A 144,179-nucleotide genomic window follows, 5' to 3' on the forward strand; every position below is an offset into this window, starting at 1 on the left:
ATAAACAAAGTAACACATGGTAGAAGGTGAGGCTAAGGGGTATGTAAAATAACCTTACTTTGACCGGAATCACATAACACTTAGCCTCGAGCAAGGGAGATGGATCTGGCATCCATTTTGTTATTCGGATCTGGTACATTGGAGCACAGGATGTGTTGGGGATGGATTATGAGAAAGTGACGTAGAAGGAAAAAGTGAGGGAGATTGGGGATTGGGTTTGCAAAAGGACAGCCACAAGAGAGGGAGGGTGGAAAAAGAGCGATGAACACTAGGCATGAACGGCAAATCTAAGATAAGCTCAGAGGAAAATTGAAACCAAGCTCAGAGAAAACCGAAAACAAAACTCAAAAGAAAACTGAAATAAAAACAAAAGGGAAGAAGAGACGGAATGAAGGAGTGAAAGAGGAGAAAAAAAGGAGGGAGGATTGCCACCAACACCTAAACCAAAGGCTAGGGGCAGCGGCTAGGGTTTTATCAGAGACTGTGTTTTCAATGAGAAAGATGAGAGAGTTTTTGTCTAAGAAATTGAATGCTAAATATAGAGTTAAGATCAAGACATTATGGTCTAGGAGTGTTTTTCACATTTTTTAAGTGCGAGACTTTAGGTATGACTTCTGGTGAATGCCTATTTCGGTATCAAATTATGTTTGGCACATAACGTGGCTTATCTCAAATTTTACCTCAAAGTAAACAGCAATATTCGTTTGGTCTTGAAAATTTTGGTGGGCAAAAGCCCAGCTAGTTCGAATTCAAACAGGGATAGTCAACCCAAGGGTTTTGTACCAAACAAGTTGAGCTTTACATGTAGCCCAGTGGACCATCGAGTTAAACTATGAGCTTTTTCAAATTTCTAGTTGGTTACTTTCTCTAGTGTACATTTATGTTACACTTCAGAACAAGAGTTATTAGATCATTTAACCTAGCGGTATCTAACGTCTCTTGTTCATATTTGTAACATAAATGTGCACTAGAAAAAATTCAAGTTTGATGGTTGGAAAGATTGGATAAGTCTTGATTTCGATAGAGATAACTTAAAATAGGTCCTAAAACCCAACATATGTTGGGCTATGTAAGTGTGATAAGGTTGAGACAATATCGATGTTATTATTACTTAGTAGTGAATCATAAGCCCTTTGAAATCTTGATACGGTATTAGAGTGGGTTCTCTTAGCTTGACCATATCTAACGTTCCAATTATGAGTAAGACCCAGTTGTACTCAAATTTTGGGTTTAGTCCACTCTTTTGCTTGCTGATCAGACTGGTATAAATCATCTTATTTCACATGCCTATGTTGCCCTAAGCCCTTGAAGCAAATAACGGAAAAAAAAAAAAACCAATAATTATCATTTCTTATCTCTTAGTTATGATTGCAATTAACATATAGAGGCTTATAACTCATTATCCTCGATGACACAACTAATTCTCTCTTCAAACCCTTAATATTTGATCCATTATATAAACTCGTCATTGTATATGACCATCATATATTGAACAATAATTTCTTTCACATCACCAAAACTAACGTAAATGTATAGATAGCAATTATATAATTGATGCAATTCATTGTTTTTGTTATGTACCTATGGGAGCAAAAAGTTACTCCTCAACTAAACAAGCCACTAGCATGCTCAACATAGAGAGTGGGTCTAAAATAAAGGAGCATGATCAAATACTTCCATGGAATGTGGAACGTGGAGAAATAGAAGGAAGGTGGGACTTAGAGCCCAATACTTGGAAGCCTATGAAAGGGCAACAATCCCACCAGTGTTTGTTTTTTTTTGTGTTTTTTGTTGTGGGGGGGGGGGGGGAAGACGCTCAAAAAGAGAGGTATAAGATAGTTCTATATACTAACTTGAGCGTCGGAGTGTTTTCTTGCAGGTCCTCTGTTCTCATTGTTGACAAGCGAAGATGGTGTCTAAGGCTTCTCAACGTGTTTAAGATTACTTGTTGGTCAAGAATTGGAGTACCCGAAATTTTCCGCTCCAACAGTACCCGTAGTCTTCCAGTGTATTTGCTGGTTAAGCTGGAAGAGCATTCTGCAGCACATGCAATCATCGAATGCTTGAGTTCATATACTCGGGGTTATAAAACCTGTTTAGTTTCTCTATCGCTATTTTTTCAGGTGTATGTTAGTGTTGGTTTGTTTATTTCTTGGCATCTTACTGACGTAATCTGCTTTGAAATCCATGTGCTTAGGATTCAACTTACAAGTACTTAGAGGTAATTCGGGCTGATGTTGCTCGTAACGGCATCCGAAATGACTCAAGCATTAACTGAAAATGAATATCACTAAACTGTAGTATTAAATGGTTAGGATTTAATATTTATATCAACTGGCAAGATCATATCAGAACCAATCCATTTATGATTGTGCCCTAGTAGGCTGAAGGTTACAGATTACAATAATCCTCAAATGATTAGAAACTGACAGGCTCCAGAAATATATTACATGATTGCGATAGTAACAAAAAAAAAAACATTAGGGTTCGTACAAATTGGTTAGGATATTTTTAGCGAAGATATTTATAATATTAATGTATATATTTGATAATACATAGATTCAGCAAAGATAGGCCAACTAGGAAGTCCAAATCTTTGTCCCCACAACTCTATCAATCAAAATCTTACAGCGTACTATACTCATCGTTTTTTGTTGTTTGTTTGTGGTTGACAAACGATAAAATATTTTTGTAAATTCATCTAAAATACAAAGATAGAGACTTAAATTTGGGTGCAGACGTTAAGGCACATGTCTGCATCATTGTCTGTTTTATGGCTTAAATATGGCGATGCCTACATTTTTCTATTTCAGACATATGATAGAATATTTTACACTTCAGGAGAGGAGATTGGAATTCAGTTGCAGAAAAATGAGCACACTGCTCTATCCATGTCTGCTATGGTGAAGCGTATATGATTTGTACAAATTTCTATAAACTTTTTAAGCTACAATAATCTGCTTCATATGGCACATATAATTGAAAAATAGTGTAGGCATTTGATGCATGACGGAGTAGATTAGTATACATTGTAATAGTAATTACTATTAAGATTAATTAAGACATTCAACAAATTAGTAAGATTCTTATAGGACACAAGTGGTTGGAAGAAGACACAGGAATCTTCTATCATTGTCGTGATATGAGCAATGTCTACATTCATCTTCATGTGAGTTGCGGTCCTTCCACTCCAACCACATATACAATTACAAGAGGGCTTTTCATGCTACCTACATCCATTTGGCATGTATATAACTAACGCATTAATGATTTTTGGAAAATGTTTACGATTGTTTTTTTTTTATTTTATTTTTTAATATTTATCATAAGAGCTTTTATTCGAAGTGTTATCGTCACAAACAACAAAATTCTATTAAAGAAAATTCAAGTGCTTCATGAAGAAACATCTTTAAGAAACACTTCTATAACTTATAAACATTTTTTTTGGAAATTATCTGTGAACCGTAGTAAGAAATGCTTAGAAAGCGGTTTTTACCAGTTCATGGTTAATCTCAAGCATAGTCTTAGCTTTTCCTATATATGGTTCTTTTAATCTAAAGATAATATGCATGACTCAGCTATTTACCATTAAGTGAAAGGGAAAGCCGAGGGGACGGGGAAAGCTACAGACCGAAAACCTTCAACCCGTCTTTGGGGGTGCTGCGTAGTTGGGGAGGAACTTTAATCACATGTCGATGCTTGGCAATAGCCTTCGAAGCTGTTGATGAACTAGCAAGATAACGACATGCTCACTAAGAGCTCGACTAAATCTTCAATGAAAAAACTGAAAATTTTTGGGCGTGTTGCGTACACTTTTACACTATGACCCCACAAAATTAAATCCCTAAATCAGCCACTAGTGGTATCTAATTGCAGAAAAAGAATGAGAATGAACATTGAAATATGTTTTATTATTTGGGTGGAAACTAGTACCGTTATCATTTAAAGTTCGCCCAAGGTACGAGGGAGGTGAGTTAATGTAATAGGATTATGATAGTTTTGGGGTTTGATCCCTCTAATGAGCAACCAAAAATATTGTTTAGGGCTTTTGTTTGGGTTCTAGGATTGGGTTTCCAAAATTTTGATTCGAGGTTTGGAGGTCGATAATGGAATCCGACTATAGGACTCGATATTCTTAGACACATATCCACAGTTGGTGCCCAAGTATTAAAGTCCTAGGATATGTTAGCAAGATTAGAATAAGAATCCTCAATAATCAACTGGTCATCTTATTTCACATACCTATGTTGCCCTTGAAGCAAATAACGGAAACAAAAAAACCAATAATTATCATTTCTTATCTCTTAGTTATGATTGCAATTAAGATATATAGGCTTATAACTTATTATCCTCGATGATACAACTAATTCTCTCGTCAAACCCTTAATATTTGATCCATTATATAAACTCGTCATTGTATATGACTGTCATATATTGAACAATAATTTCTTTCACATCACCAAAAATAACGTAAATGTATAGATAGCAATTATATGATTGATGCAATTCATAGTTTTTGTTACTTACCTGTGGGGGCCAAAAGTTACTCCTCAACTAAACAAGCCACTAGCATGCTCAACATAAAGAGTGGGGCTAAAATAAAGGAGCATGATCAAATACTTGGAACATGAAGAAATGGAAGGAAGGTGGGACTTGGAGCCCCAAACTTGGAAGCCTATAAAAGGCCAACAATCCCACCAGCATGTGGGGGGGGGGGGGGGGGGGGGGGTGGGGGGGGAGATAAAAAGAGAGGTATATAAGATCATTCTATATTTTATAAGCATTCTGATCAAATACTGACCGGAGCATCGAAGTGTTTTCTTGCAGGTCCTCCGCTCTCATTGTTGACAAGCGAAGATTGTATGTAAGGTTTCTCAACTTGTTTAAGATTACTTGTTGGTGGAGAATTCGAGTACCCGAAATTTTGCGCTCCAACAGTACCCATAGCCACAATCCAGTGTATTTGCTGGTTAAGCTACCAGAGCTTTCTGCAGCACATGCAATCATCGAATGCCTTAGTTCATATGCTTGGGGTCACAAAACCTGTTTTGTTTCTCTATCGCTATTTTTTCAGGTGTATGTTGGTGTTGGTTTGTTTATTTCTTGGCATCTTACGTAATCTGCCTTGATATCTATGTACTTAGGATTCAACTTACAAGTACTTTGAGGTAATCCTGGCTGATGTTGCTCATAACGCCATCCGAAATGACTCAAGCATCAATTGGAAATGAATATTATTAAATTGTAGTACTAAATAGCTAGGATTTTACATTTATATCAGCCGGCAAGATCATATCAGAACCAATCCATATATGATTGTGCCCTAGTAGGCTGAAGGTTTCAGATTACAATAAGCCTCAAATAATAAGAAACTGACAGGCTCCAGAAATATAGTACATGATTGCGATTGTAAAAATAAAACATTAGGGTTTGTACAAATTGCTTAGAATATTTTTAGCGAATATTGTTGGAATCCCCAATTGTTCCACATTGGCTAGAGGGAAATAGATATAGCACTTTAAATAGAATTATCCCACTCTAATTAATACCGAGATCTTTTGTGATAAAACCCCATACCTGACGGATTTGACAAGTGATAAAGTGAGAACAGTATCGTTATTGTTGGGGTTGTTGGGGTGGACCCTCGGTCCGTCGACCTGAAAAATTCTACAAATATATTTATAATAGTAATGTATACATTTGATAATGATGAAATAGATTAATACATAGATTCAGCAAATATACTTATAAGGCCAAGTAGGAAGTCCAAATCTTTGTCCCCACAACTCTATCAATTAAAATCTTATGGCGTAATATACTCATCGTTTTTTGTTTGTTTGTTTGTTTTTTTGTTGTTGACAAACGATAAAATATTGTCGTAAAATCATCTAAAATACAAGGATATATATTTAAATTTGGGTGCAGAGGTTAAGGCACATGTCTGCATCATTGTTCGTTTTATGGCTTAAATATGGCGATGCCTACATTTTTCTTTTTCAGACAAAATTCATCTAAAATGCAAGGATAGAGATTTAAATTTGGCTGCAGAGGGTAAGGGACATGTTTGCATCATTGTCCATTTTATGACTTAAATATGACGATGCCTACATTTTTCTTTTTTAGACATATGAAAGGATATTTTACACTTCGGGAGAGGAGATTGGAATTCAGTTGCAGAAAAATGAGCACATTGCTTTAGCCAACTTTATTAAGTTTAGGTCTGCTATGGCGAAGTGTGTATGATTTGTACAACTTTCTATAAACTTTTTAAGCTACAATAATTTGCTTCATATGGCATATATAACTGAAAATTTGATTTGGTGGTGCTAGGGGTGACACCTCTACTTGGTGGAGGGGTCTTTGTGGTTTACCCATTGTCACTGCCTGTTTATTGTATGTATGTTTGCCTCTGTAGGCCTTTTATGATATGGTATCTGGTGTTCAAAAAAAAAAAAAAAAAAAAAACTGAAAAAAAGTGTAGGCGCTTGATACATGACGACGTAGATAAGTACACATTATAATAGTAATTAATATTAAGATTAAGACATTCAACAAATTAATAAGATTCATATAGGACACAAGTAGTTGGAAGAAGACACAGGAATCTTTTGTCATTGTCGTGATATGAGCAATGTCTACATTCATCTTCATGTAAGTTGCGGTCCTCCCACTCCAACCACATATACAATTACAAGAGGGCTTTTCATGCTACCTACATCCATTTGGAATGTTTAGGATTGTTTTTTTTTTTTTTTTTTTTTTTTTAATCATAAGAGCTTTTGTTCGAAGTGTTATCGTCACAAACAACAAAATTCTATTAAAAGAAATTCAAGTGCTTCATGAAGAAACATCTTTAAGAAACGCTTCTATAACTTGTAAACATTTTTTTTGGAAATTATCTGTGAACCGTAGTAAAAAAATGCTTAGAAAGCAGTTTTTACCAGTTCATGGTTAATCTCAAGCATATTCTTAGCTTTTCCTATAAATGGTTCATTTAATTAATCTAAAGATAATGTGCATGACTCAGCTATTTACCATTAAGTGAAAGGGAAAGCCGAGGGGACGGGGAAAGCTACAGGCCGGAAACCTTCAATCCTTCTTTGGGGGTGCTGCATAGTTGGGGAGGAACTGTAGTCACATGTCGATGCTTGGCATTAGCCTTTGAAGCTGTTGATCGAATTAGGAAGATAACGACATGCTCATTGAGAGCTCGACTAAATGCCTCAACAAAAAAACTGAAATTTTTTTTGCGTGTTGCGTACACTTGAGTCTTTTACACCATGACCCCACAAAGTTAAATCCCTAAATCAGCCACTAGTGTTATCTAAATTCTAATTGCAGAAAAAGAATGAGAATGAAAATTGAAATATGTTTTATTATTTGGGTGGAAACTAGTACCGTTATCATTTAAAGTTAGCCCAATGTATGATGGAGGGTGAGTTAATGTATGAGGATTATGGTAGTTTGGGGGTTTGATCCCTCTAATGAGCAACCAAAAATATTTTTTAGGGCTTTTGTTTAGGTTCTAGGATTTGGTTTCCGAAACTTTGATTCGAGGTCTGGAGGTCGATAATGGAACCCGACTATAGGACTCATATTCTTGGACACACAACATAGTTGGTGCCCAAGTATTAAAGTCCTAGGATATATTAGCAAGATTAGAATAAGAATCCTCAATAATCAACTAGTCATAATAACATGAATGCTTCTTCTATGTTAATTAACATTCATTGCACTTCACCAAATGTCACTTGAGAGACAAACGAAGTACAGTATGTACTTTGTCTTCTTCTTGGTGGAAGAATTCTCAATATTCCCACGCCAAAAATAGCAAAATACCCATAAATACTTGATTTGTCATACTTTGGGTCACTGAGTTAGATTAAGAAAGCATTATTTGTGGATCCACGAGTCTGTCAGATGTTTGGTCATCGTAGACAAGTCGACCCAACCATCCACCTCATCTCAGGCCATCTCTCTTTACGATAAATAATAAGTGTGTCACGTAGTTAGATTTATTATGCTTATTCAATTATAAGAAGTCATATTACCACAAACGAAACTGAATTAATCTGATCGCATGAGAAGGAACGGAGCCGAAAAAGAGCCATGCTGCTCTACTGAAGTTTCCTGCTACGTGCCTTCTTAATCTTTGAAAAACAAAAAAGAATAAAAGAAACTCCATGGCCTCCTTACATTTTTAAGTCAAGGATTCCAAACCGAAACGCCAAGCAACCGATCAAAAGCTAAAAGATGCCAAAAACAAAACAAAATAGGAAGAAAAGTAACAAATACTTAATACCAGTTTGCCATTTAATGATACGGTCTAATAATATTCCTTTTTTATTTGTACGTAAGAAGTTTTATGTTCGTCAAAGGTCTAATTTGAACTACATTATTGTTAGCCCATTATGAGTCTTAGTCTACTCCTTCTCTGCTAATATAGATAATATCGTTTGTTAAAATAGAAAACATGTTTAATTATTGAGTACCAATTTAATTGACAGTGTCAAATGTCACAGCCTGAGGAAAAAAAAAGGAGTGATAATATCTCTCAAAAAACAGTTGGCAGTTGGCACATAACCGCCACCCGAACACAAGATTCTCACATTCGTGACAGAAACACAAGACAGACAACTAAATGTTGTAAAATATTGCAAAATTTTATAGTTTGAGAAAACCAACAAAATATAACAGCCGCTCTGCAAATATCTGAAAAACTCAGACACCCAAATCATTGAAAATGCTTAAAGCAGCTTGTTTACGCTGTCATTACGTAAAAGTTGCGATGGCATTTGATTAATCAAATAATAATTATGATTAAGAAAGGCATGCTGGCTAGCTAATGGGTACACTGGAGAAATTTTTGGGTGTTCCGGGTACACCAAAAAAATTTGGTGTACCCTCACTCATAATGGTGGACCCTACCCTCACTTTTTTTTCAATAAAATAATAAAATCAAATTTTAATGAGTGTGGGTACACCAAAATTTTTTGGTGTACCCGGAACACCTAAAAATTTTCCGGTACACTGATCATCCACCCATTTGGACTGGGACCCCACAGATGAGATTCCATAGCCCCATCATGATTTTGTGTAATGATCTCGACCGTTGAACTTAGCTATCATATGTTTTGTAGTACAATTAATTTCTAGGGTTTTGAAATTGTCAAATGTTGAATTAGTGAGTTGGTCCCTCCACGAACAGATAAACCGGAAAGCAGAAAAAGGCTAAATAAAGTAGAAAATCCATTAGCATGAGATTAGGTCATTTTGGAATATTTAAAGAAGGCCTTGACTCAATCATACAAAGTAAAATAAGAATTAAAAAAACTAAATATGACTAAACATTTTTCAGTGCGATTGATAAAAACTAACATAATTTATCTGAAAAAAATAAAATTATTGCGCAATCAAACCATAAATTAAAACTCCCAACACTAATACGGTAATGATCATTAGTACAAATTAGTCGCGAATCAATATAACACGACAAATCTATAAAGAAAACACGCTTAAGAACTCAAGTTTGCCTATAACGAGAACATTAAACTCTCCAAGCTATAATGAGAATACAAAACTTGTCTAATGTCACATCCCGACTCGGGTTCCACCACATCCCAGACTCGACTCCTCCGTAGCACGATATTATCTGCTTTGGGCCTTGACCACACTCTCATGGTTTTGTTTCTGGGAACTCACACGAGAACTTCCTAATGAGTCACCCATCCTATGATTGCTCTCGCCCGAAACGCTTAACTTGGGAGTTCTGATGGAATCCGAAGCCAGTGAGCTCTCAAAAAGCCTCGTGCTATAGGGAGGAGAGCATGTACATATAAGGCACATCACCCCCTCTCCGTTGGTCGATGTGAGATCTTACAATCCACCCCCTTAGGGGCTCGACATCCTTGTCGGCACACTCGCACCACACGGCAGAGTGGTTCTGATACCAAATTGTCACATCCCAACCCGGGCTCCACCACATCCCGGGCTTGACTCTGCCGTAGCACAATATTGTCCACTTTGGGCCTCGACCACGCCCTCACGGTTTTGTTTCTAGGAACTCACTCGAGAACTTCCTAGCGGGTCACCCATCCTATGATTGTTCTCGCCCGAACTGACTTAATTTCGGAGTTCAGATGGAAACCGAAGCCAGTGAGCTTCCAAAAGGCCTCGTGCTTGTAACATCCCACATCGACCAACAGAGAGGGGGTGATGTGTTTTATATATACATGCCCACCTCTATATAGCACGAGGCCTTTTGAGAACTCATTGGTTTCGGGTTCCATCGGAACTCCGAAGTTAAGCGAGTTCGCGCGAGAGAAATCCTAGGATGAGTGACCCATTGGGAAGTTCTTGTGTGAGTTCCCAAAAACAAAACCATGAATGCGTGGATGGGGCCCAAAGCAGACAATATTACGCTACGGTGGAGTCGAGCCCGGGATGTGGTGGAGCCCGGGTAGGGATGTGACAAAATGGTATCAGAGCCAATCCTTGGTCGGAAGTGTGCCGACGTGGACATCGGGCCCTTAAGAAGGTGGATTGTAACATCCCACATCAACCAACAGAGAGGGGGTGATATGCCTTATATGTTCATGCCCACCTCCATATAGCACGAGGCATTTTGGGAACTCATTGGCTTTGGGTTCCATCGGAACTCTGAAGTTAAGCGAGTTCGCGCGAGAGCAATCTCAGGATGGGTGACCTACTGAGAAGTTCTCGTGTGAGTTCCCAGAAACAAAACCGTGAGGGCGTGGTCAGAGCCCAAAACGGACAATATCGTGTTACGGCGGAGTTGAGCTTTGGATGTGGTGGAGCCCGAATCGGAAATGTGACATCTAAAGCGAGACTACATAACCCAAAGAAAAAAAGAAAGAAGATTGATTTATTTAGTTAAAAGAAAAAGAAAAGGGAATAAAAGGGGGCAGATTCTAGGGTTTGAGGGGCCATATCTCACATCGGAAAGGAGGTGAGATTGTCAAAAGGGGGAGGGAAGCTGCCGGCAGTGTGGCTTTATTATCCAAACTTTTGCCATGGCTCATAAGCCTCTGTCACCCTCGCTGGTTTTTTTTATTGGGTGCAGTCAGTGTGTATGTGCGTGTATCTGGCTGTCCTCAAGGGAAAGGGATGGGATTAAATTCCCCATTCACTCCTCTCACCACTTTTGAAATTCTTATATATATGTATCCACTCTTTATTGTTGAGATTTGCTTCTCAGTAGTATATAATGTTTCTTTAGTTATATAATGTTTTCTTTAGTTTAACAATGCTTGTCGCTATGTTGACGCAAGTTAATTAACTCACTTAATTAGGACAGAGTGTTCGCTCTTTTTTTCCGTACATTTGATTAGTTTAGCATATAAGGTATTATTGACCACATTTCTCACGATTATGGCATACATGACCAAGACAGTAAGATGAATAAAAATGGTACAAGTACCGTCACTCCTTTAAAATTAACAAGTGCTTGACATATTTAGCTATATCAATTGACGTTAATATGTGGTATGAAGGTTGGATGGTTAAATTGAAGTTGCCGAATAAAGATGGTCGACAGAATGACCAACCTAAATATATTTTGACACACACACAAAAGCATGCACGTATCATGATGTTCTCTTTTTACCAATGCAGTATGTGCTTTGCGTGTAGCCCATGTGAATGAGTTAACCCTAAAAGGTTAAAGTTGTCCGTCCACCAAACATTGCAACATCGATTGGAAAGTAACAACTTTGTCTAGCCATGTTCATCACCATCCTTCCAAAATTCTCATCGATATTATATTTTATATGATAGAAAATGATTTCACACACTGTTTTCTTTTTTATGCACACTTTGATTTATTTCTGATTTTTCGATCGAATAAAACAATGAAGAAGCAATACACAACAAAAAATGGTTAAGGAGAAAAATGATGTGCATAAATCATTTCCTTATATGAATAAGTATGAGAAAATTGAGAAGTAATAATAGTAACTACTGAAAGCTTGAATTTCACATCGAAATATTAAGCAACTTTACAAAGCTTTATATGAAGTTTGAGTCGCTACTTCTATTTCCAGTTAGTATAAGAGTGGAACCTCATTCTTTTTTTCACATATATACTTTCGAAGGATATCCATCGTGGATTAATTAATCTTGGTTATACATTGTCTTAAAGGTAATCCAATTTGTCAAAATCATGAGATACAAACGTCTACTTTTCTTAAGATAAATTCCATGCCCTCGTTTCACTTCGACCAAGATTGTCATCAACTTTCATGTGTAGGTTTATGTTAAGAAGACTCTACACAACATCACACTTTCATGTTAAGAATGTCTATAACGAGGCTACCTTATAATGCATTTCAACGATTGGAAAATAATATAGGCTGGGGTTTGACAAAAAAAAAAAAAAAAAAGAAAAAGAATTGGAATATAGTATATTTTACGTCTTCATGTCATCCTTGAGCAAAAAAAAATATTAGTTTTCTATCACAAATATATCACAAGTGATATTAGTGTATTACTACTCAGTCTACTCTAAGAACTAGTGACAAGTATGAGAGTAGAGGATTTAAACTCGGAACACAGAATGTAGATTGCAAATATATGAATGTTTTATTTATGACATTCCACCGATTGCAAACGTTTCTCAAATATATAATTTCTAATTAGTCCAATATATTTCATAAATTGTCTTCCAAAGAGAATCTCCACACCACATAAATAATATCCTCAACTTTGGAATCTTTATTGATGTAGAAAGCTACTTCATAAGAAAATATCCTACTGTAAAAGATTAGACTACCCACACTATTTCTACACATATTTTTACTTCTCACACAGTCTTATTAGTTTTTATCCATTAATCATCTTTAATTTATTTGATTTGACAGCTAAAAATTAAGAAGATTAGGCAAGAAGTAAAACCCTAGACTATTTGAACTTCTTGTAAAATTACAAAAAATTCTGAGCAAGGTAAATATTACAAATTGGGGATTCAATAAAAAACAAGAAATTTGAAATTCCAAGAGGGATTTTTTTCAGGTGGGGGCCTACACAAACGGGTAGAGGTTGTGGTTGGCAGTTGGGTCATTTCAACAAAAAGCTTTTCCCAAATTCTTTTTCTAATTCTCTATTTTCTTTTTTCCCTTTTTTTTGTTCTTTAATCTTTATATTTATTCTTTTTTTCCTTTAATCTTTTATTATTATTTTTTTGTCGGTTTATTAAAGAACACAATTAGCTGCTGGCTTTAACGCTTTACAACGCCGGCCTCTCAGCCCCTCAGCCTCCGAGAGTTTTCTCTTCACAAGCGTTTAATCGGTTTCAGAGATTGAATTCGAGTCCTACAGAGCGAGCGTACCAGCAAGTATCGATAGGTTTGTGAAAGAACTAGAGATACAGTGTTGCACTGTATCCGAAAAAGCAAAAGGGAAAGAAAGAGATAAGAAAATATAGCGAATTTCAGGAAAAGGGTTGGTTTTTGTTTCTGTGGGGACGAAGTAGAGGAGGTTGAAGAGAAAATGATGCAGACGGAGCAGTCTCAGGAGGCGGCTCAGCCGCAGCCGCAGCAGCAGCAGCTGATGTTGCAGAACTCCTCCGGAAGCCTCAGCTTCAGCAGCAACATGTCGAGGGAGGACGAGGAGATGTCAAGGTCGGCGCTTTCCACTTTCAGAGCCAAAGAGGAGGAGATCGAGAGGAAGAAGATGGAGGTCAGAGAGAAGGTTCAGGCTCAGTTGGGTCGTGTGGAAGAGGAGACCAAGCGTTTGGCCACTATTCGTGAGGTTTGTGCCTAAAAATAAAGGCTTTTGCTAATTAAACGATGATTTTTAAGGGCTTTTTTTTGTGTATTTTAGGCTAAATCAAAGGGTTAGAAATGATTTTATGCAAAAGAAAATTGTGGGTTTTTAAGGGAATTTAACTCTCTGCAAAGTCTGGGTGACAAAAGTTGGAGGAAAAAACTAGATCTCCAGAACATGAGATGAAAATTAATTGGGTTTTTTTTCAACTTAATTTTTTCTGGATTTTTGTTTTTGAATTTTCGGTTATGTATTTACAGAGGCCATGAACTCTTTGGTGGAAGTAATTCCATTTTTTTTTACTAATTTCCAGAATTTTTTTCAAGAGAATTATTTGTTTGTCTCAGCAAATCTGGGGTTCTGTACACAACAAAATATGGAATTTAGCTGAGAAATTTCAACAACAAAGTTTAAACTTTTTGATATGCCAAAAAACAGATTCTCTTCTTTCTCAAAACCCTCAAATTTGTCATATGGTCAGGTTTTATTTGGTCACTTGTTTATGTTTGCGACAATAATATAAGTCCAAGGATGCCTTGTTGAAATATCTGTGTCCCATGTGCTTCATCTTCTGCTGGTTAAACCAGAAATATAGCCGTTGAATCCGTTGCTAGCAATTAGTAGATGATTAATTTCCTTTTTGTCGTAAATTATGGAACTTCCAGGAGCTTGAAGGGCTCTCAGATCCGATGAGGAAGGATGTTTCACAAGTTCGTAAGAAGATCGATGCGATTAACAAAGAGTTAAAGCCACTAGGACATACCTGCCAGAAGAAGGTAACACAACTTGGATTTTTACCACATTCTGATGTTAATGTTTACTGCTATGCATGTGCAATTATGGATCAATTCGTGCATGCTTGTGATGAATTTTGGGTTTGTAACTTGTCACAGGAAAAGGAATACAGAGATGCACTTGAGGCTTTCAATGAAAAGAACAGAGAAAAAGTGCAGCTTATCACAAAGCTAATGGAGGTTAGTTTGTTAAACAGTTTTTTACTTGCCATAGCTAGGGTTGCAATTTCATGGATGGGTTGAACTTGAATCAGTCTGGCCAGTTCGGAGTTAGAGTAAGCACGGTTGAGCCTGCTTTGACAAATTACCAGTCCTACAAAATTTGGGCTTACCTCCGGTTAGGAGTTCAACCCATCCAAACTCTCAACCGATGCTAGTTATCACTCATTATATTTCGATTCAGTAAAAGCGTACAAAGTGTTTACATAATTCAAGGTTTTGAGATTGTTTTGTTGTCGTGTTACATTTGATGCAGCTGGTGAGCGAAAGTGAGAAGACGAGGATGAAGAAGCTGGAGGAGCTGAGCAAGAACATAGAATCTTTAAAGTGAAGAAATAGCAGCCTATGTGGGTAACTGATGATCTGATTAGGTTTGTGTGATGATGTATTTAAGGTGAGTTTTTTCAATGCTTACATATATGGGTGGTGATTGGCATTTGGTGTAATTTCTAAGTTGGTTTGTTTAATTAATTAGTGTTCGGTAAAAACATTTGGCTGATTTAGGCAGGAAAATACCCTTTAAATTTAAACAGGTTTGTAACTAAAAGCATCTGGCCTTGCATTTTCCTTTAAATTTATCCATGTATCCAAACATTGTACTACACTACTTCCTAGTGTAATGTGGGGTTCTTTGAATTTATTTCTATTCTTTGTTTTATTTTTTTATGGATTGCAAAGGCCATGATATTTATGTAATAATGTGAAGTTTTATGAGTGATTTTGGGACAAATGGAGTGTATTTTGTTCAATTTTTCTTCAGTACTCCGCTCTATACGGAACAATTGCATTTTCTACTCCGACCCCCACAACACCATGGTCTTCTTCTCTCCTCTCTTTTCATGGATTCTTGTGACTGTAACCTCCATTTGCTGAGATCTCTCCCGGTCTTCAAGAACACCCAACCACGTTGAGTCTATCAAAAAACCCACCATCTCCATTTTCCAAGTTTTCCCTTTTCTCTCCAAATATTGAATGTTTCTGCTCTTCTGCTTGGTTGGTTTTTTTTTTTTCATTTTTTTTGGGGAAAAAAAGGTAAAGAAAGGTTTTTTTTTTTTTTTGTTTTTTTTTTTGGGGGGGGGGGGGTTGATCTGGAGCTTGCATGTGTACGGATTGGATGAGGGAAGAGAAATAAGGTTGAGAGGGAGTTTGTGTTCAGAGAAAATGAGTTGTATGTGGAGTTGAGCCGCTTCTGAGATTGATGAAATTACTAGTTTCCCAAGTGCTCCAAGGCCTGTCAATGGATGGGAGTAGGATTCCCTCCCCTTCTATTCCCATCCTCTTCCATCCCCTCCTCTCACACATTGCTTTATTGTCTCTATAAAAAAAAAATCAATATAAGATGTTGACGTGGTTTAACTGGAACCGTTCAAGTAGGAGGGGAGGGAAGGGGAGAGAGATTAGGAGGGGAGAGAATCCTCCTCCCAATGGATGCTGGGTTTGCATTTTAGCATTTCATAAGAATTCACCTTCGGATTTTACATGCATTCCCTCTATTCTTCAGTCTCCATGTACCATTTTCAGTCTAATGAATTTAGTCTTACGTTGTCTCTCAGCTTTTGATGTTTTTCACATTATTGTTCTTTTGGTTGGGGGTTGTCATTATTTGTGTTTGTGTTTATGTTTGAGATGTACTAATTGCAGTATTATTTGATTACGGATTTGTAAACACGTCGTTAGAATGATTAGCTTGATATTTAGGATTTGGTTGTCTACAATTTTTTTTTTTGGACCTTTTACCCTTTTAAATTTTGCTCCTTCCTCCGACAATTCATAACTTCGCCACTGACTAAAGACAAATACGTATTTTGTTGGGGCTTCACTTGTTTTGGTCTTTTAAAGGAAGAAGAAAGGATATTGCGGTGTACTGAAATACAGCGACATGATATGTTGATTATTAATGTTATATTCTAAAGTATAAATTGGATCGTCTACTAGTAATATAACATGGGGATATGTTCTAGTATGTTTCAATAATTTTTCTTGATGAAGAGCCTTTGGTTTGCTTTCTATTATGTTACTAGTTGCATGGAAGAGTGCAGTTTGCTTGCTATCCTTAGTGGTCGTGAGCATTACCACTACATAAATTATGATTGGTTTAGTTTAGGTTTTGAGATTTAAGTAGTAGACAAATTTGATCACATTCATCGACAACAATTCATGTGGCGGTAATGCTCATAAAAATGCACTTTGAGTGGAAAAGCTATGGTTAGAAGACAACCATTTCACTGAATATCTTGCAATCTTTAAAACCCAATGCAATTGCTGAAAATTCTATACTGTATCGATGTATCGGACTACATGAAGTAACTGGGTTTAAACATTTTGAACCGTTCAAACATTGGTGCATCCTGTACAGAGATGATGTATAAAACCCCAAAAGGAAGCTTCTTGCAAATAACACAACGGTTAGGTTTAGTCAAGCATTGACCTCTTCCCCGAAGTACAAGCATGGGTTGAAGCATCTGAGGAGGGGAAATGACATCACCTTTTCAAGCAAATTGAGCACGCTAAGTTAGCCATTGCTATACACAAAACACATGCTTCACCTAACACCAAAAAAAATCCAAAAAGCAATGAGTGCTATTATGTCCACTATATTGTCTAATTTTTCACCCACTTTTTAATGAAGGTTTTAGCCACAAAGTTTATTCTATTGCAAGATTACATAGAAGGACATAAGCAAAATATAAAGAAAGTGTTTTTGTTTGGGAACTGAAGTGGCGTAGGCGACTTCACCTCTCTCTGCATCTCTCAGGCACACCATTGTTCTCACAACCGAATTGAAAACCAAGCGGAAGACCCAAGGTTTAAGTGATGCTTCCCATTGATTGAGTAAACACATTATGCCATTTTTAGAATTTAAGGAACGATTCTTGATATGGATGCAAATAGTGGAAAAAATTGAACAAATTACATCCCTTCCTCCAGTCGGGCCAAACGATAGAACCTTAAAAGATGTAAACAGAGTTAGGGATTAGGGTTCTATCTCTGTCATCTCTCTTGCAATTTCCTAAATGGATGTGAATCAATAAACAAATTGATAGATGAATTAGTTTAGAATATCGCTAGTATTTAAAAAAAAATCGCAAATAGTAAGTCATCCTCACTTGGAATGCCAATCGCCTCTCTCGTCTCTTCCAATCCCTTTCATCAATTATGATATATGAATTTTCACGGCTAGCCATAAGGATTTTCCATTGGTGTGCCAAGACTTCCACGGCTAGCCATCTCATTCATGCATTCACTATAACTGCTCCTACACGGCTTCATTAAAATTTGGAAAAGTCCATAGGAAATCTCATGTATTCCATAATAGTGAAAAACAAATAAGAAAGCAATGAGTGTAATAATGATTATTTTAGACTGTTAACAACAATTTCGTTGTTCAGAAAATTTGAAATAACGACACAACAATCATATCCAAGTAGTGACTACATGTCTACTAGTGTGGTGTAGGCGATGGACTTGCAAAATACAAGAACATATCTAAATCCGTTTACGTAATTTACTACAAGAAAAGAACAATAAATATGATGAAAAGTTGTGAATTGTGATGGAACATGAAGACTCTTAATTCAAAGTCTCTGTTGCATGTGGATTTCAACAACCCATCACAACTAGATACAAGCTGTGTCGACAAAGGACTTGCAAACTTGTAAAAGGGGTTGTCGACAAAGGACTTGCAAACTTGTAAAAGGGGTTGTGAACAATCACCACTCATTTCGTTTTCCAATAAATCGGTTTCAACCTATGGAATTTAGGCCACTTAGTACTACGGTCTAGTGGTATTCCTCTTTGTTTGTAAGTGAGAGATCTTATGTTCGATTCTCTCCCAAGGCGAGTTTCAACAACATTATTGCTAGCCCATTGTGAGGCTAAACCCACCCCCTCCTTTTAGTGTAGAAAATATCACTTGTTAAAAAAACATAGGGAATTTGGAATTTAAAATAAAACAAGAAATAAGACTAAATTCAAAACATGAAATAAAGCAAATCCTAATTGAAAGATGCAAACCTAAATCCATAAAAGCAAGGAAACCCAAATATATTCTCACACTTCCCTCTTTTATTATTCTCCAACAGGGTCCAAAACTAGGGTTTACATGGCATATGTTAAATCAGCAAGAAACCAAAGTGGTGTTAATTAGGATTATATTTCATAAAGATGATCATAGTAATCCTAGGAATAGTATGATTGCTTGTGTAAGAAGGAATCACAATTCTTGAGTGAAACTAATTTTAGTCAGACTAGTACACGGATATACCATGATCATCACTATATATAAAAAGGAAAAATAATTTATTTTTTTAAAGTACAACGATATATTACTCCAAGAGGATGTTGGAGTTCGACTAAACCAGATAATGGACAACTTAATTTAGTATCAAATTCACCATTTACGAGATTTGAATCTAAAACTTCTCACTTACAAGTAAAAAGGAATACAATCAGACCGTAGTACTTCAGTGGCGAAAGAAAAAGCACTGAACAACTATATATATCTCACAATTAGCAAAACCTTTTCACTTCTCTCTCCCTCTCGTGCATACTATAGTCAATACCGACAATGCTTACACACTATATGCTTACATACATATATGTTATACATGGAAGGACATAAGCAAAATATAAAGAAAGTGTTTTTGTTTGGGAACTGAAGTGGATTTAAGGAACAATTCTTGGTATAGATGCAAATAGTGGGAAAAGGGGAACGAATCACATCCCTTCCTCTAGTCGGGTCAAATGATAAGAACCCCCTAAAAGATGCAAATAGAGTTAGGAATTAGAGCTTCTGTCTCTGTCCATCTCTTTTGCAATTTCGTAAATGCATGCGAATCAGTGAACATATTAATAAATAAATTAGTTGATAATATAGCTAGTATTTTAAAATAAAAAAAACCGCAAATATTAAGTCATGCTCACTTGCATTGCCAATTGCCACTCTCTTTTCTCTTCCAATCCCCTTCATCAATTATATTTATGAATTTCCACCGCTAGCTAATCGGTGTGGAAAGACTTCCACATGCAGACCCTTAATTCCAGTCTACCAGCATGTGTGGTGTAAAATATAACAACATATCCAAATCTGTTTTTCGTATGCAAGTTGATAAGTTGTGAATTGTGATGGAACATGAAGACCCTTAATTCAACAACCCATCACAATCAAGTACTAGCTGTGTCGACAAGGGACCTGCAAACTTGTAAAAGGGGTTGTGAACACCCACCACTCATTTCAGTTACCCTTTTTTCTTTTCTCCATCCGACGACTTTCGTTTTCAGCTCTCCTACCTACATCGATAATCTTTTCCTATAAATTCGATATCGTACTAATTTTAGTAGCTAAACATCTCACCAACAAAGCAAAAAAAAATTGTGTGTAATAATGGATAGCCATTGTCACCTCAGTATTGCTCACTATTTGCTTCTTTTGCTTTTGGTCTCTTCCTACATGCAGAGTACTACTAAACTCTGTTTCTGTTTGGCTGGTGATGAAATTTCAAGCAGTGTGAAGACAAATTCATGCATTGAGGAAGAAAGACAAGCGCTTCTCGTCTTTAAACAACATCTTGTTGATCATTCTGGTAGGCTTTCGTCTTGGGTGGGTCATGATTGCTGCCAATGGGAAGGTATTTCATGCAACAACAGCACTGGTCATGTCGTGAAGATGGACCTCCGGAATCCATATGACGATGATGAGTATGAAGAGAGGAGAAATGCTTCTTTGGGAGGTAAGATAAATGCTTCTCTGTTGAGCTTGAAACATTTAAATTACCTGGACTTGAGCCAGAATGTGTTTGATAGCAATCAAATTCCTAAGTTCATTGGGGAGCTTAAAAGTTTGCAATATCTCAATCTCTCCTATGCGTCATTTAGAGGAGAGATTCCCTCTTCTCTTGGTAACCTGTCAAGCCTAAATTTTCTTGATCTCGGGTTGAATTGGGACTTATCTTCCAAAAATTTGAATTGGCTTTCTCACCTCTCTTCCCTGAAATACATTAATCTGAAGGGCGTTGATCTTAGCAGCACAGGAGTCAGTTGGGCATATGATATTAACATGCTTCCTTCATTGTTAGAGTTACATTTATCTTCGTGCCAAATTGAAAGCATTCCACTCTCACTGCAGAGCATTAACTTCCTTCCACTTTCACTACAGAGGATTAACTTCACATCACTGTTGGTCCTTGATATGTCGTCTAATGGCATTAAAAGTTCTTCATTTCCCGGCTGGTTTTTTAATCTTACCAACCTCGTAACACTTGATCTATCCGGGAATGATTTCGGGGATTCTTTTCCAAGTGAATTTTCAAACTTCAAATCTCTGGAAAATCTTGATTTATCTGGAACAGGCTTAAAAGGTCAAATTCCTAAAGTCAATGGAAATTTGTGCAAGCTAAAAGTCTTAAGTCTTTCATGGAACAAATTTGATGGGGGGATTGAAGAGTTCTGGAGGAGTCTCTCAAATTGTCCAAGTAATACATTAGAGTCACTAGATTTGTCTTCTTGCCAGCTTGAAAGCCAATTGCCGGTCTTTTTAGGAATGTTTAAAAGTTTGCAGAATCTCAACCTTAGAGAAAACAATTTGTGGGGCTCAATTCCAGATTCCATCGGAAACTTGTCGTCCTTGAGAACACTAGACCTCTTTTATAATAATTTGTCGGGCTCAATTCCAGATTCCATCGGAAACTTGTCATCCTTGAGAACACTAGACCTCAGTTATAATAAGATGAACGGCTCAATTCCAGAAAGTATTGGACAACTCTGTGAGCTAGTTTCCCTATATCTATTTGGTAACTCATGGGAAGGCATTCTAACGGAAGCCCATTTCATAAATCTTACCAGATTACAAGATTTTGAAGTAGGAAATATAGACCGACCCATGTCCCTCAGTCTCAACGGGGCTTATGACAGGGTTCCTCCTTTCAAGCTCCATAGAATAGGGATCATAAATTGTCAGATAAAACTTGGCTTTTGGGTATGGCTTCAAACTCAAACTAAACTGTCTAGGGTTATCCTTCAAGGTAATGGAATCTCGGATTCCATACCAGAGGAATGGTTGTTGAAGATATCTTCCCAACTTAGCTATCTAGACTTGTCTTACAATCACTTTCATGGAAACTTTCCATCTCATTTGAAATTTCCAAATTTAACGTCTATTGATTTGAGTCATAATCAGTTGAAGGGTCCACTACCACTTTGGTGTTTCCCTAATGTCCATTCCCTTTATCTAGAAGGCAATTTATTTTCTGGGCCAATCCCCTTAAATATTGACCAAATGATGCCCAAATTGCAAGAATTGTTACTTGATGAGAATCATTTGAATGGCACTATTCCTCCCTCTATTTGTAAGATGCAGAAGTTACAAATCCTGTCTCTAAGGAGCAATCAGTTTTCTGGAGAACTCCCTCATGCATGGAATATGGAGAGCATTATGGTGTTTTTAGATGTTGGTCAAAACAATCTGTCTGGTAATATTCCCACTTCATTGGGGGTATTGCGTTTCTTCGAAATTTTAAAGCTCAACGACAACAATTTTGGCGGTGAAATTCCTGATGGCTTGCAAAATTGTTCAAGTTTGAGGAGTATTGATCTTGGAGACAACAAGTTATCTGGGAAAATACCACTATGGATAGGAGGGTCAAACGTATCTAAGTTGTCAAGGCTACGATTACGGTCCAACTATTTTAGTGGATGTATTTCCCAGTAACTGTGCAATCTTCAAGGCCTTCACATCCTCGACCTTAGTCACAATAGCCTTTCAGGTACTATTCCCATGTGTTTGGATAACTTAACTTCGCTAGTCAATGATGATTCATATGAACAAAGTTATGATGGGCTTGAGCAAGCCACACTGACACTAAAAGGAGAAGAACTTGTGTACACCACAACTCTATATCTTGTAAAGAGCATTGATCTTTCATCAAATAATTTACAAGGTGAAATCCCTGAAGAAATAAGCAGCCTAATTATGTTGGGCACCTTGAATTTGTCCATGAATCAATTAATTGGAAAGATCCCTTCCAAGGTCGGAAACTTGCGTTGGCTTGAAACTCTTGATCTCTCACACAACCACCTTTCGGGACAGATTCCTCAAAGCTTGTCATCTTTAACCTCTTTGTCCCACCTGGACTTGTCTTACAACAACTTGTCTGGAAGAATTCCTACTGGAAACCAGCTTCAAACGCTCAATTTTTCGTCCATTTATGTGGGCAATCAATGGCTATGTGGCGTTCCTCTCTCAACTAAGTGCCCTGAAGATGACACTTTTACTGCTAAGGATGCAAAGGATGAGAATGAAGATAGAAAGGATAAGTTGTGGCTCTATGTCAGCGTGGTACTTGGCTTTATCGTAGGGTTTTGGGGCATTTGCGGCACGTTGATCTTAAAGACATCGTGGAGGTATGCCTATTTTCAATTCTTCGATGACATCAAAGATAAGGTAGCACTAGCTATTGCATTGAAAGGGGCTCGTTTCAAAATGTTTTTATTCTGAAGTTTAATTGTACTAATATATAATGTGATGTTTTTCCCTTTCTACTTTGTATTTTGGTACTTGCAACTTATGTATTAGATAAAATAATATGTCAGTAAGTGTTTCCACAAACAATTATGTCCGTTTAATACAAGAATTCTATCTAGTTTGTACTTATGAATCGCATAATACAATCTACCGATGTAATGTTGCAATTTAACAAAATAACATTACGAACTAGATAAGCACACGTGTGTATTCTTCTCTTTTACACTTGAATGTCGTCCAACTCGGCGAGTGGTAGTCCACCTCTACCGCCTTCTCGATGCTGCCAAAACCATACAAAAATGGGAGGAAGAATTGGTGGTTGGATATCGTCGAGGGTTTTCTGGGATTCCTGTTCCTTGCAGAGAGAGAGAGGTGGAAGAAGAAGGAGAAGAAGTTGAACCCTTGAATTGGGAAAAGGAACGAACTTCTAGAGGCGATTGAATTGGTTTTGAAGATTTGAGGTTTTTTGGCGTCCGTTGCAGAAAGAGATTAGGGGGTTTGCACAGAGGATGGGTGGGCGATTCAAGTGAGGGGCTACAAGCATGGGGGCTTCATCTCTATTCTCGATTGCTGAAACTTTCCGCTCTTCAGGTAATCTCTCAGTTGAAAGCTTCTAATTATTTTTTTTCATTTGGGTTTTTTTTTCTTTGGATTTATGTATTTTTTTCCAAGACGGACTTAGTAAACAAATTGATGAAATTTTTATTTGCGTGCCCTGTTTTTGATTTGTTTGGTTTGGCTTTTAGAGAAATTTGCTGCTACCCTTGATTTTCCAGTGACATTTGTGCAGCCTGCATTTAATCATATGATGATTTATATAAGCTTTTTCTTTGCTCTCTTTTTTCAAATCTTTCAAATTGTTTATGTGCAAATGGGGTTGAACGTGTTAATGAGTGGTTGTGTTGTTTGCAACGAGCTCCGTTCAAGGTAATTTCATTTCTTATAGGCAATTTTGTCAAGATTTCTGGGTTTCTTTTTGCTTCTTCTCTGCTAAATTACTCATCTGGAAGTTAATTTTGTTCAAAGACCAAGTATTGTTCTTCAATTAAGATTTCTGGGTTTTATTTTTTTTTTTTGTGCTTCTTTTCTGTTAAATTACTCATCTAGATGTTAATTTAGTTCAAAAACTAAGTATTGTTCTTCAATTAATCTTACCAGAAAGCATATGAGAACGTGGCACACTAGTGTTCGATGAAATGTGTTTGAGAATCTGTCAATATGATATATTATAATTCTGACTCTCCTCTTCAGCTCCGGCCCCAGGTGCGTGAAGGTGACGTGGACCTGGTCGACGTTGTCTTCATTCACAGTTCCGGACGACAATTCTGAACCTCTGGCGATTCCGACTGAGAAAGAGGTCAATAACAGCAAGGTAATGGAATTCAATGTGTTGTGTTTATTATAGAGGTATTTTTGCAACAGTATATCAGAGAATATTTCTAGATAGTCTGTCCAGATAGCTTAGAATGTGTTTCATGATGCATATGGCTGAAGCGGTTTTGGCTACTTTTTGGATTGCTCATTAATTTTTTTATTGACCTTGGCTGGTACAAATACATATAAGAAAAGTACTATCCTTTTATCAACTTTAAGTCAGGTTCAAATTTAGAATGGATTTGTATTCATGAGGCATTGGGGTAAAGTGCCTGTGTTCTGTGTTTTGTTGTTATTTTTTCATCCTTTTAAATTGTATTATGGATAAGTGAACACATTTAGCTGAGAAATTTCAACAACAAAGTTTAAACTTTTTGATATGGCATAACCCTCAAACTTGTCATATGGTCAGGTTTTATTTGGTCACTTGTTTATGTTTGTGGATGCCTTGTTGAAATTATCTGTGTCCCATGTGCTTCATCTTCTGCTGATTAAACCAGAAATATAACCGTTGGATCATTTGCTAGCAATTAGTAGAGGGATGGGGGCTTCATCTCTATTCTCGCTTGCTGAAACTTTCCGCTCTTCAGGTAATCTCTCAGTTGAAGGCTTCTAATTAATTTTTTTTCATTTGGGTATTTTTTTTATTTTTATGGATTTATGTATTTTTTGTTCCAGTGAATTCGAAATGAAATCAGAAAAACGGATTTAGTAACAAATATATGAAATTTTTATTTGCGTGTCCTCTTTTTGATTTGTTTGGTTTGGAATTATATTATTTTTTGCTTTTTTTGGCAAGGGCTTTTAGAGAATAAAGTTGCTTGCTGCTACCCTTGATTTTCCAGTGACATTTGTGTAGCCTGCATTTAGTCATATAATGGATGGTGGTGTAAATTCAGTTCTTATAGACAATTTTTTTTTTAAAAAAGATATATGGGTTTTTTTTTGCTTCTTCTCTGTTAAATTACTCATCTGGAAGTTAATTTTGTTCAAAGACTAAGTATTGTTCTTCAATTAAAGATTTCTGGGTTTTTTTTGTTGCTTCTTTTCTGTTAAATTACTCATCTGGAAGTTAATTTTGTTCAAAAACTAAGTATTGTTCTTCAATTAATCTTACAAGAAAGCATATGGGAACGTGGCACACTAGGTGTTCGATGAAATGTGTCTTAGAATCCGTCAATATGATATATTATAATTTTGACCCTCCGCGTCAGCTCTGGCCTCCAGTGCGTGAAGGCGAAGTGGTCCTGGTCGACTGTCTCTTCCTCCACAGTTCTGGACGATGGTTCCGAAGCTCTGGCGATTCTGACTGAGAAAGAGGTCAATAACAACAAGGTAATGGAATTCAATGTTTTGTGTATTTAGACGTAGGCATTATACATTTTAATTGATGCACATACTTCTAGAGGCATACTTCAAGGCACAGAAATTATGTAGTTTGTAGTCCTGTTAATTTTGAATACTATTATGTATTTCAACATAATAGTGTTCCATTGCCCAAAAAGAACACATAAAGGAATTGTATTAGTTTCCGATTTTCTTGCAGTTAAAGAGGATCCTGCTGATGCTGAACCTAAATTTAACCCTTTTACTGGATCTGGAAGACGCTTGGATTGGAAGCCTTTGAAATATAAGCCAGCACCAGCTTCTTCCTCAGGATCCAAAGACAAGAAACCTGCAGTCACCAATGGAAATGCACAACCTTCTACAGGATCTAGTTCACAAGCTACCAGTTGTCAGGCTCGGGGAATACTTGTTTTTGGATCAAATGCCAGTTGCTCTCCAAAGGAGACAAAAAAGGTACTCTTGCTTCTCTTGGTTCATGACTTCCATCAACTGACTTTGGAATTATTTTACAAACGTTGCCAGTTTGATGTGATGCTGATCGTAAATCACTCTTTATCTATTCAATTCTGCAGGAAGCTGCAAAAGAGACTAAGAAAGAGAAGCAGCCGGAAGTGAAAGAAGACCCGAAATTCCAGCCTTTTATCAACTTTTAGTCAGGTTCAAATTTAGAATGCATTTGTACTCATGAGGCATTGGGGTAAAATAGCTAGGGGATAACGTTTTAGTCAGGTACAAATAGCAACTGTTTTTTTTGTTTTTGGTTATTTTTTCATGTAGGGGATAACTTTTTGTTGTTTATTGAAAGGAATATTAGAACACATCCACACCCTATTTTGTCAAATTGTTCTAAAGTGTCTGATGCTGATTTTAGAATTCTTCTGACTTTCTAACTCAAATCTGTGCCAAGAGAACCCAACTAAAGTGTTTCGCCGCTCCATGTATGAAGTATTAGTGAATTATTTGTAATTTACAAAACGAAACGAAAATTTTTGCGTTTTAAGCATACATGGTGAATTTTATGTTATAAATTTTTTGATAAGAAGCAGGTGTAAATTAGAATCATACTAATATAGGTATGCTATATACATAAATTTGATAGTACCATAAGTTCAGAATTAATCTTTAGTGTCATTAAAAAATATACGTAAATTTATATACATAAATTTGATAGCACCATAAATTTGGGGTACTGCTGTTAGGTTTTTCCAGCCCATGATAAGTTGTCCTAAGAGTATAAGGAATTATAGTCTTAGAGGATTAAATTGTTTTCCGAATTGGAGTTGTTTTCCAAATTGGAGTTAGTTTCTCATTGGAGTAGGTTTTATAACTAGATTCCAATTAGGATTAATAATCCTTATTGAAGAAGACCTTTATTATGTCTACATAAAGTGGCTATTGTACTAGTTTTGAATTGGGGGGAGCAAAACAATAAATTGTATACCACTCAAGGGATTAGAGTGAGAGAATCTTGTAAAGTGTGTGCGAGAGTAAAGAAAAGAGATAGTGTATTTCTTGTTCCTGTTCTTTCAGGTTTTTCGTCAAGTCCTAGTTCTAGAGATTTGGCAAGATTATTGGTTGTACTTATTATTGATATAGTGAAAGATTGTTGTTGCTGTCCCGTGGACGTATTGCCGAACCACGTTAATTCTTGGTGTTGATTTGTCTTGGTTATTTGTTTTCGATTTCCAGAGCTTGATCTGTTTTTACCATTCTTAAATGTGATATTCTCAACAACTGTTATATTTAGTACAGCCAATATGGTGCCGTTCAGGTGTTTTTGACTAATCTCTGCAGTTTTTGAATTCATCTGGGGTATTTGTGATTTTGAACGACACTAAAAATTTATGGGCTATAGGAACCGCTTGTTAAGAAAATGGGTCCAAATTCAGAGCTGCATTCTTCTTCCCCCAAAATAAGAAGAAAACGCTTCCTCAACTCCATATTTTGGCACCTCAGGTATATTTGCGTTCTAAAGCCTTTTACTTCTTCCGATTTCTTCAGAGCTATTATTTTACCCATATGTGATTTGTAAAGTGGAAGATTGGATTTCATATGTCTGAGTATTTAGGGTTTTGTACAATGCAAACTTGGGCTTATTGAACCAAATGGCTAGAACAATGTACTCAACAATTTCATATCCTCTTGGGCCAAGGAGAGTATATTACTTGCCAATAAGTAATATACTTCATATAATAGCAATGTGCTGATGTGTGGCATGCTTTAATTAGGGATATTTATGTGTAGTAAGAAAGCCAGAGAGAGAGAGAGAGAGAGAGAGAGAGAGCCGAGGACACACAAATGACACATGTAAAACATTTATTTCATTGCTTCGTTTTTGGTACAAAAAAACATTTATTGTTAACTAAGGAACCATTTTTATGGATTTATTGAAATATGTAAGAACTTGTTTCTATCCTAACACATTAATTTTGCTCAATAGGAATCCCATAACTGAAATTTTATAGAAATGGTGTAATTGGTCAATCTGAAATTTTGAATTTTAGCCGATGAATGAACTCTTACAAGCTTTCTACTGCATATACACATCTTTTTTGGTTGTTAGATTTTGTTTTTATTTCATTTTTTGGTAAATGCAATGGTTGGCTTTGCAAAGGACTGACCTTTATCTTTTGTAGTTTTACCTTTTTTGGTATCGAGTATTGGTTGGTTTTATTTTCTAGATTGACAGGTATTTGTGCGTTATTTGTTTTCAATAATCAGTTTTCGTTATTTGTTTTAAGTTTTATTATGGATAAGTGAACACAATTATGAGTATCAACCATTTATCCTCATTCATATTCAAATGTAATTTAATATCGATTTTGTAAGAGTTTTTTTGTCAATAATTTATGAATTTTTGTCAGTAAAACAATTTTCGAGCCGCATTTGGTCGGATGCTAATAATTTTTGTACTGCTGGATAATTATATTTTCTCATCGCGCAGAAAAAAAGTTTGCAGTGTGGGTTTTCTAAATTCAGTCACTTCATTCTCTAATCTCATAGATCTCCAAATTAAATCCATTTAACCATGTCATTCTTTGTATCATTTTACCGTATTTATTTGAGTTCTGTATTTAAATGTTGTTGACTTTTATTACATGAAGAAAACTGCCATATCCATAGAAAATAAATTTTTGATTTGTGTAGCAATGCATTTGAACGCTACAATATTTTCTGTTTGGGTTTATTTCCAACTTAATTTGTTTTGGATTTTTGATTTTGAATTTTCGGTTTAATGTGTTTACAAAGGCCATGAACTCTTTGATGAAAGTATTCCATTTTTTTTACTGATTCCCAGATATTTTTTTCAAGAGAATTAATTATCTGTTTGTCTCAGCTAACTGAATTTTCAGTTTAATGTATTTACAAAGGCCATGAACTCTTTGATGGAAGTATTCCTATTTTTTTACTGATTCCCAGATATTTTTTTCAAGAGAATTAATTATCTGTTTGTCTCAGCTAACAGAGTAAATCTGGGGTTCTGTACACAACAAAATATGGAATTTAGCTAAGAAATTTCAACAACAAAGTTTAAACTTTTTGATATGGCAAAAAACAGATTCTCTTCTTTCTCAAAACCCTCAAATTTGTCATATGATCAGGGTTTATTTAGTCATTTGATTATGTCTGGGACAAGTATATATGTCCGAGGATGCCTTGTTGAAAATTTATGTACCCCATGCGCTTCATCTTCTGCTGGTTAAACCAGAAATATAGCCGTTGAATCCGTTGCTAGCAATTAGTAGATGATTAATTTCCTTTTTGTCGTAAATTATGGAACTTCCAGGAGCTTGAAGGGCTCTCAGATCCGATGAGGAAGGATGTTTCACAAGTTCGTAAGAAGATCAATGCGATTAACAAAGAGTTAAAGTCACTAGGACATACCTGCCAGAAGAAGGTAACACAACTTGGATTTTTACCACATTCAGATGTTAATGTTTACTGCTATGCATATGCAATTATGGATCAATTCGTGTCTGGTCGTGATGAATTTCGGGTTTGTAACTTGTCACAGGAAAAGGAATACAGAGATGCAGGCTTTCAATGAAAAGAACAGAGAAAAAGTGCAGCTTATCACAAAGCTAATGGAGGTTAGTTTGTTAAACAAATTTTTACTTCGCATAGCGGGGTTGCAATTTCATGGATGGGTTGAACTCAAACCCGTCTGGCCAGTTCGGAGTTAGAGTGAGCACGGTTGAGCCTGGTGTGACAAATTACCAATCCTACAAAATTTGGGCTTACCTCCGGTTAGGAGTTCAACCCATCCAACCTCTCAACCGATGCTAGTTATCACTCATTATATTTCGATTCAGTAAAAGCGTACATAGTGCTTATATAATTCAACGTTTTGAGATTGTTTTGTTGTCGTGTAACATTTGATGCAGCTGGTGAGTGAAAGTGAGAAGACAAAGATGAAGAAGCTTGAGGAGCTGAGCAACAACATAGAATCATTAAAGTGAAGAAATAGCTGCCTATGTGGGTAACTGATGATCTGATTAGGTTTGTGTGATGATTTATTTAAGGTGAGTTTTTTTTATGTTTACATATATGGGTGGTGATTGGCATTTGGTGTAATTTCTAAGTTGGTTTGTTTCATTAATTAGTGCTTGGTAAAAACATTTGGCTGATTTAGGCAGGAAAATAACCTTTAAATTTAAACAGGTTTGTAGCTAAAAGCATCTGGCCTTGCATTTTTCTTCTCATTTTTCCATGTATCCAAACACATACTACCCTACTTCCTAGTGTAATGTGGGGTTCTTTGAATTTATTCCTATTCTTTGTTCTAACTTTTTATGGATTGCAAAGGCCATGATATTTATGTAATAATGTAAAGTTTTATGAGTGATTTTGGGACAAATGGAGTGTATTTTGTTCAATTTTTCTTCAGTACTCGGCTCTATACGGAATGATTGCATTTTCTACTCCTACCCCCACAACACCATGATCTTCTTCTCTCTTTTCATGGATTCTTGTGACTGTAACCTCCATTTGCTGAGATCTCTCCCGGTCTTCAAGAACACCATCAACCACGGTCCACTGTGAGAGTATCAAAAAAACCCACCATCCCCATTTTCCAAGTTTTCCCTTTACTCTCTCCAAATATTGAATCTTTCCGCTCTTCTGCTTGTTGGGGTTTTTTTGTTTTTTCATTTTTTTTGGGGAAAAAAGGTAAAGAAAAGGGTTTTTTTCTTTTTGTGTTGGGGGGTGGGGAGTTGATCAAGAGCTTGCATGGGAACGGATTGGATCAGGGGAAGAGAAGCTAGAGAGGGAGTTTGTGTTCAGGGAAATGGGTTGTATGTGGAGCTGACAGCTGAGCTGCTTCTGAGATTGATGAAATTTCCAGCTTCCAAAGTGCTCCAAGGGCATGCCAATGGTTGCTGGGTTTGCATTTTAGCATTTCATAAGAATTCACCTTCTGATTTGACATGCATTCCCTCTATTCTTTCAGTCTCCACGTACCCTTTTCAGTCTGATGAATTTATTCTTATGTTGTCTCGCTGCTTTTGATGTTTTTCACGGTATTGTTCTTTTGGTTGGGGGTTGTCGTTATTTGTGTTTGTGTTTATGTTTGAGATGTACTAATTGCAGTATTACCCGATTACGGATGTCTACATTTTTTTGGACCTTTTACCCTTTTAAATTTCGCTCATTCCCTGACAATTCCTGACTTAGCCACTGACAGAAGACAAACACGTATTTTGTTGGGGCTTCACTTGTTTGGTCTTTTCAAAGAAAGAAGAAAGGATTTTGCGATGTATTGGAATAGAGATACATGATATACTGATTCTCTCATATTATAGTGCGTGGATTGATTATTAATGTTATATTCTAAAGTATAGATTGGATCTTCTACTCATAATATAACATGTGGATGTGTTCTAGTATGTTTCAATAATTTTTCTTGATGAAGAGCCTTTGGTTTGCTTTCTATTATGGCATGGAAGAGTACATTTTGCTCACGATCCTTTGTGGTCGTGAGCATTACTACTACATTAATTATGATTGGTTCAGTTTAGGTTTTGAGATATAAGTAGTAAACAAATCTGATCATATTCATTGGTAACAATTCATGTGGTGGTAGTGCTCATTAAAATGCACTTTGAGTGGAAAAGCTAGGGTTAGAAGACAACCATTTCACTGAATCTCTTGCAATCTTTAAAACCCAATGCAATTGTCGAATTTTCTGTACTGTGTCGATGTATCGGATTACATCGAATAATTGGGGTTAAACATTTTGCCCTTCAACTAACTTTGGAAATATATTACAAATGTTTAAACAGTTTGATGTGATGCTGATCGTAAATCACTCTTTATCTATTCAATTCTGCAGGAAGCTGGAAAAGATATAGTCAGGTACAAATAGCAACTGTGTTTTTTTTTTTGTTTTTAGTTATTTTTTCATGTAGGGGATAACTTTTTGTTGTTTGTTGAAAGGAATATTAGAACACATCCACACCCTATTTTGTCAAATTGTTCTAAAGTGTCTGATGCTGATTTTAGAATTCTCCTGACTTTCTAACTCAAATCTGTGCCAAGAGAACCCATGTATGAAGTATTAGTGAATTATTTGTAATTTACGAAACAACACGAAAATTTTTGCGTTGTAAGCATACATATTGAAATTTATGTTATAAATTTTTTTGATAAGAAGCAGATGTAAATTAGAATCACACTAATATCGGTATGCTATATACATAAATTTGATAGTACCATAAGTTCAGAATTAATCTTTAGTGTCATTAAAAAATATACGCAAATTTATATACATAAATTTGATAACACCATGAATTTGGGTACTGTTATATTTAGTACAGCCAATATGGCGCCGCTTCACGTGTTTTTGACGTTGAGAAAGTCAAGGATCATCATCAAGATACTTGCCATATATTGTAATTAATTATATTCCTATTTTGTATTATGAACTGTCTATTAGTATCTAGTTTGTAGGAACTGATTGAAAATATATGACTACATATAGTAGTATTGTAAAGACAATTTCAATTAATGAGAATCGGTGAATTACCACCTTCCAAAATTTACATGGTACCAGAGCCTTCCTGGGTTCTTAGTTCTTTTTTTTTCTTGGATTATGGTGGAGGATTCAACGTCAGCAATGGCTAAACTTGAACCATCTAGTGATCCTGCTAGTCCTTTCTTAGTTCATCATTCTGATCACCCGGGAATGATGCTCGTTTCAACCTAACTTACTGGTGAAAATTATGGTACTTGGTGTCGTTCCATGTCAATTGCACTCAGTGCAAAGAACAAATTAGGGTTTGTTGACGGAAGTGTTGAATAGCCATCTGCGAAGACAAAGCCCACAGAATCTGCTCTTTGGCAACGGTGCAACGACATGATCCTTATGTAGATTTTCAATACACTTTCCAGTGACCTGGCCACTAATGTCTACTCTACAACGATCGTAGAGTAGATATGTTTGTGTTGAGTAAAACTATGATCAATTTGATCAATTTACATGAAATGAAGATAAATTGGGTTTTTTTTCAACTTTTTTTTTTTTTTTTTTTGAATTTTTGGTTTATGTATTTACATAGGCCATGAACTCTGATGGAAGTAATTCCTTTTTTTTTTTTTTTTATAACTAATTTCCAGAATTTTTGTAAATCTGGGATTCTGTACACAACAAAATATGGAACCCTCAAATTTGTCATATGGTCTGGTTTTATTTGGTCACTTGTTTATGTTTGCGACAAGAATACAAGTCCAAGGATGCCTTGTTGAAAATATCTATGTCCCATGTGCTTCATCTACTGCTGGTTAAACCAGAAATATAGCCGTTGAATCGGTTGCGAGCAATTAGTGGATATTAACTTCGTTTTTGTCGGAAATTATGGAACTTCCAGGAGCTTGAAGGGCTCTCAGATCCGACGAGGAAGGATGTTTCACAAGTTTGTAAGAAGATCGATGCGATTAACAAAGAGTTAAAGCCACAAGGACATACCTGCCAGAAGAAGGTAACACAACTGGGGTTTTACCACATTCTGATATTAATGTTTACTGCTATGCATGTGCAATTATGGATCAATTCGTGCGTGTTCGTGATGAATTTTGGGTTTGTAACTTGTCACAGGAAAAGGAGTACAGAGATGCACTTGAGTTTTTCAATGAAAAGAACAGAGAAAAAGTGCAGCTTATCACGAAGCTAATGGAGGTTAGTTTGTCACAGGAAAGGGAGTAGTTGTCCGCTAATTCACCAAGAGTGTAGTTGTTGCTCGCATCTACAATTCTAAGATAACTAAATGTGAATGTTCTCATTTATAGGTTAAATAAATGATTCGAAGCTCGCCTTCACGGTAAATAAATAAATGAGTAATTATCCTTTTATTATTTTAAAATTTGATCATTTTTCGTACAAGTTTAAATTTTTTTGGCACTTTTGTACTTCCATTGATTTGTTTCGTCAAATGCTTTGTTAATTAATAAAGTGGCATGACTTTAGCCGACGATGCTGTCACGTCATCAATTAACAAAAATATTAATGATTAGGTTAACAAAAGTTAGGATTTTACTTAAAACTTGTAACCTCGCAAAGAAATTTCATTACATCCTACACTAAACGAGATTCTGTTAATGTACGTGTTAAATTATGGACATGGCCTGTGAGATTTTATCTTCAAAGGCATCGGTTCGAGTAATAGTAAAACCACCTTCTTCTTTTTGTAAGTAATAGTGGATTACTCACACTACTACAAAATTAGCTTAATGTGTTGGAGAGTGGTGACGGTTTATACGATATAGTTTCGAATAAAAGGTAAAGAAAAGGTTTTTTTTTGTTTTTGGGGGGGGGGGGGGGGGGTTGTGGGGTGTTGATAAATAAGGTTGAGATTGATGTGGAGCCTGAGATTGATGAAATTGCCAGTTTTCCAAGTGCTCCAAGGGCATGTCAATGGATGGGAGTAGGATTCTCCCCCCTTCTATCATTACAAAACAAAGTGTCATTAACGAGGGTCAAATGCCGTCGAAAAAGGCATATTTCCGTCACAAATACTTATTTCCGCAAATAGTAAGTCATCCTCACTTGGATTGCCAATCGCCTCTCTCTTGTCTCTTCCAATCCCTTTCATCGAGTATGCTATATGAATTTCCACGGCTAGCTATAAGGATTTTCCACCAAAGACTAATTGGTGTGCCAAGACTTCCACGGCTAGCCATCTCATTCATGCATTCACTATATCTGCACCTACACGGCTTCATTAAAATTTGGAAAAGTCCATAGGAAATCTCGTGTATTCCTTATTAGTGGAACAAAAAAAACAAAAACAAACAGCAACGAGTGTAACAATGAATATTTTAGACTGTTAACAACAATTTTGCAATTTAGAAAATTTGTAAATAACGACACAACAGTCATATCCAAATAGTGACTACCAGTATACCAGTGTGGTGTAGGCGATGGACTTGCAAACTGTTCAACCTGACATAGCTAAATCCATTTTCGTAATTTACCATAAGAAAATAACAGTAAATAAGATGATAAGTTGTGAATTGTGATGGAACATGAAGACCCTTATTTCAAAGTCTCCGCTGCATTTGGATTTCTACAACCTGTCACAACCAGGTACCAGCTGTGTCGACAAAGGACTTGCAAACTTGTAAAAGGGGTTGTGAACATCCGCCACTCATTTTGTTTTCCAATAAATCGGTTTTTCAACATAGGGAATTTAGGCCACTTAGTACTACGGTCTAGTGGTATTCCTCTTCACTTGTAAGTGAGAGGTCTTAGGTTCAATTCTTGCCCAAGGTGAGTTTGAACCACATTATTCTTGCCCAAGGTGAGTTTGAACCACATTATTACTAGCCCATTGTGAGACTAAACCCACCCCCCCTCCCCTTAGTGTAGATAATATCACTTGTTAAAAAAAAAAAAAAAAAAAAAACATAGGGAATTGGAATTTAAAGGAAAACAAGAAACAAGACTAAATTCAAAACAGGAAATAAAGCAAATCCTAATTGAAAGATGCAAACCTAAATCCATAAGAGCAAGGAAACCTAAATATATTCTCACACTAGGGTTTACATGGCATATGTTAAATCAGGAAGAAACCAAAGTGGTGTTAATTAGGATTATATTTCATAAAGATGATCATTGTAATCCTAGGAATAGTATGATTACTTGTGTAAGAAGGAATCACAATTCTGGAGTGAAACTAATTTTAGTCAGACTAGTACACGGATATACCATGATAATCACTATATATAAAAAGGAAAAGTAATTTATTTTTTTAAGTACAACGATATATTTTACATTAAGAGGATGGTGGTGTTCGGCTAAACCAGACAATGTGCAACCTAATTTAGTATCAAATTTACAAATGAAGAGCAATATTACCAGATTGTAGTACTTCAGTGGCCAAAAAAAAAAAAAAAAAAAATACTTAACAGCAATATATATCTCACAATTAGCAAAACCTTTTCATATCTCTCTCCGTCTAGTGCGTACCATAGTCAATACCGACAACGCTTACATATTATATGTTATACATACTATTTGGATATGTTCTAGTTTGTTTCAACCATTTTTCTTGATGAAGAGTCTTTGGTTTGCTTTCTATTATGTTACTAGTTGCATGGAAGAGTGCATTTTGCTCGCTATCCTTTGATTGAGCAAACATATTATGCCATTTTTAGGATTTAAGGAACGATTCTTGGTATATACACAAATAGTGAGAAAATAGAACAAATCATGTCCCTTCCTCCAGTTGGGCTAAACGGTAAGAACCCTAAAAAGTGCAAACAGAGTTATAGATTAGGCTTCAGTCTCTGTCTATCCTTCTTGCAATTTCGTAAATGCACGTGAATCAGTGAACAAATTAATAGATGAATTAGTTTAGAATATTGCAAGTATTTAAAATAAAAAAAGAATACCGCAAATATTAAATCATCCTCACCTGCATTGCCAATTGCCACTATCTTGTCTCTTCCAATCCCTTTCATCAATTATGATTTATGGATTTCCACGGCTAGACATAAGGATTTTCCACCAAAGACTAATCGGTGTGCAAGGACTTCAACAGGTAGCTAGCCATCTCATTCATGCATTCATAATATCTGCTCCTACAAGGCTTGCAAACTTGTAAATATCCAAGTAGTGACTACCAGTCTACCAGCATGTGTGGTGTGAAATATAAGAACATATCCAAATCGGTTTTCGTAAGTAAGTTGATAAGTTGTGAATTGTGATGGAACAAGATGACCCTTAATTCAAAGTCTTTGCTGCGTATGGATTTCCACAACCCATCACAACCAGGTACTAGTTGTGTTGACAAGGAACCTGCAAACTTGTAAATGGGGTTGTGAACAACCGCCACTCATTTCAGTTGCCCTTTTTTCTTTTTTCCATCAGACGACTTTTGTTGTCAGAGCTCCGGCCTACATCGATAAACATCTCACCAACAAAGCAAAGAAAATAAGAAGAAAATGGATCCAAATTTATGACTTTTACTTCTTCCGATTTCTTTAGAGCTATTATTTTACCCATATGTGATTTGTAAAGTGGAAGATTGGATATCATATGTCTGAGTATTTAGGGTTTTGTACCATGCAAACTTGAGCTTATTGATCCAAATGGTTAGAACAGTGTACTCAAACAATTTCATATCCTTTTGGGCTAAGGAGAGTATATTACTTGCCAATGAGAAATATACTTCATATAATAGCTATGTGATGATGTGTGGCATGCTTTAATTAGGGATATTTTTGTGTAGTAAGAAAGCCATAGAAAGAGAGTCACATTTTTGTTTTTTTGGATTTGGTTAGTGTAGTGAATACGCAATGAAAGCCGAGGACAAACAAATGACACATGTAGTTGGGAATTTGTGAGTTACATGCAAAGCACATGGAAAGTAAGCTTTTGTAATGTGTCTAATGGCATAGTCAAAGAGTTGTCCACCTAATGTCTACTCTACAACGATCGTAGAGTAGATCTGTTTGTGTTGAGCATAACTATGATCAATTTAACATGAAATGAAGATAAATTGGGTTTTTTTTCAACTTTTTTTTTTTTTTTTTTTTTTTTTTTTTTTTTTTTGGATTTTTGTTTTTGAATTTTTGGGTTATGTATTTTACAAAGGCCATGAACTCTGATGGAATGGAAGTAATTCTTTTTTTTTTAAACTAATTTCCAGAATTTTTGTAAATCTGGGGCTCTGTGCACAACAAAATATGGAATTTCAACAACAAAGTTTAAACTTTTTGATATGGCCAAAAACAGATTCTTCTTCTTTCTCAAAACCCTCAAATTTGTCATATGGTCAGGTTTTATTTGGTCACTTGTTTATGTTTGCGACAAGAATATAAGTCTAAGGATGCCTTGTTGAAAGTATCTGTGTCCCATTTGTTTCATCTTCTGTTGGTTAAACCAGAAATATAGCCGTTGAATCGGTTGCGAGCAATTAGTAGATGATTAATTTTCTTTTTGTCGTAAATTATGTAACTTCCAGGAGCTTGAAGGGCTCTCAGATCAGATGAGGAAGGATGTTTCACAAGTTCGTAAGAAGATCGATGCGATTAACAAAGAGTTAAAGCCACTAGGACATACCTGCCAGAAGAAGGTAACACAACTAAGGTTTTACCCTATTCTGATGTTAAAGCTTACTGCTATGCATATGCAATTATGGCTTAATTCGTGCGTGTTTGTGATGAATTTTGGGTTTTTAACTTGTCACATGAAAAGGAGTACCGAGATGCACTTGAGTTTTTCAATGAAAAGAAGAGAGAAAAAGTGCAGCTTATCACGAAGCTAATGGAGGTTAGTTTGTTAAACAATTGGTTACTTGGCATAGCTAGGGTTGCAATTTCATGGATGGGTGGAACCCGAACCAGTCTGGCCAGTCCGGAGTTAGAGTGAACATGGTTGAGCCTGCTTTGACAAATTACCAATCCTACAAAATTTGGGCTTACCGCCGGTTAGGAGTTCAACCTGTCCAAACTCTCAACCGATGCTGGTTATCTCTCATTCTATTTAGTAAAAGTGTAGAAAGTGTTTATATAATTCAACGTTTTGAGATTGTTTTGTTACAGTGAAAGTGAAAGTGAAAGTGAGAAGACGAGGATGAAGAAGCTGAGAGCAAGAACATGGATTTGTTACAGTGAAGAAGTAGCAGCCTACGTGGGTAACTGATGATCTGATTAGGTTTGTGTGATGATGTGTATAAGGTGACGTTTTTCGATGTTTACATATATGGGTGGTGGTGATTGGCATTTGGTGTAATTTCTAAGTTGGTTTGTTTCATTAATTAGTGTTTGGTAAAAACATTTGGCTGATTTAGGCAGGAAAAGACCCTTTAAGTTTAAACAGGTTTGTAACTAAAAGCATGTGGCCTTGCATTTTCCTTCTGATTTTTCCATGTATCCAATGATATTTATGTAATAATGTAAAGTTTTATGAGGGATTTTAGGACAAATGGAGTGTATTTTGTTCATTTTTTCTTCAGTACTGCGCACTATATACGGAATGATTACATTTTCTACCATTTCGTGGATTCTTCACCTAACACCAAAAAGTAATGAGTGCTATTATGTCCACAATGTCGTCTAATTTTTCACCCACTTTTTAATGAAAGTTTTAGTGACAAGTTTATTCTATTGCAAGACTACATGGAAGGACATAAGCAAAATATAAAGAAAGTGTTTTTGTTTGGGAACTGAAGTGGATTTAAGGAACAATTCTTGGTATAGATGCAAATAGTGGGAAAAAGGGAACGAATCACATCCCTTCCTCTAGTCGGGCCAAACGATAAGAACCCCCTAGAAGATGCAAATAGAGTTAGGGATTAGAGCTTCTGTATCTATCCATCTCTTTTGCAATTTCGTAAATGCATGCGAATTAATGAACATATTAATAAATAAATTAGTTGATAATATAGCTAGTATTTTAAAAAAAAAAATTACCGCAAATATGAAGTCATGCTCACTTGCATTGCCAATTGCCACTCTCTTTCTTTTCCAATCCCCTTCATCAATTATATTTATGAATTTCCACCGCTAGCTAATCGGTGTGCAAAGATTTCCACATGCAGACCCTTAATTCCAGTCTACCAGCATGTGTGGTGTAAAATATAACAACATATCCAAATCTGTTTTTAGTAAGCAAGTTGATAAGTTGTGAATTGTGATGGAACATGAAGACCCTTAATTCAACAACCCATCACAATCAAGTACCAGCTGTGTCGACAAGGGACCTGCAAACTTATAAAAGGGGTTGTGAACACCCACCACTCATTTCCGTTACCCTTTTTGCTTTTCTCCATCCGACGACTTTCGTTTTCAGCTCTCCTACCTACATCGATAATCTTTTCCTATAAATTCGATATCGTACTAATTTTAGTAGCCAAACATCTCACCAACAAAGCAAAAAAAAATTGTGTGTAATAATGGATAGCCATTGTCACCTCAGTATTGCTCACTATTTGCTTCTTTTGCTTTTGGTCTCTTCCTGCATGCAGAGTACTACTAAACTCTGTTTCTGTTTGGCTGGTGATGAAATTTCAAGCAGTGTGAAGACAGATTCATGCATTGACGAAGAAAGACAAGCGCTTCTCATCTTTAAACAGCATCTTGTTGATCATTCTGGTAGGCTTTCATCTTGGGTAGGTCATGATTGCTGCCAATGGGAAGGTATTTCATGCAACAACAGCACTGGTCATGTCGTGAAGATGGACCTCCGGAATCCATATGACTTTTTTGACAGTGAGCGTGAAAGGTGGATAAATGCTCCTTTGGGAGGTAAGATAAATGCTTCTCTGTTGAGCTTGAAACATTTAAATTACCTTGACTTGAGCCAGAATGTGTTTGATAGCAATCAAATTCCTAAGTTCATTGGGGAGCTTAAAAGTTTGCAATATCTCAATCTCTCCTATGCGTCATTTAGAGGAGAGATTCCCTCTTCTCTTGGTAACCTGTCAAGCCTAAATTTTCTTGATCTCGGGGGGAGTTATAACTTATCTTCCAAAAATTTGAATTGGCTTTCTCACCTCTCTTCCCTGAAATACATTAATCTCAATGGCATTAACCTTAACAGCACAGGAGTCAGTTGGGCATATGATATTAACATGCTTCCTTCATTGTTAGAGTTACATTTATCTTCGTGCCAAATTGAAAGCATTCCACTCTCACTGCAGAGGATTAACTTCACATCACTGTTGGTCCTTGATATGTCGTCTAATGGCATTAAAAGTTCTTCATTTCGCGGCTGGTTTTTTAATCTTACCAACCTCGTAACACTTGATCTATCCTTGAATGATTTCGAGGATTCTTTTCCAAGTGAATTTTCAAACTTCAAATCTCTGGAAAATCTTGATTTATCTGAAACAGGCTTAAAAGGTCAAATTCCTAAAGTCAGTGGAAATTTGTGCAAGCTAAAAGTCTTAAGTCTTTCAGGGAACAAATTTGATGGGGGGATTGAAGAGTTCTGGAGGAGTCTCTCAAATTGTCCAAGTAATACATTAGAGTCACTAGATTTGTCTTATTGCCAGCTTGAAAGCCAATTACCGGTCTTTTTAGGAATGTTTAAAAGTTTGCAGAATCTCTACCTTGAAGAAAACAATCTGTGGGGCTCAATTCCAGATTCCATTGGAAACTTGTCGTCCTTGAGAACACTAGACCTCAGTTATAATAAAATGAACGGCTCAATTCCACAAAGTATTGGACAACTCTATGAGCTAGTTTCCCTACTTCTGTCTGATAATTCATGGGAAGGTAGTCTAACAGAAGCCCATTTCATAAATCTTACCGGATTACAAATTTTTGAAGTAGGAAACATAGACCGACCCACGTCCCTCATTCTCGACGGGGCTTATGACAGGGTTCCTCCTTTCAAGCTCTTCGCAATTTCTATCATAAATTGTCGGATAAGTCCTGGTTTTTGGGTATGGCTTCAAACTCAAACTGAACTGTTTGGTGTTATCCTTCAGGGTAATGGAATCTCGGATTCCATACCTGAGGAATGGTTGTTGAAGATATCTTCCCAACCTAGCTATCTAGACTTGTCTTCCAACCACTTTCATGGAAACTTTCCATCCCATTTGAAATTTCCAAATTTAACGCATATTGATTTGAGTCATAATCAATTGGAGGGCCCTCTACCACTTTGGTGTTTCCCTAATGTTGATTCCCTTTATCTAGAAGGCAATTTATTTTCTGGGCCAATCCCCTCAAATATTGACCAAATGATGCCCAAGTTGGAAGAATTGTTACTTGATGAGAATCATATGAATGGCACTATTCCTCCCTCTATTTGTAAGATGCAGAACTTAAAAATCCTGTCTCTAAGAAGCAATCAGTTTTCGGGAGAACTCCCTCATGCATGGAATATGGAGAGCATTATGGTGTTTTTAGATGTTGGTCAAAACAATCTGTCTGGTAAGATTCCCACTTCATTGGGGGTACTACGTTCCCTGGAAATTTTAAAGCTCAACGACAACAATTTTGGCAGTGAAATTCCTGATGCCTTACAAAATTGTTCAAGTTTGAGGAGTATTGATCTTGGGGACAACAAGTTATCTGGGAAAGTACCTCTATGGATAGGAAGGTCAAACGTATCCAAGTTGTCTAGGCTACGATTACGGTCCAACTATTTTAGTGGATGTATTTCCCAGCAATTGTGCAAACTTCAAGGCCTTCACATCCTCGACCTCAGTCACAACAGCCTTTCAGGTACTATTCCCATGTGTTTGGATAACTTAACTTCGCTAGTCAATGATGCTTCTTATGAATACAATTATGATGAGTTTGAGCAAGCCACACTGACACTAAAAGGAGAAGAACTTGTGTACAACACAACTCTATATCTTGTAAAGAGCATTGATCTTTCATCAAATAATTTACAAGGTGAAATCCCTAAAGAAATAAGCAGCCTCATTCAATTGGGCACCTTGAATTTGTCCAAGAATCAATTGACTGGAAAGATCCCCTCTAAGGTCGGAAACTTGCATTGGCTCGAAACTCTTGATCTCTCATACAACCACCTTTCGGGACAGATTCCTCAAAGCTTATCATCTTTAACCTCTTTGTCCCACCTGGACTTGTCTTACAACAACTTGTCTGGAAGAATTCCTACTGGAAACCAGCTTCAAACTCTAAATTTTTCGTCCATTTATGTGGGCAATCAATGGCTATGTGGTGTTCCTCTCTCAACTAAGTGCCCTGAAGATGACACTTTTACTGCTAAGGATGCAAAGGACGAGAATGAAGATGTAAAGGATAAGTTGTGGCTCTATGTCAGCGTGGTACTTGGCTTTATCATAGGCTTTTGGGGCGTTTGCGGCACGTTGATCTTAAAGACGTCGTGGAGGTATGCCTATTTTCAATTCTTCGATGACATCAAAGATAAGGTAACACTATCAATTGCATTGAAAGTGGCTCGTTTTAAAAGGTTTTTATTTTGAAGTTTAATTGTACTAATATATAATGTGATGCTTTTCCCCTTCTACTTTGTATTTTGGTACTTGCAACTTATGTATTAAATAAAAGAATCTTTCAGTAAGTGATCCCACAAACAATTATGTAACGGTTATCCATTTACAACAAGAATTCTATCTAGTTTGTACTTATCAATCGCATAATACAATCTACCTATGTAATGTAGCAATTTAACAAAATAACATTACGAAGTAGATAAGCACACGTGTGTATTCTTCTCTTTTACACTTGAATGTCGTCCAACTCGGCGAGTGGTAGTCCACCTCTACCGCCTTCTCGATGCTGCCAAAACCATACAAAAATGGGAGGAAGAATTGGTGGTTCGACATCGTCGAGGGTTTTCTGGGATTCCTGTTCCTTGCAGAGAGAGAAAGGTGGAAGAAGATGGAGAAGAAGTTGAACCCTTGAATTGGGAAAAGGAACGAACTTCTAGAGGCGATTGAATTGGTTTTGAAGATTTGAGGTTGCAGAGAGAGATTAGGGGGTTTGCACAGAGGGTGGGTGGGCGATTCAAGTGAGGGGCTAGAAGGATGGGGGCTCCATCTCTATTCTCGCTTGCTGAAACTTTCCACTCTTCAGGTAATCTCTCAGTTGAAAGCTTCTAATTATTTTTTTTCATTTGGGTTTTTGTTGAAAATGCTGATGGGTAGTGAATGCCCACAGTGTTTTGATGGAGTTTTTCAATGCCTTCATAGATTGGCATTTAACATTTGCTTTGTTTATAATTAAACGTATACATAGTCAATTCCCATGTCAGTTTGAAAACTGACTATGGGAATTTAGGATGTCATTTGTCAAAAAGTGAGTTGTAAATTTCAAATGTAGTAATACGAGTTGCTCTATAAATAGAGCACTCGACTGCAATCAAAAGATACAGAAAAGATAAGAAGAAGAAAAACAAGAGAGAAATATCAGTAACATCATCAATTCCTCTGCCTTTATTTATTATCTGCCTGTGCTATAATTTTAGTGTGGCATTTTACATCTACCTTGCACCTACCACTTAAAAGGTTATCTCTCAAACTTTAACCCTTTTATAACACGTTATCAGCACGAGTCTCTATATATAATTATTCTCTCATCTCTCTTCGCCGAACGAACGAAAGAAAGAAAAAAAAAATGTTTCCTTTAAGGTTTTTACTGTTCATCTTCTTCCTCTGCCTCAACTGCGCCGTGTACCCTCGCGACGAATTGTTTGCTCCGTGTCTGCTCATAGTCCTCCAACTAACGGTTACATACATCTTTGATTACTTGTTTGGTGTAGAGATTGATTACTAACTCAGTATTTATTTATGTTAATTCTACTGCAATCCAAGATGGTGCGGTACAATCGCCCATCTTGAACTGCAAATTTATTCTTACTGCGATCCAAGACGGTGCGGTATCATCGCCTATCTTGGACTGCAGATTTAATTTTACTGTAATTTTTAGGTGGAGCGGTATAATCGCACACCCTACCCTGCATATTTGAATTTACCTGCTGTTTAATTTCATTGCAATTTATGTGGTGCGGTATAATCGCCCACGCTGCTCTGCATATTTAATTTTCCTGCTACTTGAGTGGTGCGGAATAATCGTCCATTCTATATTACATTATTTCAATGAGAATGGTGCGGTACGATCGCCCTTCTCATTCACCCTGAAAATCTCGAGCCAGAAGTTTCGAGTGCTTATCATTTTGGCCTGAAGATCAAAATGAAAAATTGTAAGAACCAGAAGTTATAACATCATATTCCTCCAGGAATACATATTATTGCAAGTTCTTACACATCTCATTTTCTTTCAGAAAAGAAAATGGCGAACTTGGCGAAGCTTGAATTTGCTGCCCTGGATATTACCGGGAAGAATTACCTGACCTGGGTACTGGATACCAAGATTCATCTGGAAGCAGGGAATCTTGGAGATACCATCAGGGAAGAGAGCAACTCATCCTCTCAAGATCGGGCAAAGGCAATGATTTTCATTCGCCGTCATCTTGATGAGGCGCTAAAAAGCGAGTACTTAACGGTTGAAGATCCGTTAGCCCTCTGGAATGCCTTAAGAAACAGATACAATCACCAGACAACGGTGATTCTTCCAAGGGCCTGCTATGAGTGGACTCATCTGAGGATCCAAGACTTCAAGTCAGTGGCAGAATATAATTCTGCATTGTTCAGAATTACCTCTCAGATGAAGCTCTGTGGGGATATTATTACTGAGGAGCATATGCTGGAAAAAACTCTCAGCACATTTCATGCCTCCAACGTGCTCCTGCAGCAGCAGTATAGAGCGCGAGGCTACATTGAGTACAACCAGCTGATATCTGTGCTCTTAGTAGCTGAACAGAATGATGAGCTCCTGATGAAAAACCATCATTCCCGACCTACTGGATCTGCACCATTCCCAGAAGTGAATGCTGCTTCCCTCGAAGTAAACGCCACATCCTCTGGTGGTGATAATCATAAACGAGGACGTGGCCACAAGCGAGGTCGATGGAATAAGAAAGGCAAGAACCATGGAGTTCAGTTTCACAACCAGGTTCCGAGGCATAATTCAGGCCCGAGCTTCAAAAATGCGAATCGCCACAAAGGCAAAGCTCATATGAACAATGCTCCTAGAAACTCTGAAGGAGCCTGCCATAGGTGTGGTGGCAATGGGCATTGGGCGCGTACTTGTCATACCCCAAAACATCTAGTGGATCTGTATCAAGCCTCCCTCAAGGAGAAGGGTGTCGAGACCAACTTTCTTGACCAGGCTAGACCAATGGATATACCTGATCCAGTGTTCGACTTATCAGGGCAGTTGAACACAACTCATCTAGATGTTCCAGAATTTATTGTGGAAAGGGGAAATGAAGTATATCGGTCCGATTGAATCATTAATATACTTTTATTATGCTGAACTTGTAGTACTTTCAGATTCAATAAAAGTGGCATGTAAATTTCTTGTTATAGCTTGCTTTTAATTCTGATTCTCTTACTCAGAGAGCATGGATAAAAATTGTGGTTATTCTCAGAACATGAGAAATGGCGGAGATATTTGTCTTGCAGACAGTGCGACCACACATACAATACTTCGTGATCGAAAGTATTTCTCAAGCTTAAGACTTACAAGAGTAGGGGTAACAACAATATCAGGACCTTCAGATGTAATTCAAGGTTCAGGGCAAGCTCAGATTATGTTACCAAATGGAACAATATTGTCCATACAAAATGTATTGTATGCTACTCGATCTACTCGAAATTTGTTGAGTTTCAAAGACATACGTCTAAATGGATACCACATTGAAACAAAAAGTGCAGAAAATGTGGAGTATTTATGCATTACCTCCAATGATACCCAGAAGCGTATATTGGAGAAGTTGTATGGTATGTCGAGTGGATTATATTATACATACATAAGGACAATTGAATCACATACTGTCATGAACCAGAAGTTCATTGATTCAAAGGTTTACATGCTTTGGCATGACCGTCTGGGTCATCCAGGATCTACCATGATGCGTAGGATCATTACCAACTCTAATGGACATCCATTAGTGAGCAGACACATTGCTGCCTCAAATGATAACCCTTGCAAAGCTTGTTCTCAAGGGAAGTTGGTAATTAGACCATCTCAACTAAAGGTTGATGCTGAATCCCCATCATTTCTGCAAAGAATTCAAGGGGATATTTGTGGGCTTATTCAACCATCATGTGGACCATTTCGATATTTTATGGTTTTGGTTGATGCATCTACCCGATGGTCACATGTTTGTCTCTTGTCTACTCGGAATGTAGCCTTTGCGAGACTTCTTGCTCAAATAATTAAGTTACGAGCACAGTTCCCAGATTATCCCATTAAGTCAATCCGACTTGATAATGCTGGTGAATTTACGTCTCAAACCTTTGATGATTATTGCATGACATTGGGCATTGATGTTGAACACCCTGTTCCTCATGTCCATACTCAAAATGGTTTAGCAGAAGCATTGATCAAGCGGCTTCAGTTAATAGCTCGCACTCTGCTTATGAAAACCAAATTGTCAGTCTCTGCATGGGGACATGCCATCTTACATGCTGCATCATTGGTTCGATTGAGACCTGTAGCCAACCATCAATACTCTTCAGTACAACTCGTGTTTGGACATCAGCCAAACATTTCCCATTTACGAGTTTTTGGTTGTGCTGTTTATGTGCCTATTGCACCGCTGCAACGCACTAAAATGGGACCTCAGCGTAGACTGGGAATTTACGTGGGTTTAGATTCACCATCTATCATTAGATATTTGGAACCCTTGACAGGTGATATGTTTACAGCTCGTTTTGCTGATTGTCACTTTGATGAGACAATTTTCCCGTCGTTAGGGGGAGAAAAGACCGTTCCAGAAGAACGGAAAGAGCTGATATGGGTTGTTCCAACCTTGTCTCATTTTGATCCTCGCAGCATTCAATGTGAAAATGAAGTGAGAAGGATCGTTCATCTTCAAAGCATTGCCAATCAAATGCCAGATGCATTTAATGATGCTATGAAAGTAACAAAATCACATATACCAGCTGCAAATGCACCTGCAAGAATTGATGTCACTGTTGGACAAAATAAAGTGGCAGCAAATGATTCATCTGGTGCACGCCTGAAGCGTGGTAGACCCCAAGGTTCAAAAGATTCAGCTCCTCGAAAGAGAAAGTCGAGGGCACAACTGAATCCAAATGAAATCATTCAGGAAGAGAAAATGAATGATACATCCACAATTCATCATTCTGGACTTCCAGAAAAAGAAAATGTCCTTGATGAGACATCTGTCCCTGAAGAGACAGAAGTACATGAAAGCAAAGAAATCTCCATAAATTATGCATGTACAAATGAATTGTGGGATCGGAATGAAATAATCATCGATGATATGTTTGCATTTGCAGTAGCCACTGAAATCATCTTAAGTGATGATATTGAGCCCCGCTCTGTTGATGAATGCAAACAGAGACAGGATTGGCCTAAGTGGAAAGATGCAATCCAGGCAGAATTAAATTCCTTGGAAAAGCGGAATGTTTTTGGACCAGTAGTCCAAACCCCGCCTAGTGTAAACCCCGTGGGTTACAAATGGGTATTCACAAGGAAACGCAATGAGAAAAACGAGATCGCAAGATACAAAGCACGACTCGTTGCACAAGGTTTTTCTCAAAGACCTGGAATTGATTATGAGGAGACATACTCTCCTGTAATGGACGCAATTACGTTCCGTTACTTAATAAGTTTAGTGGTTTCAGAAAGACTTGACATGCGACTTATGGATGTCATCACTGCATATCTATATGGAGAATTAGATACTGACATCTATATGAAAGTCCCTGAAGGACTTAAGTTGCCTGAAACAAGTAATAAACCACGAGGTATGCTCTCGATCAAATTAAAGCGATCATTGTATGGTCTAAAGCAATCTGGACGAATGTGGTATAATCGTCTCAGTGAGTATTTGATCAAAGAAGGGTATATCAACAATGTTATTTGCCCCTGTGTGTTCATTAAGAAATCCAATTCTGGATTCGCTATAGTGGCAGTATATGTTGATGATATGAATCTAGTTGGGACTCCTGAAGAGCTCAATAAAACTGCTGAATATCTGAAAAGCGAATTTGAAATGAAAGACCTTGGAAAAACAAAATATTGTCTCGGCCTGCAGATCGAGCATTGTGCTAGTGGAATTTTGGTCCACCAATCAGCTTACATTGAAAAAATTCTGAAGCGATTTGGTATGGACAAGGCTTATCCACTAAGCACGCCAATGGTTGTTCGTTCTTTGGACATTAAGAAATATCTATTTCGTCCAAAAGAAGATGATGAGCTGGTCCTTGGTCCAGAAGTACCATATCTGAGTGCAGTAGGTGCTTTGTTGTATTTAGCACAATGTACTAGACCAGATATAGCTTTTTCAGTTAACTTGTTAGCAAGGTATAGCTCTGCTCCAACAATTCGCCATTGGAAGGGTATCAAAGATGTATTGCGATACCTTCGTGGGACAACAGACATGAGTCTCTTCTACTCAAAGAACTCCACAGATGACCAGGTCCTTGTTGGATATGCAGATGCTGGCTTCCTCTCTGATCCGCATAAAGCCCGCTCACAAACTGGATATGTGTTTAAGAATGGAGATACAGCAATCTCATGGCGCTCAACCAAGCAAACATTAGTTGCTACATCTTCAAATCATTCAGAAATACTTGATTTACATGAAGCAAGTCGTGAATGTTCTTGGTTAAGATCAATGATCCATCATATTCGGAATTCATGTGGTCTAGCTTCGAAGACAGACAGTCCAACTGTCATCCATGAAGATAATGCAGCCTGTGTTGCCCAAATGAAGGAAGGATTCATCAAGGGCGATAAGACTAAACACATATCTCCAAAGTTTTTCAGTGCTCATGAGCTTCAGAAGGCTAAGGTTATTGAAGTCAGGCAAATCCGTTCAAATGAAAATCTGGCAGACTTGTTCACCAAATCTCTACCAAAGTGCACATTTCAGAAGTTAGTGTAAGGCATCGGATTACGTCGACTTACCAAACAGCTAAACTTGGAGAATGCGGAATCAGGGGGAGATACATATCAGGGGGAGTATCCATGATACATGCTTGTTGTACTCTTTTTCCTTCGATTAGGATTTTTCCCACTGGGTTTTTCCTATCAAGGTTTTAACGAGGCAACATAAACATACTTGACACTATATCAACGATCCTGGAAAAGTTGTACTCTTTTTCCTTCGCTATGGTTTTTTCCCACTGGGTTTTTCCAAGCAAGGTTTTAACGAGGCAACTGATGTTGATATGTGGGCATCCAAGGGGGAGTGTTGAAAATGCTGATGGGTAGTGAATGCCCACAGTGTTTTGGTGGAGTTTTTCAATGCCTTCATAGATTGGCATTTAACATTTGCTTTGTTTATAATTAAACGTATACATAGTCAATTCCCATGTCAGTTTGAAAACTGACTATGGGAATTCAGGATGTCATTTGTCAAAAAGTGAGTTGTAAATTTCAAATGTAGTAATACGAGTTGCTCTATAAATAGAGCACTCGACTGCAATCAAAAGATACAGAAAAGATAAGAAGAAGAAAAACAAGAGAGAAATATCAGTAACATCATCAATTCCTCTGCCTTTATTTATTATCTGCCTGTGCTATAATTTTAGTGTGGCATTTTACATCTACCTTGCACCTACCACTTAAAAGGTTATCTCTCAAACTTTAACCCTTTTATAACAGTTTTTTTTTTCTTTGGATTTATGTATTTTTTTTCCCCAGTGAATTCGACATGAAATCGGAAAAACGGATTTAATAAACAAATTGATGAAATTTTTATTTGCGTGCCCTGTTTTTGATTTGTTTGGTTTGGCTTTTAGAGAAATTTGCTGCTACCCTTGATTTTCCAGTGACATTTGTGCAGCCTGCATTTAATCATATGATGATTTATATAAGCTTTTTCTTTGCTCTCTTTTTTCAAATCTTTCAAATTGTTTATGTGCAAATGGGGTTGAACGTGTTAATGAGTGGTTGTGTTGTTTGCAGCGAGCTCCGTTCAAGGTAATTTCATTTCTTATAGACAATTTTGTCAAGATTTCTGGGTTTCTTTTTGCTTCTTCTCAGCTAAATTACTCATCTGGAAGTTAATTTTGTTCAAAGACCAAGTATTGTTCTTCAATTAAGATTTGTGGGTTTTTTTTTAAGTAAAACTAATGAAAATGCCTCGAAAACTTTGAGTTTTAATGATAAGGACAAAATAAAGGATAAACTGATAGTGCCAGGTTTGACTTTTTAGTGTAAAAATGTGGTTTTTCGTTAAAGTGAACAGTACCATGGGCTTTTCGTTAAAACTCTCTTTTTTTTTTTTTTTTTTCTTCTTTTCTGTTAAATTACTCATCTGGATGTTAATTTAATTCAAAAACTAAGTATTGTTCTTCAATTAATCTTATCATAAAGCATATGAGAACGTGGCACACTAGTGTTTCATGAAATGTGTCTGAGAATCTGTCAATATGATATATTATAATTCTGACTCTCCTCTTCAGCTCCGGCCCCAGGTGCGTGAAGGCGACGTCGACCTGGTCGACGGTGTCTTCATTCACAGTTCCGGACGACAGTTCTGAACCTCTGGCGATTCCGACTGAGAAAGAGGTCAATAACAGCAAGGTAACGGAATTCAATGTTTTGTGCTTGTTATAGAGGCATTTTTGCAACAGTATATCAGAGAATATTTCTAGATAGTCTGTCCAGATAGCTTAGAATGTGTTTCATGATGCATATGGCTGAAGTGGTTTTGGCTACTTTTTGGATTGCTCATTAATATTTTTTGTTGACCTTGGCTGGTACAAATACATATAAGAAAAGTACTATCCTTTAATCAACTTTTATTCAGGTTCAAATTTAGAATGCATTTGTATTCATGAGGCATTGGGGTAAAGTGCCTGTGTTCTTTGTTTTGTTGTTATTTTTTCATCCTTTTAAATTGTATTATGGGTAAGTGAACACATTTAGCTGAGAAATTTCAACAACAAAGTTTAAACTTTTTGAGATGGCATAACCCTCAAACTTGTCATATGGTCAGGTTTGATTTGGTCACTTGTTTATGTTTGTGGATGCCCATGTGCTTCATCTTCTGCTGGTTAAACCAGAAATATAACCGTTGGATCATTTGCTAGCAATTAGTAGAGGGATGGGGGCTTCATCTCTATTCTCGCTTGCTGAAACTTTCCGCTCTTCATGTAATCTCTCAGTTGAAAGCTTCTAATTAATATTTTTTTTCATTTGGGTATTTTTTTTTTTACTTTTTATGGATTTATGTATTTTTTGTTCCAGTGAATTCGAAATGAAATCAGAAAAACGGATTTAGTAGCAAATATATGAAATTTTTATTTGCGTGTCCTGTTTTTGATTTGTTTGGTTTGGAATTATATTATTTTTTGCTTTTTTTGGAAAGGGCTTTTAGAGAATAAAGTTGCTTGCTGCTACCCTTGATTTTCCAGTGACATTTGTGTAGCCTGCATTTTGTCATATAATGGATGGTGGTATAAATTCAGTTCTTATAGACAATTTTGTTTTTTTAAAAAGATTTCTGGGTTTCGTTTTGCTTCTTCTCTGTTGAATTACTCATCATGAAGTTAATTTTGTTCAAAGACTAAGTACTGTTCTTCAATTAAAGATTTCTGGGTTTTTTTTGTTGCTTCTTTTCTGTTAAATTACTCATCTGGAAGTTAATTTTGTTCAAAAACTAAGTATTGTTCTTCAATTAATCTTACAAGAAAGCATATGGGAACGTGGCTCACTAGGTGTTCGATGAAATGTGTCTGAGAATCCGTTAATATGATATATTATAATTTTGACCCTCCGCTTCACCTCCGGCCTCAGGTGCGTGAAGGCGAAGTGGTCCTGGTTGACTGTCTCTTCCTCCACAGTTCTGGACGATGGTTCCGAAGCTCTGGCGATTCCGACTGAGAAAGAGGTCAATAACAACAAGGTAATGGAATTCAATGTTTTGTGTATTTGGACGTAGGCATTATACATTTTAATTGATGCACATACTTCTAGAGGCATACTTCAAGGCACAGAAATTACGTAGTTTGTAGTCCTGTTAATTTTGAATACTATTATGTATTTCAACATAATAGTGTTCCATTGCCCAAAAAGAAGACAGAAAGGAATTGTATGAGTTTCTGATTTTCTTGCAGTTGAAGAGGATCCTGCTAATGCTGAACCTAAATTTAACCCTTTTACTGGATCTGGAAGACGCTTGGATGGGAAGCCTTTGAAATATAAGCCAGCACCGGTTTCTTCCTTAGGATCCAAAGACAAGAAACCTGCAGTCACCAATGGAAATGCACAACCTTCTACAGGATCTAGTTCACAAGCTACCAGTTATTAGGTTCAGGGAAAACTTGTTTTCGGATCAAATGCCAGTTGCTCTCCAAAGGAGACAAAAAAGGTACTCTTGCTTTTCTTGTTTCATGACTTCCATCCACTAACTTTGGAATTATTTTACAAATGTTGCCAGTTTGATGTGATGCTGATCGTAAATCACTCTTTATCTATTCAATTCTGCAGGAAGCTGCAAAAGAGACTAAGAAAGAGAAGCAGCCGGAAGTGAAAGAAGACCCGAAATTCCAGCCTTTTATCAACTTTTAGTCAGGTTCAAATTTAGAATGCATTTGTACTCATGAGGCATTGGGGTAAAGTATCTAGGGGATAACGTTTTAGTCAGGTACAAATAGCAACTGTTTTTTTTTTGTTATTTTTTCATGTAGGGGATAACTTTTTGTTGTTTGTTGAAAGGAATATTAGAACACATCCACACCCTATTTTGTCAAATTGTTCTAAAGTGTCTGATGCTGATTTTAGAATTCTTCTGACTTTTTAACTCAAATCTGTGCCAAGAGAACCCAACTAAAGTGGTTCGCCGCTCCATGTATGAAGTATTAGTGAATTATTTGTAATTTACGAAACGACACGAAAATTTTTGCGTTGTAAGCACACATATTGAAATTTATGTTATAAATTTTTTGATAAGAAGCAGATGTAAGTTAGAATCATACTAATATAGGTATGCTATATACATAAATTTGATAGTACCATAAGTTCAGAATTAATCTCTAGTGTCATTAAAAAATATACGTAAATTTATATACATAAATTTGATTCCACCATAAATTTGGGGTACTGTTATATTTAGTACAGCCAATATGGTGCCGCTCAGGTGTTTTTGACTAATCTCTGCTGTTTTTGAATTTATCTGTGTATTTGTGATTTTGAACGACACTAAAATTTTTTATGGGTTATAGGTGTTTACTACCTTGAAATATTTGAGAATTGAAGAGAAAATCAAAAGAAAGATGAACACAGAGAGCTTGGAGAGAGAGAGTTTAGAGAGAGGAATATGAGACTTGTATTAACTAAAAAGAAAGATTACACAGCTATGTTTTTATAAGAGAAAGCCTAACAACTCTAACCAAGTACAAACGAACTTACTAACTATAGTGCTGACTTGTACAGTCAATTAACTAATCATCTAACTATTGGTGTGGAACCGCAGGGTTAGGAAATGGGTCCAAATGCATTCTTCTTCCCTAAAAATAAGAAGAAAACGCTTCCTCAACTCCATATTTTGGCACCTCAGGTATATTTTTGTTCTAAAGCCTTTTACTTCTTCCAATCTCTTCAGAGCCATTATTTTACCCATATGTGATTTGTAAAGTGGAAGATTGGATTTCATATGTCTGAGTATTTAGGGTTTTGTACCATGCAAACTTGAGCTTATTGATCCAAATGGCTGGAACAGTGTTCTCAACCAATTTCATATCCTCTTGGGCTAAGGAGAGTATATTACTTGCCAATGAGAAATATACTTCATATAATAGCAATGTGATGATGTGTGGCATGCTTTAATTTGGGATATTTTTGTGTAGTAAGAAACCCATAGAGAGAGACAGAGAGAGAGTCACGTTTTTGTTTTTTTTGGATTTGGTTAATGTAGTGATTACGCAATGAAAGCGGAGGACACACAAATGACACATGTAGTTGGGAATTTGTGAGTTACATGCAAAGCTCATGGAAAGTAAGCTTTTGTAATGTGTCTAATGACATAGTCAAAGAGTTGTCCACCTAATGTCTACTCTACAAGGATCGTAGAGTAGATCTGTTTGTGTTGAGCAAAAACTATGATCAATTTGATCAATTTACATGAAATGAAGATAAATTGGGTTTTTTTCAACTTAATTTTTTTTTTATATTTTTGTTTTTGAATTTTTGGTTTATGTATTTACAAAGGCCATGAACTCTGATGGAAGTAATTCCATTTTTGTTTTAACTAATTTCCAGAATTTTTGTAAATCTGGGGTTCTGTACACAACAAAATATGGACCCCTCAAATTTGTCATATGGTCAGGTTTTATTTGGTCACTTGTTTATGTTTGCGACAAGAATATAAGTCCAAGGATGCCTTGTTGAAAATATCTGTGTCCCATGTGCTTCATCAATTGCTGGTTAAACCAGAAATATAGCCTTTGAATCGGTTGCAAGCAATTAGTAGATGATTAGTTTCTTTTTTATCGGAAATTATGGAACTTCCAGGAGCTTGAAGGGCTCTCAGATCCAATGAGGAAGGATGTTTCAGAAGTTGGTAAGAAGATCGATGCGATTAACAAAGAGTTAAAGCCACTAGGACATACCTGCCAGAAGAAGGTAACACAACTGGATTTTTACCACATTTTGATGTTAATGTTTACTGCTATGCATATGCAATTATGGATCAATTCGTGCGTGTTCGTGATGAATTTTGGGTTTGTAACTTGTCACAGAAAAAGAAATACAGAGTTGCACTTGAGTTTTTCAATGAAAAGAACAGAGAAAAAGTGCAGCTTATCACAAAGCTAATGGAGGTTATTTTGTTAAACAATTTTTTACTTGGCATAGCTAGGCTTGCAATTTCATGGATGGGTTGAACCCGAACCAGTCTGGCCAGTTCGGAGTTAGAGTGAGCATGGTTGAGCCTGCTTTGACAAATTACCAACCCTACAAAATTTGGGCTTACCTCTGGTTAGGAGTTCAACCTGTCCAAACTCTCAACCAATGCTAGTTATTATATTTCGATTCAGTAAAAACAAAGTGTTTATATAATTCAACGTTTTGAGATTGTTTTGTTTTCATGCTACATTTGATGCAGCCGGTGAGTGAAAGTGAGAAGTGTTGGGTTTTACGGCTCAAAATTAGGATGATGCAAAGAATTAGGTTTGTGTTACGTATTTGGTTTTGGTATCCTATTTGGGTTTGGATTTTGACTTCTTAGTTGGTTTCCTTGGTGGAGAGATTTTGTTTGATTAGGATTTGTATTTACTTCCTATTAAGATTCTTATTGTAACCTAAGTCCTATGCACTATAAATAGGACCTTAGGGTTAGTGTATTTTGTGTGCCTCACCATTAGTTTAGAGAGTTTTCTCTATTTGGGTTTTGGGTGGGGATCACCATTTGGAATCATGAGTGCGTGGCAAACGCATGGCTCATTCATCTGTGGCAATTTGGTGAGAGTCAATTTGTGAGTTAGAGAGCAATTTGGGAGAATCTTCTCAGTTTGTTTGGGTTTTCTACTCGTTTGGTTGAAGGTTTGTAATTTGTGGGATTTGGGTTGTGAGAGTTTAAACACTCTTTTGTAATCTCCGTTTGTATAGTGAAATTCCTCACCGTGCTTCGCTTGTGGATGTAGGCTTTACGCCGAACCACGTAAATCTCTTGTGTTAGTTTGAGATTGTTTATTTTAGTTTTCACCTACGACGTTGATATTGGTACTTTGTTAAAATTAGCTTCCGTTTGCGCATAAAAGTACAACAAGAAGACGAGGATGAAGAAGCTGGAGGAGCTGATTAAGAACATAGAATCTTTAAAGTGAAGAAATAGCAGCCTGTGTGGTTAACTGATGATCTGATTAGGTTTGTGTGATGATGTATTTAAGGTGAGTTTTTCAATGTATACATATATGGCTGGTGATTGTCATTTGTTATAATTTCTAAGTTGATTAGGAGGTTGCAACTGTACGGATTGGATGAAGGGAAGAGAAAATGGGTTGAATGTGGAGCTGATTTAACGTGCATTCCCTCTTATTCTTTCAGTCTCCATGTACCATTTTCAGTCTAATGAATTTAGTCTTATGTTGTCTCTCTGCTTTTGTTGTTTTTCACAATATTGTTCTTTGGTCGGGGGTTGTCATTATTTGTGTTTGTGTTTATGTTTGAGATGTACTAATTGCAATGCTACCCGATTACGGATTTGTAAATTTGGTTGTCTACATTTTTTTTTTGTGGGCCCTTACCCTTTTAAATTGTGCTCCTTCCCCTTATAATTCTTGACTTCGCCACTAACTGAATACAAACACGTATTTTGTTGGGGCTTCACTTGTTTTTGTCTTTCAAAGAAAGAAGAAGGGATATTGTAGTATACTGGAACACAGACACGTGATATACTGATTCTCTCATACAGTGCGTGGATTGATTATTAATGTTTTATTCTAAAGTATAAATTAGATTGTCCACTTATAATATAACATGTGAGCCTGATATATACCATGTGGATATGTTCTAGTATATTTCATTAATTTTTCTTGTTGAAGAGCATTTGGTTTGCTTTCTACTATGTTACTAGTTGCATGGAAGAGTGCATTTTGCTCACGATCCTTAGTGGTTGTGAGCATTACCACTATATTAATTATGATTGGTTTAGTTTAGGTTTTGAGATTTAAGTACTAGGCAAATCTAATCACATTCATCGACAACAATTCATGTGGTAGTAATGCTCATAAAAATGCACTTTGAGTGGAAAAGCTGGGGTTAGAAGACAATGATTTCACTTAATCTCTTACGATCTTTAAAACCCAATGGAATTGCCAAAAAAATTATATTGCATCAATGTATCTAATAATTGTGCTTAAACATATTTAGCTATTTAAACCTTGGTGCATCCTGTACAGAGATAATGTATAAAACCCAAAAGGAAGCTTCTTGCAAATAACCCAAGGGTTAGGTTTAGTCAAGCATTGACCTCTTCCCTGAAATACAAGCATAGGTTGAAGCATCTGAGGAAGGGAAATAACATCACTTTTTCAACTTTTGTCACCACTTTAATCATAATTCAAGCATATTGAGCACGCTGAGTTAGCCATTGCTATACACAAAATACATGCTTCACCTTACACCAAAATAGAAACCAAAAAATAAGGAGTGCTATTATGTCTGCTATATTGCCTAATTTTTGTACCCACTTTTTAACGAAAGTTTTAGTGACAAGTTTAATTTATTGCAAAATTACATAGAAGGACATAAGTAAAATATAAAGAAAGTTTAATTTATTAGGGCTTCTGTCTCTGTCTATCTCTCTTGCAATTTCGTGAATGCATGTGAATCAATGGACAAATTTACAGATGAATTAGTTTAAAATATCGCTACTAATATAAAACATAGCTAAATCCGTTTTCTTAATTTACCATAAGAAAAGAACAATAAATAAGATGATAAGTTTTGGATTGTGATGGAACATGAAGACCATTTGTACAAAGTCTCCGCTGCATATGGATTTCTACAACCGATCACAACCAGGTACCGGCTGTATCGACAAAGGACTTGAAAACTTGTAAAAGAGATTGTGAACGCCTGCCATTCATTTTAGTTACCTTTTTTGGCCTTGACGGTGGTGGTGAAGGTGATGACATTAGTAGTGGCGGTGGCAATGGGACCAATGGTGGTGATGATGATGGCAACAATAATTGAAAGGGTATGGTGGTGTTGCCAATAATGAGGTGTGGTGGTTCGGGTGCACAAGTTAAAATGTTTGCAGAATTATTGGCAACAGTGCTGGCGGTTGTGGTTGTGGCGGTAGTGATGATTATAGCGACAGTGACAACAACGATGGTGGTGGTGATGGCAATTCTAATGCTAGTGGTGGCGGCGACAATAGTGGTGAGGATTATGGTGGCTATGATGGTGGTGGTAATGGCAATGATAATGTAAGGCTAGTGATTGTAGTGATAGATGGTGGCAGTTACTTTGTTCTCAAGGGGATAAGACATAAATATATGTAGAAGGAAAATAATGTCATTTGAAAAATTAATGAGGGTATTACAAGACTTAAAATATGTATTAAAGGCTTAGCACCGTTTTTTATAAAAATTACTGTCTATAGACCATTGCTTTAAGCATAAAATTTTATTTTTACCAAACACTTTTTTTACTAATTAACGAAGAAGTCTTTACTCTAAAAATGCAATACCAAACGGGGGCCTACGTCAATAATATTGTCTTATTTTTCCACCCATTTTTCAATGAAAGTTTTCGTAACAAGTTTACCCTATTGCAAAATTACATAGAAGGACATAAGCAAAATATAAAAAAAATGTTTTTTTGTTTGGGAACCAAAGTGACGTAGGCAGCCCAGCCCTGCCTCTCTCCAAACCAAGCAAAAGACCCGAGACTTAAGTGCTGCTTCCTTTCGATTGAGCAAAGATATTGCGCCATTCTTTGGATTTAAGAAACATTTCTGATATTGGCGCAAAGAGTGGGAAAAACGGAACAAATCACGTCCCTTCCTCCAGTTGAGTCGAACGGTAAGAACCCTAAATGGTGCAAACAGAGTTAGGAATTAGGATTTCTGTCTACCTCTCTTGCAATTTCGTGAATACATGTGAATCAGTGAACAAATTTATAGATGATTTAATTTAAAAAATTCCTAGTATTTACAAAAAAAATACCCCAAATAGTAAATCGTTCTCACTTGCACTGCCAATTGCCTCTCTATTGTCTCTTCCAATCCCTTTCATTAATTATGATTTATGAATTTCCACTGCTAGCCATCTCATTCACGCAATGACTATATCTCCTCCAACACGGCTTCATCAAAATTTGGAAAAGTCCATAGAAATCTCTTGTATTTCCTATTAGTGAAAAATAAATAAGAAAGCGACAAGCGTAACAACGACTATTTTAGACTATTAATAACAATTCTGTTGTCTAGAAAAATTTGTAAATAACGACTCAACATCCATATTCATTTTCGTTCAAATAAAATATAGAACATATCTAAATCCGTTTTTGTAATTTACCACAAGAAAAGAATAGTAAGTTGTGAATTGTAATGGAACACGATGACCCTTAATTCAAAGTATCCGCTGCATATGGATTTCTACAACCTATCACAACTATGTACCAGCTGTGTCGACAAAGAACTTGCAAACTTATAGAAGGGGTTGTGAACACTAGCCACTCATTTCAGTTACCTTTTTTTCTTTTCTCCATCAGACGACTTTCATGTTTAGCTCTCTGGCCTAATCTATAACCTGTTCCTTTAAACATTTTTAGCCGTTCAAACATTAGTCGAGCATTGACTTCTTCCCCGAAGTACAAGCTTGGGTTGAAGCATCTGAGAAGGGAAAATGACATCACTTTTTCAAGCAGATTGAGCACGCTAAGTTAGCCATTGCTATACACAAAATACATGCTTCACCTAACACCTAAAAAAAAACGCAAAAAGTAATGAGTGTTATTAAGTCCACTATATTGTCTAACTTTTCATCCACTTTTTAATGAAAGCTTTAGTGATAAAGTTTATTCTATTGCAAGATTACATAGAAGGACATAAGCAAAATATAAAGAAAGTGTTTTTGTTTGGGAACTGAAATGGGGTAGGCGACTCCGCCTCTCTCTGTATCTTTCAGGCGCACCACTGTCCTCACAACCGAACTGAAAACCAAGCGAAAGACCCAAGGTTTAAGTGTTGCTTCCCTTTGATTGAGTAAACACATTATGCCATTTTTAGAATTTAAGGAACGATTCTTGATACAGACACAAATAGTGGAAAAAATATAACAAATTATGTCCCTTCCTCCAATCGTGCCAAACAATAAGAACCTTAAAAGATGCAAACATTGTTAGGGATTTGGGGTTCTGTCTCTGTCTATCTCTCTTGCAATTTCCTAAATAGATGTGAATCAATGAACAAATTGATAGATGAATTAGTTAAGAATATCGCTAGTATTTAAAAAAAAAAAACCGCAAATAGTAAGTCAGCCTCACTTGGATTGCCAATCGCCTCTCTCTTGTCTCTTCCAGTCCCTTTCATCAATTATGATATATGAATTTCCACGGCTAGCCATCTCATTCAAGCATTCATTATATCTGCTCCTACACGGCTTCATTAAAATTTGGAAAAGTCCATAGGAAACCTCGTGTATTCCTTATTAGTGAAAAACAAATAAGAAAGCAACGAGTGTAATAATGACTATTTTAGACTGTTAACAACAATTTTGCTGTTTAGAAAATTTGAAATAACGACACAACAATCATATCCAAGTAGTGACTTCCAGTCTACCAATGTGGTGTAGGCGATGGACTTGCAAAATACAAGAACATATCTAAATCCATTTACGTAATTTACGACAAGAAAAGAACAGTAAATGAGAATAAGATGATAAGTTGTGAATTGTGATGGAACATGAAGACCCTTAATTCAACAACCCATCACAATCAAGTACCAGCTGTGTCGACAAGGGACCTGCAAACTTGTAAAAGGGGTTGTGAACACCCACCACTCATTTCAGTTACCTTTTTTTCTTTTCTCCATCCAACGACTTTCGTCAGATAATCACAATTCTTGAGTGAAACTAATTTTAGTCAAACTAGTACACGGATATACCATGATAATCACTATATATAAAAAGGAAAAGTAATTTATTTTTTTAAGTACAACGATATATTTTACACTAAGAGGATGGTGGAGTTCGGCTAAATCAGACAATGGGCAACCTCATTTAGTATCAAATTTGTCATTCACAAGATTCGAACCTAAAACTTTTCATTTACAAGTGAAGAGGAATTTAACCAGACTGTAGTACTTCAATGGCAAAAAAAAAAAAAAAAAAAAAAAAAAAAAAAAAAAAAGAGTACTTAACAGCAATATATATCTCACAATTATCAAAACCTTTTCACATCTCTCTCCCTCTCGTGCGTACCATAGTCAATACCGACAACGCTTTCATAGTATATGTTATACATACTATTTGGATATGTTCTAGTTGGTTTGAACAGTTTTTCTTGATGAAGAGTCTTTGGTTTGCTTTCTATTAGGTTACTAGTTGCATGGAAGAGTGCATTTTGCTCGCTATCCTTCAATTGTCATGACCATTACCATTTACCACTTATATTAATTGCAATTGAATTAGTTTAAGTTTTGAGATTTAAGAGTAAACAAATCGGATCACATTCATCGACAATCATTCATGTGACGGTGAAACTCATAAAAATGCACCTTGAGTGGAAAAACAGGGTTAGAAGAAAACCATTTCACTAAATCTCATGCAATCATTAAAACCAGTGGCGAAGCCAGCATGGGGTCATTGGTTACCCTTGACCCCAATAACTTCAAAAACTTCTTGTAAATTTGTTTGTGTATTATATATGACCCTTATAAACAGTTAAGGCAAACTAAATTACAACCTTCTTCTTCTACTTGTTCTATCACATTTGTCTTCATTTTCTCTTTTCTTATGCAATCTATTGTGCACACCATGTGCTCGGTGAAATACCTTAAGCTAAAAAGCCTTGACAACCTTCAATATTACTCCATAGTATCATGCACCTACCCTCTGCAAGCTAGGAACAATAGTAGTTGTCGACATATGTTGGCATAAACTTTCGGCATATGCTTACAGGAATTGGCAAGTGCCTACTAGGTGCTCGATGAAATAGCTCAATGAAGTTTTTTTAGTTGATATTATGAACCTATTATTTAAAAATCCTAGTTTCGCCACTAATTAAAACACAATGCAATTATCGAAAATTCTATATGTATCAGGATAACTGGATTAAACATTTTTAGCCATTCAAACATTAGTGCATCCTGTACATAGATGTAATATAAAACCCCAAAAGGAAGCTTCTTGCAAATAACCCAACGGTTAGGTTTAGTCAAAAGCATTGGCCTCTTCCCCGAAATACAAGTATAGGTTGAAGCATCTGAGGAGGGGAATTGACATCACTTTTTCAACTTTTGTCACCATTTTAATCATAGTTCAAGCAGATTGAGCACGCTAAGTTAGCCGTTGCTCTACAAAAAATACAGCTTCACCTAACACCAAAAAAGAAACCAAAAAAAAAAAAAAAGGAGTGCTATTATGTCCACTATATTGTCTGATTTTTTCACCCACTTTTTAACGAAAATTTTAGTGACAAATTTATTCTATTGCAAAATTACATAGAAGGACATAAGCAAAATATAAAGAAAGCATTCCATTTTCACCTAACACCAAAAAAGAAACCAAAAAAAATAAGGAGTGCTATTGTGTCCACAATGTTGTCTAATTTTTCGTCTACTTTTTAATGAAAGTTTTAGTGACAAGTTTATTCTATTGCAAGATTACATAGAAGGACATAAGCAAAATATAAAGAAAGTGTTTTTTTTTTTTGGAACTGAAGTGGATTTAAGAAGCGATTCTTGGTATAGACGCAAATAGTGGGAAAAAAGGAACAAATCACATCATATCCTCTAGTCAGGCCAAACGATAAGAATCCTAAAAGATGCAAATAGAGTTAGGGATTAGAGCTCCTGTCTCTGTCCATCTTTTTTGCAATAGATTAATAGATAAATTAGTTTATAATATAGCTAGTATTTAAAAAAAAAAAAAAATACCGCAAATATTAAGTCACCCTCACTTGCATTGCCAATTGCCACTCTCGTTTCTCTTCCAATCCCCTTCATCAATTATATTTATGAATTTCCACCGCTAGCCATATGGATTTTCCACCAAAGACTAATCGGTGTGCAAAGACTTCCACATGCAGACCCTTAATTCCAGTCTACCAGCATGTGTGGTGTAAAATATAAAAACATATCCAAATCTGTTTTTCGTAAGCAAGTTGATAAGTTGTGAATTGTAATGGAACATGAAGACTCTTAATTCAACAATCCATTACAATCAAGTATTAGCTGTGTCGACAAGAGACTTGCAAACTTGTAAAAGGGGTTGTGAACACCCACCACTTATTTCAGTTACCCTTTTTTCTTTTCTCCATCCGACAACTTTCATTTTTAGCTCTCGTACCTACATCGATAATCTTTTCCTATAAATTCGATATCGTACTAATTTTAGTAGCTAAACATCTCACCAACAAAGCGAAAAAAAATTGTGTGTAATAATGGATAGCCATTGTCACCTCAGTATTGCTCACTATTTGCTTCTTTTGCTTTTGGTCTCTTCCTGCATGCAGAGTACTACTAAACTCTGTTTCTGTTTGGCTGGTGATGAAATTTCAAGCAGTGTGAAGACAGATTCATGCATTGACGAAGAAAGACAAGCGCTTCTCATCTTTAAACAGCATCTTGTTGATCATTCTGGTCGGCTTTCGTCTTGGGTGGGTCATGATTGCTGTCGATGGGAAGGTATTTCATGCAGCAACAGCACTGGTCAGGTCGTGAAGATGGACCTCCGGAATCCATATGACTTTTCTGACGATGATGAGTATGAAGAGTGGAGAAATGCTTCTTTGGGAGGTAAGATAAATGCTTCTCTGTTGAGCTTGAAACATTTAAATTACCTGGACTTGAGCCTGAATTCGTTTGATAGCAATCAAATTCCTAAGTTCATTGGGGAGCTTAAACGTTTGCAATATCTCAATCTCTCCTCTGCGTCATTTAGAGGAGAGATTCCCTCTTCTCTTGGTAACCTGTCAAGCCTAAATTTTCTTGATCTCGGGGGGAAGGATATTAATCTGAATTTGAATTGGCATTCTCACCTCTCTTCCAAAAATTTGAATTGGCTTTCTCACCTCTCTTCCCTGAAATACATTAATCTGGAAGGCATTGATCTTAGCAGCACAGGAGTCAGTTGGGCATATGATATTAACATGCTTCCTTCATTGTTAGAGTTACATTTATCTTCGTGCCAAATTGAAAGAATTCCACTCTCACTGCAGAGCATTAACTTCCTTCCACTTTCACTACAGAGGATTAACTTCACATCACTGTTGGTCCTTGATATGTCGTCTAATGGCATTAAAAGTTCTTCATTTCCCGGCTGGTTTTTTAATCTTACCAACCTCGTAACACTTGATCTATCCGGGAATGATTTCAGCAATTCTTTTCCAAGTGGATTTTCAAACTTCAAATCTCTGCAAAACCTTGATTTATTTGATACAGGCTTAAAAGGTCAAATTCCTAAACTCAGTGGAAATTTGTGCAAGCTAAAAGTCTTAAGTCTTTCAGGGAACAACTTTGATGGGGGGATTGAAGAGTTTTGGAGGAGTCTCTCAAATTGTCCAAGTAATACATTAAAGTCACTAGATTTGTCTGATTGCAAGATTGAAAGCCAATTGCCGGTCTTTTTAGGAATGTTTAAAAGTTTGCAGAATCTCAACCTTGGAGAAAACAATTTGTGGGGCTCAATTCCAGATTCCATCGGAAACTTGTCGTCCTTGAGAACACTAGACCTCTATTATAATAATTTGTTGGGCTCAATTCCAGATTCCATCGGAAACTTGTCGTCCTTAAGAACACTAGACCTCAGTGATAATCAGATGAACGGCTCAATTCCAGAAAGTATTGGACAACTCTGTGAGCTAGTTTCCCTAAATCTATTTGATAATTCATGGGAAGGCATTCTAACGGAAGCCCATTTCATAAATCTTACCAGATTACAAGAGTTTGCAGTAGGAAATATAGACCGACCCATGTCCCTCGTTTTCGACGGGGCTTATGACAAGGTTCCTCCTTTCAAGCTCCACATAATTGGGATCGGAAATTGTGGGATAAGTCCTGGTTTTTGGGTATGGCTTCAAACTCAAACTGAACTATCTTATGTCATCCTTCGTGGTAATGGAATCTCGGATTCCATACCAGAGGAATGGTTGTTGAAGATATCGTCCCAACCTACCCATCTAGACTTGTCTTACAACCACTTTCATGGAAACTTTCCATCCCATTTGAAATGTCCAAATTTAACGTATATTGATTTGAGTCATAATCAGTTGAAGGGTCCACTACCACTTTGGTGTTTCCCTAATGTCAATTCCCTTTATCTAGAAGGCAATTTATTTTCTGGGCCAATCCCCTCAAATATTGACCAAATGATGCCCAAGTTGGAAGAATTGTTACTTGATGAGAATCATTTGAATGGCACTATTCCTCCCTCTATTTGTAAGATGCAGAAGTTACAAATCCTGTCTCTAAGGAGCAATCAGTTTTCTGGAGAACTCCCTCATGCATGGAATATGGAGAGCATTATGGTGTTTTTAGATGTTGGTCAAAACAATCTGTCTGGTAAGATTCCCACTTCATTGGGGGTACTACGTTCCCTGGAAATTTTAAAGCTCAACGACAACAATTTTGGCGGTGAAATTCCTGATGCCTTGCAAAATTGTTCAAGTTTGAGGAGTATTGATCTTGGAGACAACAAGTTGTCTGGGAAAATACCTCTGTGGATAGGAGGGTCAAACGTATCTAAGTTGTCTAGGCTACGATTACGGTCCAACTATTTTAGTGGATGTATTTCCCAGCAACTGTGCAATCTTCAAGGCCTTCACATCCTCGACCTTAGTCACAACAGCCTTTCAGGTACTATTCCCATGTGTTTGGATAACTTAACTTCGCTAGTCAATGGTGATTCTGATGAAAGCGCTTATGATGTGTTGGAGCAAGCCACACTGACACTAAAAGGAGAAGAACTTGTGTACAACAGAACTCTATATCTTGTAAAGAGCATTGATCTTTCATCAAATAATTTACAAGGTGAAATCCCTGAAGAAATAAGCAGCCTCATTATGTTGGGCACCTTGAATTTGTCCATGAATCAATTAATTGGAAAGATCCCTTCCAAGGTCGGAAACTTGCATTGGCTCGAAACTCTTGATCTCTCACACAACCACCTTTCGGGACAAATTCCTCAAAGCTTGTCATCTTTAACCTCTTTGTCCCACCTGGACTTGTCTTACAACAACTTGTCTGGAAGAATTCCTATTGGAAACCAGCTTCAAACGCTCAATTTTTCATCCATTTATGTGGGCAATCAATGGTTATGTGGAGTTCCTCTCTCAACTAAGTGCCCTGAAGATGACACTTTTACTGCTAAGGATGCAAAGGACGAGAATGAAGATGGAAAGGATAAGTTGTGGCTCTATGTCAGCGTGGTACTTGGCTTTATCATAGGCTTTTGGGGCGTTTGCGGCACGTTGATCTTAAAGACATCGTGGAGGTATGCCTATTTTCAATTCTTCGATGACATCAAAGATAAGGTAGCACTAGCAATTGCATTAAAAGTGGCTCGTTTCAAAATGTTTTTATTCTGAAGTTTGATTGCCCTAATATATATTGTGATGTTTTTCCCCCTTCTACTTTGTGTTTTGGTACTTGCAACATATGTATTAAATAAAAGAATCCTTCAGTAAGTGATCCCACAAACAATTATGTAACGGTTATCCATTTAATACAAGAATTCTATCTAGTTTGTACTTATGAATCGCATAATACAATCTACCTATGTAATGTTGCAATTTAACAAAATAACATTACGAAGTAGATAAGCACACGTGTGTATTCTTCTCTTTTACACTTGAATGTCGTCCAACTCGGCGAGTGGTAGTCCACCTCTACCGCCTTCTCGATGCTGCCAAAACCATACAAAAATGGGAGGAAGAATTGGTGGTTCGATATCGTCGAGGGTTTTCTGGGATTCCTGTTCCTTGCAGAGAGAGAGGTGGGAGAATTTGATGGCGTCTTCCGGGTTCCTGTCCCTTGCCGAGAGAGAGATGGAGAGGTATTTTGGCGTCTGTTGCAGAGAGAGTTTAGGGGGTGGGTCTAGGGTTTGCACAGAGGGTGGGTGGGCGATTCAATTGAGGGGCTAGGGCTAGAGGGATGGGGGCTCCATCTCTATTCTCGCTTGCTGAAACTTTCCGCTCTTCAGGTAATCTCTCAGTTGAAAGCTTCTAATTATTTTTTTTCATTTGGGTTTTTTTTTTCTTTGGATTTATGTATTTTTTTCCCCAGTGAATTCGACATGAAATCAGAAAAACGGACTTAGTAAACAAATTGATGAAATTTTTATTTGCGTGCCCTGTTTTTGATTTGTTTGGTTTGGCTTTTAGAGAAATTTGCTGCTACCCTTGATTTTCCAGTGACATTTGTGCAGCCTGCATTTAATCATATGATGATTTATATAAGCTTTTTCTTTGCTCTCTTTTTTCAAATCTTTCAAATTGTTTATGTGCATATGGGGTTGAATGTGCATATGCCAGTCGCTCTCCAAAGGAGACAAAAAAGGTACTCTTGCTTCTCTTGTTTCATGACTTCCATCAACTGACTTTGGAATTATTTTACAAACGTTGCCAGTTTGATGTGATGCTGATCGTAAATCACTCTTTATCTATTCAATTCTGCAGGAAGCTGCAAAAGAGACTAAGAAAGAGAAGCAGCCGGAAGTGAAAGAAGACCCGAAATTCCAGCCTTTTATCAACTTTTAGTCAGGTTCAAATTTAGAATGCATTTGTACTCATGAGGCATTGGGGTAAAATAGCTAGTGGATAACGTTTTAGTCAGGTACAAATAGCAACTGTTTTTTTTTTTTGGTTATTTTTTCATCTAGGGGATAGCTCTTTGTTGTTTATTGAAAGGAATATTAGAACACATCCACACCCTATTTTGTCAAATTGTTCTAAAGTGTCTGATGCTGATTTTAGAATTCTCCTGACTTTCTAACTCAAATCTGTGCCAAGAGAACCCAACTAAAGTGGTTCGCCGCTCCACGTATGAAGTATTAGTGAATTATTTGTAATTTACAAAACGAAACGAAAATTTTTGCGTTTTAAACATACATGGTGAAATTTATGTTATAAATTTTTTGATAAGAAGCAGGTGTAAATTAGAATCATACTAATATAGGTATGCTATATACATAAATTTGATAGTACCATAAGTTCAGAATTAATCTTTAGTGTCATTAAAAAATATACGTAAATTTATATACATAAATTTGGTAGCACCATAAATTTGGGGTACTGCTGTTAGGTTTTTCCAGCCCATGATAAGTTGTCCTAAGAGTATAAGGAATTATAGTCTTAGAGGATTAAATTGTTTTCCGAATTGGAGTTGTTTTCCCAATTGGAGTTAGTTTCTCAGTTGGAGTAGGTTTTATAACTAGATTCGAATTAGGATTAATAATCCTTATTGAAGAAGACCTTTATTATGTCTATATAAAGGGGCTATTGTACTAGTTTTGAATTGGGGGGAGCAAAACAATAAATTGTATACCACTCAAGGGATTAGAGTGAGAGAATATTGTAAAGTGTGTGCGAGAGAAAAGAAAAGAGATAGTGTATTTCTTGTTCCTGTTCTTTCAGGTTTTTCGTCAAGTCCTAGTTCTAGAGATTTGGCAAGATTATTGGTTGTACTCATTATTGATGTAGTGAAAGATTGTTGTTGCTGTCCTGTGGACGTAGGCACGTATTGCCGAACCACGTTAATTCTTGGTGTTGATTTGTCTTGGTTACTTGTTTTCGATTTCCGGAGCTTGATCTGTTTTTACCATTCTTAAATGTGATATTCTCAACAACTGTTATATTTAGTACAGCCAATATGGTGCCGTTCAGGTGTTTTTGACTAATCTCTGCAGTTTTTGAATTCATCTGGGGTATTTGTGATTTTGAACGACACTAAAAATTTATGGGCTATAGGAACCGCTTGTTAAGAAAATGGGTCCAAATTCAGAGCTGCATTCTTCTTCCCCCAAAATAAGAAGAAAACGCTTCCTCAACTCCATATTTTGGCACCTCAGGTATATTTGCGTTCTAAAGCCTTTTACTTCTTCCGATTTCTTCAGAGCTATTATTTTACCCATATGTGATTTGTAAAGTGGAAGATTGGATTTCATATGTCTGAGTATTTAGGGTTTTGTGCATGCAAACTTGGGCTTATTGAACCAAATGGCTAGAACAATGTACTCAACAATTTCATATCCTCTTGGGCCAAGGAGGGTATATTACTTGCCAATAAGGAATATACTTCATATAATAGCAATGTGCTGATGTGTGGCATGCTTTAATTGGGGATATTTATGTGTAGTAAGAAAGCCATAGAGAGAGAGAGAGAGAGAGAGAGAGAGCCGAGGACACACAAATGACACATGTAAAACATTTATTTCATTGCTTCATTTTTGGTACAAAAAAACATTTATTGTTAACTAAGGAACCATTTTTATGGATTTATTGAAATATGTAAGAACTTGTTTCTATCCTAACATATTAATTTTGCTCAATAGGAATCCCATAACTGAAATTTTATAGAAATGGTGTAATTGGTCAATCTGAAATTTTGAATTTTAGGCGATGAATGAACACTTACAAGCTTTCTACTGCATATACACTTCTTTTTTGGTTGTTAGATTTTGTTTTTATTTCATTTTTTGGTAAATGCAATGGTTGGTTTTGCAAAGGACTGACCTTTATCTTTTGTAGTTTTACCTTTTTTGGTATCGAGTATTGATTGGTTTTATTTTATAGATTGACAGGTATTTGTGCGTTATTTGTTTTCAATAATCAGTTTTCGTTATTTGTTTTAAATTTTATTATGGATAAGTGAACACAATTATGAGTATCAACCATTTATCCTCAGTCATATTCAAATGTAATTTAATATCGATTTTGTAAGAGTTTTTTTGTGAATAATTTATGAATTTTTGTCAGTAAAACAATTTTCGAGCCGCATTTGGTCCGACGCTAATAATTTTTTTACTGCTGGATAATTATATTTTCTCATTGCGCAGAAAAAAAGTTTGCAGTGGGTTTTCTAAATTCAGTCACTTCATTCTCTAATCTCATAGATCTCCGAATTAAATCCATTTAACTATGTCATTCTTTGTATCATTTTACCGTATTTATTTGAGTTCTGTATTTAAATGTTGTTGACTTTCATTACATGAAGAAAACTGCCATATCCATAGAAAATAAATTTTTGATTTGTGTAGCAATGCATTTGAACGCTACAATATTTTCTGTTTGGGTTTTTTTCCAACTTAATTTGTTTTGGAATTTTGATTTTGAATTTTCGGTTTAATGTATTTACAAAGGCCATGAACTCTTTGATGGAAGTATTCCATTTTTTTTTTACTGATTCCCAGATTTTTTTTTCAAGAGAATTAATTATCTGTTTGTCTCAGCTAACACAGTAAATCTGGGGTTCTGTACACAACAAAATATGGAATTTAGCTAAGAAATTTCAACAACAAAGTTAAACTTTTTCATATGGCAAAAAACAGATTCTCTTCTTTCTCAAAACCCTCAAATTTGTCATATGATCAGGATTGATTTAGTCATTTGATTATGTCTGGGACAAGTATATATGTCCGAGGATGCCTTGTTGAAAATTTATGAGGATGCCTTGTTGAAAATTTATGTACCCCATGTGCTTCATCTTCTGCTGGTTAAACCAGAAATATAGCCGTTAAATCCGGTGCTAGCAATTAGTAGATGATTAATTTCCTTTTTGTTGTAAATTATGGAACTTCCAGGAGCTTGAAGGGCTCTCAGATCCGATGAGGAAGGATGTTTCACAAGTTCGTAAGAAGATCAATGCGATTAACAAAGAGTTTAAGTCACTAGGACATACCTGCCAGAAGAAGGTAACACAACTTGGATTTTTACCACATTCAGATGTTAATGTTTACTGCTATGCATATGCAATTATGGATCAATTCGTGTCTGTTCGTGATGAATTTCGGGTTTGTAACTTGTCACAGGAAAAGGAATACAGAGATGCACTTGAGGCTTTCAATGAAAAGAACAGAGAAAAAGTGCAGCTTATCACAAAGCTAATGGAGGTTAGTTTGTTAAACAAATTTTTACTTGGCATAGCGGGGTTGCAATTTCATGGATGGGTTGAACTCAAACCAGTCTGGCCAGTTCGGAGTTAGAGTGAGCACGGTTGAGCCTGGTGTGACAAATTACCAATCCTACAAAATTTGGGCTCGTTTCAAAAGGTTTTTATTTTGAAGTTTGATTGTGCTAATATATAATGTGATGTTTTTCTCTTTTTACTTTGTGTTTTTGTACTTGCAACTTATGTATTAAATAAAAGAATCTTTCAGTAAGTGATCCCACAAACAATTATGTAACGGTTATCCATTTAATACAAGAATTCTATCTAGTTTGTACTTATCAATCGCATAATACAATCTACCTATGTAATGTTGCAATTTAACAAAATAACATTACGAAGTAGATAAGCACACTTGTGTATTCTTCTCTTTTACACTTGAATGTCGTCCAACTCGGCGAGTGGTAGTCCACCTCTACCGCCTTCTCGATGCTGCCAAAACCATACAAAAATGGGAGGGAGACAAGGAGGAAGAATTGGTGGTTCGATATCGTTGAGGGTTTTCTGGGATTCCTGTTCCTTGCAGAGAGAGAGAGAGGTGGAAGAAGAAGGAGAAGAAGGTGAACCCTTGAATTGGGAAAAGGAACGCACTTCTAGAGGCGATTGAATTGGTTTTGAAGATTTGAGGTTTTTTGGCGTCTGTTGCAGAGGGAGATTAGGGGGTTTGCACAGAGGGTGGGTGGGCGATTCAAGTGAGGGGCTACAAGGATGGGGGCTCCATCTCTATTCTCGCTTGCTGAAACTTTCCGCTCTTCAGGTAATCTCTCAGTTGAAAGCTTCTAATTATTTTTTTTCATTTGGGTTTTTTTTTTTTCCTTTGATTTTATGTATTTTTTTCCCCAGTGAATTCGAAATGAAATCAGAAAAACGGATTTAGTAAACAAATTGATGAAATTTTTATTTGCATGCCCTGTTTTTTATTTGTTTGGTTTGGCTCATAGAGAAATTTTTACTTGCTGCTACCCTTGATTTTCCAGTGACATTTGTGCTGCCTGCATTTAATCATATGATGATTAAATGGGGTTGAACGTATTAATGAGTGGTTGCGTTTATTAAGCTTTTTCTTTGCTCACTTTTTTCAAATCTTTCTAATTGTTTATGTGCAAATGGGGTTGAACGTATTAATGAGTGGTTGCGTTGTTTGCAGCGAGCTCCGTTCAAGGTTATTTCATTTCTTATAGACAATTTTGTCAAGATTTCTGGGTTTCTTTTTGCTTCTTCTCTGCTAAATTACTCATCTGGAAGTTAATTTTGTTCAAAGACCAAGTATTGTTCTTCAATTAAGATTTCTGGGTTTTTTTTTTTTTTTTTTTTTTTTTTTTGTTGCTTCTTTTCTGTTAAATTACTCATCTGGATGTTAATTTAGTTCAAAAACTAAGTATTGTTCTTCAATTAATCTTACCAGAAAGCATATGAGAATGTGGCACACTAGTGTTCGATGAAATGTGTCTGAGAATCTGTCAATATGATATATTATAATTCTGACTCTCCTCTTCAGCCCCGGCCCCAGGTGCGTGAAGGCGACGTGGACCTGGTCGACGGTGTCTTCATTCACAGTTCCAGACGACAGTTCTGAACCTCTGGCGATTCCGACTGAGAAAGAGGTCAATAACAGCAAGGTAACGGAATTCAATGTTTTGTGTTTGTTAGAGAGGCATTTTTGCAACAGTGTATCAGAGAATATTTCTAGATAGTCTGTCCAGATTGCTTAGAATGTGTTTCATGATGCATATGGCTGAAGCGGTTTTGGCTACTTTTTGGATTGCTCATTAATTTTTTTGTTGACCTTGGCTGGTACAGATACATATAAGAAAAGTACTATCCTTTTATCAACTTTTAGTCAGGTTCAAATTTAGAATGCATTTGTACTCATGATGCATTGGGGTAAAGTGCCTGTGTTCTGTGTTCTGTTGTTATTTTTTCATCCTTTTAAATTGTATTATGGATAAGTGAACACATTTAGCTGAGAAATTTCAACAACAAAGTTTAAACTTTTTGATATGGCATAACCCTCAAACTTGTCATATGGTCAGGTTTTATTTGGTCACTTGTTTATGTTTGTGGATGCCTTGTTGAAAATATCTGTGTCCCATGTGCTTCATCTTCTGCTGGTTAAACCAGAAATATAACCGTTGGATCATTTGCTAGCAATTAGTAGATGATTAATTTCCTTTTTGTTATAAATTATGGAACTTCCAGGAGCTTGAAGGGCTCTCGGGTCCAATGAGGAAGGATTTTTCACAAGTTCGTAAGAAAGATCGCTGCGATTAACAAAGAGTTAGAGCCACTAGGACATACCTGCCAGAAGAAGGTAACACAACTTGGATTTTTACCACATTTTGGTGTTAATGTTTACTGCTATGCATATGCAATCATGGATCAATTCGTGCGGGTTCATAATGAATTTTGGGTTCGTAACTTGTCACAGGAAAAGGAATACAGAGATGCACTTGAAGCTTTCAATGAAAAGAACAGAGAGAAAGTGCAGCTTATCACAAAGCTAATGGAGGTTAGTTTGGTAAACAATTTTTTACTTGGCATAGCTAGGGTTGCAATTTCATGGATGGTTTGAACTCGAACCAGTCTGGCCAGTTTGGAGTTAGAGTGGGCTTACCAATCCTACAAAATTTGGGCTTACCTCCGGTAGGAGTTCAACCTGTCCAAACTCTCAACCGATGCTAGTTATCACTCATTATATTTCGATTCAGTAAAAGCGGACAAAGTGTTTACATAATTCAAGGTTTTGAGATTGTTTTGTTGTCGTGTTACATTTGATGCAGCTGGTGAGTGAAAGTGAGAAGACAAGGATGAAGAAGCTGGAGGAGCTGAGCAAGAACATAGAATCATTAAAGTGAAGAAATAGCAGCCAATGTGGGTGACTGATGATCTGATTAGGTTTGTGTGATGATGTATTTAAGGTGAGTTTTTCAATGTATACATATAGGTGGTGATTGTCATTTGTTGTAATTTCTAAGTTGGTTTGTTTCATTAATTAGTGTTTGGTAAAAACATTTGGCTGATTTAGGCAGGAAAATACCCTTTAAATTTAATCAGGTTTGTAACTAAAGCATCTGACCTCGCATTTTCCTTCTCATTTTTCCATGTATCCAAACATTGTACTTTGAATTTATTCCTATTCTTTGTTTTAATTTGTCATGGATTGCAAAGGCCATGATATTTATGTAATAATGTGAAGTTTTATGAGTGATTTTGGGACAAATGGAGTGTATTTGTTCAATTTTTCTTCAGTACTCCGCTCTATACGGAACGATTGCATTTTCTACTCCTACCCCCACAACACCATGATCTTCTTCTTCTCTCTCTTTTCATGGATGCTTGTGTAATCACCAAATATTGAATATTTTTGCTCTTCTGCATGTTGGGTTTTGTTTGTCTTTTTTTTTCATTTTTTGGGAAAAAAAAAGGTAAAGAAAAGGTTTTGTTGTTGTTGTTGGGGGGAAGTTGATTAGGAGCTTGCATCTGTACGCATTGGAATGAGGGGAAGAGGAAATGGGTTGTATGTGGAGCTGACTGCCAAGCCGTTTCTGAGATTGATGAAATTTCCAGCTTCCCAAGTGCTCCAAGGGCATGTCAATGGTTGCTGGGTTTGCATTGTAGCATTTCATAAGAATTCACTTCCTGATTCTACATGCATTCCCGCTATTCTTTCAGTCTCCATGTACCATTTTTAGTCTAATGAATTTAGTCTTATGTTTTAACTCTGCTTTTGATGTTTTTCACGGTATTGTCTTTTGGTTGGGGTTGTCGTTATTTGTGTTTGTGATGTACTAATTGCAGTATTACTCGATTACGGATTTGTAAACACACCATTAGAATGATTAACTTGATGTTTAGGATTTGGCTGTCTACATTTTTTGGAACTTTTACCCTTTTAAATTTTGCTCATTCCCCCGACAATTCATGACTTCGCCACTGACTGAAGATAAACACGTATTTTGTTGGGGCTTCACTTGTTTTGGCATTTCAAGGAAAGAAGAAAGGAGATTGCGGTGTATTGTAATACAGACACATGATATACTGATTTTCTCATAGTATAGTGCATGGATTGATTATGAATGTTATATTCTAAAGTGTGAATTGGATCGTCTACTCATAATATAATATGTGAGTCTGTTATATATACTATATGGATATGTTCTAGTAATGTTTCAATAATTTTTCTTGGTGAAGAGTCTTTGGTTTGCTTTCTATTATGTTACTAGTTGCATGGAAGAGTGCATTTTGCTCACGATCCTTAATGGCTACATTAATTATGATTGGTTTAGTTTAGGTTTTGAGATTTAAGTAGCAGACAAATCTGATCACATTCATCGACAACAATTCATGTGGCGGTAATGCTCGTAAAAATGCATTTTGAGTAAAAAAGCAACGGTTAGAAGACAACCATTTCACCGAGTCTCCTGCAATCTTTAAAACTCAATGCAACTGCTGAAAATTCTTTATTGTATCGATGTATCGAAGAATTGAGTGAATCTCTTGCAATCTTTAAAACCTAATGCAACTGCCGAAAATTCTATACTATATCGATGTATCAGTTAACTGAGTTTAAATATTTTTAGCCGATCAAACATTGGTGCATCCTGTACATTGACGTAGTATAAAACCCCAAAAGGAAGCCTCTTGCAAATAACCCAACGGGTAGGTTTAGTCAAGCATTGACATCTTCCCAGAAATACAAGCATAGGTTGAAGCATCTGAGGGGGGAAATGACATCACTTTTTCAAATTTTGTCACCACTTTATCATAGTCAAGCAGATTGAGCACGCTAAGTTAGCCATTGCTATACACAAAATACATGCTCCACCTAACACCAAAAAAGAATCCAAAAAGTAATGAGTGCTATTGTGTCCACTGTATTATCTAATTTTTTTTCCCCACTTTTTAATGAAAGTTTTAGTGACAAGTTTATTTTATTGCAAAATTAGATAGAACAACATAAGCAAAATATAAAAAAAAAGTGTCTTTTGTTTGGGAACTGAAGTGACGTAGGCGATCCTGCACACCATCGCTCCTCACATCCCAACTCAAACCCCACCAAAAGACCCAAGGTTTAAGTGGTCCTTCCCCTTGATTGAGCAAACATATTATGCAATTCTTAGGATTTAAGGAACGATTCTTGGTATGGACGCAAATAGGGAGAAAAAGGGAACAAATCACGTCCTTTCCTCCAGTTGAGCCAAACAATAAGGACCTTAAAAGGTACAAACAGAGTTAGGGATTAGGGCTTCTATCTTTGTCTATCTCTCTTGCAATTTCGTAAATGCATGTGAATCAATGAACAAATTTATAGATAAATTAGTTTAGAATATCGCTAGTATTTTTTTTATTTAAAATACCGCAAATAGCAAGTCATCCTCACTGGGATTGCCAATTGCCTCTTTCTTGTTTCTTCCAATCCCTTTCACCAATTATGATATATGAATTTCCACGGCTAGCCATATGGATTTTTCCGCCAAAGACTAATTGGTGTGCCAATACTTCCACGGCTAGCCATCTCAGTCATGCATTCTGCTTCTACACGGCTTCATTAAAATTTGTAAAAGTCCATAGAAAATTTCTTGTATTGTGAAAAACAAATAAGAAAGCAACAAGTGTAACAATGATTATTTTAGACTGTTAATCACAATTCCGCTGTGTGGTGTAGGCGAAGGATTGCAAACTTGTCCAACCCGACACATCTAAATCTGTTTTTGTAATTTACCGAAAGAAAAGAACATTAAATAAGATGATAAGTTGTGAATTGTGATGGAACATGAAGACCCTTAATTCAAAGTCTCCGTTGCATATGAATTTCTACAACCCATCACAACCAGGTATCTGATGTGACGACAAAGGACTTGCAAATTTGTAAAAGGGGTTGTGAACAACCGCCACTCATTTCGTTTTCCAATAGATCGGTTTTTCAACACAGGGAATTTGGAATTTAAAGGAAAACAAGATAAATTCAAAACAGGAAATTAAACAAATCCTAATTGAAAGATGCAAACCTAAATCCATAAGAGCAACGAAACCTAAACATATATTCTCACACTTCCCTCTTATTCTCCAACAGGGTCCAAAACTTGGGTTTACATGGCATATGTTAAATCAGGAAGAAACCAAAGTGGTGTTAATTAGGATTATATTTCATAAAGATGATCATAGTAATCCTAGGAATAGTATGATTACTTGTGTAAGAAGGAATCACGATTCTTGAGTGAAACTAATTTTGGTCGGACTAGTACACGGATGTACCATGATCATCATGCTATATAAAAAGGAATTTTTTTTTTTTTTATTATTACAACGATATATTTTACACTAAGAGGATGAGGGAGTTTGGCTAAGCCACACAATGAACAACCTAGTTTAGTATCAAATTCGCCATTCTTGAGACTCGAACCTAAAACCTCTCACTTACAAGTGAAGAGGAATACAACCAGACCAAAAGTACTTAACAACAATATAAATCTCACAATTAGCAAAACCTTTTCGCATCTCTCTCCCTCTCGTGCGTATCATACAAACTTAGCTTTCTCGTCATATAGTTGAAGTCTTGAAGATGTCGACAGTCTAGTAACACAGTCAATAACGACAACGTTTACATGGTATATGTGATGGCAGAAGATACATAAAAACATTTAGCTGATTGAGGCAGGAAATACCTCTAAATTTTTTTCCATGCATCCAAACACTCTGTAACATCTCTTCTGGACTACATTCCTAGTGTAATGTGGGGGTTCTTTGAATTTATTCCTATTTGTTATTTTTTTTTTTTTATGGCTTGCAAGGGACATAATATATAGAGTAATGCTAGGGAGACTAAATTTGAAGACTAAAGGACATGGAAGTTAATAATTGGTTTATTATTTATACGTTGATAAACATGCTCATTCTTATTAGTGACACATCATTTAGTTTACAAATTTAGTTTCCCTAGCATTAACCTAATATATATATGTAATGATGTCAAGTTTTTTTAGTGATGTTGGGACAAGTGCAGTGTACTTTATTCAATTTTTCTTCATTAATCCGCATTAGTTAGTAGTATGAAAAACGAACGGCTAAAATTGAATTGAGGAAGTACTATTTTTCCCAACTTGCCAATCTTATGAACAAAAACTTGGACTACACAATTGTCCGGACTATTGAAGACAAACACGTATTTGTTAGGGTTTCACTTGTTTTGTTCTTTCAAAGAAATACACGTGGTATGCTGATCCTTTCATATCATAGTGTGTAGATTGATTATTAATGTTATATTCTAAAGTATAAATTGATCGTTCATTCATATCATAACATGTGGGTCCGTTATACAAACTATTTGGATATGTTCTAGTTTGTTTCAACAATTTTTCTTGATGAAGAGTCTTTGGTTTGCTTTCTATTATGTTACTAGTTGCATGGAAGAGTGCATTTTGCTCGCTATCCTTCAATGCTCATGAGCATTACCATTTACCACTTATATTAATTGCGATTAAATTAGTTTAAGTTTTGAGATTTAAGTTGGACCCTTGAATTGGGAAAAGGAACGAACTTGTAGAGGCAATTGAGCTAAGTGTCGAGAGAAATGTTGATTGGGACTGCAATAAAATCATTGGGATTGAACTGGGTTTGAAGATTTGAGGGTTTTTTGGCGTGTCGCTCAGGGAGTCGGGAGTTCCAACAATGGATAATTTGTAAAGGAGAGGCTTTTCTTCCATTTCTGAGTGAATCTCTTGCAATCTTTAAAACCCAAAACAACTGCCGAAGATTCTGTACTGTATCGATGTATCGGATAACTGAGTTTAAACATTTTTAAGCATTCAAATATTGGTGCATCCTGTATATTGATGTAGTATAAAACCCCAAAAGGAAGCTTCTTGCAAATAACCCAACGGTTAGATTTAGTCAAGCATTGACCTCTTCCCAGAAATACAAGCATAGGTTGAACCATCTGAGGAGGGGAAATGACATCACTTTTTCAACTTTTGTCACCACTTTATCATAGTTCAAGCAGATTGAGCACGCTTAGTTAGCCATTGCTATACACAAAATACATGCTTCACCTAACACCAAAAAGTAATGAGTACTATTATGTCCACCATATTGTCTAAATTTTTTCCCCACTTTTTAATGAAAGTTTTAGTGACGAGTTTATTCTATTACAAAATTACATAGAACGACATAAGCAAAATATTAAAAAAGTGTTTTTTGTTTGGGAACTGAAGTGACGTAGGCGACCCTGCCTCTCTCTATATCTCTCCGGTGCATCATCGCTCCTCACAACCCAACTCAAAACCCACCGAAAGACCCAAGGTTTAACTGGTGCTTCCCTTTGATTGAGCAAACATAATAATGCAATTCTTAGGATTTAAGGAACAATTCTTGGTATTGACGCAAATAGTGAGAAAAAGGGAACAAATCACGTCCCTTCCACCAGTTGTGCCAAACAATAAGGACCCTAAAAGGTACGAACCAAGTTAGGGATTAGGGCTTTTGTCTATTTTTCTCTTGCAATTTCGTGAATGCATGTGAACCAATGAACAAATTTATAGATGAATTAATTTAGAATATTGCTAGTATTTAAAAAAAAATACCGCAAATAGCATGTCATCCTCACTGGGATTGCCAATTGCCTTTTTCTTGTCTCTTCCAATCCCTTTCATCAATTATGATTAATGAATTTCCTAGCCATATGGATTTTCCACCAAAGACTAATTGGTGTGCCAAGACTTCCACGGCTAGCCATCTCATTCATGCATTCACTATATCTGCTTCTACACGGCTTCGTTAAAATTTGGAAAAGTCCATAGAAAATTTCTTTGTATTCCTTATTAGTGAAAAACAAATAAGAAAAACTTGATCTATCCGGGAATGATTTCAGGGATTCTTTTCCAAGTGAATTTTCAAACTTGAAATCTCTCAAAAACCTTTATTTATCTGAAATAGGCTTAAAAGGTCAAATTCCTAAAGTGAGTGGAAATTTCTGCAAGCTAAAGGCCTAAAGTCTTCCAATGAACAAATTTGATGGGGGGATTGAAGAGTTTTGGAGGAGTCTCTCCAATTGTCCAAGTAATACATTAGAGTCACTAGATTCGTCTTTTTGCAAGCTTGAAAGCCAATTGCCGGTCTTTTCAGGAATGTTTAAAAGTTTGCAGAATCTCAACCTTAGAGGAAACTCTTTGTGGGGCTCAATTCCAGATTCCATCGGAAACTCATCGTCTTTGAGAACACTAGACCTCACTTATAATCATATGAATGGCTCCATTCCACAAAGTATAGGACAACTTTATGAGCTACGTTCCCTATCTCTATCTGGTAACTCATGGGAAGGCATTATGACAGAAGCCCATTTCATAAATCTTACCAGATTACAAAATTTTTGAGTAGGAACTATAGACCGACCCATGTCCCTCCTTTTCCGAGTAGGAAATATAGACCGACTTATGTCCCTCATTTTCAATGCGGCTTCTGATTCAGTTCCTCCCTTCAAGCTCTGCACAATTAAGATCTTGAATTGTCGGGTAAGTCCTGGTTTTTGGGTATGGCTTCAAACTCAAACTAAACTGTATTCTGTTATTCTTCTTGGTAATGGAATCTCGGATTCTATACCAGAGGAATGGTTGTTGAAGATATCTTCCCAACTCCACCAACTAGACTTGTCTCACAACCAATTTTGTGGAAACTTTCCATTCCATTTGAAATTTCCAAATTTGGAGTCTATTGATTTGAGCCCACTTCCACTTTGGGGCTTCACTAATGTCTATTCCCTTTATCTAGAAAGCAATTTCTTTTCTAGGCCAATTCCCTCAAATATTGACCAAATGCTGCCCAATTTGAATGAATTGTTACTTGATGAGAATTATTTGAATGACACTATTCCTCCCTCTATTTGTAACATCCTGGAAGTTGCAAATCTTGTCTCTAAGGAGAAATCAATTTTCTGGAGAACTCCCTCATGCATGGAGTGTGGAGGGCAATATGGTGTTTTTAGATGTTGGTCAAAACAATCTCTCTGGTAGGATTCCCATTTCATTGGGGGTACTAAGTTCCCTAGAAATATTAAAGCTCAACGACAACAATTTTGACGGTGAAATTCCTGATTCTTTGCAAAATTGTTCTCATTTGAGGAGTATGGATCTTGGAGACAACAAGTTATCTAGGAACATACCTTTATGCATAGGAGGATCAAATGTATCTATGTTGTTAATGCTATGATTACGGTCCAACTATTTAAATGGATGTATTTCCCATCAACTGTCCAATCTTCATGGCCTTCACATCCTCGATCTTAGTCACAACAGCCTTTCAGGTACTATTCCCATGTGTTTGGATAATTTAAGATCTCTGGTCAATGATACTTATGATAGATACTATTATGTTAAGTATTATGGAAAGTATAAGCAAGCCATACTGACACTAAAAGGAGAAGAACTTATGTACAACACGACTCTATATCTTGTCAAGAGCATTGATCTTTCATCAAATAATTTACAAGGTGAAATCCCTAAAGAAATAAGCAGCCTCGTTCTATTGGGCACCTTGAACTTGTCCATGAATCAATTGACTGGAAAGATCCCCTCCAAGGTCGGAAACTTGCATTGGCTCGAAACTCTTGATTTATCACAAAACCACCTCTCAGGACAGATTCCTCAAAGCTTGTCATCTTTAACCTTTTTGTCCCACTTGGACTTGTCTTACAACAACTTGTTCGGAAGAATTCCTTCTGGAAATCAGCTTCACACGCTCAATGTTCCATCCATTTATACGGGCAATCCATGGCTATGTGGCCTTCCTCTCTCAACTAAGTGCCCAGGAGATGACACTTTTACTGCTAAGGATGCAAAGGACAAGAATGAAGAAGGAAATGATAAGTTGTGGTTCTATGTTAGCATGGTACTTTGCTTTATCATAGGCTTTTGGGGCGTCTGCGGCACGCTGATCTTAAAAACATCGTGGAGGTATGCTTATTTTCAACTCTTGGATGACGTCAAAGAGAAGGTAGCACTAGCAATTGCCCTGAAAGTGGCTCGTTTCAAAAGGTTTTTTTTTTTTTTTTCTGAAGTTTGATTGTACTAATATATAATGTGATGTTTTTTCCTTTCTACTTTGTGTTTAGTACTTGCAACTTATTTATTAAATAAAAGAATTGTATCTTTCAATAAATGTTCCCACAAAGAATAATTTCACGACTATCTGTTTAACGTTGCAATTTAACAAAATATCACTATGTTCATAAAGTAGATAAACACACGTACATATTCTTCTCTTTTACACTTGAATGTCGTCGAACTCGGCCAGTGGTAGTCTACCTCCTCCGCCTTTTCGATGCTGCAAAACCGTACAAAAATAGGAGGGAGACAAGGAGGAAGAAGAAGGAGAAGAAGTTGGACCCTTGAATTGGGAAAAGGATTGAACTTCTAGAGGCGATTGAATTGGGTTTGAAGATTTGAGGGTTTTTTGGCGTCTCTGGCTTCTGCTCTGAAAGTAAGCAGAAATGGCTGAGATAGATCTACAATGGATAATTTGATATGGCGTGTCAAGTGAGGGGCCAGGGCTAGAGGGATGGGGGCTTCATCTCTATTCTCGCTTGCTGAAACTTTCTGCTCTTCGGGTAATCTCTCAGTTGAAATGCTGACAGATCTTCATCACCTAACCATTGATCGAAGGCTAAAACACACACATATTGAAGGATTACTAAAAATCTACACAGGAGAAACACCATATGAATAACACCCGATTGAAAAAAAACCAGAGTAAGAGAGGGCACTTCATCACAAAGCTTATGTTCTTAATACAGAAATTTCAGAACATAGTTGCATATAGTAATGAAAAAAAACCCTACCCTCAGTGAACAATCACACACAAAAACTGAAACAAGAGAACATTTTGTGTTGACATTGGGAAATGCTTCGTATACTAACACTTAGACTAATAAAAAAACATCGAAGCAGCTTCTGATCAAAGGGTGCTTGATTGTTAAGTAAAGATGGATATGTGTTTGCAATATCACTGATGTATATGCCACCATATTGAATTTTGTGAATGGTATATTCATCATGAGACAATCAGGTACAAGAGATAGCAATATATATGTGCTAGAGGGAAGACAACAAGACTACCTATCCCTCCTTGATTTACGTCTAAAGCTAACAAAAAAGAACAAATAAGACACATCCCTTGAATTAAGGGAATTGACAAGACAAATAAGACAAATTGAGGAAATTGACAACAAGAGACACATCCCTTGAATTAAGGGAATTGACAACACTATCTATCACCCTAAAATCCTTTGTACGGTGAACATGCAACCTAACCTAACCCTAGTTGCCATTCTTTCTTCCAATACACCAATAAGTTTAGCAGATACAGCTTCGCTGATAAGTAATTGCTACAGAACTCAAATGCAAGAGATATCCAACTTGGTCCAAGAATCTTAAGGTGATTTAGGACCAGAATCAATAGATATTGCACTTATACACGCCTCTTCTCCACACAGCAGACATTAAACTGAAAATAGAAGCACAAATTGGAGATAGAAAATTATCACACCAGTAATATAGGAACTGCATTATCTTGCAACTCCTGTTTGATGAAGTCCTTCTGCAAGTACGAATTTAATCAGCAGTCAACTGTATGTGACACTCTACACTATTTTTTATTTTATTGAGGAACAAGACACTATTATAACTAATAAGTTCCAATATAGATAAATTGGCGGAAGAGTGCCATTAGGAAAACTACTGAAATGGAGTTTTGAAAAATAAAGGTAAGATCTGGAAGTCAAAGTTGGATTCTGTTTTAAAAGAGAAAATGCATGGAATTTAGAATGACATGAAAAACTGTACGATCAGAAGCTCAATTCAGATATTTGGATTCAAAATTCAGTCATTGTTAATACCAGCAGATCAACAACAACGCATTTGATTTGGGAGGCAATGACATTCAATATGTTTCACTCCATTATGCGGGTATTTTTTCGATAGATTTATGTATTTTTATCCCCCAGTGAATTCGAAATGAAATCAGAAAAACGGATTTAGTAAACAAATTGATGAAAATTTTATTTTCGTGTCCTGTTTTTGATTTGTTTGGTTTGGAATAATATTACTTTTTGCTTTTTTAGAGAATAAAGTTGCCCTAGATTTTCCAGTGACATTTGTGTAGCCTGCATTTAGTCATATAATGAATGGTGGTGTAAATTCAGTTCTTATAGACAATTTTTTTTTTTAAGATTTCTGGGTTTCTTTTTGCTTCTTATCTGTTAAATTACTCATCTGGAAGTTAATTTTGTTCAAAGACTAAGTATTGTTCTTCAATTAAAGATTTCTGGGTTTTTTTGGTTGCTTCTTTTCTGTTAAATTACTCATCTGGAGACTGGAAGTCAATTTTGTTCAAAACTAAGTATTGTTCTTCAATTTCGTTAGTTCTCCAGAAATGTCTGAGAATCCATCAATATGATATATTATAATTCTGAACCTCCTCTTCAGCTCCGGCCGCAGGTGCGTGAAGGCCACGTGATCCTGGTCGACTGTCTCTTCCTCCACAGTTCTGGACAATGGTTTCGAAGCTCTGGCGATTCTGACTTAGAATAAGGTCAATAACAAGAAGGTAATGGAATTCAATGTTTTGTGTATTTAGACGTAGGCATTATACATTTTAATTGATGCACATACTTCCAGAGGCTATACAGATAATGATGGAAATATCCTGCTAGGGGATTCAATAAGGAAGAAGCTAGACTTGGTAAATGCCTGAGATAAACCAAGTTCACCGCCACTTTGCCATCCCCGTGATTTTTTTTAAGACCTTCTGCGTTGTTTGCTACAGTTGACAAGCATATTTTTTTTATTAGACCTTTCGGGTTGAGTCTTTTGACAGAATCCACATTGTATTCAACTTTTTGACATTCCACAAACTGACAGAATCCATATTTTTTTTTATTACATTTTCTGCTAGAAGGCTGGAATTGAAAATATAAACATTCTTGCATATAATGGTGACTAAAGGCGTACTTCAAGGCACAGAAATTACGAAGTTTGTAGTCCTGTTAATTTTGAATACTATTATGTATTTCAACGTACTAGTGTTCCATTGTCCAAAAAGAAAACAATTGTACGAGTTTCTGATTTTCTTGCAGTTGAAGAGGATCCTGCTGATGCTGTGTTAGCGTTTTGTAAATGGAAGAAGGAGAAAATGCACTGAGAATGTAGAAATGACTGCTATTCTCTCTGCAAGTTACAGAGGAACCTTTTCTCTCTTTGTAAAGTATATTTTCCACACAGCACACACACTCGTGCAAAAAGGAATAATTCTGTTAACAAGACTTAGCTGGATACACACAACCAACAATACAATCTCAGCCTTACACTTGTCATAATCTAAGACTAAGTGAATACACAATTAGAAACAAGGCTTATTTACTTTAACTTTACTTAGCTCACAGCTTATACGCTAATACTCCCCTTTAAGCTTTGAGCTGATATAACTCCAAGTTTGTCCCTGAGATAGTTGAATCTGTCCTTTGGTAATGCCTTGGTGAAAATGTCTGCCACTTGTTCTTTGGTAGGACAGTAAACCAAGTCAATTATCCCTTGCTGCAAGGCATCCTTGATGAAGTGATATCTCCTGTCAATGTGTTTTGTCTTCTGGTGAAACACAGGGTTCTTGGATATTGAGATTGCAGATGTGTTATCACACTGCAGAAGAGTTGCCTCAGCTTGTAATTCTCCAAAATCTTCAAGAACAAACCTGATCCATATAGCTTGAGATGTTGCTTCGGCAGCACTTATATATTCAGCCTCTGCTGTGGATAGTGCAACACAATTTTGTTTCACAGAAGCCCATGAGAACACTCCACTGCCAAAAGAAAAAGCATAGCCTGAGGTACTCTTGCTGTCATCTATTGATCCTCCCCAATCACTATCACAGAAACCAACCAAAACTGCCTTCTTGCCTTTCATATAATGCAACCCATAGTCCAGTGTTCCCTTGATATATCTGAGCACTCTCTTAGCTATCCCATAGTGCTTGTTAGAAGGGCCATGCATATATCTAGCTAACAAACTAGCTGCATACATCACATCTGGTCTTGTAGCAGTAAGATACAATAAACTGCCTACAAGTTTTCTGTATTTCTCTTCATCTGCTGCACCACTTCCATCTTCTTTACTTAACTTTTCAGTAGCCACAAGAGGAATAGAGACAGATTTACATTCTTTCAATCCAAGTTTATCCAACAGAGAAGAGGCATACTTCTTTTGATGAATGAAGATGCTAGATTCTGTTTGAATCACCCCCATCCCCAGAAAATGGTGAAGAAGACCCAAGTCTGACATCTCATACTTCTCCTTCATATCATCTTTGAACTCATCCAGCATATCTTGATTGTTTCCAGTATACACAATATCATCCACATATATGGAAACTATTAGTATATCCTTTTCTCCCCTTGTCTTAGTGTAGAGAGTTGCTTCACTTAAGCTTTTCTCAAACCCACACTTAGCAAAATAGCTGTCAATTTCTCCATACCAGGCCCTAGGCGCCTGTTTCAAGCCATAAAGAGCCTTGTGCAGCTTGTAAACCTTATCTTCCTTGCCACTAATCACAAACCCTTCAGGTTGATCAACACATACTTCTTCCTGCAATATTCCATTTAAGAAAGCAGACTTAACGTCTAATTGAAATAGCTTCCAGCTTCTGTGTGCAGCAAGTGCTATTAGTGTTCTGATGGTGTCCAATCGGGCAACTGGAGCAAACGTCTCATTGTAATCAAGTCCTGGTTTCTGCACATATCCTTTAGCAACCAGCCTTGCCTTGTTCTTTTGTACTGAGCCATCCAAATTTAGTTTGGTTTTGAACACCCATTTCACACCAATAACCTGCTTATCACTTGGTCTGTCTACAAGCTTCCAAGTCTCATTTTTCTCAATCATGGACAATTCTTCTTTCATAGCTTTTATCCAAGCTTTATCTTGTGCAGCTTCCTCATACTTCTCTGGCTCCACAATACAAAGATTGCATTGTGCTAGAATATCACTGATATTTCTCCATTTAACTGGTGTATGGTCATATGGACTAGTGATCTCAACAGTTTCAGAGACATCTCTATCTTGTTCTTCCATTTGATTACTGTCTACTATTTTTGTCACTTCTTGTAGACTGAAATCATTCACAGTCCTATACTGATCTTGAATGTTAGTTATTGCAATAGACTTCTCTGAATTCTCCTTCCAATTCCAAGACATAGTTTCATCGAAGACCACATCCCTTGATAGAATTAGCTTCCTTGAACATGGATCAAATACTCTGTACCCTTTCTCACAAGTTGCATAACCCACAAACACACCTTTGACAGACTTTGCATCAAGCTTTTGTCTTCTTTCAGCTGGTACATGAACATAACAGAGTGATCCAAACACCTTTAAGTGACCAATTCCTGGTTTTCTCCCACTATAAACTTCAAAAGGAGTCATGTTCTCAAGAGCTTTTGTAGGCGATCTGTTCAGAATATAAACAGCTGTATGTACAGCTTCTGCCCACAGAAAGTATGGCATGCTCTTATCATGAAGCATTGCCTTAGCCATCTCTACAACTGTTCTATTCTTTCTCTCCACTACTCCATTTTGCTGTGGAGTATAAGCTATGGATAACTGTCTTTGTATGCCTTCAGATTCCAACAACTTGCTGAATTCAGTTGAGAGAAATTCTCCCCCTCTGTCACTTCTTAGATATTTCACTTTAAATCCACATTGTAACTCCACCATTGTTTTGAACTTTCTAAAACAGATTAGTGCCTCAGACTTATGTCGTAGGAAATAAACCCATGACATTCTTGTGTGATCATCAATAAACAACATGAAATATTTATTCCCAGCAATTGATTCATTATTCATGGGACCACACAAATCTGTGTGTATCAATTCTAGAGGATTCTTGGCTCTCCAAGCTTGTCCTTTTGGAAACCAATCTCTGTGTTGTTTTCCCATTTGACATCCTGCACACACACCATCAACATTTTCAAGGTGCGGAAGACCATGCACCATTTCTTTTTCTCTAAGCTGCTTGAGGCTTCTAAGATTTAGGTGTCCTAGTCTCTTGTGCCAAGTCCAGGTACATTCAGCTACACTAGTTTTCAATGCAACTTGATCAGTTTGCATTAAAAACAAAGGTTAGCACCTATTACTTTTCATCTTAACCTTGATAACCAGACAATCAAGTGAAGGACCATTAAAGATACAACACTCTCCTCCACCAAATAGCAAATAATATCCGTGTTCGTCCATCTGTCCCACACTCAACAGATTTTCCTTCAAACCAGGTAGAAACATGACTTCCTTGATGCATTTACTACCAGCATTTGTATCAATCATAAGTGAACCTATTCCAGCAACATCTACCAAATTTCCAGTGGGCATTTGTACCTTTCCAGTGACATTTGTCCTTACATCCCTAAGTAGCTCAGCATTTCTAGTCATGTGGTTACTACAACCACTATCAATGTACCAGTTTTCATTCACCTTGACCTCAGTAAGTGCACTGTTAGCATAAAACAGATTACCTGTCACTTCTGCCTGATTAGCACAGTTTGCCTTCTGAACAACCTTGCCTACTGTGCATTCTCTAGCCCAATGTCCAAACCTATCACAGTTGTGACATTTGGATTGCCCCTTGTATCGACATTCTCCAAAGTGAAACTTAGAGCACACTTTACACTGTGGTTTAACTATATCTTGCTTCACATACCCAGAAGAGTTTGAGTTCTGTGTAGGATTAGTGAATGACCTCTGTTGAAACTTAGGCTTAGATTCCCATTTCTTTCCCTTCGAATTCAAGTGCTTATAGGATTTGAATGTACCAGATTGAGCATTTCCACTGGTTTGTCCTTTTGAACTCACAGAGAATGAGGCAAAAGCCTTTTCAGTGACATCAACACTATGCAAATCAAATCGTTGTTCTTGACTCTTCAAAATTGCTACAACCTCCTGCAGTTCTACAATTTCTAAGCACTTGGTATTTTCAATAACTAGACATATGGGATCATATGGTTTACTGAGACTAATGAGCACTTTCTGTACAAGCCTTTCATTAGACAGAATCTCACCAAATGTTTTCATCTGATTGATCAATTCATTTAGCCTAGTAAGATACCCAGACAGAGTTTCATCATCACGCATCCTAGTATACTCAAATTCACGTCTCAGATTTTGTAGTTTCACAGATCTCACTTGATCACCACCATGATACTCGCCATATAACAGATCCCAAGCCATCTTCGCAGAATCTGCATTAGCAATCCGAGGAAATATCTAATCTGAGACTGCGTTCTGAATAATACCCAGAGCTTTTGCATCTTGCATATATGCTGCGACCATTTTCTCATCGTCTTCTTCTTCCTCTGAGCTTCATTCAGCCTTCTTCTTCTTCTTTGTTTCTGAGATCGTAATCCCTTTTTCAACTAATTTCCATAACCCATGAGATTTGAAGATCGTCACCATCTTGATTCTCCAGAACTCGTAGTTCTCACCGGAGAAGATCGGAGTTCTCACCTCAAAACTTCCAAGTCCAGCCATCTTCGAGCTTTGATGATGCGAATACAAATCGAAATCGAGTTTTGTAAATTTCCGGCAACGTCACCCAACCCGGAACGAGTTCGAGTGTAGCTCGATTGGTTTTACGCCCAGATCTCAAACAATCGATCCTGGCTCTGAGGCCATGTTAGCGTTTTGTAAATGGAAGAAGGAGAAAATGCACTGAGAATGTAGAAATGACTGCTATTCTCTCTGCAAGTTACAGAGGAACCTTTTCTCTCTTTGTAAAGTATATTTTCCACACAGCACACACACTCGTGCAAAAAGGAATAATTTTGTTAACAAGACTTAGCTGGATACACACAACCAACAATACAATCTTAGCCTTACACTTATCATAATCTAAGACTAAGTGAATACACAATTAGAAACAAGGCTTATTTACTTTAACTTTACTTAGCTCACAGCTTATACACTAATATGCTGAACCTCAGTTTAACCCTTTTACTGGATCTGGAAGACGCTTGGATGGGAAACCTTTGAAATATGAGCCAGCACCGGCTTCTTCCTCAGGATCCAAATACAAGAAACCTGTAGTTACCAATGGAAATGCGCAACCTTCTACAGGATCTAGTTCACAAGCTACCAGTGGTCAGGCTCAGGGAAAACTTGTTTTCGGAGCAAATGCCAGTCGCACTCCTAAGGAGACAAAAAAGGTACTCTTGCTTCTCTTGTTTCATGACTTCCATCAACTAACTTTGGAATTATATTACAAACGTTGCCAGTTTGATGTGATGCTGATCGTAAATCACTCTTTTTCTTTTCAATTCTGCAGGAAGCTGCAAAAGAGACTAAGAAAAAGAAGCAGTTTTTGTTGTTATTTATTCATCTAGGGGATAACTTTTTGTTGTTTGGTGGAAGGAATATTAAAACACATCCACACCCTATTTTATCAAATTGTTCTAAAGTATCTGATGCTGGTTTTAGAACAAATCTGTCCCAAGAGAACCCAACTAAAGTGGTTCGCCGCTCCATGTATGAAAATTTTGTAATTTTCGAATTGTTCTAAAGTATTACTGAATTATTTGTAATTTTCGAAACTCAATGAAAATTTTTGCGTTGTAAGCATACATATTGAAATTTATGTTATAAATTGTTTGATAAGGAACAGATGTAAATTAGAATCATACTAATATAGGTATGCTATATAAATAAATAAATTTGTCATTAAAAAATATACGTAAATTTATATTCATAAATTTGATAGCTCCATAAATTTGGGTTACTGTTATATTTAGTACGGCCAGTATGGTGCCATTCAGGTGTTTTTGAATAATCTCTGCAGTTTTTCAATTCAACTGGGGTATTTGTGATTTTGAACGACACTAAAAAAATTTATGGGTTATAGGAACCGCGGTTAGAGTACATGGGTCCAAATTCAGAGTTGCTTTCTTCTTCCCTCAAAATAAGAAGAAAACGCTTCCTCAACTCCATATTTTGGCGCCACAGGTATATGTCTGTTCTCTAAAGCCTTTTACTTCTTCCGGTTTCTTCTGAGCTATTATTTTACCCATATGTGATTTGTAAAGTGGAGGATTTGATTTCATATGTCTGAGTGTTTAGGGTTTTGTACCATGCATACTTGAGCTTATTGATCCAAATGGCTAGAACAGTGTGCTCAACCAATTTCATATCCTCAGGCTAAGGAGAGTATATTACTTGCCAATGAGAAATATACTTCATATAATAGCAATGTGATGATGTGTGGCATGCTTTAATTAGGGATAGCTTTGTGTAGTAAGAATGCCATAGAGAGAGAGTCACATATTTGTTGTTTGGATTTGGTTAATGTAGGGATTACGCTATGAAAGCCGAGGACACACAAATGACACATGTAAAACATTTATTTCGTTGCATGTGTACGTATTGGATGAGGGGAAGAGAAATGAGATTGAGAGGGAGTTTGTGTTCAGAGAAAATGGGTTGTATGTGGAGCTGACAGTTAAGCCGCTTCTGAGATTAATGAAATTTCCAACTTCGCAAGTGCTCCAACGGCATGTCAATGGTAGTTGAGTTTGCATTTTAGCATTTCATAATAATTCACCTTCTGATTTTACATGTGATGAGTCCATTTAATACTATATATTATTTCCTATTCTTGGTATATTTTGGTTATTATTTTGATAAGATTTTGATGCTTTGTTACGTATTTTTAATGTAGGACATACGAATTTGTTTGGAGCATAAAGTAATCAAACGGTGGAATTTTTGAGTGATTCCAATTGGAGCGGGTTCGTAAATCTGTCGAGAAGATTGTACCAAAATTTCATAATTTTATCCTGAAGCATCTGATCGTGACGAATTAATTTATGCCCAGTACGCAATACTGATAGATTGGGCTGCAGAGCTTATTTGCGATTTTTGGGCTGGAAGATGATGCATTTTGGACTTGGGCTCTTCTTGGAACTTGAAGAGGATTCAAGTCGTTTTGGGCCTGTTTTGGAGCCCTGAAGGTCTTGAAACATGGTTATCTCTTTGATGGGTAGATTTCCTAATCAGAATAGGAATGTAATTCCAAGTTATCCTTTTATTATTTTATTTTCTAGTTTTTATAAAACCTTTTTCTATCAGGGTTTTAATTTGGAGTAATATAAATAAGGCTAATTAGGCATTAGGGTTTTCTAGGCAACATTGAGAAAAAAAAGAGAGGAGGAGAACACACGCACTATTTTGGATTCAAGTTTATTTCTAGATGTTTTCTATCCTTGTTCTTAATAATATTTTATTTTATGATTGTTCGTAGCCTAGTTTCTTTTGCTAGGGCGAAGCCTTGAGCCTTAGCAAGAATATATAGTTTCTTTTCAATTTACTTATGATATTATGCATGCATGTTTTGAATTATTAATTACCGTTTTAAGCTATCTAATTGTCTTAATGATTTGCGATCATTGAGATATTTAGAGAAGTAATTTGATGCAATTTTGGTCAGAATGTTCCCTGAAATTGATGATGGCTTGTTGTGGTTAATATTGGTAATTTCACTTAGAATGAACACCACTTCTTAAGGGTTGCATGGTTTTTCAAAAGGTTTTCATAAAATTTAATGAGTCTTCCATGTTTATATTTGATCCGAACATCCGGACGGATTGTATGTTAGATATACGTTCTATGTTGGAGGTCCCAAGTAGAATATATATATTAGGAAAACCTAACTTTCAAAACATGTATGGGTAATCCATAAGTACTTGGAAGAACTATGTAGAATTGTTAAGGTGACGGCTGAACCCTAGGGTTTTTACAAATTGATTTTCTTTAAATTATTCTTTAGTCAATTTCTTTAAATGTTTTATTTTAAAATTTGTTTTTATTATATTAAATTTTAAAATAAACATTTTCTAAACTTTGTTTAAATAATTAATGAAGAGTTAGTTTTAAACACAAATTATTCATTCAATCCATATGGAAAACAACCTTGCTTGAGCTGCTATACTATGATAATCTTATACTCTTGCAAGTATTTTTAAGTGTTTTTATCCCTACTTTTGCAGGTGGTAAAAATCCTTATCAACATGCATTCCCTCTATTCTTTCAGTCTCCTTGTACCATTTTTAGTCTAATGAATTTAGTCTTATCTTGTCTATCTGCTTTTGATGTTTTTCACAGTATTGTTCTTGTGGTCTTGTGTTTGTGTTTATGTTTGAGATGTACTAATTGCAATATTACCCGATTACAGATTTGTAAACACATCGTTAAAATAATTAGCTTAATGTTTAAGATTTGATTGTCTACATTTTTTTTTTTTTTGGACCTTTACCCTTTTAAACTTTGCTCCTTCCCCCTACAATTCCTAACTTCGTCACTGACTGAAGACAAACATGTATTTTGTTGGGGCTTTACTTGTTTTGGTCTTTCAAGAAAGAAGAAAGGATATTGCAATGTACTGGAACAGACACTTGAAGGATATTGCAGTGTACTGGAACAGACATATGATATATTGTTTTTCTCATATTATAGTGCGTGGATTGATTATTAATTTTATATTCTAAAGTATAAATTGGATCGTCCACTCATAATATAACATATGAGTCCGTTATATATACTATGTGGGTATGTTCTAGTATATTTCAATAATTTTTCTTGTTGAAGAGCCTTTGGTTTGCTTTCTATTATATTACTAGTTGCATCGAAGAGTGCATTTTGCTCCCAATCCTTAATGATCGTGAGCATTACCACTACATTGATTATGATTGGTTTAGTTTAGGTTTTGACATTTAAGTAGTAGACTCAAAAAAAGCAAGTGGTATTTTACCACAGTGGTGGAAAGATGTTGTACCCTTACATGACAGCGTAGGTTCGAACCTCGTCGGCGGCTAATCTAACATCTAACTTACTAATGCTATCGCTCAACTAAAAAAAAAAATAGTAGACAAATCTAATCACATTCATCGACAACAATTCATGTGGTGGTAATGCTCATAAAAATGCACTTTGAGTGGAAAAGCTCGGGTTAGAAGACAACCATTTCACTGAATCTCTTACAATCTTTAAACCCTAATGGAATTGCCGAAAATTATATACTGTATCGATGTATCGGATAACTGGGTTTAAACATTTTAGCCGTTCAAACATTGGTGCATCTTGTACAGAGATGACGCATAAAACCCCAAAAGGAAGTTTCTTGCAAATAACCCAGCGGTTAGGTTTAGTCAAGCATTGACCTTTTCCCCGAAATACAAGTATAGGTTGAAGCATCTGAGGGGGGAAATGACATCAATTTTTTACCTTTTGTCACCACTTTAATCATAGTTAAAGCAGATTGAGCACGCTAAGTTAGCCACGCTATACACAAAATACATGCTTCACCTAACACCAAAAAATGAGGAGTGGTATTATGTCCGCTATATTGTCTAATTTTTTTCACCCACTTTCAAACAAAAGTTTTAGTGACAAGTTTATTCTATTGAAAATTACATAGAAGGACATAAGTAAAATATAAAAAAAGTGTTTTTGTTTGGGAATTGAAGTGACGTAGGCGACCCTACCTCTCTCTATATCTCTCCGGCGCACCACCGCTCCTCACAACCCAACTCAAAACCAAGCGAAAGGCCCAAGTTTAAGTGCTGCTTCCTTTTGATTGAGTAAACATATTACACCATTCTTAGGATTTAAGGAACAATTCTTGGTATAGACGCAAAGACTTCCACAGGTAGCTAGCCATCTCATTGATGCATTCATAATATCTGCTCCTACACGGCTTGCAAACTTGTAAATATCCCAAGTACTGACTACCAGTCTACCAGCATGTGTGGTGTAGGTGATGGACTTGCAAAATATAACAACATATCTAAATCTGTTTTCGTAATACCACAAGAAAATAACAGTAAATAAGATGATAAGTTGTGAATTGTAATGGAACATGAAGACCCTTAATTCAAAGTTTCCACTACATATGGATTTCTACAACCCATCACAACCAGCTGTGTCGACAAAGGACTTGCAAACTTGTAGAAGGGGTTGTGAACACTAGCCACTCATTTCAGTTACCTTTTTTTCTTTTCTCCGTCCGACGACTTTTGTTTTCACCAACAAGTTACTCATCTAATGATATTACTCTTCTCAATGTCGAAAGAGTTCCAATTTCAAAACATCTACCCTATTAATTTCAAAACTTGAAATTTTGGATTGGAGAAAATAATATAATTTTCCAAAAACTTAGCTCATGGATAAGTTGAAAATGGCTATCAAATTCAGGGGACAAACTAGCAAAGCAGCCTATATAAATAAAGGACTTCAGGGCAAAATTGAGTGAATTTTAGGATTTTAATCACCGGGCGGGGGATAGCTTTTAGGTCCAGGTCCAAAAACATTGGCTATTGTTTTGGAAGTTCTACTATGGCCACCTCATTGTCTTATTCTTCCATCCAATTTTTAATGCAAGTTTTTAACGACAAGTTTACCCTATTGCAAAATTGCTTAGAAGGTCTTAAGCAAAGTATAAGGAAAGTATTTTTGTTTGGGAACTAAAGTGACGTAGGCAGCCCTGCCTATCTCTGTCGTTCTTCGGCGCACCATTGTTCCACAAAACCCAACCCAACTCAAAACCAAGGGAAAAACCAAAGTTTTAAGTTGATGCTTCCCTTCGATTGAGCAAAAATATTATGCAATTCTTTGAATTTAAGAAACGATTTCCTGTTATAGCCGCAAATAGTGGGAAAATTGACGAAGAAGACAGAGAGATAAGAGTTTAATAAAACATAAAAAAGCTTATTGAAGTTGGTCTTCATTAGCAAAAATTAATTAGTGTTTGGTAAAAGCATTTAGCTAATTTAGGCAGGAAATACCTTCTTAAATTTTAAACAGGTCTGTAACTAAAAGCATCTGGTATTGCAGTTTACTTCTCATTTGTCCATGTATCCAAACACTGTGTAACATCTCTTCTAGACTACTTCCCAGTCTAATGTGGGGTTCTTTTCATTTTCTTTGAATTTCTTCCTATTCTTTGTTTTAATTTGTTATGGCTTACAAAGGCCATGATATTTATGTAATAATGTAAAGCTTAGTAAGTGATGTGGGACAAACGGAGTGTAGTTTTTGTTCAATAGTTTGCATTACTCAGTAGTACGAGCAATGAACGGTCAGGATTGAATTGAAGAAATACTATTTCTTTCTCAACTTGCCAATCCAATGAATAAAAATTTGGCTTACCATTAGTCTGGGACTATTGAAGACAAACACGTATTTTTTTTTGTTGGGGGGGGGGGGGGGGGGGGGGGGGGGGGGGGGGGCGCTTCACTTGTTTTGGTCTTTCAAAGAAATAAGAAATGAGGGATTATTGTGGTGTACAGGAACACATATACGTGGTATACTAATCTTCTCATATTATAGTACGTGGATTGATTATGAACTAAAGTATAAATTGGTGATTTACTCATATTATAACACGTGAGTCTATATGTATACCATGTGGATATGTTCTAGTATAGCCGAAGAGTCTTTGGTTTGCTTTCTATTATGTTACTAGTTGCATGGAACAATGCATTTTGCTCACAATACTTCAGTGGTCATGAGCATTACCACTACATTAATTGTGGTTGAATTAATTTAAGTTTTGAGATTTAAGTAGTAGACAAATCAGATCACATTTATCGACAACAATCCATGTGGTGGTAATGCTCATAAAAATGCACTTGGCATGGAACAGTTCTTATTAGAAGACAACTATTTCACTGAATCTCTTATAATTTTTAAAACCCAATGCAATTGCCGAAAATTCTATATTGTATCAAATAACTGAATTTGAACATTTTTAATCGGTTAAACATTGGTGAATTATGTGCATAGATATAAAATAAATCCCACAAAGATGCTTCTTGCAAATAACGCAACGGTAGATACAAGCATAGGTTGAAGCATGCGAGGGAAAATGACATTTCAGCTTTTGTCACCAGTGTAAAAGTGTAATCAATCAAGATGGCTGAAATTTTCTGGAATGACCAGGTCCTCCTTACGCGCATTCACTTTTGCTTTGGCTTTTTATTTTCGAAAGCTGGTTAAAGAAAAAGATAAATTACTTTTGCTTTAGCACTTGCTATTTGCCAATTGTTAATTGGCTTAAATTTGAATTATATCCACCATAAATAATACACAACATGTCGGTAGGGGTTTCACAACTTGATATGGTCCACAGCATTCTCTAAAGAAAATTGTGTTATAATGGATAGCCGCTATCACCACAGTGCTGCTCACTATTTTAGATTGTTAATAACTATTTCGCTGTTTAGAAAATTTGTAAATTAGGACTCAACAGTCATATCTACATAGAGACTACCAGCATGTGTGGTGTACCCGACTAATCTTATCCATTATCATTCGAACAAAATATAAGAACATATCTAAATCTGTTTTTATAATTTACCAAAAGAAAAGAACAGTAAATAAGATGATAAGTTATGAATTATGATGGAACATGAAGATCCTTAAGTCAAAGTCTCCGCAGCATATGAATTTCAGCAACCCATCACAACCAGGTACCTGTTTTGTCAACAAAAGACTTGCAAACTTGTAGAAGGGGTTATGAACACTAGCCACTCATTTCAATTACCTTTTTTTCTTTCTCCATTAGACGACTTTCGTTTTCAGCTCTTCGGCCTACATCTATAATATGTTCCTATAAATCCCGGTATAGCGCTAACTTAGTAGCAAAAATCTCCCGGCAAAGCAAACAAAATTTTGTGCAATAATTAGGGATGGACAACGGTTATGGCAGACGGGTAACCGCGGTTATTTACCCATAACTGTTTATGTTCATACTCGCATAACCGTTTACCCGTTAGGTAATTGCATAAATTGTTACACCCACACGCATAACTGTTTATAAACGAATAACCATACCCATAACCATGTACCCATTTAACTATAACCATTTACCCATTTAACCATAATCATTTACCCATTTACCCGTTTTTGAACCCGTTTATCTTTTTTTTACCCATTTATCCCTTTTTCACCCGTCTACATGTGTTTTTTTAACAACTTGAAAATTACAAAATAACAATTTGTCATAATTTTCGTTTTCTAACAATTAAACACCGTTATAAGTACATTTGAGCATGCATTTCCTTATTTTAATTATTTAAGTCCTCATACAATTCCAATAATTGAAATAATAGTGTATGAACAATACTTTTCTGATACACCCAAGCAAGTCATTAATTATAATCCATATGATTACAAAGTAAATTTTCTAAAAACAAAAAGTAGTTATTATCTTGAATACTAGATGATTCAAAACTCCAAAATATTCCGAATTAAATACTTTCGAACACTAATGCTTTCAGAAGAGGTTAATTAATTATGTGGCTTTGTGCTTAGGTGTAATGTGTCCCTTAATTTACGTGACTTTATGGAGCAACTGCATGGGAAATATGTATGCTGATATCAAAATGGGATCTACTTACACAATGTGGTCACGTCATGGGTACATAATCTTCTTGCTATGATTTTGTTATCAGTTAAACTTTATACTGTAATTTAAAAATATTGAATCGCATGAGTGTTCACACGCAAAAGTATTCATTCTTTATTAAATTAAGGGAAAACTTGATATAAGTCCAATTTTTTTAGCCAATAGTAGTAATAGTCCAATTGTGACATCCCACATCGCCCAGGGGAGTGATCATTAAATGTATATTCCCATCCCTACCTAGCACGAGGCCTTTTGGGAGCTCACTGGCTTCGGGTTCCGTAGGAACTCCGAAGTTAAGCGAGTAGCGTGCGATAGCATTCCCAGGATGAGTGACCCATCGGGAAGTTCTCGTATGAGTTCCCAAAAACAAAACCGTGAGGGCGTGGTCGGGGCCCAAAGCGGACAATATCGTGCTACGGTGGTGGAGCGGGCCCGGGAAGTGGTGCGCCCCAGGCCGGGATGTGACAATTTGGTATCAGAGCCTAACCCTGTTCGCGAGTGTGCCGACGAGGACGTCGGGCCCCTAAGGGGGGTGGATTGTGACATCCCACATCGCCCAGGGGAGTGATCCTTAAATGTATATTCCCATCCCTACCTAGCACGAGGCCTTTTGGGAGCTCACTGGCTTCGGGTTCCGTAGGAACTCCGAAGTTAAGCGAGTAGCGTGCGAGAGCATTCCCAGGATGGGTGACCCATCGGGAAGTTCTCGTATGAGTTCCCAAAAACAAAATCGTGAGGGCGTGGTCGGGGCCCAAAGCGGACAATATCGTGCTACGGTGGTGGAGCGGGCCCAGGAAGTAGTGCGCCCCAGGCCGAGATGTGACACCAATTCAATAAAAAAAAAATTTTGAAATAGGTCCAATTTTATAGACTACCTTTTGAAATAGGTCCAATTTTTAGTGACTTTTGATTTTTGAAATAGTTCTAATTTTTAGTTACTTTGGACTCATTTCAAAAAATCTCTTTAGTAAAATAAGTCCAATCCTTAAATTTAATTATTTATTATCAATAATTATCTATTCAATGATAAGATTTATTATAAAAATCAAAATTCTTCCTAATTATCTCTTTGATTATTTCTTTTTATTTTTATTTTTTGTTATTTCTTGTTCTTCCTACTGCTTTAAACCCCATCTATAGATTTTATTTTTAATTTTTATAATCAACCTATATCACAGGTTAATTATTTTTATGTATCGACAGATTCTTTTTTATAATCAACGTGTCACAAATTCATGTGTCTTGCTTGTAGGTATATTATGTTTTTTCCTACCTTTTAGTTAGGTTTCATATCTCGCTTACTGGTATAATATATATTCATATATTTGTTACTTGAGTTAAGGTACAATGTTTTGTAGATAATTTATGTTAGTATATTAGTTTTTTTTTTTTTTTGTTGAAAGATATTAATTAGATTTTTTTGGAGTTGGAAAATCCATAATATTAGAAGATTTTAATTGATTTTTAATATTTAAAAAAATATAAAATGAGTATAAAAGAAATAAAAACATGTAATTAGATAATTGGACTCACTCCTAAAAACCATCTATGTTTTTGAACCTAGATCTAAAAGCCCCTTAAATTAAATGGAGGGAAAGATGAGCAGGGACATGACGTTTGAGACTCTGAGTTTGATGGAGAGATTGAAAATTTAGGGTTTTTAATTTTGTTTTTTTTTTTAATTTTACATATATTAAATTAAATGGGTAAATGGATTCCCATTATAACAGCGGGTAATACCCATAACCGATAGATACATGTTATAATCGTGAGTAATACTCATAACCGTCCATTTAAATTTCACGGTTAAACGGTTATACCCATAACCGTTTGTTTGTCTAAACACCCATAATCGTAACCGTGAATTTTAAATGAACAGGTAACGGCAGTTACCCAAACCCATACGTATTTTGCCCTCTCCAGCAATAATGGATGGCTATTGTCATCTCAGTATTGCTCACTATTTGCTTCTTTTGCTTTTGGTCTCTTTCTGCATGCACAGTACTACTAGACTCCGTTCCTGTTTGGCTGGTGATGAAATTTCAAGCAGTGTGAAAAGAAATTCATACACTGAAGAAGAAAGACAAGCACTTCTCGTCTTTAAACAACATCTTGTTGATCATTCTGGTAGGCTTTCGTCTTGGATGGTCATGATTGTAGTCAATGGGAAGGCATTTCATGCAACAACAGCACTGGTCATGTCGTGAAGATGGACCACCGGAATGATGAAGGGTGGATAAATGATTCTTTGCGAGGTAAGATAAATGCTTCTCTATTGAGCTTGAAACATTTAAATTACCTGGACTTGAGCCAGAATTGGTTTGATAGCAATCAAATTCCTAAGTTCATTGGGGAGCTTAAAAGTATGCAATATCTCACTCTCTCCTTTGCGTATTTTGGAGGAGAGATTCCCCCCTGTCTTGGTAACCTGTCAAGCCTAAATTTTCTTGATCTCGAGTCAAATCAAGACTTATCTTCCAAAAAATTTGAATTGGGTTTCTCAATGGCGTTGATCTTAGCAGCACAGGAGTCAGTTGGGCATATGATATTAACATGCTTCCTTAGAGTTACATTTATCTTCGTGCCAAATTGAAAGCAATCCACTCTCACTGCAGAGGATTAACTTGACATCACTTTTGATCCTTGATATGTCGAATAATGGTATTAAAAGTTCTTCATTTCCCCGTTGGGTTTTTAATCTTACCAGCCTCACAACACTTGATCTATCCTGGAATGATGTCAGCGATCATTTTCCAAGTGGATTTTCAAACTTCAAATCTCTGGAAAACCTTGATTTATCTTATACAGGCTTACAAGGTCAAATTCCTAAAGTGAGTGGAAATTTATGCAAGCTAAAGGTCTCAGGTCTTTCAGGGAACAAATTTGATGGGGGGATTGGAGAGTTTTGGAGGAGTTTCTCAAATTGTTCAAGTAATACATTAGAGTCACTAGATTTGTCTAATTGCGAGCTTGGAAGCCAATTGCCGGTGTTTTTAGGAATGTTCAAAAGTTTGCAGAATCTCAACCTTAAAGAAAACAATTTGTGGGGCACAATTCCAGATTCCATCGGAAACTTATCGTACTTGAGAACACTAGACCTCAGTTATAATAAGATGAACGGCTCAATTCCAGAAAGTATTGGACAACTCTATGAGCTAGTTTCCCTATTTCTATTTGCTAATTCATGGGAAGGCATTCTAACGGAAGCCCATTTCATAAATCTCACTAAATTACAAGATTTTGGAGTAGGAAGAATAAACCGATCCATGTCCCTCATTTTCAACGTGGCTTATCATTCGGTTCCTCCTTTCAAGCTCCACACAATTCAAATCATAAATTGTGGGTTAAAACCTGGTTCTTGGGTATGGCTTCAAACTCAAACTGAAATATCTGATGTTTTCCTTCGTGGTAATGGAATCTCGGATTTTATACCAGAGGAATGGTTGTTGAAAATATCTTCCCAACTCACCCACCTAGACTTGTCTTACAACCGATTTCGTGGAAACTTTCCATACCATTTGAAATTTCCAAATTTAACGTTTATTGATTTGAGTCATAATCAGTTGGAAGGCCCACTCCCACTTTGGTGTTTCCCTAATGTCGATTCCCTTTTTCTAGAAAGCAATTTCTTTTCCGGTCCAATCCACTCAAATATTGAACTAATGATGCCCATATTGCAAGAATTGTTACTCGATGAGAATCATTTGAATGGCACTATTCCTCCCTCTATTTGTAACATCCATAAGTTGCAAATCCTGTCTCTAAGGAGTAATCAGTTTTCTGGAGAACTCCCTGATGCATGGAATATGGAGAGCAATATGGTGTTTTTAGATGTTGGTCAAAAAAATATGTCCGGTAAGATTCCCACTTCATTGGGGGTACTAAGTTCCCTGGAAATATTAAAGCTCAACAACAACAATTTTGGCGGTGAAATTCGTGATGCTTTGCAAAATTGTTCAAATTTGAGAAGTATTTATCTTGGAGACAACAAGTTATCTGGGAAAATGCCTCTATGGATTGGAAGGTCAAATGTACCCATGTTGTCTATGCTACGATTACGATCTAACTATTTTAGTGGACATATTTCCCAACAATTGTGCAATCTTGATGGCCTTCACATCCTTGACCTTAGTAACAATAGCATTTCAGGTACTATTCCAATGTGTTTGGATAACTTAACTTCTCTCGTCAATGATGATTATTGTGGAGCCAAAAATAATCACAAGGTGACACGTGGATTTTTGGTTAAAAGGATAAAATTACCCTCGAGGCACATCGGATTTCCTACGCGCAAGCAGTGGACAATCATTCTTCAATCAAGCCAAAAGTGCCCAAAATAGGTAACAAACTCAAAATTATTTCATCAATCCTCATCTTATATTCCCTAAAAGGTATTGACTCCATAACTTTCAAAACATTCCATACACATTGAGTTAATTGGTCAATTAATGGATTTATTACCTAATTAATCCATTAATTGCCAAATAACTCACCCATTACACCCCAAAAAACACCCAAAGGCTGGCCACTCTCTCTCCCAAGGAAGGCAGGCCATGCTCTATAAATTGGACCCCATTTTCTCTAAAAAGCTAGGTGACACACTCTTGTAAAACTCCCAACTCTCCAAACACTTTTCTCTCTAAATTCTAACTTTGGCATCGGAGATTCTTCGACCAAAGCCCCCCCACATTCATCGTGGGCGCGTAAGGCTCTTGACATTGACCAAAGGTGTTGATTGTTTTGTAGGTGCAATTTTGTCAAAGAAGGAGAAGGCGAAAATTTACGTTCACAATTATGGTGGATATGCTTATAATAGCTTTAAGCATTCTGATAATATATTTGAGCATGCCCAACTAACACTTAAAGGAGAAGAACTTGTGTACAACACAACTCTATATCTTGTAAAGATCATTGATCTTTCATCAAATAATTTACAAGGCGAAATCCCTGAAGAAATAAGCAACCTCATTTTATTGGGCACCTTGAATTTGTCCATGAATCAATTGAGTGGAAAGATCCCCTCCAAGGTCGGAAACTTGCATTGGCTCAAAACTCTTGATCTCTCATACAACCACCTTTTGGGATAGATTCCTCAAAGCTTGTCATCTTTAACCTTTTTGGCCCACTTGGACTTATCTTACAATATCTTCTTCGGAAGAATTCCTTCTGGTAACCAACTTCAAACGCTCAACGTTTCGTCCATTTATATAGGCAATCCATGGCTATGTGGCATTCCTCTCTCAACTAAGTGCCCTAAAGATGACACTTCTACTGTGAAAGATGCAAAGGACAAGAATGAAGAAGGAAATGATACGTTGTAGTTCTATGTTAGCGTGGTACTTGGCTTTATCATAGGTTTTTGAGGCGTCTGTGGCACATTGATCTTAAAGACATCGTGGAGGTATGCCTATTTCCAATTCTTTGATGACATCAAAGATAAGATAGCACTAGTAATTACATTGAAAGTGACTAGTTTCAAAAGGTTTTTATCTTGAAATTTGATACATAATGTGATGTTTTTCCCCTTCTACTGTGTGCTTTTGTACTTGCAACTTATGTATTAAATAAAAGAATTATATCTTTCAATAAATGTTCCCACAAACAATTATGTAATGACTATCCATTTAATACAAGAATTATATCTAGTTTGTACTTATCAATCCCATAGTACAAATTATATATGTAACGGTATCTATTTAATGTTGCAATTAACAAAATAACACTTTGTTCATAAAGTAGGTGATCACATGTATATATTCTTCTCTTTTACACTTGAATGTCGTTGAACTCGGCCAGCGGTAGTCCACCTCCATCGCCTTCTCGATAATGAATATTCAATGGGCCTAATTAAATAATATAAGAAGGGTAAACGAAACAAAGGCAACATTTAAGTATATAGGTGCATGGAGCCCCTTGGGTTACAAGTTGTTGACTGTGATCTCAGCTAACTATATATAAAGCATACACGAGTGACACATTACTCAGAACGCATCAGATTCAAAACTACAGTATTCCAAGCAAGTATACGAAGATGCCTCCAAGATCTCATCCAAGCTGGTAAAAACGCAATCAGTTAACCACCAATAATAACCTAATATCTCTGTTTATACCCTCAATCCAAACAACATCCACTTCCACTACATATTTACATAAGATAACGAGTCAAATAAATACATTCTAAGAGAAATATATTCACTTAATTATTGATCTCATTGATTTCATAAGTTTCTTATTTAATCTCATCAATCGAATTTCTTTATCGAGAAATTATGTCATTCAAGCATTCAAGTAAGGGTTTCAAAATTTGTATACTAAATTTGCAAATTTTTTCTACAAATTTTAACTCCCTAATATTACCTTTCAAGTAAGGGAGAGCTAGGTCTAGAATTCGGAATTCGAAAGAACTTGAATGCCTAATTAATCCAAACATACCTACTCATAGAGTGGAGACAAATGTCTCCTCAAATTCTTTGAATCAATGGGCCTTGTTCTTTTCGGCTAAGTAATGGACCTCATTGAATAACAGAAAAGGCAATACCAATCACCCATCTAGGGTTTAGATTGTTTGAGAAAAAAAAGAATTGAAAAAAATCTAGGGTTTGACTTATGGTTCGTATATATAAACTAAGAGAAATGCTAAGGAAATCTTTTTAAAAGTGAGATTTTTTATAAAATTTTTGTCATTTTACAGTTTAACGACAATTCTTGTATCAACATTATACAATTTTGTATTGAGAACATGAGAGATGACATAGTCTATAGAGAGTCACACTTTTAAGAACGTCCTATTATAGCATTTCTCATAGGATAATATATATTAATTTGTTGTCCAAGAGTGAAGAGGGTATGTGTGTGAGTTTTGAACCAACTCATTATGTTTTACCGCACAAGGAATTTAAGGATCTGGAAGATACGTGTGAAGTAATTTTAAGATGATACACTGATTATATCCTAACAAATACGTCCATAATATTCTTGTCTAGTGCGGAAATGAAGCCTCCACGATGTTTCTTATTAAGCAATATTATTAATAAAAAGAGCTAGCATAATTAGCACAAGAGATATGGATTAGGATCCATTTTTGTCGAAAGTACATGGAAACTAAGATGAATGTCGTCATATGCAGTATGGAAGGAACACACACACACACACACACACACACACACACACACACATATATATATATATATATATATATATATATATATATATATATATATATATATATCCTAACAAGTGACGTCCATAATGTTCTTGTCTAAAGGAGTATTTATATAGAAACACACAAACACACACATATATATACATATATATATATATATATATATCAATTATTTCTTTGTCTAGTGTGGAAATGAAGCCTCCACGATGTTTCTTATTAAGCAATATTATTTATGATATAATAAAAAGAGCATAATTAGCACAAGAGATATGAATTAGGATGGATTTATTATATAGAAAACTAGATTTTAATTCTTAAATAAGATGAAAATTAGAAAAATATCTTATACAAGATTAAAAATTGATTTTAGTCCCTAGACTGTATTTAATGTCAACCTATGTATTTAATATCTCTCTTTTTTATTTATAATTTTATGGTGTTCATAAATTAAATTTTATGAAAATATTATATGTTACATCCCGGCCTGGGGCAGATCACTTCCCGGGCCCACTCCACCACTGTAGCACGATATTGTCTTGCTTTCGCGCGAACTCACTTAACTTCAAAGTTCCAATGGAATCCGAAGCCAGTGAGCTCTCAAAAGGCCTCGTACTAGGTAGAGATGAGAATATACATATAAGGCTTATAGGATCCACTCCCCTGGGCGATGTGGAATGTAACAATCCACACCTCTTAGGGGCCCAACGTCCTCGTCGGCACACTTTCGGCTAGGGATTGACTCTGATACCATTTGTCACATCCCAGCCCGGGACGGATCACTTCCCGGACCCGCTCCACCACCGTAGCACGATATTGTCCGTTTTGGGCTTACCATTACCTCATGGTTTTGTTTTTGGGAACTCACACACAACTTCCCAGTGGGTCACCCTTCCTGAGATTGCTCTCGCGTGAACTCACTTAACTTCAGAATTCCAATAGAACCCGAAGCCAGTGACCTCCCAAAAAGCCTCGTGCTAGGTAGAGATGAGAATATACATATAAGGCTTATAGGATCCACTCCCCTGGGCGATGTGGGATGTAACAGTATAAATTTTAATTCTCATTATGGTAATTAAGTATCTTATATAAGAAAACATTTTCATAAAGATTTTTCGGTACACTTATGTTTTTGCGTATTTTCTTTCTTCAGTACCACTAATTCGTGTCCGCAAATTTGATCCATGCAGACAAACATGCAGCCGCGACATGCATGCTTTATTGTCCTAGAACAATTGAGCGGTCAATCGATCAATATATACACACACACACAAATATGTATATATGTACATATATATATATATATATATATATATTTAACACACTATATTATCCATATTCATGAAGCACCTCATGACTAGATGCAGAGAACCCACGATCCAAATTTAACCCTCTTAACTTGAGAGAGAGAGAGAGAGAGAGAGAGAGAGAGAGAGAGAGAGAGAGAGATCTTTCTTTTCCTTGCTAGGAAGATTTGATGTCTTCCGGGAGAGAGACCAAAAAATGAGGCTTTGCATTGCATGCATACAAGTTCGTATACCTTTTTTTTTTTTTTTTTTTTTTTTTTTGCGTTTGGCTCGACTCTAAAGTCATGTTCATCGACGGAGAAAAATGTGATTGGCAGAGGAACAAGATATTAATTTTGAGATTGAGATGGGTAGAGATATTACGTTGTTACACTAGCTAAATGCCATAAAATATACACTTAACAGACATAATTAAAGTAATTCTTCAGTATGTTTGCACGTATTATTAACGGGTTAATGTTAAGATTTTAGAGGCTTGAGTCCAACAAATCATTACTAATGGTCTGTTGAAATATGTCCCACAAAAAAATTAATGAAATTAAATCTCTTATATATTGAATAGTTCGACGACTAATTGAATCTAGATCTTTTGTAAAAACTCTAAACTTACTAGTTTGCACATGTAATTGAGTTGAAGACAATATGGGTATTGATTATCAGTGGACCGATGAGCTATCTCTATATTTTACATTGTACTAGAGCATACTAATCATCTGGGAATGATTGAACTAAAATTGGGACCACGAATCTCAAACCATGAAGCCCCAAGTTGGGACACCTAACTAAAATCCTCAAAATCTAAATAACAAGTGTCATTGATGTGGAGTTACTTCGCATGTGGCTCACTGAAAATGGGTCATACATAAAGTGGCATGTTGAAACATGTCTGACATCTTAAACATAATAAAATTAAACTCTCCTTTTATACAATACTAGCCTCTCCGCATGCGCAAGAGGCTTTTTTTTAATCACGAGCGCTACGCGCCCCTAAAAATATGTTGAGTTAGTTGATACTTGATAATAAACTCTGCTACATGCTAAACTTCTTGATTATCAATCTCTTTGTTTTTTTAGCTAACATGTCTTCCTAAATGAAAGAAGGTGAATGATAATAAAAGTTATGAAATTTATCCCCATATTTGTTTGGGGTTATCTCATTGAATATTTCATTGTAATGCAAAGCTTGTATAAGTATATACTAAATTTATCTTTGTGAATGAACTTGATTTTAATTGTAACAAATTCAAGCTACAATGAACAACTTTAGTTATTAAATAGTCTACAAAGATAAATTTATGCCCAAAATGAAATTCACTCTTTTCCTAAGAATACATTGAAGCAATACTTTCAGAGCCTCATGTGATCCCTCAGCACCTCAATCCTTCTTCATAAACATGCAAGGGAAAAAGCATGAGCTGCATAACCATATTAGTGAAAACAGTAATAGAATAAATATGTTATTGTATTACAACATTACATAATTACATGTTTTGGGAGAGAAATCAAGTAACAAGAATCAGAGGTAGCAAAAAAACATACGACTATAAAGATGAGCATCAATTACAGTTACAACAGACTTCTCGTCTACTTTTCATACTTTTGTTCTTGAAAAAACATGAAGCATGTACAGAAAAATAGTTCAGTGAACGTCAGCGAAGTTGTGAAATGAATACCAAACATGTATGACATCCTATTTTCATCACTGAATAACAACTGAACAAAAAAATTAAAGGAATGAAACCTGAACAAAACAAAAGATATTCTACAAAGTATTTAAATAAAAGCATGATTGATATTATCACTGATACTTTGAGGATGTCACGTCCTACGAACCAAAAGTGAAAAGTTATCAAGAAATGAAAATTAAACCAAAGAATTAGTAAGAAAATTAAGGAAAATTAAGCAAGTACTATATATATCAAATTAAGGAAAATTAAGGAATATTAAGCAAGTCACTTTTGGCTTCGAAGCTGGTGATTGGGTACGCTTGAAGAAAGTATCACTCACTCGTAGGTATTCTTCATTCCATTACTTGTGATGGTAATGTAGCAGTGGGATTTATAAACTCTTTGGAAGGGGAATTATTCACAATTTCAAATGGCAGAATCCTGTTGTCAGACTGAAAACTAATGTATTGAGCCTTCGATTTGAATGGCCTCGTAAGAGGAGAGGGACATGGGCTACCGGGGAAGTATAATGGATCCTGCCACATAGGTGTCTTGGTGTCAAGTTCCCGGGAATGCTAACCTTCGTGGAAGAGGCCTCTACCTTTGTAGCTGATCCTGCTGAAGTGGAATTGGTTACGTTTGATGATTGTCCAAGAATCGTGAAGAAGTACCAACATTTTGAGGATTTTCATTGGGCAGTGAATAAAAGATTGAAAACAATCAGGAACTTAGAAAGTGAAAAGACTTACCAAAATCTGAATGAAAAGTTAAACATCAAAATCACCTTCCCAATTCAATTCCAAAAGGAAAATTGCCATTGACTAACCATGACTAGCCTGCTTCTTTTTGTCCAATAATAAAAAAATTTCAAGAAATATCGGGATGAAAAATTTGAGATATATCTATAGGAATTACCCATTGCAATTTTTTCAATTCCATCTTCTCCTCGCAAAATTGTTCATTTATTTTCTGATGTTGTGTTTGAGAATAGTATGAATATCAAAGTATATAAAACATAGAGAAATAATACATGTAAACAATTAGCTATAAAAAATAGAGAGAAATAATATCTCTAAGCAGAATTAGCTAAATCGTTTAAAACACAAAATTAGCCAAAAGCAATAAAGAATTAAATCATAATCAAAACCTATCGATGATTGTCCATGCATGCTTGCTTTGCATTCCAACCAAAATCTGCATTGAACAACAATAAAAAAAATTTTAAAAATTTAAAAATTTAAAAGAAAAAAAAAACATAGATAGTAGCATTATGATTGATTTTGTCAACATCAAAGCCAAACAATGAAGGAGTGGGAAAGAGAGAGAGAAATACAAAAATAAAAATCTAAAATAAATAACTTAAGAAACCAATATATATAGATTTAGAAATTTAAAGCCTTTGTTCTCTTCATGAGTTTGTATTCCTGTGTGGTAGTCTGGTAGATGAATATGAGGGGCAGTTATGAGTAACAACAGTTTATAAAAAAATGAGTTGGAAATAAATCCAAACTTATGCAATATTGCTTTGCAAGGGACAAACATGGAGTTTATTTGTTTACATATGAATACTAACCTGCAATTTTGAGTGTGACAAACCTTGTTATGCTGAATTCGGTGACAACATACAAACTATTCCAAAATAATAACACAAAAGAATATATGATAAAAAAGACAGAGACAATAGAAACGAAAATATCACTCAAACACCCAATGGCATTGGGATCCTTTGTAAATGGGTTGAAAGCCTCATCACCTCTTTATGCTGCAATTCAAAAAAAAAAAAAAACACGATCAGATCTCGAAATTGAGTAGCAATAGAAGAATCTAGTGGACTAAAAAAAATCCCAAATAAATTAAAACTGCAAAAAAAAAAAAAAAAACGGAAACACACATAATATTTGAATACGTGAGATGATTGAATAACTAATGAAGGAAGAAAATGAATGAGTTTTACGCTGGCCAAAGGTTAAGAGGGAGGACTGGAGTTTGATTCAAACTGGCACGGGCAGTTGTGAAAGAGTGGGAACATGTTATAGTGTGTTTTAGATTATATCTCAACTCAACTCAATAACTGCTTTTATCAAACTACCCTTTGGGATGATGAGTTTTGGATTTTTTTTACTAGGTTGTCCTTGTTTTCTGATTTTTTTTTTTTTTTTTTTTTTTTTGGGTTTGATTGTGCAGAAAATAAAGTGGCTTTTTTGGTATTTTAAAATGCTTCACCTATTTGGACTTCTCCCTTCTCCCTTTATATATACTAGCCTCTCTGCACGCACTAACGTGCGTGCGAGAGGCATTTTTGTATCACGGGCGCTACGCGCCCCTAAAGGTGTATTGTGTTAGTTTTTCCTATTGTAATTGTCAAGATATACTTTAAATGTATTGTGCAAAGAGGAACTTTTTTTATCATACACGTCCTAAAAAGTTATCATGTTTTTCGTTTTTACTTTGTGTAAAGTAATGATTTAAATGTTATTCATGCACTTATCAAACAACATACGATTTTAGATGCAAGTTCCTACCTAAAGCCTATGAACAATAGCAAGTATATGTAAATAAAAAAAAAATAGTAGATGAAAACAGTAAGTACTCGTAGCAAAATACAAAACAATTTAAATGTCAAAATATAAATCCTACATAACAATATGTACATTATTCACAATACTCATAGAGTCTATATGTCACTGTGTCTTTTGAAAAGAAAGTTTACATATTGACATCAATGCTGCAATTTCCACCCATTTGTTCATGATTGATGCTTCAAATTTTCATTGCCAATCTACAAACGATAGTGAGAAAATTAAAAATCAAATAAAAATAGTTAATTGATAAGTGAGAAATGCATAATGAAAGGTTATCGTTAATAAAGCTGTTACCTATTATGAGTCACCATAATTAGTTGGAATGAAGCAAGACTTCTTTGTATACTACATTCCGTGTAAATACACCTTGTTGGCCTACTATGGAGCCACTTTTTACTAACACGGTTGTGGTTGACTTTGAGACCCCCCTCGATAAAGCCACATATAATTGTCCATGGTTGAAGACATGATCTGGAAGGTAAATGCCTACATGTGGTATTGTCTGACCTTGAGATTTGTTTATAGTGATAGAGAAATTTAGTTTCACTGGAAATTGCTTTCTTGTAAGTTCAAATGGAAGCCCAGCAGTATCAGTACTTTTGAGAGGGATTCTTGGTAAGAAAACTCTGGATCCGGCAAATTGTCCAGTTAGAATTTCAGCATCAATAAGATTTCGGTAAGAACCACGACACAATAATCTTGTACCATTACACAATCCCAATTTCGGATCAATATTTCTTAAAAGCATGATTGGAGCACCTCTTTTCAGAGTTAACTTGTGCGGAGGCAAACCACCAAGTGAGATTGAATTCAAGTCCTTTGTAGAGATCCGCTCTAACTGTGGCTTGATTAGAACGCAACCATCTAAGTTTTTGTGATTCAATTTTAATGTAGTTATCTACAGCATATTGTTGCAAGAGACGTCCACCTCGAAGCAAAAGTGATGATCCATTATGGCGTATCTACAAAAGCAAATTTCATATATTGCTTTTATTATAGGAATCATCATTCATCTATATATACCGGGAAGTAAATTATGTTATTAGTACAAACCTATAACATATAAGCATAATAGTCGCAACATGTTATTGCTCTTCCACCATCATCACGACTGTTAACATCCCATCCATATGTACCGTAAGGCAGCAATAGTGGATATTGTAAGGGATCATAAAATCCAACATAGTCTCGGACGTGAGAAAGTCTTCCACTAATTTTCTCCACCACGATATCCCTTCCATTTGCAATTGTGGCATTATCTCCATCTATTATAATTGCCGCAACTTGTGATGCTGATGGTAGACTATACTGACGCCGATCTATTGGTTGCTCTTTTAGGATCAACTTGCAATTCGGCAAATTTTGGCGTTGTCCGAGGCTTCGGAATCTATGAACAAAAGGATTATGGTTGTTCAACATATGTTGTATCTTTTCAACCACACGTCTATTTAAAACTTCACTTTCACACATTCGGTTTTCAACTTCATGCTCAGTGTCATATATATAAGCTTGTAAAAATCGCGGTCTGTTCTCTTCATTTGGTAAAAGTCCACCAATCTTATGATATAATGCACCTTGAGCACGAAATGTGTAAATCCCACGACCACCAATATTAATTCTTTCATCCACGTGTACTCCCATTGAAGTGAATGCAAATGCATGATTGTAAGCTCGAATATTTTGCCTGAAGTGTCTACCCTCATTTGTTTGGTCAAAGAAAAGAGCAACCATTTCTGGTGGGGATTGTATTGGGGGTAAAACAATTCTTCCTTTCAAGCAACACATATTCAAAGTTTCTCGAGCAAACAATCGTGCATAGCAGTACAGACATGTGGTTGGAGCAGATAATTGGCAACCTAGGATACCCCGATTCTCATTATAATTTCTAGCACAATTGTGGTTTCTTCTTCCTCTGGTTTGGCGCACATGACAATTGGTTCTATTTGCATGTTCTTCTTCTGATATTTTTACATGAATATCCAACATTCAGTATAAGAATTTTCTTTGTAACTAATCACATATCTATATAAAGATAAAATTATATACTAAGCTCACCATTGTGGGGAGGAATTGAGAGCATCCCATAAGATATTTGTGACGTATTTGAATGTGCCAACTGTCCCATATGAGTACGCATTCTAGTAGAAGTTTGGTCATCATGATTTGTGATATCTGACAAAACCCTTGAATTCGCGCTTTCATGCTCAATTTGTTCTAATAAATAGACCACATTATAATACGATTAGTTAAAAATTTTGTCTTTAATATTTAATATATTTAGTTGTGAGTCTAATATTTCGTAAGACTACGACTAAAAATAACTACAACATTGAGATCAATATGAAAGTATCGAAGAAAAGAATACAATGAGATTTCAATTCCCCAAATTTTGTTCTTAAAAAATAACCTAATTTTTTAAGTGTGAAACAAATAGAAATAAAGAAATTGAAATAAATACCAGGAATTTGTTGTTCTATATTACTGGGGTCGACCTCAACATCATAGTTAGCCAATTGAACCTGTTCTTGTATATTATTGGGACCTACTTGTTGCATAGTTAAAAGAAAAATTAGAAATTAGATTTTTTTTTTTTTTTTTTGCATTAGTATGAGTTAAAGAAAAAGAAATATGAAATAAATACCAGGAATTTCTTGTTGTATGTTACTGGGGGATGTCATAGTATGATCATCATATAGAGTTGGAATTTGTTGTCTTTTTTCTTGTGCTATTAGACGTCGTCGAGCTAGATATCTTTGATGTTCTTCAGGACTCAATGATTGACGCCATTGTCTTGCACGACTTTGGCCACGCTCCATGGAAAAATTTATCTAAAAAAATTAAAAAATAAATGAACCTAAATTGAATACAAATTCTGTTACATTCCATAAATACGAAAAAGTCTACGTAAATGCCTATGAACAGAAGAAGAAAAAACATTTATCTACACATCACTATAATACAAAAGAACAAAATAAAATGATCACAAAATACTTTTGAAGTGTAATAGGTATTAGTGCAACGAAATGACGGGCCTATATACACTTCTCGGTTGGTGTTAGGACTTGGATATGATTTAGCTTTCATGTTTTTTTCTTTTATAAATTAGCATTGTTTATAGAGTTATAATTTTTATGTCAACTGGATGAGTAGAATTTTAAACTTTTTTAATACCCCTAAACCCTATCATAAATGACGGATGTGGGTTGGACATAATATAAAAAGTTTTTAGAAATGTGTAACCCGTAATAAGAGAACGTGGGTTGTACATGAATATGACAGTTGCCGTTTGTTTGGATAGTTGGATAGTGCTTATATCAAAAATCGGAGTGATGTTTTCATCGTCCATTTTTTTAATGTAAGGGGCCACATTCATTGATGAAATTTAGGATGAAGCTTTGAGGGAGGGTTTGATTCATCCAACGAATAAAAACAATCTTGGCCAAGAGTGTAGAAAAAGTATATCTCACATAAGCATCTCCTATGTGTGTTGTGTTTCATTTCACTATGTTACCCCTATTATAAGCAGTTACTTTTGTGTTGTCTTTTTTATTGAATGAGTACTTAATGTTGTCATCTACTATTTTTTATTTATTTACATATACTTGCTATTGTTCATGGTCTTTAAGTAGGAACTTGCATCTAAAATCATATGTTGTTTGATAAGTGCATGAATAACATTTAAATCATTACTTTACACAAAGTAAAAACGAAAAACATGATAACTTTTTAGGACGTGCATGATAAAAAAAAAAATAGTTCCTCTTTGCACAATACATTTAAAGTATATCTTGACAATTACAATGGGAAAAATAGGAAAAGTACCAACTAACAAAACCGAAGGGAGCTAATGTATTTACCCTCTTTTCTTTTTTTATATTTACTGTAACTTTTATTTTGAACAATACTGTAACTTTTTTAATTCCAGTGTTTTTTTTTTAATTTGTTTTTTACACATGTGGTAAAGATGATTTTTTTAATTTGTGTTCTTAAATTGCCAACTACTGCGTATCAAATTGTGAGGGTTGGTTAAGCACGTTCATGTTTTTCTTTCAAGTTTTTTGTTTTCATTCCAACATTATTTTAAATTTTCTTATGTTTAATTTTTACCGTAACTTTTTTAATTTTAGGTTTTTGTATTTATATTCGTTTTTTACATATATAGTAAAAAAAAAATTTTAATTTGTGTTTTTCCATTAAAGTTTTCATATTTGTTTTTTTTTTTTGTATTTATATTCATTTTTTACATATATAGTAAAAAAAAAAAATTGTGTTTTTCGATTAAAGTTTTCTATGTAGTTATTTTATTTTGTTTTTTTACCAATTTGTCCTAGTTTTTTGAAATTTTTTAGGTTTGATAGTGAAGAAAACATAGGGGCATTTTTGACATTTTAAAATGCTTCACCTATTTGGGCTTCTCCCTTTATATAGATAGAAGATATAGAAGATATATATATATATATATATATATATATATAGATTAACACAAAAATGGTTTCCGTGCCAAATGTTTACACAAAACATCTTAAAATATCTTAAAGATGGTATCCGAACCAAATTTTTGCGTTAAGATATTTTGGGATCTTATCTATTGTTAAGATGTTTGGTACGTGCCCCTAAAAATGGTTTTGGGTTAAGATTTTTTGCGTTTGTAAAAACACGGGGTATTTCTAAAAAATTAGGACAAAGTAGGTTCTTGGAGCAAAGTACAAATGCTAAATTTGTGCCAATTTAAGTGGTGTGCAAATTTTACCCTTTAATTTAATACAAATTCATTTGAGATCAGGCCATGAAAACAGCTTTTTTTTTTTCAATTAATGGTTGTTTGTTTTCTTACACCTAACGCTAGAGTACAATGAAACACAAAATAGGCTAGGAAATCATTCATCATATAAGAAAGAACTTCGTACATAAGCAGGACCATCCAAATAAGATTTCAGGCAAAGAGGATGGTGATACACGAAATACATAGTTATTCTGATTGTATATAGGAATGATAAATATGTATTTGTCCATAAAAAAGAATGAAAAATAGGAGAAAAGTGCCAACTAACAGAACCGAAGGGAGCTAATGTATTTACCCTCTATTCTTTATTTGTCCCTCTTCTTTCTGTTGCATTTATGTTGGCGTCTTCAACCGCAGCATACAATCTCAGTTTCCTATTGAGAAAAACAGAGGCATAAATATCATCTTATCCTCACAATACCACAAAATACAGCTTACTACATATTGGATTCTATTTGAACACTTTATTTTACCAAAATCTGTTAAAGATGAGTTGATTAAAGCTATAATTTGTTCTATTTTTGTAGACCTATATATTGAGTTGGTTAGATTGGGGATTCCAATTATTGGCTGGAATTTGGATGTAGAATTGTTGGATAAGATCTAAGTCTTATTGATAATAAGGATCATTAGATGTATCACACATATGTTTTTAATGATAATAATGATCATGAGGCTCCCCTAATGTAGTGTTCTGAGGAAAGTGGAAAAGATAAACTAAGTTCATGATGATACAGATAGAATATGTATTCATGGATAAGATACCTTAATGATGTTATGTGCATTTTTCTGGATAGGTCTTCATCTATTTACCTAACTATTGTGATAGTTAAAAGTTGCTTAATATGCTCTAAAATTAATGTAATTTAGTAAGGCTAAGTAAAAGCCAAAACCAAAATGACATAGTAAATTTAGTGCATAATATATGTCCATAAATGCAAATAGATGCTTGTAATTTAATTGATCTGTAAATGACATTGCAAGCAATACTTATATGGAACAAAGAAATAATACAAATAAATGGCTAATAGTTAGGTATATAAGAGCCAGAAACCTTTCTCTGCATACAAAAAATCTAACAATGCGAAAATTAACCCACAAATACTTAATGTTAGCCTCTTCAATCAAATTCTACTTAACCCAAGACAAATCCAATCCTAATCAGCGAACATGACTTGAAAATTTGTTGGCTTTCTTTATCGTCATGTATGGCAAATAGACAGCAAGCGAATGCTCAAACCTGGAATGTGTAGCCACTGGTATTCTCCAGGTGTATCACTCCCGAAACACGGTAAAAGCTTTGGCAAGTAAGCAAACTGCAACATCGATACAATGACAAACAGAACTTCAGTTACACATTGCCAAACCGTCCAAAACTTTACTCAGCAAGAGAGCAATTAAAACATCATATTCTAATAAAAAAATTGTAAGGCTACATCCAAACTGAATTGTGCATCTTTAGCAAAAACTTATAAATAAAAAAAAAATTAGATTGCAAAACTGTCTATGTAAATACTTAAAGTCATTGTAAAAGAATATACTATAATCGAACGAAGAGCATAAAACTCACCACGTTGCTTCAAGTCATTAAGCCTGAAATGCAATGAAATCAATTCAAACCACATATTACTGATGATTATTCTTAGGGGTGGATCATTTAAACATATTAGAACGATTATCCAAATATTGGTTGGATGATCGAAAATTTTACCTCTGCACGGATACTTGGATATGCATTAAGTTTGATAAGCATTAGTTCACGTTCTACTTGTGGCTCCCTTGAGATGTCTTCGACCTGATAAAGCAGAATTATAAGTGAAGATAATGCAGAAACTACCAAAAGGTTTTACACGAAATACTAAAGACGTCCACTAACCTTTGTCACATTCACCAACTTGTTGAGCTATTCAACAACCTGCCTCAACACCTTTTCAGTCACAGACACAACTATGGTAAAGAGAGCCTTGTCCTTGTTCAAACCAACAGCATGAGACTCGATATTGTAACCTCTCCTGGCGAAAACTCCTGCTATTCGATTTATGATTCCACTTTTATCCCCAACAAACACTGAAATAGTATGGCCACTTATTCATACCAATCTACGTACACAGTATTTCAATGTAAACATACACAATATTTCAAATGTAAACCCAATTATCAATAAGAAAACAAAAATAAGCAGAAACCTGCTTATCAACAGACCTAAAATTGATTAATCATGTAGCTTTACAGCTAAAAAAGGGTACATACATAAGAAGATGCGCATGCAGAACCTCAACTCACAATTGAGCAAATTAGGAGAAAAAACCCATATCATAATACAGTTGAAATACAAAACTATGCACAAACATAGGAACTATCTTACAATTGGGTTTTATAAAAAGGTGAGACTAAACCCAAAAGAACAAAAAAAACCAGCAGTAAAATCAAACTAAAGAATCAAACCCCAAGAACAAAATCAGAAGAGAAAAAAAAAATGGAGAAATTCGAAAAGGTAATGGAGAAATGGAGGTGAAAAGAAACGTACTGGGATCTTATGAAAAGGGAGACATGGGACTTGAAATAGATGTAATCTCCGTGAAGAGTGAGAATTGAACTATATGCTAATCAAAAGTCCAAGCAACTAATGAGGAAATTTTCGAGCAGTGCAACCATGTAAATCCATGGAATTTTCAAAGCTTCGACACTGTAGTCCCAATCATTTTCACGAATCTGCAAGGAACAAAGAAAATGAAAAGAGTGAAAAATCAGAACTGGACTTGGGGATTTTACGTGGCTCTGTAGATGCCCAATCTCACCCATTGCGTAAGATAGTCACCATTCCATATTAATGACAGAAAAAAAAACCCATAAATGAACCCTAGGAAGTTGGGTACCTGGAGAAGATGGCAATGAAGGCGACAGTTTCAGTCACAAATAGCTTAATCAAAGCAAGATCCATATGAACAACAAATGGGTAACTGAGACAGAGTGAGAGGAAGATCGAAGCTTACATGAAAGTTGCTGGTGCGGTTGGTTCTGAGTGAATTAGTGGGAAGAAAACTCCTTTGTATTTCTGCTAGTGCGGTTGGTGGTACGGTTGGAAGAAAACTGCAGTTTCCTTCCATTATCGCAAGGTAGTGGGAAGAAACTGCTTCTACTATTTTGTTAATATATTTTTTTATGACAAAATTATCCCTGTTATTTTGTTTGTATTATTCATCACGTCCCCTACTTTTAGTTGTTTCTTTTTGTTTAATATAATTTTGTGAGATATTAATATCTCATCCTCAAATGGAGGAGTTACCCACGTCCCTTTACTTTTATTTGTTGTTTGTTTCCTTCTACTGTAACCTTCTTTGTTATATATGGTAAAGATAGTTTTTTTTTTTTTTTTTTTTTTTAATTTGTGTTTTTGAACTGCCCACTACTGCTTAGCAGTTTATGAGGGTTAACTGTTAAGCACGTCCATTTATAGATTTCTTTTTATTTGTTTTCTATTCAGTAATGGTTGTTTACGAATTTGTCCTCATTTTCGAAACTTTTTTGGATTTCAATTGTGAAGAAAATGAAGGGGCTTTCTTGGCATTTTTGAAAGCTTCACCAAACTGGGGCTCTCACTTTATATATATAGATATATATCTCCCTTTATATATATATATATATATATATATATATATATATATATATATATATATTAACTACTAATTGCATCAAGTCTTTTGCAAGGTTCTAAAAAACGCTAGGCGCTAGTCGGGCGGTAGGCTGGGGCCTAGCACCTAGGCGGTCGATGTGGATTTAAGTATATGTGTAAAATTTTAGAACTTTTTATGTTGATTTTGTAACATTTAGTCAATCCATTTATTTTAATCATTGTTGGACCTTTGTTTTTCATTAAAAATGAATTGAGCTTTGTTTTCTTATTAATAAAAAACAATTTTTATTCCCTAGTTTTTAAAGAAACTCAATGGGGAAAGCCCAACCGCAAACCCCTTAGTAGCTATAAGCTCGAAAGGGGATAGGATATGGGATGCTGAAGCCAATGATGTGTTGTTGGACCTTTAGCCCACTTTGGGTTCCCAACCTCGGTTCGCTCCTTTACCTTCCTCTCCATTGAAAAAAAAAAAAAAAAAAAAAAAAAAAAAAACCCTAACTCTAATTATTCAAGCACAGCCGCCTCATTTGGTTATCTACAATTGCAGATACCTCTCTCTCTCCCCCCAGCAAGCCGTCCCTCTTCTTTATCTTGCAATTGCAGATCCATTATTCTTTAATTGCAGATCGATGTTTATCGCTCTCATCCCAGCCAAATCATCTTCGTTTTCTGCAAATCGAAATGTCGAGATGGTCGCCCAGTCGTCCAACCTCATTACCACAGCAGAAGAACAACGTCAACTTACCATCAAAGCTGCCTAGGCAGTCGCCGAGGCTGCCTAGCCCTCTCAGTGCCTGTCTAGGCACCGCCTAATACCCTTTCCGATTTCTTCAACGATTTTGGTTTAATCGCGGCAGTGAACCATTGCCCAAAGCTTAGGCCACGTTTTAGAACACTGGTCTTTTGTTTAAATTTGTATAAAAACCCACACCTATGGGTTTGAATAAGTAATTAAGTTGCGGATAATATGATGTTGATTAATTACTAGTGGGTAGATGGACCATCTCAAAAAGTTCTACATGGCACCATAGCTACTTGTCCTCTAGGCCCAATTAAATTTGATTTGAGACCACAAATGGAAAGCAATGAAGTCTCGAGTTGGGACATCCAAATCAAAATTGGCCAAAACAAAAAAGAGGGTTATTGATATGGAGTTGTCTTCACTTATAGCCTATTAAAATTGAGTCACATGTGAGGAGACGGGTTAAAACATATTCCATATTAGAAAGAAAAAAAATTTTGTGCCATTACCAGTTGCATTTAGGTCTTTTATATAAAATCTAACACATTGTTTTGTGCGATTAAGTTGGGGTCAACGTCTTCGTTCATAATTGGATCAATTGTCATCAATTAGTGTCAAGGTCCTGTTCTGATACCATATTAAAATAAAACAAAATAAAATAAAAGATTCAGCAACCCATTGTTAATAAGTACAACATCGATACTGTTTCCAAGTTAACGACTTACTAAACAACTATAAATTTTATCACAAAGGCTTCAATTCAATTAAAGGTTGAATCACTTAATATAAACTATCAACCGGCACACACGCTATACGTGTGCAACTCAATTTTCTTTTTATTGTGGTATGAGTTATAATCAATGTGCAATGCATACGTCATTTTGAAAGAAAAAAAAAATCTTTTCACTATGGTATAAGTTACATGAACTTATGAAAACAATTACTAAACATAAGTGAAATAAAACCAAACTTATGAGTTAGGCAATACTTTCAGAATTTTATAATAAGTAAAGATATTGTTACATGAAATACTAAAATCATCACTAACTTCAGTACATCTCCCAAAAGTTGTATAATGTGGAATTCTACTTGGATGAAACCAAGCCCAGTAACAACGTAAAAACAATCGAATGCAACAAAATAAGTAATTGAGGAGTGATAAATCATGATTAATATATGTATTTCAAAGACACATCGAACGTATTGCAAAGGATTTTAAATGCTTAAAAATTTCTTCCTCCAACCTCGCATAAGATGTAGAAACTAAATAATGAGGCTCATACCTTCAGAACATTGGATGCCATTCATGGTGGGAGGGCCTCCAGTCTAGGATTTGTGGGTCAAAGAGGCAGGGAGCAGCAAAATAGGGGTCATGGGGGAAAACGCAGAGGATGTGGGAGAAGTTGTTGGGTGGTGGTTATGGCGGAAGGCGATTAGGGTTGGAGGAGAGGAAGCGCCTACATAATTTGCAGGTGGGTTAGAGGCAGGCAGGGTGGGAGAAGGGGATGAAGGAGGTGGGGTGGTTAGAGCGGTTGAAGAGGATTTTGTCGAGAAAGATGCAAAGAGTGATAGAGAATGTGAGAGTGGGAAGTTTTTTTTTTTTTTTTTTTTTTTAAATAGCAAAATTTGGTTGTGTGAAATTACATTTCTACCCATATTTCTTATTCATGTTCTGTTTTAATTAAAGATTTAAATTGGTAATTTCATAGAATTTTGGTTGACAATGAGTATTTATTAATTAGTAGAGATTATAATAATTCAGTAATCACATATTTATATAAATTGGGTATAGCAATATCAATATGGAAATTTGTTGGTTCAATAAAAAAAAGGGAAAATGAGAATCCCCTACACTTTTTTAATACTCTTTAGATTAAACATTGGTTTTATTTGGAAATTTGATTAGGACACCTAAACAATAGCCATGTCAGCATTTTTATATTTTTTTAGATTACATATAATTATTGTGTCTTTTTAATTTAAAATGTTAAATATTAAATTCCATATATATCATTTTAGGTTGATATATTTCTGGCCTTTTTTTTAGGAAGCCAATTTCTTCTCCCACGTTTGAGCCGTATGGTTTCTTCTCCCATTTCTCATTTTTGAATTTTGAATGGACTTATCCATTTCAATTAGTGGTTGTTTTCACTATTTTATATTGATATCATGTGAGATAATAAGGCGTATTTTCTATTTTCGGAGGCTTGAGACTGGTACGTTCATATAATATATTTAAATGTACCGCATATGTACCAAGACGATATATAAAGTAACGTACCAAATATGGTTTTTTTAAAATAAATATAAATGTACCAAAATAATATATAAATGTACCAAATACATACAAAAAAGAAATATGAACGTACCAAATACGTACCAAGAAGATATATAAAGTAACGTACCAAATATGTACCAAGGAAAAATATATGTTTAATCAAGAGGAAATATATATACCAAATATGTTTTTTTTTTTAAATAGATATAAACATACCAAATACATACAAAAAAGAAAACAAACATACCAAATATGTATTAAGAAGATATATTAACTAACGTATCAAATATGTACCAAGAAGAAATCTACGTTTCATGTATAATTTGAAAAACTTTTTATTAAAATTTAATAGTACAATATTTATCTATAAGATTTTAAGAATTTTGAGATATTATCTAAAAAAAATTAAAAGGTATGTTAAGTATAATGGCAAGTTGCATTTATGGAGACTTTTTATTGGAATTAAATTCTACAATATTTATCTACAAGATTTTAGGAGTTTTGAGCTATTATCTAAAAAAATTAAAAGGTATATTTATATAATGACAAGTTGGGTAATTTAAATTATAAAAAAGACTACTTCTAATTCCTATGGCATTTAAATTATAAGAAGATATTTAATCATAACTTTAAAAAGCATAAATATTTAATCTCAAAATTTTAAAACATAAGCATCGTATCAAAACCCTTCGTAAAAAAAAGGAGATATAATAACATTGCAATCATGGGAATCCTATGCAGGAGAGTGCCACGTTGAGGGGCAAACCAAATGTCATTTGACCAAATAGGAGAACATCATACAATCATACAGTCCACAACAAGGGGATGAGACAGAAATCCGACCATCTGACACGTGGAGGGAGTCCACCACCGCTATCACACGTGCGAAATGGACGTCCCGGTGTTTGGCTTTATTACGTGGACGCACCAGATTGACGGTTATGGGGTAGTCATGTCTTCCCTTTGTCCGTTTTGAAAAGGTTGAGGAATTTTTGGGGCCCCATGTTAAGGCCGATGACTCGGAGTTAATGTTAGGACTTACGACATAATTTTAAGGTCAATGACCTTTATTTTTAAGGACCAATACTAACTGAATCGCAACTCGCTGCAAAGATGGATAAAGGGTTATGGACAGGGATCTTCGGAATATCAATGTTTGGAGCTCAAAATCAGGTAATTCGGAGTATTCAAATTGAATCTAATAGTACCGATTAAGCAATCTTTACATAGACCAAGAACACGTATTTAATTTTCACAAAAAAAAAAAGCTTCGGACACTAAAATTTGAAGAGGATCCAAATTCAAAGGATTATAGTATACTATCCAAAGCTAAAAAAAATAGATTATTCACCAAAAACACAGTTCTTTTGAGAAACCTTTAGCAAGAAAACAGAGTTAAAAATATATTAAGATGGATGATCCTAGTGATTAAAGAAGTCCCAAAGATATGGGCAGAAAAATTACTTAATGAGACTCTCTATGTCTTGTATATGCATGTGTATGTATGATTGACAGTTGTTCATTATATTCAGCATAGAAAATTGGATAATATTTGGTTTTTTACACATAATGATTGCTTTTCTAATCTTCCTTACATAACAATGTAGCATCATTTTATCGTACATACGTTATATCCCGTACATTTTATTTCCATTATCATCATCATCTAAAGATTTCTCTAGAAACATTCATTCAAATTGACTATCATTTAGTCATTTATATGTATCGAGCAAATTGATGGGTATGATAACAAGTAATATTTTCATGATTAGTCATCAACTTGTCTGATTCTCCAAATCAAATGAAATTTGTTCAACCAGAACAAACGCATTTCGTCAATGAACTCTTAATAAGAGGACCACCGAAATTTAAAATATTTTAAATACCTACATGTCCCCTTTAAATTCGACAATGTATATAAAGTTAATTTGAATTCCGAAATGTATTTTAACTTTAGCTACCTTCAATAAATAATGGAAGTTGCTAGTTTATGGGTTGTGACTTGTGTGAGTGGCAGCGAGAGGACAATCCACGACACTAGGGCACTCGTAGGGATTTTATTGGGAAGGAAACCCATGCATCTTCCTCAACGTCTACCTAACTCCTAGAAAATATTTAAAATATACACGTTCTAAAATGCTTGTTTTACACTGCAAAATCATGTGATGATCCAACTATATATCTAATTAATTAGTTCAAACTAGTCGGGCTTAACTTGCGAGGAAACTGCATGATCACAAGATGGATATATAATTCACAAAGGATGGTGTCTGTACTAGGTTCAAGATTTATTTATCTGAGTTACTTTTAGTCTTAGTGCCACATGATGGCTCCAGAGAAATAAAGAATTGGCGTGTCATTGTTAAGCTGCTAACAGATAATTTTTGTATTTAAGTGTGTGTGAAAGTAGCTCGTAAATGTGACTTCTTAATCAAACGATTGAGCACCGAATGGAACGTTGGTCGGATAAAGTTCTTTTATGTACCTCGAGTGAAGGACTTAAAATCATTAATTTTGTGTGTATAGTAGTTGCCTAAAACGAAATGAAAGAAAAATAGAAACTAAAACAAGAAACAAAATGTAACAATTTCATGATGTAGTCAAGATTACAAACATTTATGAAAGCAAAATCTACGCCAATAGACCAAGCTACATGACTTGAAATATGAATTGATTGGAAATGTAAAGAAACCAGTAAAACTCTAGCAAGGTTCAGGCCATGAAGGGTGAGACAATGCTAGAAGAGTCCACCAAGATCACTGGTATTAGACTGGATTTAGTACAAAACATATGCCTCAAAAAGGAAATAAGGGTGGTTGGAATTGCATGTCAACCAAAACATACCATGGGGTGACGGAGCTGTAAAAGTTTTAGATCTCATGAATCGTAGGCAATGTTTGCTTCGAATGAAGGCTTTGGGATTGTAGCTGAAGAGCTAGAGGTTTTGTTGAAGAGCAATTTGGTTTTTGCTGAAAACCAGTTGCGTTGATTGAAAGATCACTCAAGGTTTTGTATACACGTAGATATTTAATTTGACAAAGGTCCTGAGCCTGAAGCTTATGGCTCTATTTATAGGCACTCGAAAATGAGCAACCTTGATCTGATTACTGATCTAAAAGCATGGGTAGATTGATTATTTGGCATTGGAAATGGTTGTAATTCCTGGTTGGTGGCCTTCAGTTGTGTCACGTGGCGTTTCACACAATCATTGCAGACATGAACATATTGGACGACGCATTCATCGATATTTAAGGAGGCGAGATATTCTCGGGTCTGGTCGACCGCTTGGTGGACGCGCTTCGGGCCTAAAGATCCTTGTTTGAGCCCTCAAACGAGTTAGAATGATTTGAGGAAGTCATCTGAACCCTAGAATGCAATTCTAAATTGGACTTCAAAGTTGATGAGCCGAAATCGTGCAACTTTGAGGTAAATAAAAATAGATTGACCTTATAGCATACCTTATTTTTATTTGTGGCCCAAACAGTTTCATGCAAACAAATTCAATAGTTATTAAGAAATTTGAATAATAATTTACGCAAATAAGTTCAACGATTATTCACAAATTAAATCCTAGCGGTAAAACGTGAATCCGCAAGTCCAAGAGTGAATTTAGTTTACTGGTAATATTATTATTATTATTATTATTATTTTTTAACAAAAGTTCACTGGTAATATTTATCTAGCTGCCAACTTTTGGTGCTGATGGCACTATCCTCGACATATGAAGGCTTTTGGTGCGGTTGGGAAAAAGTCGGCGCCAACTTTTAAGGTCACGCTGATTATAATCATCTAAACATCAAATTTCTTAGAAAAATGTATTATTGTGTATCGATCGGTATCAATCATTTTTATTCGTTTATCTTTATTTTAGAAAGAAAAGAAGACTTGCGTTGTTAATTAAGTTGCGAGATAATAATCATTTTGAGAATAAATTATATTTTGCTCTCTTAAGTTTTGTTCAATTTTAAATTTTTGTATCTTTCAATTTTATATAACGGCTCATGATTACACATCAACGTTATATGTTCAACTTAATTTTTATTAGTTTCTCCGTTATCTGCCTACGTGGTCATCACATAACCCATTCTATCACCCAACTGGACTTCCACATAATTAATAAAGGATGTGACCCACTCATACATGGAAACGTGGACTGATCCAAATAAATAAAAAATAAAAAGTGTACCTTTAACATATTACCAATTTAAAATCAAGTTAATTAAATTTAAAAAATTAAATTAACATAATTTTAAAATTTAAAATTAAAGAACAACGATTTTAACAAATTAACAATTAAAATTAACTCAAGAACAATGAAATTAATCTGAGTTCTTCGCGTTCACCTTCGACCGAAGAAGAACGAAACTCTAAAAACGCCTCCTTAACCGTCCTAGGTTAAATAAGTGAGAATACAATTGCTTAAGGGTTGTTTTATTTTCTTTATTTTTAAAAAAAAATTAAATAAGGGTAAAAGATCAGTTCAACCGGAATTAAAAAAAGTGGGACTTCCTTAATATATGTAATTATCGATGATCTAACTGGATAACACTGAAGATATCTAACGGGATTGCTAATTATCTAAGCCAAACACTTGAGCATTCTTGATCAGACAGACAGCTAGAGTGGAATATGTATATGTATATGCTAATTATCTTAAGCCAAACACTTGAGCATTCTTGTTCAGACAGACAGCTAGAGTGGAATATATATATTGATGACTGATGAGCGCGCGAGAGCTTTCTGCAAAAGGATAAAAATTGCAATCATTTCCTCGCATGCAAGTCCGGATTAGATTATTCGCCATAACTCAATTATCTTCCACACCTTTTGGCTATGTTACTCTAATTAATCTTCAAACACTTGAACAAATATTAGTGGAATGATTAAATTATCAATTAATCAAATAATTAAGGACAATACTTGATACGTGTTCATGTAGCAGAAGATTCTTGCTAAATAAAGTAAAGATATAAAATACGAAGGTGGGAGTCGTGGGACAAATAATTTGGTAAATCAATTAATCAAACTTAAAGTTAACTGCGTTGTAATTTGCATGGATTATTGGCTTATTAAGATTGACCACTTCCTCTACTCCCAATGAATTTAAACATTTAGAATATAAAGGCAAGAGAGACATGAAGTTTTGAAATCGTATATATGGAAAAGGACGACAGGTTTTAGTCCAAAAATAAAGGATGACAAGAGAGACATGAAGTTTTGAAATCGTATGGAAAAGGACGACAGGTTTTAGTCCAAAAATAAAGGATGAGCAGCTTTTACCATTGGTATCTGGGTATTTGCTGGTTTTGGTGGGTACTGTTCAGTCGGTAAAGTTTCAGCGTGCATATTTTTTGTTTCCACCCTAATATCCGCATGCACGTTGTTATTTTTTGGCTACGTTGGCTTTTGAATAATTACTGTTGCCAACTTGGCAATGTTAACTTTCAATACAATTTCATTGGCTTGCGATAAGGGTTAAGCTATTTACTCTGAATCAAGTAATTCTTTTTACCCGTCATGCCTCGTCTATTTGTTCTCTTTGCTTGACTGATAACGAGTCTCATAATCATTTTTTTATTGGGTGTTTGTATAGTGCCGGTATTTGATCTCATGTCCTTTTTAAGTGTGGTTGTGATCCCCTCCTTTGAATTGGTATGAGTTTATCACTCGAGTTGTTAATAATTGAACGAGTAGGTTTTTGGATATTACCATTAGAAAGTAAGGTCACCAAGCTATTGCCTATGCTATTTAGAAGGAATAACCGTAAATTCAGAAATGAACACTTCCACCCCATTAATGTCTTTAAAACCATTATAAACTCTATACACTTGCGGTTATATTCTTTGCAAATTCCGCTCTCTATTGCAAGAAGCAAGAGAGAGCTTTATATCGATCCACAAGAAAACAAAAGCGAATTATTTATTTTTTTAATCTTATATATGTGATATAAAACAAGAGAGATTTAGATACAAAATCTTGATACAACGGTAAATGAGCTGGAAGTCTTTTACAAACTAAAGCAAACTTGATTTGCCAAAATTGTGAATGAAGAAACCATGTATTAAAGCGCCCCAGGTAAAATTAATTTGATTAAAAAAAAGTACAGGAAGACCAATCCCGGTTTTTTCACAAAAGTTTTCTTGGTTCATGAAGGATGAAAGTAAAACACCCTTTAATATTTTGTCTCATGCATGCAAAATATTATATGATTTGCCTTTTCTTCTATTAGGAAAAAGAGGAATGATCTTGCACGCGTGTTAATTTTTATTTGTTTTTTATTTGCAGGAATTTCAAACTCAAAATGAAAGGGAAATTCAGCAAGTTTTATTAGGTGCTGATTAATGTGAAATGATCTATTTTAATCAAAATAGTTTTTAAAATTTGCATAATCTCTTACTTAGTCTCTTACAATAAAAATTAATTGAAGTAGTCCCTGAGTTTGTCTATCTTAAATTATTTTGGTTATTCTGTAAAAAAATTTGTTAATATTCTCGTTAAGTGAAGGGGTTGGTTTGACAAAAGTACCTTTCGAAAGGTGGTCAAAATAAATTACAATGGACAAACTCAGGAACCACTTCTATCGATTTTTATTGCCAATGATCAAAGTGATGAGAAATTATGTCAATCTCAAGAACAAGCTAAAAAGTGATGTGAAATTTAAACCCATCACAAATACTTAGGGTTATATTTTGCTAGAATCTGATCTTCTTGAGAACGAAATGGCATGGTATCATTCCGGACGTTCTTTTTTATTTTGTTTATTGAATTGTTATTGGAAAGCGATCGTATTTGTTAAATGCATACAAAATATGAGTACGAATAGCTGGACACGGTTAAAATTTAGTCTCAAAATTTTTAACCTTAATCTTTAAACGATGATCTTTCCAACAAAATTATCCAAATATATTGGTTCTATTTCTATACATGGGCGCATGTAATGCTAGAAATACCAAAATGTAAAAAGTTTATTCGAAAGGAAAAAGATTTTTTTTTTCCTTCTCTTTCCTCATCTTATTTGGACTGTTAGGGTTAAACCACGTCAACGTCTTATATTAATTTTATATTGAAAGAAAAAGATAAAATAAAAAATATGAAAAAAGGTGAGAAAAATGAATGAAAATAAAAAGAGAGAGAATCCTAGTCCTATTTGAAAAACATTCTCAAGGTTGAGTTCTAATTCCAGCTTACAAAAAGCAAAGCCCCAAAAAATTGTTAAATCAAATTGGTTACGCGTCACTGTATTCGAAATGCCTGCAACAAGAACAAACCAAAACAAGAAGAGAAAAAAATTAAAAAATATATTATAGTCCAAAAAAAAAAAAAAAAATTCAAGTTTTAAATTAAAGTTGATCTCATGTGAAGTGGACTGGACGAAGGAAAAAGAAGAGTACGACTCACTGCCAGTGACCGAGTCAGCCACTGAGCCAAAAGCTACAGTGTACGCTCTAACCCACCCACACACATTTCCACATATTGACAGAGTTTCTCTTCGAAATCTCATTATTTGAAGCAAAAAAACCAGAAAATTGGAACTATTCAAATTAAATGGCACAAATTTATTAATTCATTTCGTTAATATACTTCACACAAATTAAGAGCTTTAATTTCTTTTTTATACAAATTAAGAGTCTAAATTTTTTTATTCTTAGACTCTAAACACTAAAATCTCAAGTGGATTCGAACTCTCCTCATATCTGTAATTTTGTACAATGTTTATTGCCAATTGCTATAATATTCTTTTCTTTTTCTCACATTATCTCTTTTTTTTCCCTTCTAAATGGTCATTATTCACAGAAAATTTGTACTGTTTGAGTACATTATCATTTTAGCATTTCATTAGTCAGTAATGCAAAAATATATATTTATATTCATAAAATTTTGCATTATTATTAACAGAGAATGTCATGACAGTCACGCATTCGTGTCGTGCAAATTTCACTCGCTTATTGAAGGTCAAAACGTAAAGTAATCAAAACCGACGTCTGCTATTCTCTTACTCCACCAGTCCAGACGAGGGTAAAGAGTAGGGTTTCACATTGTGGTGGTTTGATTGATTGAAAGGACACGAGGGTGAATTAATCTTGAAGAACAATTATACTTCTTTGTCTTCGTTGGGTCAATGAACAATTACTCTCTCTACTATATGATTGAAAGAGTTTGAGATCCAAATTTTGATCCTCTTTCCTTTATTTTTTTGGAAAAACTAATGAAAAAAATTTGAAAACTTTGTGTTTTAACGAAAATAACAAAATAAAGAGTGAATAATACCATGATTGATTTTTTTTGTGTGAAAATGTGATTTTTAGTTAAAGAAAACAGTACCAGGAACTTTTTGTTAAAACTCTTTTTTTTTTTTTTTTTTTTTTTCCATTCTAATATTGCAATAAAACTGGTTCCCAAATTACAACTTAATTAATTTAAATGATGTCAAGATCATAGTTTTTCTTTTTTGATACAACTATATAGTTACACTAAGGAGTAGGAAAATTAGTGAGGAGCTCTCCGTTTACGATATGCGAACCTAAAGCGTCTCTTATAAGTGTAAAAGAATATTATTAGCCTATAGTACTAAATAATAGTTTTGTGATCACATTTAACATGCATAGTTGTGTTAATTATGAAAACTTAATCATAATTAGTAAGCATAATACGTTGTTCGCCACAAGTAAAATGATGTTTTTTCGTTAAATTAGCAACATATATTGTGCATTCCTCAACCTTGTATTACTGTCACACCGCCAAGTCTTTAATTGCGTGTAAAAGGACTTACTACCGAGTCTGAGTCTTGTTACTATCGCACATTGTTTTACAAAATATTTGTTGACCAACCCTCTTACCACATAATGTGATTGATGATTAGGTCGTTAAAAGACAATTAAAAGAGAAGACTGATTGATTTAAGGTGGTTGATTAGTCCATTCCATCATCACATTATCATAATTTGGGAGGATAATTAAATATATGAAATCTATATGAGATGATATGTATATTTAGGAATAAGATCATCTTTAGATTCCTTCCATCCCTCCATTCATATTCTCCAGAACCTTCAAACTTTTTTCGTTCAATTGAATTCAAACTGCCAGAAATTAATTTCGTATTTACCTTCACCTTCTCATGTTCATCTTCTTTCATATTCACCTTCTCTTGTTCATGTTCTTCCGTCTTCTTCTCTATCCACATTCTTCTGTTCATTTTTTTCTCTCTTCTTCATCTCTCTCTAGCTCCAAAATTAAAGAATCCAGATAATCCAAATAAAAAAATCCATAGAGAATTCCAGTCTTATATTTAATTTGGGGCCATAGGGACCCGACCATCCATCGATGGTGGATTTTATAATTATGTGAATATTACGTGTCCAGCTGTAAAGTGAGGATGGTGTAATGGGACAACATTTATGGAGTAGTAGAGTACAAACACCTCTGTGCTGCTAAAAGTGAACAACTGTGGCCAAAGGCAGGGCCTTTCCATTTTGTTGTCATAAACCCACAGCCTTTTACTCTACACTCCAAATCTTGCCTCAATTGCAACCTGCTTTCCCTTGCATTACACTGCATGTACCAATAGTAGGTATGGAAGTTCAATTTCAAAACCAGCAAGTGGTTAAGACTTTCACTAAATTCAATTTTGTGACCTTGATTTCTATATATTCAATTGAGGCACTAGTGTTTGCCAGGGCGGAGCCATTAAGGGACCAAAGTGGTTCCGGGCACATCCGGACTACGGTGTACGAATTTTTCGACAACCTTTGTTGTGAGACATGAGAAAGAAGTGAATTGTTCCTCGTGAAGAATTTTATTCGAACCACGTCGTCGTTTTCTGATTCTAACAATTTTGTTGTTTTGTCTTTTTGGTTTACTGAAACGATGAGTTTGTAGATGAAGGTTTTACAATAAATTTTAATATTATTTCTAAAACAACCTAATCATCTACTATTTGAAAAAAATGCAAACCAGAAATGTTTTGTAGTTTTTCTTTCTATATTAAAAAAAAAAATAGCGGTTAATCTTCTCTCTACCTCCCACTAAATTGTATTGCACAATACTTTTGATTCTCACTATTAAATTTAATGGGTCCTTCAATTTTGTAAAGATTACTTCAATTGCTCATGTTATGAGTTCAAACTTCTTTTTCATACGGGAAAGGCCTTTCCTCACACAAAATTCTGACTCCGTCATTATATTTTTAGGAACTTTAACGAAAAACTTCTAGTACTATTTATTTTAACGAAAAACCACATTTTTACTCAAAAAAATCAATCATGGTACTATACAACACATTTTTATCATTTTCGTTAAAACTCAAAGTTTTCAAATTATTTTTATTAATTTTTTTATATTTTTAGTTCGAAAAAGAGATTCTTTTTTTACACAGTGGATCCTTTGATATGCACCAATACATAATCTTTCTCGATATCTTTATTCATTGCAACTTTTGCTAGCACATCCAGCTATTCATTCATTTCTTTCATCTTATAGAGGGAAATATAGTAAAATATTTCTCCTCGTAAACTACTAACATTGTAACAAGGTGAAAGCTAGATTTTGACCAGATTAAAAAACATATTATTATCACCAATATAAAAAAAAAAAAAAAAAAACCTTTAACGAAAATTTATTAGTATTGTTTATTTTAACGAAAAATTACATTTTTACATTAAAAAGTCAATCATAATATTATTCATTTTACCTTTTATTTTATCTTTATCTTTATCCTTAAAACTCAAAATTTTCAAACTTTACTAGTTTTCTTAAAAAAAATAAAAAAAATAAAAAAAAAAGTTAAAATTAAAGCGAAAGCAAGAAGATTATTAGGGAATATATGGATCTCGGGAAAGAAAAGAAGTACGCGGAAACCACCACCTGACCTGGTTCCTGCACTTGCACTGCACAGGCAGGCAGCTGGCTCCTCTCCTCTTCTTCTCGCGATTCCTGTGTCCATACTTGCTCTTCCTGTATAAATATTAATATCCATATTATATAATATGAATTGTCGATTTAGTTTTTGTATTATCACTTTAGTAAAAATTAGGTTATTAAATTATTTTTTTGGTAAAATAAGTCTCTAAATTTATTAAGAACTGCTAATTTCATCCGTACTATTATATTCAAAGCTAGTTTATGCAGTTTTTTGTCAACTTAAGTTATATGATACATGTAAAAAGTAATACCGTCATTTTCTCTCTTATAACTCGTTAATATTTCATACCAGTTGTGAATCTAATGTCTAATTTACACTTCAAAGTTAACTTCATGTAACATTTATTTGGAAAAAAAAGCAAGTCCTTCTACTTATAAAAAAACTATTAATTTACTCTTTAAAGTGTATCACATGCAAGTCACGTGACTTAAATTGACGGAAAATCGAATAGAATAGCTTCAAATCTAATAGTAGGGATGTAATTGGTAGATTTTCATAATTTAAGGACTGATTTTTCTGAATAAATAGTTTATGAACTTAATTTTTACTAAGGTGGAATTCTAGGATCAAATCAGCAGTTGATCCTGTTATATATATGTATATAAAGGGATTTCATATTTGCTCCTTCAACTATTGGGGTTCTCCACTTTGACTTTCAACCTTTTGGTCTCAATTTAGTAACCTAAAAATTTAAACTTGTATTAATTCAAAAGTTAACAAAATTACTGAATGATCGCACAATTTTGCTTAGGTTTTAGTGAGAATGGATCACGGTGTCGAGTATGTCAGAAAGGAAACTCTTCATACTATTTCAACAAGTTGACTATCATCGATGTTCAAAGGATGAAAACTAGTTTTTCAGTCTAGTAGATTTTAGTGCTAATTTTAGCTTCCAACTGAATTGGTTTTGCCTATTTTTAAACATAAATGAGTACTTTAAGCATAAAAAGGTTGGTCAAAGTTGTTGTATTACTAAAATGCTCTTCAAAAGTAGTCATGTAACAATAATATCAGGTCAACTTTTATAACGAAAGTCATTTTCTGTTCCTATCAAACACTTTTCAATAGTTTTAAGGACTAACTTAGTACAAAGAAAAAGTTTGTAGGACTAAAATGGAAACCAAAAAAAATTTGGAGGTAAATGTAAAATTAACCCTATAAAATACCAGTAAGTGCCAAAATAAAGAGGACACATGTAATCTTACAATTTGTATATTTTGGATTTTGGACACACTCTCAAACAAATTGGTTATTTTTAAATTAATTTTCACAGACACATAAATCTGTTGGTTTGGTGAGTGAGATGCGTACAAAGACAGAGGTAGATTGTCTGCCTTCTTGTTTGGATGCTTTTTTCATTCTTTCTTATTTTATGCGGTTACGGTTAAGCCACATTAACATTTTATATTAATTTTTTAATAGAAATAATAAGATAAAAAGTAATAGAAACATAAAATATTAACGTAATTTAACTGTGATCGCAAAAATAGAAAAAGATATGAATGACATCCAAATAGGATGACAGACAATCTGCCTCCTACAAAGACTCACCCTCCAAACCGGATCCTATTCTCCTATCCCTACTCGGTCTCTCTAGGATAGCCTACTCGTACTACACTCTCCAACTCCTCTGCTGCTGCCACCAATTTGCGACCATGTTTTTCCTTATTTAATTTTAATTTTCTATATAACCAATTTGCGACCATGTTTTTCCTTATTTAATTTTAATTTTCTATATCACGATATTCTACTGTAAAAGAGATATATAATAGTCTGGCTAGGTCAAAAAAGGAGCCAGTCCTTAATTAGATATCCAATCTTAAGACTAAACTCAAAATAATACATCTTAGTCGAAGGAGAAATGCGAACAAAACTTTTTTTAAAGTGGAATACTTATGGACTTTCTGCGTTTTACCTTAACGTTAATTTTTGTACTAATATTATAAAATATTTTGCTAAATATGAGATGTTAACCCAAAATTTAAGTTCCTAAACTAAAATTTTAAATTTTAATCCAAAAATAGTTTTTAATCCAATATTAAAATCTAAAATTTTTAACCCATAAAATTTAGATTTTAACACAAAAACCTCCAATCCTTATGGGTTACATTTTTAGCCCGATATTATTAAAGAATGAATTTAGGATAATGTTTTTCTCAAAGTACTTTAAAAAAAAATTACGTAGACTATTTTAATTTAATTTTACGAACATTTTAACTTAAAAATATTTAGATTCCGATAAATATTGAAAAATCACTAAACCGACACAATGAAACTCGTAAAACACATTAAACAATTTTTTTTAATCACTTTAATCATTGGATTTAAATTTGGACCATTTGATTTTTTTTTTTTACTATTGAATTTGATCATATTAGATTTTAGCCATTGAATTCAATAAATTTATAAATATAAAACAAAAATATATATATATATATATGGTAGGTCAGCCCCATTAATCCGAAGGGAATCTTGTGCTAAATTTGTCCCTAGAAATGAGTTTTGAGTTAAAACTCGTATTTACCCCAAAAATTAAAGTAAGTTAAGATAAATTAGAAACTAAAATTTGAGTTTTACTTTAAAATTAGAGTAAGTCTTAGAGAATCTAGATAAAATCTTACTTTTCAAAAAGCCTCTTTAACATTAGTGTGGTAGAATTTGTGACTTTTCACTAAAGAATACCGCTAGTCTTTATACCAGTTGCTGTGACCATTCTATTTTTATTTTTAATTTTACCTATATTTCTTTCTCCCTTTTATTTTATAATAATTCGATTATCACCATCTCAGATTCTCAGCCTCGATTTCTACCCCCTGCCCCCTTCAGATTTGAATCATGAACTCTCCTCTTTCCTTCCTCCCTCTCTCTCCCTCGATCTCTCTCCCCTATATTAGCATCCATTTTCTCACCCTTCAAAACCTCCCACTTTTGAAAGTTGAAACCTCTTCAACTTTTTTATGCTGCTGAAAATTATCATCCAAAATCTGTTTTCGCTAAATTAATATTTATATTAATCGGTTTTTTTCCTACAAAAATCCCTTTTGAAAGCTGCAAGCTTTTTTCGATGAACATGGCGGCGCAGAAGCACTTACACGAGCTGCTGAGAGAAGTCCAGGAGCCGTTCCTGCTCAACAACTACATTGCCGATAAACGCTGCCAGCTGAAAAGTGCTTCCACGAAAAGCCAACAACACTTACAGGTCAAAAAACGCAGACCCATCTCCCAAGTTTCAAACTTTCCCGGCAATCTTTGCAAAAACGCCTGCTTTTTCTCCCTCCAAGACTCGCCGGACCTCAGAAAATCCCCGCTCTTTGATTTCTCGTCACCGGCGGCCAAAAGCCCATGCAAAAGTCCTAACGCTATCTTCCTCCATATCCCGAACAGAACAGCCGCTCTCCTCGTCGAAGCCGCGATGAGGATTCAGAAGCAGTCGGTGAACTCAAAACCGAAAACCCAGAACAAAAACCACGGGTTCGGGCTACTCGGGTCGCTTTTTAAGAGGTTAAAGAATCGGAATCGGACCCGAAAGCGGGAAATCAACGGCGGTGATGGGGTTCAGGTCTCAGTGAAGGACATTCTCCAGTGGGATTCGTCAGTGGGGCGAAGAAAGATTTCTTCCGATCAGTTGGAGGAAACGGTTAAGTCTTGTTTGGAAGTTGAGGTCAAAAGTGCTTCCCTCATAAGCATTGGGAGGCCCAGCAGCGCGGTGTGGTCCGAAACCAACGAAGCCACTTCAAGCAGCTGCAGCCAGTCCGAGGAGGAATCGGCCGATACAGATTGCCCTTGTAATTGCGACAAGATTAATGCTTTTTGCGAAAGCCCTTTTCGTTTCGTCCCCCAACCAACCCCCTCGCCATCCGGCCACTGCACGCCGGAATTCACGTCGCCGGCGGCGTCCCCTAGTCGCCACAAACAAGAGGTTTGTCTTTTTCCTTAGCTTTGCCAACATTTTTTTATTTTTTATTACCATGACTATATAATTTAAGCACCGAGTTGGTAACTCGGTCTACTTAACGACGGTCCGAGTTAACTCACTGGGAAGGTTACAGAATTGTCGGCAACATGATCAATTTAATAGATTTGGGGTGAGGGCCATATGTGTCAATTTGTATGATCAACATATGTGTATACTTTTTGTATGTATCTGCTGCATTGTTAATCTCTTTGTTGTAAGACAGTGTTCAGTAATAATATTCGATTGAAAAGACAAATTTACCCTTGTCTTCTTGTGTTGGATCCCATCATGGAGTCCTGACATGTAAAAAATTATACACTTTGTGTTGTTGATCAGTCACATTCTTCTAAAATTTAACAAGAAAAGTCAATCAGCAATGCAATCATGGATCTGGGATTTAATCTAAATTATTACTTTATTGCTTAATTACATGTGATTAGTGTTTTGATTAGGGTTTTGATGTGTAAATAGGAGGAGGGGTTGCAGAAATTCCAAGCAGAAGTGGAGGAGGAGGAGGAGGAAGAGAAGGAACAATGCAGTCCGGTTTCTGTATTGGACCCTCCGTTCCAAGAAGATGACGAGGGACATGACGATGAAGACGGTTTTGACTTGGAGTGCAGCTATGCCAATGTGCAGAGTATGTAATAATTCCCATGCTGTACTAAACTTTGTTTTAATCTTTATACCCTTGTTTGCTGGTTGTGCGGTCCCTTTCAATGAGCTTGTTACTGTTTGTTACGTAGGACATGAAAGTTCAATACAAAGATTGTTTTTATCATGACACCATGCTTATCTTTGTGGGATCCATAGCCAGATTGCTTCTCCATGTTCTTATCTGTGTTTCGGTTCAGAAGTGTCGGTCAAAACGCTTGTTGTCGATGTTACATACGTAATTTTGCAGTGATCATAACTGCGTATGTGACCCACAGTTCTGTTTTCTGATGTCAATGCGCATGTGTTAGTTCATCAACCCTAGTTGTTCATTTCAAATTTGGGATTGTGTTTTGAAAGTTTTTAGCGGTTTTCGGTTTTGATCAAACCCTTTTTGTTCATTTATAGGCTCATTGATTGCCCTGCTTCAAAATATGGCAATTATTCACCTATTTTCTGCATTTCTTCTTCCTGTTTTGTTATGGAACCTGTTGAAGGCACGAGAGTTGTTTCCCCCGTTCTCTGTTTTTCCTCGGTGTTATTACAGTTAAATAAAGATCCGTATATAGGACACGAGAGTAGGAGAGGATCAGTTCAAAGTTTCAAAATTAGAACTGCACATTAATAAATTTTGGAGGCATGTATATGTTTATGTATGTGCCTTTATTTTGTTTTCCCATCTGAGTAACAAATGTTGGTTCCTAAATGTGATATCAAAGTAACAGGTTATTTTTTAGTGTATGGACAAGCCTTGTAGCAATTTTGAATTTTCGAACAAGTAACTAATTTTGGTCTTTCCTGCATTGAATTTACAGGAACAAAGCACCACCTTCTGCTGAAGCTTCGTAGATTTGAGCAATTGGCGGGGTTAGATCCAATTGAACTCGAAAAAAGAATGCTAGAAGAAGAAGATGATGATGATGAATGTGACGATGACGAGTCAGAAACATCGGATAGCAGCAGGGAAGAAACTCTTGATGGGCTTCTCAGAGAAGTACTTTCCAAATTAAACTTCCCTTGTAACAAAAGTATCCCCGAAGACATGCAGATATTGTTCATGGATCTCATTGTCGAGGAACAGAGAGAAGTGGATGATGCTTTTGACAGCAGAGAAGACGTGGTGAGAAGGGTCTGCAAGAGATTTGAATCTTGGAAAGAGGTGGAGTCGAACACCATTGACATGATGGTGGAACAAGATTTCCGGAAGGAGCTCGACGGGTGGAAGAAAAGTCAAGATCAAATGGGAGAAACTGCAATGGAGATTGAGCTTGCAATCTTTGGCCTACTGGTGCAGGAAATGGCAATGGAACTAGTTTGATTAACTCGAAAATTAATCGACCGGGAAAGGTTCGATGTAATGGGGACCATTCCAAAGAGTTTTGGCACGACTTTTTAAATTTTTTTGTTTCTAAATCAAAATATGATCACTTGGAGTATAGTCTGACATGCACTGTGAAGCAGGAAATAGGCTTGAAATAGTAACATGCCTGAGGAAGTAATTAGAGGGACTTGGGGTTGGGTGGGTGACATGGTATTATCAATGTATATGGATAATGTATGTAGTTGGGGGGGGGGGGGGGACCGGTGTATGTACGTATCCGCGCGTATTTAGACATGAGATGTACAATTCTTGGCCTTTTTAAATATCTATATTATGTCCTAAATTTTATCTGTTTTGTTTGTGCTTTTCGCTCTTCTTTTCTCGACCTGCACTCACTCATATTTGTTATGGCTTTTGAAATGAGCAAATCGGTTGAGAATCAATGCGCATAAACAACGAGAGTGGTGTAGAAGAAGAAAAGATGCGTGGAAATCGTTATCTTTTTTGTGCAGAAACAACGAGAGGGCAGAGGGTTTGTTGTCCCCAATTCTACGGTGGCGATAGGGTGGTGTGGTTGCCGGAATTTTATTTCACTGTTAATTTTTGTAAATCTTTTATTTATAGTGTTTTAAGTAGTTTTATGAAAAATTAATTGTATTAGTTGTGGAGTTAAATTGAAGGACACGTGCCAAAATACTATAAAAGAGACACAAAAAAGACATGAAATTGAGAATAGCAAGCCCTCAGCTCAATGAGACTAATGTCTAAAAGGAAACAATGCATGGAAATCATTATCCTTTTGTTAAAGAAGCATAAAACTTTAGTACTTCAAAGTATTACAACCAGAAAACTCAGAAAGTGTCAAGGATCCAATAAAGTGAAACCTACACATTACCAACCCAGTATTCTTTGGGAAGGATGCCAAGGAATTGAGTTGAAGAATGTCTTAACAAACGAATAAAGTTAAGGACTTGAGTTATTTAAACACAAATTGATAAGCTTTGCTTTTCTTCTCTTTGTCTCTTTGCAGCATCTGGCATTATTGAAACCTTACATTATTAGTTCAATGTGACTAATTAGTACTCAATTTGGTAGTGATAGGACTATCTACTTGACTATATTATTGACCAAGATCATTAGCTACTGAACAATCATATTATTAAACGGATACTGTTCGACTTCATACATGTAAGAAGTTATTATTCCTTCGTAGTTAATGACAATTTGATATATATACCGAAATATTTCATCTAAACCACAAAATAAAAAGTTTTGGAACACATGTCAATATAATTGGTATGCAAGAAGAAATGACTCCTTACATATAAAGAGCCAAACCTTTTCTATAAAAAACATCAAGGGAGTAAAAGTAGAAAAACTCGGCTACACCTGTTTAATTAATTATTAACTAGATGCCAGCTACATAGCAACCTCCTTTGCATGCGCATTTATACTTGAAATGATTAAAATAGATGTGTTTATGCATCCAAGTTCGAATTTCTTCTTGAAAACATAGGAGTTTAGAGTAGAGTATCATTATTATAATTCCTCTTTTCACAAGTCCCTTCTTATATGCCCATAGGCTTGTAACCACTAGTTTAGCGTCCCTTGGTTTGGAGTCAGAGTTGGGCTGCAGAATTTTCAATCGTACACCTAATTTTTTTTAAAGTAATTCTGGGTCCTGAAGTATGGTCATTCCTGATTAGGTTTGTTGTTAGCATTTCAAGGCCCAAAGCTCTTTCTTCTGTCACTTAAGATATGGGTAGCCAAATAACAGACCAAACCGGCCGGTTCAGACCAGTTTTCTTCGTTATTTTACATATAAAATTCTTAGTTTGTAAATATCAAAACTTGATCCAAATTAGACCAGATATGTAAAAGCCGGTTCAATTTCGACATTGTTTTTTAGAGCTCGAATTGAACCGGTTGCACCTCTCTTTGTTTCTCATCGTTTAGTGCTGCACTTGATTCGGCATACCCTAGTTATCTTCCGAGACCTTGTGCCGTTTTAAAGTGCTACCACGCACATCCGTCCCAATACAAACGGAGACTTAAGACGAAAATGCAATAAAACTTTCTTAATTTTGTACCTTTATATATTTTTCTAATAAACTAGGGAAATTGAAAAGCATTCCAATAAAATCTACTGACCATCTCCACAAAACAAATCAACTTAAATTTAGGAAAATAAGTAACACCTTTGTTGAAAACGCGATGAAGGCCGATAAAAACTTATTAGAAACTTGAAAGAAGCAGTTTACGGCTTTGTGTGTGTGTGTGTGTATTCCCAGAAGCAGACCACTACAGTTAAAACTTAGCAAGTAAAAGAAGAGCAAGTTCAGATTGGCAGATTGTAAAGATAGTCAAGATCGGTATGAGTAAACTAACCAGAAGTTAAAATTAATTTTTGAAGAACACTATTCATCCAGGATAGAAATGCAAACACTAATCCGACAAAATATTATTCATCTACAATGACGCCGTTGTGCCCATGATCATTCCGCATGCAAGCTCAACAGTAAACCAACAAGATATTATTTATCCACAGTATTGTTTACTCAGCGTGCAAGATCAATAGTCAAAATATTAATCATTCAGACAAACCACTATTTATGCATAAACAAACAGTCATCCAGCCAGTGGTCCCACAGACACTCCGTGCTCCCACACTTAATTAGGCAATCATTCATGCCTTATTCCAGTCTATAAAAGAAAGACTCCGTGCTCCTACACTTAGCTAGCAAGTTAATTCAAATTTTATCTTCTAAATTTCAAAACTTCTCAAGAGTTTCTCTTGTATCTAGAGAAAATTTGTAAAAAATTTTAATTTCCGCAACTCATTTAGAGAGGTGTTTGCGTACATCAACTTCTCATTTCAATCATCTATTCCCAAGTCATTTGTAAGTTTTCAAATTTATAAAGTAATTTCAGAACTCTATTTTCAGTAATTATTTTGCATCATTATTGTTAGTTCATTATTTTCATTATACAATGTATGATTCAATACATTCTAGAAATGAAGTTTTTGTTTCCTATCTCATTTACAAAGTAATTAGAGATCTAGATTTTCAGATTTTCATACTTTGCTATCAGTAATCTATCAAGTAAGCTTTCGATACGCCCTTACATACAAATATACCAGTCCTCTTCCGTTGAGGGATTCCTTGTGGTGCTCAGTGCGTAGCTTTCACTAGCTCTGACATGGCTGCTAGTTGCAGCTTTGGTTCTCAAGGGTTAGTCTGCTTCATTGAACTTTCCCAACGATGCATGTGCCTTGCCGCACACTTCGAGTCGAATGCTTGTACTGGAAAGGACATACAATGTGCTGCCTTAGAAGCATCTGAGGTATTTCTGGAGGCTAAAGTTAAAGCCTCTTCATCTTCTTCTTTGAAGTTGGAGAAGGTAGAAAAAGAAGAGTTGAGAAAATTTGTGTATTTGGATGAGGTAGAGTTGTCCAACATGCATGCAAAAGGGTTTTAATTGGAATTTATAATGATGATGATTTGGGGAATAATACTGCCGACGGTTCCCTGTGGGAGAAATGTTAAGAGACTCTCTCAAAGTGAGACTCTATATAGATTCTCGGTCACCTCACAGTTTAACGTCAATTTTTGTGCTAACGTTATTAAACATTGTGCAAAAAAATGAGATAGTAAAGAGTCCATGAAGAGTTTCATTTTTTAGAGAGTTCCCTTCACATTTCTCTTCCTTGTGGAGTGCCTTATTATTATTATTATTATTATTATTATTTTTTTTTAAGTATTGTTTCTGGCAGTTCTTAACTTGAATATGATCATCTTGTAGTTGCTCGTTCAATTCTATGCAAGTGAGACATATAGAGTTACATTA

General features: G+C 35.6%; 6 protein-coding genes and 3 pseudogenes across 16 annotated transcripts; all 9 read left to right on the top strand.

Moving 5' to 3' along the window:
- The first annotated feature begins 13,194 nt into the window (after positions 1-13,194).
- Positions 13,195-15,461, top strand: LOC137745838 (uncharacterized). Its single transcript, XM_068485860.1, has 4 exons — positions 13,195-13,767; positions 14,448-14,558; positions 14,676-14,756; positions 15,052-15,461. The coding sequence occupies exons 1-4, from the start codon at positions 13,507-13,509 to the stop codon at positions 15,124-15,126; spliced, it is 528 nt and encodes a 175-aa protein (XP_068341961.1). The 5' UTR covers positions 13,195-13,506; the 3' UTR covers positions 15,127-15,461.
- Positions 15,462-19,553: 4,092 nt separating this feature from the next.
- On the top strand, positions 19,554-23,340 carry LOC137745228 (receptor-like protein EIX2; annotated as a pseudogene).
- A 76-nt stretch (positions 23,341-23,416) lies between these two features.
- Positions 23,417-43,439, top strand: LOC137745351 (receptor-like protein EIX2). The gene is made up of 9 exons (XM_068485295.1): positions 23,417-23,904; positions 25,100-25,277; positions 25,808-26,022; positions 26,234-26,487; positions 26,607-26,763; positions 27,890-27,990; positions 29,822-29,932; positions 30,050-30,125; positions 40,550-43,439. Exon 9 carries the CDS (start codon positions 40,710-40,712, stop codon positions 43,437-43,439), a length of 2,730 nt encoding a protein of 909 aa, XP_068341396.1. The 5' UTR covers positions 23,417-23,904; positions 25,100-25,277; positions 25,808-26,022; positions 26,234-26,487; positions 26,607-26,763; positions 27,890-27,990; positions 29,822-29,932; positions 30,050-30,125; positions 40,550-40,709.
- On the top strand, positions 29,677-30,494 carry LOC137744591 (uncharacterized). The gene is made up of 3 exons (XM_068484367.1): positions 29,677-29,733; positions 29,822-30,031; positions 30,420-30,494. Exons 1-3 carry the CDS (start codon positions 29,677-29,679, stop codon positions 30,492-30,494), a joined length of 342 nt encoding a protein of 113 aa, XP_068340468.1.
- A 7,249-nt stretch (positions 43,440-50,688) lies between the features above and the next one.
- On the top strand, positions 50,689-57,227 carry LOC137744146 (uncharacterized). Of its 4 annotated transcripts, XR_011069592.1 has the most exons (8): positions 50,689-51,000; positions 51,486-51,606; positions 52,116-52,178; positions 52,822-52,930; positions 53,142-53,395; positions 53,515-53,599; positions 54,500-54,583; positions 55,537-55,647. XR_011069592.1 is itself a non-coding variant. In XM_068484016.1 (4 exons), the coding sequence occupies exons 1-4, from the start codon at positions 50,879-50,881 to the stop codon at positions 55,905-55,907; spliced, it is 498 nt and encodes a 165-aa protein (XP_068340117.1). In that variant the 5' UTR covers positions 50,689-50,878; the 3' UTR covers positions 55,908-57,227. The 4 variants fall into 4 exon arrangements, 1 of the variants encoding a protein (XP_068340117.1); XR_011069591.1 differs by having other exon boundaries at positions 53,515-54,583; XR_011069593.1 differs by having other exon boundaries at positions 53,200-53,395; positions 53,515-54,583.
- Positions 57,228-64,078: 6,851 nt separating this feature from the next.
- Positions 64,079-74,047, top strand: LOC137744145 (receptor-like protein EIX2). Of its 8 annotated transcripts, XM_068484008.1 has the most exons (5): positions 64,079-67,892; positions 68,368-68,452; positions 69,658-69,758; positions 71,490-71,600; positions 71,718-72,139. In XM_068484008.1, exon 1 carries the CDS (start codon positions 64,135-64,137, stop codon positions 67,276-67,278), a length of 3,144 nt encoding a protein of 1,047 aa, XP_068340109.1. In that variant the 5' UTR covers positions 64,079-64,134; the 3' UTR covers positions 67,279-67,892; positions 68,368-68,452; positions 69,658-69,758; positions 71,490-71,600; positions 71,718-72,139. The 8 variants fall into 8 exon arrangements, with proteins under 8 accessions (XP_068340109.1, XP_068340113.1, XP_068340111.1 ...); XM_068484012.1 differs by lacking the exons at positions 68,368-68,452; positions 69,658-69,758; positions 71,490-71,600; positions 71,718-72,139 and adding exons at positions 72,391-72,611; positions 73,260-73,473; positions 73,888-74,047 and having other exon boundaries at positions 64,079-67,685; XM_068484010.1 differs by lacking the exons at positions 68,368-68,452; positions 69,658-69,758; positions 71,490-71,600; positions 71,718-72,139 and adding exons at positions 72,391-72,611; positions 73,353-73,473; positions 73,888-74,047 and having other exon boundaries at positions 64,079-67,685.
- A 3,580-nt stretch (positions 74,048-77,627) lies between these two features.
- Positions 77,628-86,041, top strand: LOC137744592 (receptor-like protein EIX2; annotated as a pseudogene).
- A 15,218-nt stretch (positions 86,042-101,259) lies between these two features.
- LOC137744217 (receptor-like protein EIX2) lies at positions 101,260-104,826 on the top strand (annotated as a pseudogene).
- A 32,394-nt stretch (positions 104,827-137,220) lies between these two features.
- Positions 137,221-140,552, top strand: LOC137744622 (uncharacterized). The gene is made up of 3 exons (XM_068484397.1): positions 137,221-138,322; positions 138,830-138,995; positions 139,825-140,552. The coding sequence occupies exons 1-3, from the start codon at positions 137,468-137,470 to the stop codon at positions 140,325-140,327; spliced, it is 1,524 nt and encodes a 507-aa protein (XP_068340498.1). The 5' UTR covers positions 137,221-137,467; the 3' UTR covers positions 140,328-140,552.
- The last annotated feature ends 3,627 nt before the right edge of the window (positions 140,553-144,179 follow it).

The sequence above is a fragment of the Pyrus communis genome, chromosome 9 (genome assembly GCF_963583255.1).
Source record: "Pyrus communis chromosome 9, drPyrComm1.1, whole genome shotgun sequence".
In the NCBI taxonomy this organism is placed as follows: Eukaryota; Viridiplantae; Streptophyta; class Magnoliopsida; order Rosales; family Rosaceae; genus Pyrus; species Pyrus communis.

Excerpts from the sequence above, each read along its gene's own strand:
- LOC137745838 (XM_068485860.1), top strand. The coding sequence starts at position 13,507 with ATGATGCAGACGGAGCAGTCTCAGGAGGCGGCTCAGCCGCAGCCGCAG. Across the intron at positions 13,768-14,447 it reads GTTTGGCCACTATTCGTGAG|GAGCTTGAAGGGCTCTCAGA; the intron begins GTTTGTGCCTAA and ends TGGAACTTCCAG. Across the intron at positions 14,559-14,675 it reads GACATACCTGCCAGAAGAAG|GAAAAGGAATACAGAGATGC; the intron begins GTAACACAACTT and ends AACTTGTCACAG.
- LOC137745351 (XM_068485295.1), top strand. The coding sequence starts at position 40,710 with ATGGACCTCCGGAATCCATATGACTTTTTTGACAGTGAGCGTGAAAGG.
- LOC137744146 (XM_068484016.1), top strand. The coding sequence starts at position 50,879 with ATGATGATTTATATAAGCTTTTTCTTTGCTCTCTTTTTTCAAATCTTT. Across the intron at positions 51,001-51,485 it reads TGCAGCGAGCTCCGTTCAAG|CTCCGGCCCCAGGTGCGTGA; the intron begins GTAATTTCATTT and ends TCTCCTCTTCAG. Across the intron at positions 55,648-55,763 it reads GACATACCTGCCAGAAGAAG|AAAAAGAAATACAGAGTTGC; the intron begins GTAACACAACTG and ends AACTTGTCACAG.
- LOC137744145 (XM_068484012.1), top strand. The coding sequence starts at position 64,135 with ATGGATAGCCATTGTCACCTCAGTATTGCTCACTATTTGCTTCTTTTG.
- LOC137744591 (XM_068484367.1), top strand. The coding sequence starts at position 29,677 with ATGTCCGAGGATGCCTTGTTGAAAATTTATGTACCCCATGCGCTTCAT. Across the intron at positions 29,734-29,821 it reads ATGCGCTTCATCTTCTGCTG|GAGCTTGAAGGGCTCTCAGA; the intron begins GTTAAACCAGAA and ends TGGAACTTCCAG. Across the intron at positions 30,032-30,419 it reads CTGGTCGTGATGAATTTCGG|CTGGTGAGTGAAAGTGAGAA; the intron begins GTTTGTAACTTG and ends CATTTGATGCAG.
- LOC137744622 (XM_068484397.1), top strand. The coding sequence starts at position 137,468 with ATGAACATGGCGGCGCAGAAGCACTTACACGAGCTGCTGAGAGAAGTC. Across the intron at positions 138,323-138,829 it reads CTAGTCGCCACAAACAAGAG|GAGGAGGGGTTGCAGAAATT; the intron begins GTTTGTCTTTTT and ends ATGTGTAAATAG. Across the intron at positions 138,996-139,824 it reads CAGCTATGCCAATGTGCAGA|GAACAAAGCACCACCTTCTG; the intron begins GTATGTAATAAT and ends TTGAATTTACAG.